This window comes from Watersipora subatra, chromosome 2 (genome assembly GCF_963576615.1).
Source record: "Watersipora subatra chromosome 2, tzWatSuba1.1, whole genome shotgun sequence".
In the NCBI taxonomy this organism is placed as follows: domain Eukaryota; kingdom Metazoa; phylum Bryozoa; class Gymnolaemata; order Cheilostomatida; family Watersiporidae; genus Watersipora; species Watersipora subatra.
Genome location: NC_088709.1, coordinates 1,394,133 through 1,538,311, shown reverse-complemented (window position 1 = coordinate 1,538,311; position 144,179 = coordinate 1,394,133). Strand labels below are relative to the sequence as shown.

Sequence of the window (144,179 nt, the reverse complement as noted above, 5' to 3'; positions counted from 1 at the left end):
AAGATTGACTTTTTCAAAAACATTATTTGCTACGTGTTATTCCGTGTGTTAATAATCATGTAAACAGTGTGCCAAGGACAGTAGCCATAACAAATGACTCCAGCTCAGCTGCAGTATTTATGACTCACAATTTACAATGTTATGGATAATACTTGGCACAGCTGGGATAATCATTCTGGATCGATTTTTTGTCCTGAACAATATTTTCATGACAGAGTTGATCCCTTAAGCTACATTTATATTGATCCATTTGTGTCATTTTAATTTTGGTCAATCTTTTCTGGCTTGTTGTACCATGACCATATCTTTAATGATCTGCTGATTCATTGATCAAAATTGTGTGAATAAGATACAGTGTGATATGTGTAAATAAGATACAGTGTGATATTTGTAAATAAGATACAGTGTTATATGTGTAAACAAGATACAGTGTGAACACAGGTAAGTAAGTCATGTCAAGTAACATGCGATTTTATGTTATGTTACATCATGTCATGACATTGAGTATATTGAACTGATAAAAAATATCATGTTATTTCAGGCTTCAGCGAACCTGTATTCTTGGGTCTTCATCGCTATTCTACAAACTACATAGTCCGCTGGATACACAATGAATGGATCTATCTTGGTAGGGACACGACTTTCATATTCTGTTATTTCTATTAGTACCTTTTACTACAAAAATCTATCCAAGTTCATTAAAATGTGAACAAATATGTACCGTCAGCTCAAAATGCAGTTTTTCTACTGGCAGTCTTGTGTTCTATCAGTATTGATTAGGTTGAGGTTATTATTAGATTATTGATTAACTGATAGTGACAAGAAGAGAGTAAATGAACCTCAGTTGTTGCAAGATAATTACTCCCTGTCGTGGGTTTTTGCTGTGAATGAATATTGGTAAAATTGTGCACTTGAGCAAGCCTTGAGGCTCAACTCACAAATGACTTGAATTGAATTGATTCTCAGCTAATCTTTACTTACTGTAGCACTGAATTGACTGGGCATCTCCTATCCATAAGAACTGAATTGACTGGGCACCTCCTATCCATAAGAACTGAATTGACTGGGCATCTCCTATCCATAAGAACTGAATTGACTGGGCATCTCCTATCCATAAGCACTGAATTGACTAGGCATCTCCTATTCATAAGCACTGAATTGACTGGGCATCTCCTATCCATAAGAACTGAATTGACTGGGCACCTCCTATCCATAAGCACTGAATTGACTAGGCATCTCCTATCCATAAGAATTGAATTGACTGGGCACCTCCTATCCATAAGAATTGAATTGACTGGGCACCTTCTATCCATAAGAATTGAATTGAATCGGCTCTTTACTGTCACCATAGACGAAATCACTTGATTCTCTACTTTCAATAAGCAAATCGACTCGAGTCAAAATGCACCAATACATTCCTTTATTGTTACTATCTATATTATTATTACTATTATTACTACATTGACAAAAATGCATCACAAACGGTGATGTCCTGAGTAAACCAAACTGTTGTTTGATGCACTCTGAAATGAAGATGTCAGTGCTGTCCAACGTTATCAACTGCACACGCTTTCACAAGACCTCGATATCACTGCGTATATTTTATTGGTCAATAATATGTACTAAGCACTAATATAGTATAGTTCTATGGTTTGCCTGCGTGCTGGTAATAAGCCAAGTTATACCGTTTTGATTATCATGAAAACAAATGTAACTTCGTTAGCTATATAAGCGCTAGTCATCCAAAAGGGTATGTTTGTTTTTATGTTTATATTGTAATGTCAGATCAAGGTCAGGTCTTGTACTTGCTATTGGATAACCATGAAGACTGATACAACCTGTATCATGAGTTGAATTTCAGGCACCTGAACTAGCAACACCAGCTCTAAGTTGGGGTGAATTTGAGCGTCTTGTTGGAACGAAGTAAAATACCCAACAAAGAGTGACTAGACTTCCCAGAAAATGTGCTGTGGCCAAACTCAAAGAAGGAGGTAGATCAACTCATCAATTTTCCAGCTAGCTGTTGCAGCAGGCCAGAAATGCTAGTACAATGTCTGGACCTATTCTTGCTCGCTAGATTACATCTCTGTGCTGCAGAAAGAGGGACTCTAGTAATGCAAAAGCTGGTGCTCCTTAATACCTTTTGCATGCAGTTTTATAAAAATGGCACAAATTAATACGATGCACATAGGCTCGAATACTTCCAGATTTGTCCCCTGGCCATCAGAAATGACAGTCGAAAAAATTAAAAAAGACCCAATCGCAGTGAGCAACAGGATCATTACTCTGTTCCTGCCACTGATGCACTATACACACCTGTCTATCACAGTGTCTATGCTAGTGTCTATGCTCCCACTATGACAAATTCTGACCAAGGCAAATGGGACTTTACCATCAGTTGAAATCTGTGATGAAAAGCATTCTTGGCAAGATAAGCTGCTCATTGCAAGTGACTTTAATGCAAGGGTTGAATGTGATCACCCGAGTTGTTACAGAGTGAACGGTGAACTTCTACTTACTCTCTGCTCAAAGTATAATCTCATCACCAACAACACTATATTTAAACACAAAGATCACCATCATTATAAGACAACATGGATGCAGTCAAGGTTTAAGCATTGGCACCTAATAAACTATGTGGTTACAAAACAGGTGGACCGGAGAGACATTTTGACCACCTGTATTTACAGAGGTGCAGATTGCTGTACAAACCATGATACGGTCTGTTGTATGATAACAGTCAAAATACATGTACAAAAGAAATATTGGAAGACCCATCTAAAAATCACCAACAAAAGATAAATGTTGGAAAGCTAAAAGACAACAAGATTTGAGAAGAGCTAGAGGAAAAATAAATAAAAAGTTGGATAAAGAGAAGGAGAGATCACTGAACGATGGAAGACTAAAAAGTCTGGCTTTGAACCCAGCATATGAAGTGCTTAACAAACCATCCAGAAGACGCCAAGAATGGTTCAAAGAGTGTGATGTGAAGACAAACCAACTGCTTGAAGAATGAATTGTTGCACAAAATCGGTATCTGTCTTGTTGCACCGCAGCAAACAAGACAAAACTTTCAACATTGAGGAATAAACATCAAGAATACACCAGACACTGAAGTCATACTGGTGGGAGAAAAAAGCAGGAAGCCTATAGTCTGCTGCCAATTGCACCAATATGAAGGAATTCCATCATGATTTCAAAGGAGTATATCACCAACAGATAAGAGCAAGAGTCCAGCTAAAAGCACTTGGTGGTGAAACAATCCTACAGGATAAAAATCAGATTCTGGATCACTTGGCCAAGCATTTCAACCTGCTCCTAAATGTCCCAGGAATGACACAGCAGTGTGCTTTAGATTGCTTCATGTAAAGACCAATCATGAGTTGTCTGGCTAAAAAACCTGACAAAGCAGAAGTGACTGATGCAGTCACCATAACAAAAGAAAATAGACCACCTGTACGATGTTGGATCCTAGAATAGGTATGGAAATATGGGAATCAGCAGCTACCAAAGCCACTATTTAAACTGATTAGAGATATATATATATATATTTATTTATTTATTTACATAAATGGGGATTGCGAGGACAGTGGGAACTATCAAGGCATTTCTTTCCTGCCAATTGCTGGCAAGATTATGGCTGGTGTTCTACTAATACTACTAAACGGGATCAATAAAGTGATATCGCCAATTGTACTGCCTGAGACACAGTATGGATTTGCGAAAGACGTAGTACAAAAAATACTGTGTTCAGCATGTGCCAAGTGCAAGAAAAAAGTCTGAACGAAACATGCCTTTGTACGCTGTTTTATTGGATTTACTAAGGCCTTTGATACGGTCCCAAGACAAGGTCACTGGACAGTTCTAAAAAGGTTAAGCTGCACTGACAAGATAATAAACCTGAGAAGATCTGTGCGGCCCAAAATGCAGGCCCAAGTAGTTCAGGTGCGTCATGCTTCAGAGAAGTATTTTGTAGAAAATGGTGTCCAGCATGGCTGTGTAGGTGCCAAACCTTTTCTTACTATATCTTGGTACTATGCTTGAAGTTGATTTTAAAGGTAACAATAGGTAACCTATTTATATCAAGTTTTTGCATCCACCACCTGATCCTACAGATATTTTGATGGCCAACAAACCACTCACACTCTGCGTGTATTTCAGATAGCTGAGTAGTACTGTGACCCCTGATGTAGTAGTACTGTGACCCCTGATGTAATAGTACTGTGACCCCTGATGCCAAAATTAATAAAGAGCTTATTCACAGAATCGAAACTGCTAGTACTTTTTAGAAAACTTTAGACTTGCTTGTGGAGAAACAAGCACGCAATCATTCAAGCCAAACGTGAGGTATACAGAGGTGTAATTTCAACAGCCCTATCATATTGAGTTTATAACTGTTCTACCAAATGCAAGTGAAGAGACTGCACGAAGTCATGTTAAAGCAACTAGAAGTGTTGAACTCTTAATGAATCTCACCGGGAAAGTTAATGTCATGAGCACAAAAATCCTAAAATGGGCTTGCTTCCTGTCTATGACGGACATTCTGATAGAAAAATGCTTAATATGGCTAGAACACGTGTACAGGATGAGTCATGCGTGATTGCCAAGACAATTATTATATTCACAACTTTACGAAGGAAAGAAGAATCAGGGCACACCCAGGTTGAAATACAAAGATGTAGCTAAGAGTAATATGAAGTTGAGAGAACTAGACCCAAACAGATGACAAGAAAAGGCAGAAAACAGAACTGCATAGAAGTCAGTGATAAAGCCTAAAGCAGAAGACAGTCATTGTCACAACGATCGACGTCAAGAGAAAGATATTGCTATGTCTAAATTTATTGTTTTGTATTTATGTATACCTGCTTTGTTAGTTGCTATACAAACAGTTAGAGAGCTGAACTAATTCGTTTAGTTAAGTGAGAGATTGTGGTTTATTTTTATTTTGTTATATTGCCATAAACCAATTTTATAGTAAAAATTGATAGATAATTGATTTTGTCAATTTGCGTAAATTAAATTGAGCATATTCATTAAAGTTTGGATAGCTAAAGAAATGAAATGCCTTGCCTGAAAATTTTATCGTGGTGTTGTTTGCCTAAATACCAAATTTAATTAATTCTTACACAATCTATGATGCAAAAGAATTGGGAATTGAATTGTTAATTTCATGATGAAAATTGAATAGAATTTTTCTACGTCTTTTTTCAATTACTTTTATCAGTAATTTTTTCAAGTCAGCAACGGTATATTTTAAAGCCTTGAAAACTATATGGAAATATTAGGGTGCGGTGGTTTAAACAAACAAAACTGCTATGGCTTGCCTATATTAATTAATAGCTCCCTAAAAACCATAAGATAAAACAACGATTAGAAAATGCAACAGCATTGACTCATTGGAAACAACTACAGACTCAGCTATTTGACTCAGCCACTAGTCTTTTTTCACTGTCTACTAAATGATCGTCACATACCTAGATGCTTCTGAGCATAAGTCATGTGATAAACAATATTAGGGTATGTTTACACTTTATCCATGTTGTATAACAGACCTTAAGGTGTGGCTCCACACTACTTACTTATAGCGTTAGAGTATTCAACTTTGCCTCAAGATATAGGACTCTTGGTCTTTCTTGATAGCAAAATCTTTCTCTTCTTTCAAAATTTTTTATTTCAGTAAAAAAACAATTAATTTTAAATGTACATTTAAGCAAATCAAATACACCATCAAAGTTTGCATATTGATTTTCAACTAAAGCAAAAAGGAAGAAAAGTACACTTGTCACTCCACTGTGCTATATTCGTGTTATGTTACACTGCATTGTATAATACTAGGAGTTGTGTACCTCCGGTTTTTGTGTTGAAGGACGTCTTGTAAATACAGACAGTTGCACTTGTTACAACGGCAATGGCCACTTCTTTATTATCAGTGTTAACGTCATGAATAAATAATCTCCTACCATCTAACTAGTAACAACTACACATGGTGGCAGTAGTGTTTGTATCATGTTTGATGAAGAGGGGGAAGCCGGTGATGCTGATGAACGAACGGTGAAGCCATTAAGAGTGCATTATTCTGCACCCAAGCTGTACCCACCTGACAAATTTGACTTTGCCGAACCTGCCGGTTGGACGAGATGGTATAGTAGATGGAGGAGGTATAGAGAAGCGAGCGGTTTGGATACTAGACCTCAGCGTGAACAGATTAACACTCTTATTTATATGTTAGGGGAGCAAGCAGAAGATGTAGTGCTTAGCCGTGGAATAGAAGAAACTGACTACGATTCTGTGATTGATGCATTCAATGAATACTTCGGAGTTAGGAGAAATCTCATTGTTGAGAGAGCTAAATTCAACAAACTGACACAAGGTAGTGATTCTATAGATGTGTTTATTCACAATCTATATTGCCAAGCCGAGTTTTGTGACTATAGAGATCTACGGAAAGAGCTAATACGTGACAGATTAGTAGTGGGTGTTACTGAAGACAAATTGAGTGAAAAACTACAAGCCGATGCAGATCTGACACTAGATGACGCAGTGATGATAGCTAGACGCTTTCAATCAGCTAAACAAACACAGTCAGTAGTCAGGGGATCAGCTGTAGATGTACATGCCAACAAATTCAGTTCACGACAGCCACAACATAGTCAAAAAAATGACACATCTAGCTCAAACCGAAACTCTTACTTAAAACGACACAAATCATCAAATACTGGTATTGTTAAACACAGGCCGACAACCCAAGAACACGCCAATAGCTTTGACAACACTTCTGCAAATAATAGGGTTGCCTCATCTATCCCTAAAGACCGGTGTCAATGCTGTGGAAAAGCCCAACATTCCAGAGACTCCTACCCAGCATTGAGATCTACATGTACTGCATGTGGCTAGAGAGGCCATTGGAAGCAAATGTGCTTCTCTGGAAAATCTGTGACTGAAGTCGAGTTGTTTACTGGAGAAATCAAGAACAGTGATAGAAATGGTAGTAAACCATGGATGGCCAAACTTGCCATTGACATACAGGGACATACCAATACAGCAACATTTAAACTAGATTCTGGTGCTGCAGCAACTGTGTGTGGACCAAATGCTATATCCGCTCTATTGCAGCCCAATACTAAGAGACTAAGAGGTCCTGGTAACTTAGAAATACCTTGTGTTGGTCAAACTGATGCAGTTCTTACACATAGTAACAAATCTATATCAGAAACAATTATTTACGTTGTGCATAATCAAGATGTGAACCTATTGAGCAAATTTGCATGTCAAAGTCTTGGTTTGCTTGCCTGTTATGTTGATAATGTTGATGATTTTGCGAATGGTGTTGATAATTTTGTTGATAAAAGACTTTTTCTGGGTCTAGGAGCTGTAAAGACTGAATGTGAAATCAGACTTGACGATGCCAAGCCGTACAGTATATTCGTGCCACGAGCCGTGCCCTTTCCATTACTTGACAAAACTAAGTTAGAGTTAGAGCGTATGAAATCTTTAGGCGTTATTGTAGAAGCGAAACAGCCTACGGAATGGTGTGCACCGATGGTCGTTTTACTTAAACAGGACAGTGTTCATATCTGCACAGATTTTACACAGCTAAATAAGTACGTACGGCGTGAAGTTTTTCCCATGGCAACCGTCGAGGACAGTCTGTCAAAACTTAATGGTGGTCACATATTTTCGAAACTAGATGCCAACTGCGGATTTTGGCAAATACCATTGTCTGCCAAATCCCAACATCTCACCAATTTCTTGACAGCATTTGGACGTTTCTACTACCGTAAATTGCCATTTGGACTAAAATCAGCTCCAGAGATATTCTGCAGAGAAATGACAAAAAAATATTAGAATTTATCGCAGGTGTCGTAGTACATATGGATGATGTATTAGTGGTGGGTAATGACAAGAGAGAGCATAACTCCCGTTTATCGCAAGTGCTACGCCGCATGCACGACGCTGGTCTAACGTTAAATCATGCCAAGTGTGCTCTAAAGAAAACGTCAGTAGAGTATTTAGGGTATCACATTGACGCTAGTGGTATTCACGCAGGTGAAAGAATATCTACATTGCTTGACTTTCTGATACCAACGTGTGTATGTGATGTTAGGAACTTCCTAGGCATAGTCAACCAATATGGCAAGTTTAGTTCTGCGGTAGCACATATCAGCCAACCGCTTCGAGAGCTCTTGTGCAAAAAGAGTTGTTGGATATGGAATGATTCCCAGCAAAAAGCGTTTGATCGTCTCAAAGAGGAGTTTAAATTTACACCGATTCTTGCCCCGAATGACTCAAATAAAAAGACATATTTGTCAACGGATGCTTCCGATTACGGGTTAGGAGCTGTCTTGAGTCAGAAACAGTCAGATGGCACCCGTCGACTAGTAGCTGCCGCAAGCCGATCTCTGTCCGAAACTGAATGTAAATATGCTGTAATAGAGAAGGAGGCGTTGGGAGTTACTTGGGCCACAGAGAGGTTTGCTCGATATATCATTGGTATACGTGACCTTACTATACAGACCAACCACAAACCTTTAGTGTCACTTCTTGGAGATCAGGAAATCAGTAAACCGCCATCTCGAATACAACGATTCAGGCTAAGTCTAATACGTTTCAAATACCAGATAAAGCATATTCCCGGTAAGGAGAATGTTTCTGCTGATGCAGTGTTGAGATACCCGTGCACCATTCCTACAGAGAATGATACTCTAATTGTAGAAGAAGTAGACACGTATTCTCGTCAAGCTATGCTCACGCCAAGCACAGATATGCATGTCAAAAAGCTTAGGCTGTCTCAAAAAGCGGACGAAGTGATGTGCCAGGTCAAGAAGTATGTAAACTCTGGGTGGCCACACTATTTGTCCAGTATTGATTTCATAATCAAATAATACTTTGAAAGCAGAGGGTATATTACGCTGTGCAAGGATTTCTTGACTTATCAAAACCGCATAATTATTCCACAAACAGAATGCCTGGAAACTTTAGCCAACCTGCATGAAGGGCATTTAGGATTAAATAAATGTACCGAGAGAGCACGTCAATGCGTTTGGTGGTCAAACATGGCATGAGAGATAATGATTAAAAACTGCAGGGTATGTAAAGAGACCGCTCCTGTCACTAAAGAACCTTTACTACCTACAGCCACTCTTAGCCGACCATGGCAGATAGTAGGCACCGACTTATTTTATCACAATAGAAAGCCATATCTACTCGTGACTGACTACTACTCTCGATACCCATAGGTAGCCTACTACCCAATGAAAGCCGCAAAAGTGTAATCAATCAGATGAAAAGCATTTTTGCCAGGCACGGAGTACCCGAAATGGTTCTGTCTGATAATGGACTACAATATTCTTCACAAGATTTTAGAGACTTTGCAAAAACCTACAAGTTTCAAACTGTAACTTCATCTCCTATGTATCCCAGAGCCAACGGTGCTGCAGAACGAATGGTTAAGACTATAAAGTCCATACTTCAGAAATCTGGAGATTTGTACCTAGGACTTCTAGCTTATCATACATCGCCGATACATGGAGGAAGATCGCCCGCTGAGTTGCTAATGAACCGTAGTCTTCGTACACAGGCTGCTCAAATTCACTATCACACAACCAGCCAGATAGATAACAAAGCGTTCCAGTCTGTCAATGAGGAATACAAGGTGAAAATGAAAGAGCGACATGACCAATCACAACAGCTTAAAGAGTTGCCTACTCTACGAAAAGGTAGCCCCGTATTTGTACGTAATTTACAACGATATGGACAAGTGAAGGAGGTGTTACCTAACTGCACGTACATAGTATCTGCAGGTAGGGAGGTTCACCGAAACCGAACAGCACTTATTGACTCTCCGCCCAATACTGACAATTCAATACCTGACAATCCGAATTCACACAGTTCTCTGTCAAGTTGTGCCCAAAGTATGGATAGCACGCCTACGACTCCGAGATCTCGTCGTACAATCATACCGCCACGTCGACTGATTGAAGAATGCTAGGCATCACCAGTCAGTCAGATTATAGTTTTTATATGTTATTCATTTTGTAGCTAGTTGCTTACAGTACTCAGTGCATTTCTCTTGCTAGTCATGTTAGTTATATCACTTTGTTACTCATGTTTGGTTTTACTCATTTCAAAGGCATAATTTGTTTTACTCATTGCTTCAAACATACTTAGGAAAGAAAATGTGCTATATTGTGTTATGTTACACTGCATTGTATAACACTAGGAGTAGTGTACCTCTGGTTTTTGTGTTAAAGGACGTCATGTAAATACAGACAGTTGCGCTTGTTACAACGGCAATGGCCACTTCTTTATTATCAGTGTTCACGTCTTGAATAAATAATCTCCTACCATCTAACTAGTAACAACTACACATCCACCATCACACCGGGTATTGGTAAACTTTGTTAAAGGAAACTTAAGGAAGTTACATGTAACTTGAAGTATAAAGCGGCTCAATTGAACCAAATGCTCTGAAAGTCATTTAGAAGTTGTTAGCCTTTAAGGACATCAAGAACCTAAAAATTGACGACTTTACTTTTAGATAGAGATGAACTCTATGAGCCCCTTGGCTGTTACAACTCTTTCGAAGACTCAATTGAGTCACTTGAAAGTAGTTCGTGTAGACTACAAGATGATCCCTCCCATAGGTCAGACCCAGCCAAGTCTTGCTGGTATGCTGCCAGGAGCCTCAACAACCAGGTAAGAACCATTGCTCTTCCTTTTTCTCTCAGCAAAAAAAGCTTGTACGCTAGATTACATAACCTATTTCATGTCGTCCCATTTATTTTTTGTAATTTCTTGTTAGTTCTTGCTCCTGTACAATGACACTTGCAAGAATATTTGCATTGTAAATGTATACAGAGATTTATAAATAATAAATAGCGAGAAGCTGAAATAATTAAAATTTGGTTTCTAATAGTTTATTGTACAAAGAACAGATGCACTAATCATTTGTGTAAAGAATGCAATGATTTTGCAAAAAGCCATCTCAGTTCATTTATTGCTTTAGCCTTATCTTATCTATGCTCTTTGCTTGGAACTTGCTTGTTTCTATTGTTATTCAACAATAGAAACAGTAGCAATAGTGGTGGTAGTAGTAATAGTAACAAGAGCAGTTATAGGAATAATAATAAGAATAGTAATAGTAATAGTAGTTGTAGTAATAGTGGTAGTAGTTTAAAACATATTTCATGTTTTCATATAAAGTATGCAAGAAAATTTTCAGGCTGCAAGCTTTTTGCCAGCCTGTAATTATTCAAGCAAGAATTAAGTAGTGAGAAGATGATTCCAGTTGATCAACTCTTAGTCTTCATCAGCTTCTACATAAGGGTACCCTTAGGTCATGAGAAGTTCAAACCCATTTAACCTCTCAGCATCTATATTATGAATATATGTTGACTAGCTGTATTACTCGGCGTTGCCTGGGTAATAAAAAAGTCTGCACAGAAAATGGATTTGTGTTCAACATATAACAACTTTTACCAATCTAACTTTCAAACTACATATCATAAGAAAATGTTTTGTGCAGGTCAAACAAATTAAAAAAAAAACTATAAAAAGGATTAGATGTAAATGTGAAATAATTAGCAAGTAGTAGCTAAATTAAGTCGGTTTTGCTACGATTACAATAAACGATGATTCGGTAATAAATAATAATACAACTAATACAAACAGAAAAAACAAAATAAAAATCCTGAATATGTTGAATTAATAATAACAATTTTTGCATAGAAGTGTGTGTATAAAAAAGGTTACTGTTCCACCAGAAGCTATCCATCAAAACTTTGAATACAATGATACTGGTACCTCTCAATACCGGTACAAATGTAAAAATGAGATATCGTACTGGCTTTGTTTGACCGAATGGAGAGAGAATGTCCAGGCTCTTCCCGCGAAAAAATATAACTGTCCGCTTGAGAAGAATTGGCCTTGACCTCAGATGTAGTAATTGAACCTTACTAAAAATATTTCTTAAAACAGGCATCGTAACTAAATGTGCTAAAATATTTTGCATGAGCATACTTCTATAGGATAAATGATAACAGCTTACATCATCATTCTGTGTGGCTCAGTGGTAGAGCCTCTTGATTTTAAACTTGTGGTAGCACTCCCCGAGAGTTCAACTCCATCAGAACGCGGAAAATATAACTTCTAAGATTTTAATAGCTATAGCTGTAAAATATATATGTATATAAATTGGATATAGATATAGGAGATTAGAGATGGAAAAATCTATAGATTGACCAATTTTATTTAATATACATGATTATTCCTATATTGGCAATAATATAATTTTAAATAGAAATGGTTTTTTTTTCAAATTCTGCCATGCAACAATAATGAAACAAAAAGAAAAAAGGGCAAAGTTAGCCACTAAAATCGAATAAATAGTTTGAGAAATAGTGTTTAGAATGCCTTTCTCTGCTAAAAGAACGGATATTAGGTGGAAGATTGTTAAAACAGTTGGCAATGATATTTGCAAAACAGTTGTTAGAGATTGTATCCTATATGTTCATATCACGTATGTTGAAATGAGTTGAGCACCTGTATTTGTCATGTAAAAGACAAGGAAACAAACCATGAAAGTTCTTGAAACCTTTAATAGAAGTAAAATAAACATTTAGCATTGGTAGAGTAAGAAAATGCACAAACTTGGAAAGATCATTCGTTGGAATAAGTGATGCTGGAATATGATGTAGATTTGAGATTACATGTAGTTAAAATGTCTTTTTTGCAACAAAAATAAATCATTTGTGACATAACTTGGAGCTAGATTATAATAAATGTGAATACCATAAATAATATGGCAAAATATAAACTGATAATAAAATGCAATGGAAGATTTTGAGTTTACGAATGGCCTGCAAAACTGGAGCAGAGTCAATGACTTTGTGACCTTACTACAAATAGTGTCAATATGATTACTCCAAGAGATGTGATCTGTCAAAACAAATCCTAGCAATTCTGTTTTACGTCTACAAGTGATAGATTGGGTATTAAACTTAAGAGTATAGTTATTTCAAAGTTTTTCATTAGTGTTATAAAAAAGAGAATGCAATTTTTTTAAATTGATTGTCAGTGATTTAAGTATACCAGTTACTGATAATTTGCATGATGAGATTGCAGTTCGCCTCAACAAGTTACACATCTTTGTGATAAGTCATAAAGACAGTATCAACAGCGTATGCAAAGCCTCTTGGAATAAGGCTGAGAAGGTCATTTATATATATTAAAAACTAGCTGCATTACCTGCCTACAGGAACAGATTCACGTGCAGCATAAGGTTTATTGAGAGTGGTATTTCATACTGTATAACAACTCGAAATGTTCAGTCTACTGAAATTGTTGCCCTAAATATGCATACACATATACATGTCAATAATTTTGGGGAGAACAATGGAAATCTGCAATGTTTTTTACAGCTAGATGCGTGTAAAATCTAGTAAATATTCTAGATTCATGTGTCTAGATTCAAGCATCAGTTCATACCCGTCTATATTTGCAGTTGACGATCGCGCATTTCTGCCGCCGAGCCCCCGCCTTGGCTGACCAGTCTTTACTCGCCTTGCAGTTGACCAGCGCGCTCTTACACTCGCCTCGCAATCAATCGCTTTGCAGTCGCCACGCAACCAATTGCCTCGCACTCGCAATCAATCACCTTGCAATCAATCGCCCAGCACTCAATCGCTTCGCAATCAATCGCCTTGCACTCGCCAACTCATTCATCCGGAAAGCTGCGCCTGGATACTCTCGCTGCGCTCGGGGCGAAAAAGGTCTTTCACGTATCTCCGAGTGACGCCACGGCCCCAAACCGCTAGCTGCATTACCCGTCCACGGGAACAGATTCATGTACAGCAAGAGGTTTATTGAGAGTTGTCTTTCATACTGTAAAACAACTCCAAATATGGAGTTTACTAAAATTTTTTGCCCTGATCACACTATGCATACACATATGCAGTCATATATGTCAATAATTTTGGGGAGAACAATGGAAATCTGCAATACGTTTTACAGCTAGTCTACAATGCATCAGTCTCAAACCACTCAAATCGGAGTTGCCTATTTGTGTACAGAGAACTGATAATGAAATTGACATTGCTAGACAAACTGAAGTTCTTCAAACTGTCAGTATTGAAAAGTTTTGCATTTTTTTTTAAATTATACAAAATATTTTGCTATTGCCTGCATTTATTGAATGGAGACTTCTACATGCTTAAAACACTAATTGTAGCTCACCAGTTTTTCGTCTATAGCCTGTGTTTTGACATGGTATATACAAACAGTAATGAGGTTGTGTCGATAAAATTTATATGTATAACAGCACAGAAAGTATTATGTCAAGGCAGATACAACATTAGCACCTTACAATAATAAAACATAACGCCAACATGATAGGCTTTTTATGAGATACAATAAAGAAAATGAATGCATGAAAATATATATATATTGAAAAATATGTTAGAAAATGCTGCATGCGGTAAATCAGAACATGAAGAACATAGCATGACATAACAATAACACAATGTTAGTTCAACGCAACACTTGCGGATAGACAACATTTGTTTGTTTTTCTGTCGGGTGTATGAACAAACAGTTTTTGGCTTGTGCCTACTTTTGAGCAGGAGATGTACAGCTGGTTATGGCTAAAGCAGGGTAACAATAAGTCAATACCAGCTGCTCTCTTTCTTTTCACCATCGCCTATCGCAACCCTCGGCGTACTCGTTCAAGTTCTGTAGCCGTAAGTTACAGTAGGCCTACTCGTAGCTAGAAAAAAAAATTAGTAACTCAGCTGCCGAAGGAAATGAACTTGTCCCACTATCACGAACAGCGGCAAATCCAACGTTATTAAGTAGTTGAAAGGGCAATTCATAGACAATACAACATTGTATAAGAAGCACTTACCTTTTTGATGTGGAAATTTAGTAGGTGAGAACTGTGCTGTTCCGACGTTTACGTGACCTTCGCAGTACACGTTGGCAGTAAATATTAATTGCATGTAAATCACTACTCATTAATTTATTTTATTTAATGAGTAGTACATTTGTATAGCTGTATAGACACTTTTGTAGGCTGCAGAACTCAAGACGGTGCTTTTTAACACGGCAGCGACTTTGCTGTTTCAAAGGCACCAGAGTCGTTGGGCACCGTAAAGAGACGCGCTAAACAGAGATGACGTGATTTTTGTGTAAAAACGATGAATAGGTTATGTATAGAGGTGTGTATTAACCGAAGATTCCCATTAATGCGCCCTAGATACCTAGTAGCGGCTAATAGTCGGAAAAGTACGGTACTCTATAAGGCGGACAAATACACAGACAACGATTGCCGTTTATATAGTAGATAATACTGGAGCAATAGGTGACCCCTGTGGAACACCAACATCTATTTTTGCGTCAAGGGTTCTTTGTCATTCATGACAACTTTTTGACACCTGTGAATATAAGATTAAAGTATTTGCAGGGATTTACTTCTAAAACTATCAAATTTCAGTTAATGAAATAATATTTTGTGAAGGACAGTAAAAAGCTTTGCTGAAATCCAAAAACATTAAGCAAATCTTTTCATCTCTTGTTTTAAGATCTAAACCGTCTGAGATCAGTTTATGAACAGCATCAGTGCATAAATGACTTTTTTTGAAACACTCTGATAAGGATGTAAAATATCATTTTTGGACAAATGAGAGCAGATGTGGATATTAAAGTGCTTATCAAAAATTAGATAAAATAGGGAGTACTGAGATAGGGCTGAAATATGATGGTTTGCTATTATCTCCTCCTTTAAACAAAGGAGTAACCCGCGCATGTTTCCATTCTGAAGGAAAACAGCCATCAATCAATATTCTGTTAAACATGTTAGTGATAATAGGTACAATGAATGGAACGGTTGCTTTTCACATTTTCTCAAAAATATTGTCTAAGCCTGTTACTTTTAAATTATGTAGGTATGTATGTTACTGATGTATTTTACAATATCATGAGGAGTACATTTTTGAAACTCATTCAAGGTGATTTTCAAGTCTGAGTTTTGACAAGACAAATAATGATTAGATGGCGGAATACTGAACTAGAAAGTTTACTTGCAATAGACACAAAATGTGAGTTAAGTTCTGAAGGCGTCAAACAAGTGTCACAGCTTTGAGGTTTCTCATCTTTCACATTCAATGTTTGATAAGGTTTACGTGTATTACCGAGCTTTGACTGTTTAACAAGTTTGTCGATACATTTTGTTTTTTTCTCTTAATGAGATTTGTGACAAAATTGTGCCGCTTTTTGTAAGCACTGCAATCTCTGCAGTTTTTCAGTTTTCTCTCAACTTGGCTGTACCACTTTCCCAAGTCAAATAGGTAAGGATTCTGAGATGACTTTTCTAGTTTTAAGAGGTGCTAATTTATTGACAGCTAAAAAAACTTTTGATTCAATGGGTTAATCATGTCATCAGAGTTGTTTGCAATCAGAATATCATTCCATCTGATGGAGGAAAACTCAATTGAAATACTGTCAGGCCCTAATCTGAAGTAATCTCTATAAGTGAGTTTATGGGAAAATGAGTTTTATGTGAGTCCAATTTTTTACAATAAATATCAAATTATGACCACTCATAGACAATGTAAGTGCTCTAGAAAACTTGGTGTGGTGAGAAAAAATTGTCTACACATGATCAACTAATGTCAAAAAATTTACAGTTACTTTTGTTGTTTCACCAATCAAATGTTTTAAAGACAAAGATTATATATTTTGCTTTTTTAATTGAATCCCTTTCTTTTGTTCTACAAATTGATATTGAAATCACCCAGCACCAACTTTTCTTCAGTGTTGCTTTAACACTTTTTCACGAAATCTGAAAATTTTGTTATCCAATCTACTGTTGAATTTTGAGGTCATTCAACAAAAAACACTATGGAAAGTCTTAAAATAACTGAAATGACTTTAATGAAAGACTATCAGCTTCAATTTCATTAATTAATGAAATTGATTGATTGCTTGCCATTTCCAAATGCTTGAAATTAATGGAGTGGTGAGTATAGCATAACAAGCCACCGCCCTGGTTATAGTTTTTATAATTTCCTCTGATATTGTAATCGAGAATTTTATAGTAATCATCATCATATCTAGCTTCAAGAAATAACTGAGAAAAACAAACAATTTTAAATTCTTACTTGAAAATCAGATACTTGACTTCGTCCATTTTGGAAAATAAACCTGTAACATTCAAATGGGCAAGGTAAAATCCTTTAGAGAGATCTGTTATTTAAGAGGTTCAGCATGACATAAACAATGAGTTGATGGTATACTTATTCCATGTGAGATGACATTTTGGTAGTATAGGGATGAGGAAAACATCCTCAAGGACCTCAATCTTTTACCATCTTTGAACAATCTTTCTATAGAGGCATCAAGGTCAGTATTTTTGACATCTCGATTAGTGTTACTGTCATTTACATCAAGTGAGACACTCTTAGCAATGACTACAATCTTTTTAAAAGAAACCAGATCAATGGACAGTATGCGGGATGATCCATCAAACGGATCAGCTTCCCAGCAATCTGTAACTCCTTTAGCGATGTCCCGTGATTGGAACAGGATCACAATCTTAGAATTATCTAGGATAGTAACGAGTTCAATGATGTTTGGCCCGTACTGACTGTAAATAGCTTTCCGTACCGTGTCTTGGTTAAATGATTTATGTAGAGAGGAGTTGGGTCGAATTCAAACTATGAAGTTGTTGTTTTCAACAAAAGCAGTTTTTTGTTGTTTAGGTTGAGCTGGTGTCTTGACAGCTGTGGCTGGAATACGTTGATCAACATCCATTAGGGTAAGATTTGAAGTGGAGGGCATATTGAGTTTGTTGCATGATTTACTTTCTGGGTTTGAACACACTGCTGCTTCGGTTGATTGTTTTCTTGGCGGTTAAACTTGAACAGGAAGATTGCTCATTGTTGTCTCAGCATAAGAACTCTGTTGTTCCTTGAGCTCATCAGATAATGATCTTTCCATAGCTAGTAGTTTACTATCAAACTGATTTGATGACCTTGATGAATAGATAATAAATTCATCCTTGAGATTCTCTGTGGATTTCGTTGTTGGCTGTAAATTGTCAACGTCTGCTTCCGATTCCACAACTCTGGAGATAAGGAATTCTAGTGTAGTACTCAATTTTGAGCAGTTCTTACATGTTGCTGCAACTTTTTCTGAAGTAGTGTATGAAGCACTCGTTGAGACTTCATGATTAATTTTATACAGACACAAAGGTACTGATTGATTACATGATTAAAAATTGGATGAAGACAGTGCTGAAAGTTCACCAATGTGCTTTGTTTTTATTTGCTCATTGAGAGCTTTCTCTTGATCTTCTGTGAAGGTAGTTAATATCTGTTCATAGTAAGAAAAGAAGATGTCAAGATTTGTAAGCTTGTTCACAAGTATTCTACTCGTAGCGTTGTAAAAATTCACAGTATACAAGGCTGAAACATGTATGAAGGCTGAAACACATGAGTGCACAACGAGACCAGAATGGTCTATATTCTCCTTGATCGACTCCACTTTATAGTTGGATGATAGATAAATCACGAAACTTAGTTTGAAAACCTCATAACTGGCAGCAGTACAATTTATTACTATCTGTGGGTTTTCAGGCTTACCCAGAATGCTATAGGTAGTTTTAGTCCTTTCGGCATGATCTATTTTTTGTGAAGAGATTTGATCCTGGACAAGATGTATGGCAGCTGATTGGATTTTATTACTCTGCTTGTCTCTTCTTCAGAAGTCTGACTGTCCAATTCATCTATCTGCCCTTCTTTATTAGCATCAGAAATTTTTGTCCTCTTTTTTGACTTATTACCCATTGCTTTACTGAATGTTTTTAAATTTTAAAAGAGCAACAGAGAGAGCACAAATTTTGCAGCTTCAAATTTTCCAATTTCAAGTTTTGTGTTTTATTGTAGATAACTTCATTACAGGTACTTCTATTGCAGGTGTTTGCTCTTGGAGAGCATGGAGATTGTCGCAGTGATGCCAATGCTTCATTAACGTATGACGTGGAGGGCCAAAGCAATGATTGTACCAATGGCCAGGGAGGCTCGGGACTCCTTTACTCATACCGAGTTTTAAATTCAAATTGTAGGTTAAAATGCTGGTTCATAAAACTAATCTTAAAAAATGCTGGTTAATGGGCTAAGCTTGTGTTCATAGAGCTAATCTTGCATTCATAGAGCTAATCTGGCGTTCATAGAGCTAATCTTGTGTTCATAGAGCTAATTTTGCGTTCATAGAGCTAATCTTGCGCTCATAGAGCTAATCTGGTGTTCATAGAGCTAATCTTGCATTCATAGAGCTAATCGGGTGTTCATAGAGCTAATCTTGTGTTCGTAAGCTAATCTTGCGTTCATGTCGACTGCATGATGCTTGCTACTGACTTGTCAATAAGGATTTGTCAAACTGACTCAAAGGTAAATACTGGTTTGTTTATGTAGCAGCTGATTTCTCTCTGTGTCAGCAGTAAACAACAGCCCTAAACAAATGGCTTACAGGAATGGAATCTCTATGCTTTAACACTTGATTTTTATCTATTATGTTGACTTTAGGGTACAGCAATCTGGCCTTGTGCAATGATGGATGGTATGACGGAGGAGGCAACCATTTTTGCTTGTAAGTTTCATTAATATTTTCAAAGATAAGAAATGATATAAATTAATTTGAATAGAAAGGCAATATAGTTAAGAAAGAGTTTCTAGAATGGGTTCATCCTGGTGTTGGAGTAAGGGATCTGTTTTCAGCAATCGTATGAATTGGTCTTAACTCTTAAATTCTAGCTGGCATGATGATGACTGGAAATGGCATGACGCATCTGATGCTGGAAAGAGTGTATGCAAGGTGGGGACATGTCCTCAGGGCTTCATCTCCTTTGCTAACAAGTGCTTTAAAATCATCAACAGACTACAGACAAGGTGCCAAGTAGTTTGACAGTGGTTTGAGATGTGATGAGTTCATTTGAGTTGTTTATAAAACAAGATCTACATGCGCATATTTCACACAAAGTATTGACATGAGCAAATTGGACAAAGTTTTTATGGAAGCATTTACTAGTAGGTCTTTTTATGAGTACCTCACACAAAGTCTCTGTGTGAGCTTTTAACAGGAGATCTCTTTATGAGTACTTCACAGAAAGTCTCTTTATGAGTACTTCACAGGAGGTCTTTTTATGAGTACTTCACAGGAGGTCTCTTTATGAGTACTTCACAGAAAGTCTCTTTATGAGTACTTCACAGGTGGTCTCTTTATGAGTACTTCACAGGAGGTCTCTTTATGAGTACTTCACAGGAGGTCTCTTTATGAGTACTTCACAGGAGGTCTCTTTATGAGTACTTCACAGGAGGTCTCTTTATGAGTACTTCACAGGAAGTCTCTTTATGAGTACTTCACAGGAGGTCCCTTCATGAGTACTTCATAGGAGGTCTCTTTATGAGTTCTTCACAGGAAGTCTCTTTATGAGTACTTCATAGGAGGTCTTTTTATGAGTACTTCACAGGAGGTCTCTTTATGAGTACTTCACAGGAGGTCTCTTTATGAGTACTTCACATGAGGTCTCTTTATGAGTACTTCACAGGAAGTCTCTTTATGAGTACTTCATAGGAGGTCTTTTTATGAGTACTTCACAGGAGGTCTCTTTATGAGTACTTCACAGATGGTCTCTTTATGAGTACGTACCTCACACTAAGTCATTGGAATGTTATAGGAATGATTCACAGAATGAGTGTCAGAGATATTCAGGAGAACTCTACAACCCCGAGTATGAAGATGAAGCAGACTTCTTGTCCTCTGTCCTAGACAGCTCAGGTATATGTAGAAGCTGGACTTTTCACACACAATATCCTGCCAGAATAACTATCAACTGTTTCCTTTTGCAAACTTGTTCCCTGTTTCACACTTTCAGGTTCTTTAGCCGATCCAATGACCCAGTTTTGGACAGGAATATTCGTTAGAGAGATCAATGAAGATGCCAAGTATCAGGTGAGTAAGCTACCAAGTTCAGCACAGATGGATACAGTCAAAGAATCAGGTTAGTGAGCTACCAAGTTCAGTACAGATGGATACAGTCAAAGTATCAAGTAAGTGAGCTACCAAGTTCAGCACAGATGGATACAGTCAAAGTATCAGGTAAGCGAGCTACCAAGTTCAGCACAGATGGATACAGTCAAAATGCACCTAAAGGCACTTGGAAATTCTTTGCGTAGATCCAAATACAGTTAAAGATGAACTTACCCAAATGTTGAGTAGATTTTATCAGAAAATATTAAATATTTTTCTATCATTTTCAACCGTTTTTGATGGTTGAGGTGGTCTGACTGCCAGGATGTTTCAAGATTTAAATTGACAAAACTTGATCGGGTGAAATCGCTGATATCAAGCGAAAGTGTGATTATGATGTCTATATAATAGCTGCGAAGAGACCAAAAGAATAACGATGCGTAATGCTGCAACGTGAAAACAACAGCCGCTATCAACATTCGTAATAATAACAACTGGTGACCTCATTTCACACGTATTTTTCTTCTGAGCAATTTAATCACGAGTAAGCTTTGTTGATTCTATTCTTGAAGCATCCTGGCAATTACAACTGTAGAACATTAACAACAATCGTAAATAATAGAAAAATACCAATAATTTCTTATGAAGTCTACTAAAGTTCTGTGTAAGTTTATCTTTAAAGACAAATTATAACAGTCTAGATTTTAGATCTGTCTAATCAAGGCATATGTGAACTAAGTCTAATATCTTTTGAAACAGTAGGCTAAACAACGAAATACAATCTTATACAAACTCACATAGCTGTTAGTTACTCACAAAATACATAGTTAGAGTATTTCATAGATAAGTTAGAAATGCCTAAAGCGATCTCATACAGACTTACACTGATGAATATAACCTGGTAATATAATGTATGGTATGATACAGACAACTGAAGCCTATGATGGGTTGCATGTTTAAAGGTAACTGGGAAGGATGTGATGTCTACCTACAACCTCCACTATCTTGGGGCTAATATTCTTTGGAGGCTATTTTTGGACACTGCTAACTCTATGACAGCACTTGAAATTCGCTACACCTTCAGTGCTGCAGGTAAAACATGCCCTTTAATATTGTTGGTAAAACATGTTTGTGTAGTTTGTCAACTACTGCAGCTAAACATACTTGAAAATTGTTTATGAATTATTATTAAAATTTGGTGAAGGATGCAATTCTATATTACTCACAGCTAGTTATTAATCCTGAACAGAAAGAAGGAGTAAAATGAGAATATAAAACTTATAGAAGTAAAACATTCATCTAAAAAAATACTTAAATTCTGGTTTATGCCACAGATGAGCAGAAGTCACCATGTCATTTACAACACAACATGCATGAACACTGAGTGAGTTTAGTGACATAGCCGTAGTATTAATATGTCTGCTTTAGCCTTAGTACCAACAAGTCTATCTTAGCCTTAGTGTTAACAAGTATGGTTTAGCTTTTGTACTAGCAAGTTTTTTAGCTTTACTACCAGCTTGTCTATCTTAGCCTTAGTACTAGTATGTTTTAGCCTTAATACTAGCAAGTTTTTTTGTAGTAGCAAGTCTATATGAAAGATTCACAGTGCCGTAGCTACATAATAGATTTATCTGTCCTTTTTTGCCTGAAGGCTTGTGCTTGCCAAAAATTCATCAGCTTTATACAACTGAAATACTGAAATTTTCCCTATATAAATAGTTAAGTGCAAGAACAAGTAAACAGTCAATGACTGAAAACAAATATGAAATACCGTTTACTAAACAGTATAGCTTAAAACATTGAATTTTGGATAAATATATATGATATACACGATATAAAAAATATACATTGAATAGAATATGTACAATATATTCATTAAATCAAATATATACATTACATGCAATATACATGATAAATACAATCCATGCAGAATATACAATGTACACAATACCTACAATTTTTACATTTTATACAACATATACAATATGTACAACATATACATTTGAATCATGTCAAATATATGCGTTAAGTGCACTATACACAATATAGGTATATGATAGGTACATTATATACAATTTACACCGCACCCAAATCTCACTTCATATCAGTTGAGGAACATGGAATTACAACAACAGCAAGTTTAGTATATTTTTACACTGTTTATACCGAACGATGGCTTATACCTTAGCCATTTTTTGGTGGATAACTTTTGTCAGTTTTTACCTGACAACTCTGTTTATCTGATTATCAAAATATAGTCATCTTGCAAGTAATCCGTGAGAACCCAAAACGTCAGTAGTGTTTAGAAGACTGTTTAGTGGCAGCTATTAAGAATGTTTGCTGTAAAAAAAACATTCCTTTTAGGTAACTCTTGAACGAAAGAGTGTCACTTTTTGGGACTACTGTAGCTTTTATAGTGACATCTCACATTTAGATTGCAGAGAGTTTAAGCGTAACTAAAACAGTAAAGGAGTTAGTTATCAATTTATGCTTAATGTATGTCACCAGATGTTTCTCTGTACTAGTTTCTTAGCAGATGTCTCTTTATACTAGTCTCTTACCAGATGTCTCTCTATACTAGTCTTTGACCAGATGTATCTTTATAGTCTCTTACCAGATGTATCTTTATAGTCTCTTACCAGATGTCTCTTTATAGTCTCTTACCAGATGTCTCTTTATAGTCTCTTACCAGATGTCTCTCTTTATAGTCTCTTACCAGATGTCTCTCTACACCAGTCTCTTACCAGATGTCTCTTTATAGTCTCTTACCAGATGTCTCTCTATAGTCTCTTACCAGATGTCTCTTTATAGTCTCTTACCAGATGTCTCTCTTTATAGTCTCTTACCAGATGTCTCTATATACTAGTCTCTTACCAGATGTCTCTGTACACTAGTCTCTTACCAGATGTCTCTCTATACTAGTCTCTTACCAGATGTCTCTCTATATTAGTCTCTTACCAGATGTCTCTCTATACTAGTTTCTTACCGGATATCTCTCTATACTAGTCACTTACTAGATGTCTCGCAATACTAGTCTCTTACCAGATGTCTCTCTTTACTAGTCTTTTGCCAGATGTCTCTCTATAGTACTCTGTCGAGAGATGTCTTTTTTTATTCAGTACATGACAACATGGTTAGTTAGAGTTTGTTTAGCATTTTGACAAAATAGGTAGAGACTGCAGAGCTGGTAGACATTTGTAACCTTCAGTTGCATCATTTGATTTGCTTATCATATTACTTTTTGGTATTCTTTCTTGTTTAACTTGAATAAGATGTATTTTTATTACACTGCTAAACTAGTTGTATTCTATTGTGACTAACAAATATAGCGACAGTGGTGTAGTTAATTTGTGATGGATGTACGACTAGATGCAGATGTTACATTTACTATTGCTATTTTTGCATTGTAATTTATTGTGCTAGCATCCCCTCACCTTACTTCACTCCATACACGGTGTAAGGTGTTATGGGTTGCAGTTGTGTCTCATGCACTGGATAGCTAGATGGTTTGCACTTTGCATACATTTATACCAAAGTCAGAATATCCATAGATTTTTCTCTGCTACAAATCATAACATCTACGGTAACTACATAAGCACGACAGCTGCTAGATGTCTACTTCTCTTGAGATTGTATAATAATAACAATGATAATGATAATAATAACAGTAATAATAACAAGTGAAATACCAACTTGGAGTGCGAAGGACACACACTCGCAAATGTAGACATCAAGAGAGGGATATTTCAAAAAGATTTTTGACACCACTGCTGTTCATGGTACGTCTGATTCCTCTGAGCATTATACTATGTGAGATATGGCAAAGGTATTATTTTGCCAGACCAGTCAGGTAGGATAAACCACTTGCTTTATATAGATGACCTGAAACTACGGGAAAAACAAAAACGAGCTAGAGTCACTTGTACAGACAGTGGAGATTTTCACCCAAGACATACGGATGAAGTTCGAAATACAGAAGTGTGCGACAGCGGTTATGAAGAGAGGTAAACGTGAGCAAGATGAGGGCATAGAACTACCTGATAGACAGAATATGAAAGATCTCGAAGAACAGGACTATAAGTACCTAAGGGTGCTGGAAGCAGATGGCATAAAAATGAAAGAAATGAAAGACAAAGTGAAGAAGGAATTCTACAAGAGAACTAAACCACTACTGGAATCAAAGCTGAATGGAAGAGATGTAATCAAAGCGATAAACACATGGGCGGTTGCTGCCCTCAAATACTATAAAGGTATACTTGACTAGACAAAGAAAGAATTACAGGTGATGGATAATAAAACAAGAAAGTTGGTGACCATTACCAGAGCACTACACCCTAGGGCTAATGTGGCAAAACTGTATCTGACGAGGAGTGAAGGAGGGAGAGGATTAAAAAATGTAGAGGAAACCATCCGGACAGAGGAATACGGATTATTTGACAATATGAAATGTGAAGACAAAGGACTCAACAGATATCTGAAGAGTTTTGAGAAGGAAGAGACCAAGCAAGAGTATAAAGACAACAATGGAATGAAAAGGAATGGAAGAACAAAGCATTACAAGGAGAATACACAAAAATCGCAGACAAAACAGACACAAAAAACACATGCAAATGGCTAAAGAATGGATTTATAGAGGATGAAACAGAAGGACTACTCACTGCGGCACAGGACAAGGCACTACCAAAACAATTGAACAAAGTTCTTATAAAGAAACAAGGAGAAACATCATTGTGCAGTATATGTGCAGTATATGCAGAAATCTGTGCAAGCAGTATGGGTTAGATCACAAGAGGAATTGGTATGAGCATCAGGCAGAGAGTGTGACAGAAAACGACAAAGATACTGTAGGACATTTCTATACAAACAGACCAAATCATACCAGCCAACAGACCAGACCAGACCAGCTAGTGTTACATATAATAAAAGTTGCGACCATCCGTCTGACTGAAGCTACTGTTGGAGGTAGGAAAAAATATCATCATATGGGATGCAAAGCCTCCACATCAAGTTTGACCTCCCGCATGCTACCACCTGTCCCCGCATGCCAATCTTTAAGCATGCTGGATTTATTATGCACATACTTATTCTCTGTACTTGTTGGCACGTCTGACAATCTCTCACGGTCTTAGAGACTGCCAGGGAGTCCAAGCTTTCATTAATGGTCAAAAGGAGCACATATCATTGTCTGGTAATCATGACGAGCCTGTTGGTCTCCTGCGATAATCGAAAAGTCCTGCAAAAATTATTTGCGAAGTATTGGATCACATGATCAGATTGCGACTTGACGATTGAATAATGCCGAAAGAAAACTGTAAAGTAGCGAGCATTTACATTTGATACGGGGTCTTCGGTAAAACCCGAAGTGTTTGTTATAAACTAGTACTACGATAAGTTTTATATTGAGCTTTTTATTGGCCTTTCAATTCACATGAGAACATAACGTGACAAGACAATAACCAAATTTCGTGGTTACATCATCGAAATAAAGAAATTCCAATCTACAGCGGCTTTTTGTTTTTGAGCTTTCAAGAGCTTGTAATCACATTTCCACATGTTTGGCAGTTACAACACCACAGAGTAAGACATGGTGAATCTTTTGATACTAAATAACTGTAATGTGAATTTTGTTGCAAGTCAACCTTTAAGCAATCTTTGGAAATTTTCATTACAGTTGTGGTTGTGTAGAAAGAGTTAAATCTGAATATTTGACTTTATTTCCGTGGAGGCTAACATTAAATAAACTACGAGAATATTGGTTTGTTGCTGCTTAGCCAGAGACTCGTACCTATACATGTGTACGATACCTGTTTCAAGCAATGAGGTAGTTTGCTCATTTGCATGCGCTGAAAGACCTCACCTTTTGGTTATAAATGGTACTAATGAATGCAGCTGGTTGTGTCATTAAATATGCTATAGATCTTCGCTAGCTGTCAGCATTTGGGGCAAACCATCCAGTTTCTACTATCCGTGTGATATGTTTAACCACGGAAATACACTTGTATGTGCAACAGTATGTTTTTACTTAACCATTCTGCTAGTTACGGTCTCTAGTGCCCGGATCTTTGAAAAAACCATTGCAATAAACTTACTCAGCCATTTTTAACATCTTCATTTCTCTAAATAGGAACAATTCATGGCTGGGAGTACTACGGATCAACTGCAGGAATCGCAATGACTTTCTTAGTCCTGAGAGAGATCAATGTTGACGAGTGCCGTTTCACCGTAGTCGGAGGAAATGATGCAGTCTCTGAGACTAGCTACCAGTTTGTTCCTGTTGATGAAAATGAGAGAATACAGGTAGAAAAAGGAGATTATGTCGCAGTGTTTACAGAGAGCACAGGGGTGATCAGGTAAGACATCATAGCGCCTTCTATTGTTGGATCTACTGAACATCATTTATGCTGTTCTAACACCATGGAACTGTAGCCAAAATTGGTAGAAAGTGTAATAGCATTGCTTTATGGTTAAACAAGGTGGTGACAACTGCAACAACAATGCGTTGCGAGTAGTACGTCAGAGAAGTGAACACGAGGCTTGCAATTCAGTTTTTGTCAAAATAAACCAGTTCAGAGGTCCTGTATAATTGTTGTTTTTGTTTATCAAAAAGAAGGCATGACAAGCAGTATATGGCAAAGCTCATTGAAATGAAAAGTGAATCAATTTCATTAAAAGTACCTGTGACACTTGATTATAAGATGCCCTGAGTTTTGTGCTAAATGTTGTTGGATGTGTGCCGGTGATATGGCTCATTTATAGACAAACATTGAACTGCAATTATTAAAAAGCATCAACAAACCTCCATTTGTAAAGGACTCGGTCGGCCCTTTGCTCTCCTCAAGACAGCAAAGCAAATAAAGACACCGAGTGTTTAATCACCAGAATATAATTATACAATTTGCATTAAATTTATTAAATTTGCATTTTAACAATTGAACAAACACGCAGAGAGTGTGTGCAATACTCTGCTGTAACGATCTTGACAGGCTTTATATATCGATTCCATCGCAATAGGTTTCGTAATTTCTCTTTCTTCTCCAGTGATTTCTTCTTTGTTCTATTTGGCCTCCGGAGTCGGCTGACCGATGGCCAAGTCTCCTGCTGTAATAGGGAGATTCAGCTCAGTTGTGCCGACTCTTGTAGGGTTGGCCTTGCCAGCTCTGGTCACGGTGCTCTGCCGTAACACATTTAGCAAATTGTTAATTATACTTTACTCTCTGTTTTCTCATTGAGCAGATACAGCTTAGTTAATGCTAGTAGATTCTACTCTATTATCACACTTACTCTTTGTACAGAAGATTACAACAGCCCCATTTCACTACTATTCTGTTGCTGGTTGTACCCATCTATGGCATTATGGGAACTTTATGTAGGGTGCATTGATAATACAATACGGATATTAAACAAATCTAGGCAGCTCTAAGTAGTGTCTACTTGCAATGGGTGTGACAAGTAAACATTTGATATAAAAAATTAAATGGATGTTGTCAGTTATCGGCCAGCACATGACTTCACAAGGTACTTCACTATGGCAGTAAAATTTTGGTTCTATCTCTAAAGCACTCTTTCGTGTTATGTTGTTAATTATAATGCAACTTTAAATAAGAAAAAGTTCAGACTGTAAAAACTCAAATTTTCTGAGACTTGTCAATGACGATACTTGTGGTACGTGGCAGATATGAAAAATGTGGAGTTTTCTTCCGACGTACTTTAATAGCACGATAGATTCAGTACATGAATCGAAAAGGAGGTCTACTGCTATAATTTTTTGTCTACCCTAATTTGAGGCCCTTTCTGCAAATCTCTTATTTGATAGCATTGTGGTCAACTTTACTTCTATCAAAGCCAATCGTTGAGATTGACTTATTCTCTCGTAATCTCATTTTTCTATTTGTTGCCTAGCTGCCTAGATTCCCTCTCAACTCTTCCTTAGCTTCTTTAAAACTATAAACAGCCACACTGACAAAGTTCAAACTTCACTTCAAACTGGCACACTTTAATATAACAGAAAGTAAAAGATTTGAAGCTGTGTGTAACTGAAGAGTTATCGATATAAATAGTTTGTAATGAGCAAAAAACCAAAATAGGTACTTGGAATCTCTTAAAGAAAAGATTTTATCCAATCTTTGCATTTTGCATTTGCAAGGGGGAACAAGTGGAGGCTGGTTCTCACCAACCACTTCACCCGGTGTCAGGACACCTTGGCACTACCTGACGCCACGGCCCCAGTGGTCACCAATGCACTGGATGAGCGGGTCTTCTGCTACCTGGAATTGCCTGAGCAGATCCACACAGACCAGGGGGCGCAGTTTAAGAGCCAACTGATGGTCAAACTGTGCCAACTCTGGAATGTGGAGAAGACCCACACAACTCCGTATCATCCACAGGCAAATGGAATCGTGGAGAGGAATAACCAGGGAATCGGAGACTCCTTGAGGGCATTGTTCCTGGCTCGGAGACAGGACGAGTGGGACCTAATGCTCCCCCAGCTGATGAAGGCATACAGAGGCATCCGCCCTCTCGCGATTGGAGAAACGGCCAACATGCTAATGTTGGGACGGGAGCTGAGGTTGCCAGACCAGTCGGAAAGCCACCCTCCACCGACCGAGTTCTTTCCTGCCCTCGAGCACACTCTGGAGGTGTAGCGGAGACTGCAGACAGTGCACGAGGCACAACGGCGAAGCCAGATGGAGGTGCGGCAAGAAGACAGGGAAAAGCCACCGCTGTCCGCTCCAGGTGACTGGGTATGGCTCACGAACAAACGCCGGAGATAGGGAGAAAATCCCAAGCTGCAGGCAAAATTCGTGGGACCATACCAGGTCCTGAAGGCCTGGGAGAACCAAACATATCTGGTGGAACAGCAAGGCCAGTCTTCCATCCAGAGCGAAAGAAGGCTCAAACCCTATCATGCTTGCCCAGAGAGGTTGGGACAGGCCCCAGCCATTCTGGAGCCAAGGAGGGGTTCCAACATGAAGGGAGCTCAACACAGCAGGTCGGAGAAAAGACAGGAAGAGGCCAGAGTGGACCCTGTGCCGATAATACTGCCTCTAACTGGGAAAGGTTGCTGCTGGAGGCTGCTGAAAAGCAAGGACAGGAGGTAACTCTGGGTGAAAACCCGGCCGGACCGGAGGAAGGAGAACGCCAGGGACGCCAAGGACGCTCGCCAAGTTTAGTAGAAGCCAATCCGGTCCTACTAGAAGAAGTTCCAGGAGAACCGAAATCAAAGCCGGAGGAGACCGGAACAGCTCCGACACCGGAGACTTCATCAGAACCTGTCCGCCACAACTCAAGGCTGGCCCGGACTACTAGAAGGCCGGACCGGTACAGGAACGGGGTGTGCTACTCGATGGAGTCACCGGCAAACGACCCGGAGGTGGGACAAGAAGACAACCAGGTAGTTCTCCCGGCCGCTACCAGGGCCTTTCTGTTGAAGCACTCACTCACCCCAGACGCCCTCAGTTTTTTGGAGAACTTGGATGAGGCATGTGATGCCTCTTTGCCAGAACTATTGGCTTTGGTCACCAGGAGCTTGAAAGAGGCTGAAGAAGCCCTAAGTGCACCGAAGCCAGTCGGTGTGGCGGCAGACCAGGGAGATCGGGAGTGGGAGAAGGCGGCTGCCGAGGCTAGCACGAGCTGCCCCAGAGCAGCTGCCTCAGACACGGATGTGGAGGACCTGGACAGAACCCTGACAGGAGAGGAAGAGGTCTGCCACGTGGCTACCGTAGGCTCTCTCCCAAGGTCTAGATTGGAAACCATGGTCACCAATGGGGAGAGTGTTGTGGAGTGTGGTCCACTGGGAGCTGAGCATAGGGCTGAGTTAGACGAGACAAGCTGTGTTCGGTTAGACGTGCTAATGAGGTCGGAGTTCAGCCGAGCCAAGCCAGAGGCATGCCGGGTCCAGCCAAGTAGAACGGAGACGGAGCTTACTAGCTATATAAGCTCGAACATTTGTGTAGAAGAACAGAGCTGTTCTGGGCCTGTTCATTGCCTGTTACTTGATTCTTTCTTGTACACCTTGATGAACTGAGCAGAAATATATGTATTGTACTCATGCATGAGTCTTGTACTAGTGGAGGAAAGTGAAGGTCGCACAAACCTTTACAATACTCAGTGTAGTCAGATATAAACATGACAGTGTAGAGGATGTGTTGTAGTATTCAGTGTAGTCAGATATAAACATGACAGTGTGGAGGATGTGTTGTAGTACTCAGTATAGTCAGATATAAACATGACAGTGTAGATTATGTGTTGTAGTACTCAGTGTACTTTGATATAAACATGACAGTGTAGATGATGTGTTGCAGTACTCAGTGTAGTCAGATATAAACATGACAGTGTAGATGATGTGTTGTAGTACTCATTGTAGTCAGATATAAACATGAGAGTGTAGAAGATGTGTTGTAGTACTCAGTGTACTTTGATATAAACATGACAGTGTAGAGGATGTGTTGCAGTACTCAGTGTAGTCAGATATAAACATGACAGTGTAGATGATGTGTTGTAGTACTCATTGTAGTCAGATATAAACATGAGAGTGTAGAAGATGTGTTGTAGTACTCAGTACAGTCAAGTATAAACATGACAGTGTAGATGATGTGTTGTAGTACTCAGTATAGTCAGATATAAACATGACAGTGTAGAGGATGTGTTGTAGTACTCAGTATAGTCAGATATAAACATGACAGTGAAGATGATGTGTTGGAGTACTCAGTATAGTCAGATATAAACATGACAGTGTAGATGATGTGTTGGAGTACTCATTGTAGTCAGATATAAACATGAGAGTGTAGAGGATGTGTTGCAGTACTCAGTGTAGTCAGATATAAACATGACAGTGTAGAGGATGTGTTGTAGTACTCAGTGTAGTCAGATATAAACATGACAGTGTAGATGATGTGTTGTAGTACTCAGTATAGTCAGATATAAACATGAGAGTGTAGAAGATGTGTTGTAGTACTCAGTGTAGTCAGATATAAACATGACAGTGTAGATGATGTGTTGTAGTACTCAGTATAGTCAGATATAAACATGAGAGTGTAGAAGATGTGTTGTAGTACTCAGTGTAGTCAGATATAAACATGACAGTGTAGATGATGTGTTGTAGTACTCAGTATAGTCAGATATAAACATGAGAGTGTAGAAGATGTGTTGTAGTACTCAGTGTAGTCAGATATAAACATGACAGTGTAGATGATGTGTTGTAGTACTCAGTATAGTCAGATATAAACATGAGAGTGTAGAAGATGTGTTGTAGTACTCAGTGTAGTCAGATATAAACATGACAGTGTAGATGATGTGTTGTAGTACTCAGTATAGTCAGATATAAACATGAGAGTGTAGAAGATGTGTTGTAGTACTCAGTGTAGTCAGATATAAACATGACAGTGTAGATGATGTGTTGTAGTACTCAGTATAGTCAGATATAAACATGAGAGTGTAGAAGATGTGTTGTAGTACTCATTGTAGTCAGATATAAACATGAGAGTGTAGAAGATGTGTTGTAGTACTCAGTGTACTTTGATATAAACATGACAGTGTAGAGGATGTGTTGCAGTACTCAGTGTAGTCAGATATAAACATGACAGTGTAGATGATGTGTTGTAGTACTCATTGTAGTCAGATATAAACATGAGAGTGTAGAAGATGTGTTGTAGTACTCAGTACAGTCAAGTATAAACATGACAGTGTAGATGATGTGTTGTAGTACTCAGTATAGTCAGATATAAACATGACAGTGTAGAGGATGTGTTGTAGTACTCAGTATAGTCAGATATAAACATGACAGTGAAGATGATGTGTTGGAGTACTCAGTATAGTCAGATATAAACATGACAGTGTAGATGATGTGTTGGAGTACTCATTGTAGTCAGATATAAACATGAGAGTGTAGAGGATGTGTTGCAGTACTCAGTGTAGTCAGATATAAACATGACAGTGTAGAGGATGTGTTGTAGTACTCAGTGTAGTCAGATATAAACATGACAGTGTAGATGATGTGTTGTAGTACTCAGTATAGTCAGATATAAACATGAGAGTGTAGAAGATGTGTTGTAGTACTCAGTGTAGTCAGATATAAACATGACAGTGTAGATGATGTGTTGTAGTACTCAGTATAGTCAGATATAAACATGAGAGTGTAGAAGATGTGTTGTAGTACTCAGTGTAGTCAGATATAAACATGACAGTGTAGATGATGTGTTGTAGTACTCAGTATAGTAAGATATAAACTTGACAGTGTAGATGATGTGTTGTAGTACTCAGTGCAGTCAGATATAAACATGACAGTGTAGAGGATGTGTTGTAGTACTCAGTACAGTCAGATATAAACTTGACAGTGTAGAGGATGTGTTGTAGTTGACTCTAATTGGTCTCTCAAATATACATACATTATGTTCTTGGTGAGCCTGGCTTTTTGATAGTAGCCTACCACCTCAGTGATAATGAAATGCTTGAGGTAATGTTTTGAAGGCATACTTTAAGCTCTGAACTCACAGCCACATGCGCATCAGTCACTGCAAAGCCTTTGGAAGGAGAAGAGTTGAGTATTGGCTCTACACCTTCTCGTAACAGCGTGTCTTCATTCCGAGCACTCTGGCGGCCAAAAATGGCACCACAAGGTAAGATCAACAACATCAAGGTGGCACAACTATACCTTTGGCAATGATGTCGATGGTCTCATCATAGCTTGAGCCCACTTCAGAGCTGAGGGGTGAGACTAAAGTTCTTAGCCTAGCGAAAAGAGTTGCTTTTTTAAAATAATTAACAAGCAAACTAAAATCTTTTATAACTGTCTCTAAGAATATATATAACACTTATTCACAAAGTAGCTTTATGTTGACAGTCTTGCTATTGATAATACAGGTAAAGCAATACATTTGTAAACTAATTGTACAAATACAGATTGAAAAAATAGTATGCCACATAAAAATAAATGTTCTTATTCTTAGCACCTGATGAATCAATCAGCAGCTCAGTGTCTTATTCTTAGCACCTGCTGAACCAATCATCTGTTAAGTGTTTTATTCTTAGCACCTGATGAACCTATCAGCAGCTCGGTGTCTTATTCTTAGCACCTGATAAACCAATCAGCACCTCAGTGTTTTATTCTTAGCAACTGATGAACCTATCAGCAGCTCAGTGTCTTATTCTTAGCACCTGATAAACCAATCAGCTGCTAAGTGTCTTATTCTTACCACCTGATGAACCTATCAGCAGCTCTGCGCCAACTTGACTAAAAGGTCTTTGACCATCTTTCATTATATATTTGGTAGACTCTCCATTCGTCAGTGACAACCAGCAGCTCGAGCATCAGTGCTTTGCGGCTAACTACACATCAGGCGTGTCGACCATGCTGGTTCACAACCATGACTGCACAGACAAACTCTTTTCCATTTGTGAGATAAAAAAATTCAACAGAATGTAAGGCAGCGATAGTACAACAGCTATTAGCTATGGCATCATCAAACACCATACAGATTCAAAGAAGTTCCTGTGCTCGCCTTTAGAAGAGGTCACCCGCTACAATTGCTACTAACATATATTCAGTACTAGTATGTCTCTCATGCCCATAAAGGGTTCTATGATGGTCAAATGAGTGTTTTTATCATAACTTTGATTCACTGTCTTGTTTATTTGTGTGTTTAATCAACAAACTTTCCAGAATAAATTGATATACAGAGTAGCAGAGTGTCAGAATGGGTGGAGGATGCATAACAAAAATTCAAGTAAGTTAGTAAATATATTCAAACTGTGAATGCTCCTCATGGCTCAGAGATGGGATATCTATAAGGAAAATATGGGAATATCTAAAGTTGACAGTCTGCTAGCAGTGTGCAATATAGCAAATGTGTAATCATTACAAAAAATCATAATAAGAATTATTCAATGTGTGTCCTGATTTGGAAAACACGTTTCTGTAGAACTTCTAGTCACTTTTCTAAAACTCTAACTTCAATGTGCAACTTTAGTTATACATTAAATTGCTGTCATAGATGATATTTGGTTTTACATGGCGACCTCGGCATAAGTTTCCTATCATTTGAAGAATGGTTTGTTCTATTTCCTTTTGAAGGCTTCGAGCGACGAAACCATCTCTGTTTGACCTCGCAATAGTGACTTGTTGCACTCCATCAATTCCTTGAAGAATTTGTTGTACTTTTAAGGAATTCTTCAAGATTTCCTTTCTAGTAGGCTTGAATAAAGAGCGTGTGGTGCTCGTACCTTCTTTTAGGCAAACTCTCATAGCATTTTTTTCAATACCTAAGACTACCTTCGCCGTGTTTGGAGAAGTACGCATGCAGAAGCCAAAGTCTACCACACTACGTAGCCTTGGTTCCTTCAGTTCTTTCTCTGTAAATGCTCTTAATCTTTGAAAGTTCTCATTGAAGTCCGTAACATTTGTGCACAGGCTCTGGCGGTTTGCTGTAAATACAGCAGAAGAAAGACAACTCCTCTTGTGTTGCATGCAGTCGGCAGCAAGCAGAGTGGGAATCAACATCGACAGTTTCTTCTCTTCATTCGAAGTCTTTGGACAGAACAGTGGGAGGAGCCTATCATTCATTTCCTCTACAATGATCATAATGTATAAATTCTAATCTAGTAAAAATTAACTCAAAACAAACTAAAGTCAGCGTAGATGACTAGCTGTTTGGTATATACATTTAAATGTTTGGTATTTTATTAAAGCCAAACAGGTTATATAGGAACATAGATATTGTAAAATATAATATATACCGTATGTTAAAATATTGTTATAACAGGATATTTTTCAAGAACCAAACTTAAAATGAACTGCGAGTATATTTATGAGAATTAGTAGATTAGCAATCACTAGTCAGGAGTACTCTGGGCTTGTATCTAACCTACAGACATTGAGGTGTTCAGCATCTGGGCTACTATGAATCTAAACTTGTCAGCAATTCAGGCAGCGGCTGATCAAGTGGTCAACTAACCAAGAGTTGCGCTATCAATGCCCGAGGCATGTAAAATCTCTTCACTGTTCTCACAGCCAAAATAGTCTTCATCAATATCAACGATTACCCTCGACAGGGACTCTTTGAGGAGCATTGCTGAGATATTGATTCTCTGCAATACTATGTGCCGCTCACTTAAAAAGTCAAAGCGCACATTCTAAAAAAGACAACCCAATATCAGACAGCAAGTGGATTAAAAAATGACTGAAAGTTGGAAAATGTTTGGGCGCGCGCATCATACAACTACCTTTTATGTACACTGGAAAACCTGCTCTGGTTGGGTTGTCGATCTAGCCTACACATCACTCAAGTTATGGTTGAAAAGGCAGATGAAATTTCCACTCTAGTGGTTGTAATAAATTTTTTGCTGGCTGAAATAAAACTTCTGCTCACTGTAAATGGTAGTAATATAGTTAGCCTGAGCACCTATCGATTGTTGAAATTACTTCAGCTAGTCTTTGGTATCCGTATCATTAACTTCTTTTTGAATAGAAGCTCTCTACAGTTCCAGATCTTGCTTCTTTCCGTTTTAAACCAATAGGCAACCAGAACGATCCGTTTTTGGTAAAAATTCCTTGGGCAAACAACTCTCTATAATTCAGGCACGTGTTAATGTTTGAGTGACTTGCTGGGCTGCTCACAGCAGTTTATTTAAATAATCGGAATATTTCTAGTTAGTACTATATTCATGGCATACTGGAGAACTTTCACTTCGCATAATTTAAAATTTTTTATCACATTAAGCTTTGAGTTCTGCAATTTTAAACACTCAGCATATTGGAACTGACTAAGGTCATCGGCAACTCACATCGTACGTACCATGGCTAACATATCATTGGCAACTCATATCGTATGTACCATGACTAACATGTCATTGGCAACTCACATTGTGTGTACCATGACTAACATGTCATTGGCAACTCATATCGTATGTACCATGACTAACGTGTCGTTGATGAGACAAAACACAACAAATATGGCAAGACTTTATATACACAATGATAAAAGTTTTTTAAACGTACCGCTCTTTTGACAGAACACTTCACTCCGTCGAGCATGTATGGCTCAAGCTCTGGTTTGGCGTACAAACAATTTCTCTTCAACTCGTCTACAAAAGCTTTGCTTGTCTTCCCATCTTTTTGCACCTGAGTGTATATAGAAGTACTATACACAAATCTGTACATTTATATTATAAGTATCGTGTACTAATACAGACATATAACAAAAAACCTGCTTAGATACATATATATATGCCATACACCTTTCCTAGAAACATGCAGATGCCAAAGACCCCATATAAATACTTTAACGTTCCACACATCTTCTATAAAAAAAGATGTGTGGAAGATAGTTATATATATAAACTGTGAGAGCAAGCTTTAGTAACATTGCGTAACGCAAAGTGCTATGCGTATTTTAACCTAAACAATGACTCATATCACCCAATAAATCCATCGCATCCCGTGTAGCTTAATGGGTTAGTTTGTCGCCTTGTGAACGGGAGGTTCTGAGATCAAATCTTCTGCGAAATGGATTTTTCATTGCTAGATTTTAATCGTTATAGCTGACACTGAACGACGATAAACTTGGAGATTTATATATAAATATATATATATATTCAAAGCATCTCATGCACAGAAACAAATCAAACGCATGATGTATAAATAATATACAGTGTACGTGTCAGTGTAATATTTTCAGTATACATGTACACAGGAAGTTATGCAGTTATTAAGTCGGATGCATTGTTTATGTTTGTGAGGAAGTCTTATCTTTTTGTATCACTTGTAACAAACATAAGGCATAGTACATATCCACATTGAAGTTATTGTTGTGCTACTTATTCAAAACTTTTTAGTACATTTGATAGTATATTATATGTGAAGGTCAAAGGTCAAAAGGCAAGCAGAAGTAAATGGTGATTGAGTTGAGTACTTGAAGACGGCCTATGGACACCTTCTTTGATTTTTGCGGTAAATTGTTTAGAAAGAGAAAACAGAGAGTTAGTTAGAAATGCCCAAAGGAGAGACTTATTAACAGCCATTGTCTAGATCTCATGAATCAACCAGACACTCTGAGTAGCAAGTCTACAAAACCTCCTATGTACAGAGCCTCCTATGTGACATTATATACGTAACTATGTATGCTATGTACAGAGCCTCCTATGTGACATTATATACGTAACTATGCATGCTATGTACAGAGCCTCCTACGTGACATTATATACATAGCTATGAATGCTATGTAGAGAGCCTTCTATGTGACATTATATGCGTAACTATTTTTGCTATGTAGAGAGCCTTCTATGTGACATTATATACTTAACTATATATGCTATGTAGAGAGCCTTCTATGAGACATCATATACGTAACTATGTATGCTATGTAGAGAGCTATCATAAGAAGTCACTTAGACCGGCAAACTTCAGTTTGCGATTTGTGTGATACTTGCTACCTGTTTGAAACAGACGCACATGCCTGTCTTAGTCGCTGCCTGTTCCTCTTTGTAAGTAAAAGTTCCCAGATCGACGAGACCAGTTGTGTGATTGCCATACAAATCAGCATAATCTTCCTGCATCCAGTTTGGCCAAATCCAGATGAACCTGGTTATCAGCCCAGTTGCCATACCTGCCTAAGCAGCAAGTTGCTTTTTTCACAATACAGTGCATACCATGTAGAAAGCTGGTAATATATAGACAGCAAGCAAGATGATTACAACAGATAGGATCAAAACAGCGGCTAACAGATAGACACCTGGTAGCAGATAGACAGTGGGTAACAAAAAGACAGCGGGTAACAGATAGACATCGGGTAACAGATAGACAGTGGGTAACAGATAGACAGCGGGTAACAAATAGGCGGCTGGTAACAGATAGACAGCGGGTAACAGATAGATGGCGGGTAACAGATAGACGGCGGGTAACAGATTGATAGCAGGTAACAGACAGACAGCCGGTAACAGATAGACGGCGAGTAACAGGTAGACAGGGGTAACAGGTAGACAGCAGGTAACAGATAGACGGCGGGTAACAGATAAACATCGGGTAACAGATAGACAGCGGGTAACAGATAAACGGCGGGTAACAGATAGACAGCAAGTAACAAGTAGACTGGGGTAACAGGTAGACAGGAGTAGCAAGTAGACAGCAGGTAACAGATAGACAGCAGGTAACAGGTAGACAGGGGTAACGGGTAGACGGCAGGTGACAGATAGACAGCAAGTAACAGATAGACAGCAGGTATTAACTATGTGAGCTACACGATTTAAGTTTACAACATCCATAACCTACTAGTCCATACTTAGTAGAAAACTGCTCACCCTGTAATACAACCTATAAGCACTGATTAGGTGGGGGAGAACACTACCAGCGGACTGGAGTAATAAATCAATAACTCACTCCTGGTTTCTATGTTCTTAAAAGATCTAGTGCTATGTTTGTGTACAAAGAGTTGATGCCCAGGCTACGCCAGTTTGAGCAGTGATTCTTCATACAACTACAAGACCAAACTAATACGAGTCCAAAGGCAAAGCAATTGCCAGCTATACCCATTGCTAGATACTGGTTTTGTTAGCTGTAAATTATTCTCTCTAGTTGAATGGTAGAGTTACTAAACACTAGATAGTTGGCTAAATACCAAGTGAACTGTATCCAGCATCAGAAAACACTGACTAGATAATAAAATGCGTAGCAAACAAATAATCTCTCTTAAGCAAGGAATCTGGTGAGTTCATTCTACAGCTAGCTGACAAATAGCCTACTCCATCTGGTGAGCTCATTCTACAGCTATCTGACTAGTACTCCACATAGTAGGCCAACCACATTCCTTACAAAGATTTTAACAAAAGTGTGAACAGCTAAACAGGGGATGGTGTAGCGTACATACCATGATGAAAACATCATTTCTTTGCATTAGCTTGAGAATATCTGTCTGGGATTTGGGCCAGCTGAAGAGAGTGAGGGAAGGATAGTAAGATAATGGCCCAAAATCGCTGTGGGCATCAAAGTGCACCTGCGGGTAACAAATCGATATGGAAGACACTTGCGATTCAAAAGCAAAGGTTTGCTAATTGTAAGTTTGTGGATAGGTAAACTCAAGTCTGCAATAATCTACGACTATGTGGCGACCAAGTAGCACACTTATCTTCTCTTTTAATAGCTTTTATATCAACAATAGCCACAGAGAGCAATCTCTGATAGCAAGCAGCACATACTCCCCACTAATATCACCTGTTGTATGTATTCAAATATGTCACTAGCTTCCATATTTCCTACTAAGCATCGCATATAGATCTACATAAGTTGTTTTCTCCCAAGACAATATGCGTAGAGATCATTGCAATGCAACATAATAAAACATGAGCAACGCAGAACTGAGAATCTGAAAAGGAGAACTATAAAATGCCAACATTTGAGAAATAAGGTTGGTCTCAAGCTTTTCATCAGCGTGACCATGCGTGCAACAATGTTAGCCTCTTGCCCATAATGACTCACCACGGTGTAGGGCGTGCGCTTGCGTTCCTCTCCAACATATGAAATTTTGGCTTGTTCAAACCAATATGCCAGCACTGCAACCAGGCAATAAACCAGGCTACATAAATGACTCGGCCAAAAAAGACAAGTGCGGATAACTACTTGTATATTCTTGCAATCTTACTCCATTTACCTTCATGATGTTCTTCGACAACGATTACATCTATAATACTTCTATCTTGCACTTTTACTTTTGATTTGCTATCATGAAGTGTCCTTGCTGACCGAGTTGCCGTCTTGACAGCTTTGAGATCACCTTTGGAATCTTTCATATCAAATGTCCTTTCTTTGATAAATGGCTTGTCATCGCTTGGCTGCGCTCCTTTTTTACGAATTAACCCCAGATGACGGTGAAGTTGTCCTTCAAGCTGTTTAATTTCTCGTGCTGACTTATCTTTCCACCGAGGCTTGGCTGTTGAAACCAATGCGCTGACATAGTGGCTCGCTATTACGGACTTCCTATGTTGGTAGAGCAGAGATGTTATACCTACAATGAAGAGAACCATGAGAGTTATCACAAGAGTAAGCTTCAAGAGAAGTCTTACAACAGCTACTCGTCGCAGCCCACACATGCTGCCTGTGAGAGAGAATGAAAACTGTAAAGCAAAGAATATGCTATGCCTACTCATCAATTATACCATCTTATTTCACCCAGCTGCTTGCATTCCCATGATAGGATTAGTAATAGCGTGTGATAACGTCAACCAGTCTACAACTCACAGATTGAGACACTGAAACAGCTTTCTTACAGCGATGTATTGTGACAGATATGCAATGTGACAGCTAGATGTAATGTGACAGATATACAATGTGACAGCTAGATGTAATGTGACAGATATACAATGTGACAGCGAGATACCTTCTTACGTTCATCTGTATCTAAATTATTTTTGAAGCTCTAATAAAACATTATAATTTTTTTGGCAAGCAATCACTGGTATCATTTCAGCTCAGTGAATATTGTGTAGTTTGCGCTTGAGACTAAATACCAAAATGTAATAATTATTAATGGTTAATTATTAATGGTAGCTCTTATTAATAAGCTTACTTAAATTATTCATTGGCAATGTGCAAGGCTAATAGCAAGTGGCGGGCAACTACATTACCTCTCATTGTTTATAAGCTAATTTGTAATACCCAAGCAAGCCCGGGTATTAGTAAATTACATTTACTAGCACAGCTAGTAAATGTATATTTACCAGCAATATTTACTAAATGTATATATTTAGTAAATATAATTATACATTTACTAGCTGTGCTAGTAAATGTATATATTTCACAGTAAATATATGAGTACAGTTCAAGATGCAATGAACATATAAGTAACTGCATATGGTAAAACTTCCAAGCGCTCAGCTTTCCTTTGCTCATCTGGGCTCCTTACATGTGCTTTAAGCTCCGTCCCTTCAAGCTCGGCTGGTCATGCGTATGCGATTCCGCTTCAGTAATATAAGCGACTCGCTGAATGCCTGACGTTGCCCGGGTATTAAAAATCAGCTTATAAACAATGAGGTAATGTAGTTACCCGCCACTTGCTATTAGCCTGGCACATTGCCAATAGATAATCTGAGTAAGCTTACTAACAAGAGCTACCGGTCTCTATGCTCTCCATGACGTTACACCATCACGCTGCATCGTAACAGAGAGCATTAGCGTATTTGCTCCCGTATAGCGACGTATATTGCCTAATGAATCTATTAAGCTCGTGTGGCTGAATTGGTAAAGCAATTGGACTGGTAAACGAGAGAGTTCGAGATGAAATCTTCTGCGATATGGGTTATTTATTTTAAGATTTTAATAGCTATAGCTGGACAAACACAATGACAGAGAGACCAACTCTGAGAATCATCTATATAGATAAAGATAATATGTCTGGCTTTAGCCGAGCATAGCCTTCATAGCTGAGCCGACTTTATCTTTACTAGCCGAGATGGCCTCAGCCGTGCCGACTCCAGTCCCGTCAGCCGAACTGGCTATAGCCAACTGTACTCAGTTAACTAGCTAGTTTCCTATCGCTCAGCTGACCCGTGTATGCAACTAGTTGTTGACCTTTTAGCCGGAACACTTGGTACTAGTGTGTTACTGGCTTCCACCACAATGCAATATTTTTTGTTCTAAGATTTTGTCACAAACCCCCATGGCAGACTGTCTTATGATAAACCATCTTAGTTGCAACCATTGCAAATAAAAACTGTAACCGAGCATTGATAAGTACTCAATGACGCTCAGACGTAAAATGTATTGCAGTTGCAGAAAATTTTTGCCTAGGTATCTTGCATTATCAGATATCTGAATTTTGTTGCATTAGTAGAAGTAAGCATGCCACGGCCATGCAGTATAATAGCATTATGTACATTTACTACTGCGCAGTATGTAGCATAAAAGCAGTATGTGTACAACTATTTTCTAATGCGCAGTAATGGTGAAGTGGCGGCATTACCCATTGCAGTGTCCAGCGCTGTATGCTGTGGGTGATTTGCTAGTGCGCATCTTTCGGCACTAAGTGCGCTAGGAAATTTTGCTTTACAATGTACGTGCATGCACAACACACTTTCATTAATACTCATCACAAAATCAAGAATCGAGTTGACTCGGTCGCAACGATAACCCAATTACGAGTTCAAACTTGAGTATGTGTGAGCAAATACATTGATCAAAAATCGAATGTGTATAATATGTATGTGGTTGAAACGAAAATCTATTATGGTTTTAATATACAATTTAATGAAAATACAATACAAAGACCCCAATTTCATAGAGGTTATAGGGCAAGTTCATTAGCTTGATGAACAATTGGACATTGTCATTGTACAATTTTGTACAATGCAATACAGATACTTGGAAAGCCAGCAGTGCCAGTTGATCTACAGTATCAACTTCATAATAATGCACAGTTGCAGTACAAACACAGTTTAAAGTTTTGAAGAATGTGCATTGGATATATATGAATTGCTGGGTTGTAGGGAATACTTAATGGAAGTAAATGTGCAGTAGATCCAGTAGGCGATTAGCAGTGGAAGTGAAGTTGCAGCCAATATGTAAACTCCATTAGAAAGTTGCCAAAATTGTAATGCCCCTGCACAATTACCGCGCACTGCAATGCAATGACGCAGTGCAATTCTAATGCAGTGATACGCCACAAACCTGGTTGTGTATAATGTATCTCAAGAATTGTGGCTAGAAATTTTTTTGAGGTGTCTTCTTAGTTTGTAATCTTTTATTTTGCTGATAACAAAATAAAAGAAAGCCTCTATTTGCAGGCATATCATCAAATAAAATGGAAACTGTAAAAATATCCTGAATGCAAGATAGTAGTGAACAATTCATGTTTAATTTGAGATTATTTGGGTGAAAATTAAAATAAAATTTACATGAGAGGATGACTTCAAATAAGTAATGCAGGATAACTTATACAAAGATAAATTGATTGATACAAGGGTTCAGGTATGAAGACTAGATTCTCTATGAGTATTGATTGTGGCAAGAGCGATTGTTATTAATACTTGGATGACTATAACATGGTCTGTATCATCTGTCTGTGTAAGTATCGTTGATGTTTACTTCCATGGTTTATCTGAAGTGGGTTAAATTTCCATTGAATCAGCCACTTTCATGTACAAATTCTAGCAGATGTTGATAGTAGTGAGGGTTAGGGAATATTTTCTTTCTTAGATTGGTGTAATTACTGCATCTGTATAGGTAATGGTCCACTGCTTCGTCCTCATCCAGGCATGTGCATGTTGGTGTAAATGTTAAATTGAGTTTGTATAAGTGATATTGTAAGGTTGTGTGGCCTGTGAAGATCCCGGTTAGAATTGAGATTTGTCTCCTTGGTAATATAAGTGGAATAGGGTTTTTCTCCAGATGATTTGTTTCAGGGTCGGCATTTTTCCCGGGCAAAACTGTTTTTCTCAGGGCAGCGGGAATAGTTGGTAAAAACTGGGAACACCTGGTAAAAATCGGGAACAACTGGGAAATATAATCCAAAATTTTTTATCCAAATATTTTGCTAAACAATGAAATTTAATAATGGAAAATTGGACTAAACAATTAGTTGCGTGGCTCCATATTTATATCAATCGATAGCAATGGAAATAAAATAGTGTTTGAAAGTGGGAAAAAGTAGAAAAAATCATTACCTAAGATACGGACCAACGTTAAATAACGATGAGCCTTTTAGAGTCCAATAATAGAATTGTTTTGATGTGAGATGTTTAGCACTTTTTCCTTAGTGCAGACCAAACTGCGCAACAGGTTTGGAGTGGAGAAAGTGTCCAAATTGGTAGCTTGATACCAAAACCTGAAAACAATTTCTTTAGGGTATGATTCGGCCGAATACAAGGATGAACCTTTCTTAGACAACCAATTCTCAATACTCTAATCCGTTTGTTCAGTTCACTGGTCTCGACTACTTGGCATTATCTTCATGTGTTTTCATTTTTTAATTATTTTCTAATTGTTGTATTATGCTTACTGTCATGTTTCACACAAATAAATTTTGCATTTTATTCAATATTAATATTTAATGTATGTAAATAAACAAATATTATCTCGTGATCTGGTAATTTCATTCAATATTTAGTAAATAAACCAATTATAAAGGTTATGCGCATTCTTAGCCTGTGTACTGTTAAAAAGTCATAAAGAAGCTCTATGACAGCTAATGGTATAAGTGTATTGTTATTCTTTGCTTAAGCATTAGTCAACTTGTCAAAAAGAGGTTTTTTAGCTTTTTCCGCTTTTTGCCACTTTTGGACAAAAATGAGTTTTTACCGGGGCAGTAAAAAGCCGTATAAACCGGTGGTAATAACCGTCATGGCAAATACTATGCCAACCCTGATTTGTTTCTAGGTCATTTAAAAAACGGGTGGAACAATGTCCTGTTGTCAAATAAGTTTTCCATCGGCGGTGTCGATCATTAATCAGTTGCTTTCGAATAGTGGATCTTTTAAAATGACTTGATGACATATCTGCTATAATTGCGTTTGTACCATTTAGGCTTACAATGTGAGAATGTATTTTCTTTTGAAGTTTGCTTTTGTAGATAACCAAGTTTTTGCGAAATAACTCTGTCCTATTGCCATTCTACAGTATGTATATGTCTCTAGAGCTTGAAGACTCAGCTGTAGGTATGTTTGTGATATGGTATAGTGCTTCTGTCGAGGGATTAGTCTTTGCTCCTAGTATGTCTTTCAAACAACTATGGAGAAAGATGTCAGCTTTTTGATCCCATATAAAACTATTGTAAAACACATTCGGTATTATGGTCGATTATAGTATTTTTTTAGAATAGTATGGCTTTATTACTGCATTGATGAATGAGAGAAGTAGTCTCCATTTTTTGGCCAATATCGTTTTTGATTCTTTTTTGTGTGTGTTGAATGCTAACTTAGAGTCTAGGGTTAAACTTATAACTTTAGTAGAACTAGGAATGTTTGTTTTCTCTGCTGACTTGTTGTTTTGTTTTGCAGTTGAACCAAATAGTATCCGTCTTAAGACAGTTTGATTTCATGCGCCATTGTTCTAGCCAGTGGGTGAGCTTCATGCAGTTGCTTTCTATTGTTTTATATAGTAGTTCTTCATTTGGTCTTGAGCAAATAACTGAACAATCATCTGCATATTGAAGTGGGGTTCCATCCCATGAGTTCAGCATGTCTCTTATGTAAAGTATAAAAAGTATAGGGGATAAAATGCTTTTTTGTGGCAGTCCTATTTCACATTGTTTTGACTGTGATTGATGGTTACTAACTTTAATTCTGATTGTTCGGCATGTGGGAAAATTACACATTAATTGAAGGAAGGGTCCATTTATTCCTAATTCAGCGAGTCTGAACAACATTCCTTGGTGCCACACACTGTCAAACGCTTTTTGTAGGTTGATAGAAAGGCCTGCAACTTTTTGTTTAGATGATTGATTGTGTTGAATTTCTATCATCATTGGACATTGGTAAGTAGAGGTAGATCTGTTTTTACGAAATCCGTGTTGGTATTCTGGTATCCAGCCTTCTGACTCTGTTAGAATTCTAAGTCTGTGCTCCATTACTCTTTCTAGAATTTTGCCACATATAGATGTTATTGTGATTGGGCGATACTTGTTTGTTGTAGCGTAATCTTTCTTCCCAGGCTTTCTCAAGAAAATTACTACAATATTGGAAAATGGCCACTTGCTTGAGGTAAGAATACTGTCAAACAGGATTTTGAGTGCAATTTGAAACTGGAAACTTTCATTTTTTATCATTGAATGGTGTACTCCGTCGTAGTCGGGTCCTTTTCCTCTAGTTTTAATTTGTTGTATAGACTTGATTATTTCTTCTATTGTGACTGGTATGGTCAAGTGTGGAAATCTAGGTTCGTTTTGCAATTCTTCTGCAACTCTTTTGTTCACATGTGTCCCTAATGAGTCCCTGGTGACTGAGTCTGGTGTAGAGTTGACGTTGAGATATTTGCCTTTGAAGGTGTTGTCATAGAAGAGTTTTGTTTTACTTGAATCGATAGTTAGAATTTTGCTGGTAGTCCTTAAATCGCCAATTTTAGCATTAATATTGTTATACAAGGTCTGCTTTAATTTCTTCCAAAACTCTGGACCATTACTGCAGTTGAGGGCATCTGCTTCCAGAAATTGTGTCTTTGCATCTTCGAGTGCTTTTCTGAATCTTTGTTTTGACAATTCAAGCGTATTACCACTCTCAAAAGAACTTCTGTATTTGAATTTTTCTTTGCTTGTTTTAGTTCTTTCGACAAGGTTGACAGCTCTTCAGTCCAGTAAGTAAGGTTTACAGTGCCCTGATAGCCTAATTTTTGGGACGCTCGATTCTTTGCAACGAGTCAGATTGGTAATAATTTTGTTTCATATAATTATAGTATCTGTTTCTGAAAGTATTTCTAATTGTGTAGTATATTTAATCCACTCACATCTGTTCCAAGAGTATAAGATTTTCGGTTCTGTTTTTATCTTTTGTGTTGTAAATAATGTCTACACTGGAATGTGGCTTCTTGTTGGTGCTCCTGAGAAAAGTTCTGTGGAGTTATCTGTGTACTGGTTGCTTATTATGGTAGCTGTATTTTGGGTTGTCATGATAAGGTCTATAACACTTCCACCATTATTGCAGAGGAAAGTGAAATATTTGTGTTTGTCTATCACTTCAAAGTTTTGGCTATTGCAGTGGTTAAAAAGCTGTCAGGCAAGTGTATTGGTTTTGCAGTCATTCCAAGCCGGCTGCCTTGCATTGAAATCACCAAGTATAGTTAGTTCTGTTCACTTGAGATTAGACATTTCGGCTCTGGCGCTACTAATTTGTTTGAAAACAGTATCTAATTTTGCAGTATTTTCAGGTTGAATATATGTTGATCCGAGTATGAATCGTTTACAATTTATGTTGATGGCAATGAAAAGTATTTCTGAATCTTGTTGTTCTAGACTGTGTATTCTGTCAGAGCTTATAGTGTTGTGTACTAATATAGCAACACCGCCTTGTCTAGAGGGGCTCTTGTTGTTTGGTTTTAAGTGAACGCTGTAGTTTTTGAAGTAAGCATTTGAGATCTGCATTGTTTTAGTGTGTGAAATGAATACTAGAACTGCTTTGTTTTGAGTGATGTAGTTGTCTAGAGCTAATAGTGAGGGGTGGGAACCACCATTTATGTTAATCTGCATCAACTTTAATTGTCTTCTTAATTTCTCAATTTCAACATTAAGATTTTTAATTAGTAGTTGGCAATGTTTATTTTGTTAGAAACAAAATAAAACAGGGTTATTAAAATTCTATACAAAAGAGATTTTAAATCATCCGCTAAGTAAATGTTTCAACTGCCAAAAACAACTGATTAACCCATCGCCTTAAATTATTTTCTTTGACGTTAACAAAAACAATAACAATTATGCAAAAACGCTAATTTTCAAATGAGCGACCAACACTGAGTTTTTTAAAATAATTTTCCGACAGACATCTGTTGGCGCACGTACTTTGATTATTTTGCTCTGAGCGCACGCAGCTGCAATTTTTTAGTGGTGTTTCACAACTCTGCTCTCCCGTTTGCGGGCGAGGTAAGATTTCACTACTTCGTTCATCTGAGATAATTCCGTAGAGTTGTGCTGAACCCCCTCGAGATTTTATATGACATATTTCCTTCTATGATAGTGACAATAGAAGTACTGATAGGAAAACCACTATAGTAAAACGGATGTTTCTATCGCGCATGCATCTTGGATAACAAGTTTGGCAGAGAATGCCAATTACAGATACATATAGCAATTAAAATTATAAATTATTTTGATTTTCTCAGACTGAGACTTCAGCGTCACTAGGGAATATATATATATGCATTGAATCAAGGTTTTGATGTTTAGGCAACATGGCGCGTTAAAAGACCCATCGCCAATACTGTATGATACATTCTACTGTCTGCTGTTATTCCAGACAGGTAGCATTGAAATCATCTTGACACTCATCTAGCAGAAGCACCTAGTTTGCTGTCCTTTGTTTGGTGTAATAATTGTTGTCAAGGCTTGGTTTATGACTTGTTTCAGCGTAACGAAGCGTATTCCAAAATAATAATAATCACAAAAACCTAACGAATGTTGCGTTATGTTATTCAATGAACACAGTCAAAACCGCCAAATTATGTAGGCGGCATGGAACATCGAATACTAATCTAACAATTCTAAATAAGTATTACATGGTTTGGCACCTAAAATGTTTTGGTATAATAAACCTCCAGAACTTGGCATTATCAAATGCCCACAACTCGATACTCAAGAACAAAACCACCATTGAAAAGCTAAAAATTAATGTTAGAAGGTGGCGCTTAGTTATGGAATAAGCGTAGAAGTTGTTCTACTCTCGCAATTTTTGCTTAAACTGACATAATGTTCGAGTCAAACCTTGAAAATGCATGTTGGGTTAAGCGAAGTAAGTCATTGGACAGTTTACTGTTTACAGTTTACATTGAATAGTTACAGGCTATAATTAGCATCATTTATTCAGGTTTTAATGATGAAATATGTATGTGCCTGTTATTCTCTATAGTGTCAGAAGCTAGTAACGGTTCGCAAGTGGCAAGCTCATACATAAAATAGATGGGCTATTGGGAGTTGAATACTTACGAATGTTGAAGGGTATTTAGAGTGAAACTACTGGTTGATTCCACCAATAAATCAGCTGGATAGCTTTTTAAACGAAACCCAATTTTTTACATTGAGTAAATAGTTTTGGGATTTCCACATTTCCTTCAAGTATGCTTACATTTTTACCTCTCTAGCTACTTAGTTTCCACGCGTAACATCTCTGATCATGTTGGTTAGTTAATGACCCCAAATACAATATTTTCCCTTGATCTTGGAATGTATTAGGCAATTTACATATACAAGTATTCTACTGTCCATATAAAATAAAATCCATATAGCATAAGCATTCTCAGAATATATTATTTATGTTGTAGGGGCATCTGCTATATTATGCTATGTGATAATTGGTGTTTTTAATGTATTGGTGTTGCAATTTCACAAGCAAAATAGTGCTTAATAACTGATTTACACGTCAGATAGCTTCGCAAATTTCTGTGACCAATCTAGCCAATCAGTGAGCAACAGCGCGACGAACAAGACCAGTTTGCAACTTATGCTGATTACAAAGTTTATGTTAATGTACTAAATATTATGAATAATTTTTGTTAATGTTACCGAAAAGTGCTCCACTGTTGACAATGCTTGTTGGACGTTTTCTCTCAATAAACTCGGTTACTTCTGGCATGACTGAATGATAGGATTGTGTTGACCTTCTAGATTGTATGTTTCACTGTAGGTACAGGGCTTGCCATTACTACATGCTAACTTCATGAGAAAATAAAATTGCAGAAGCCTAGCTGACAGAAGGTGAGCCATGTTGTGCCTTTCGCATGGACATCTCAAAGCTGCTGTAGTGCACTGCCTGCTGCTCCTCTATATGTTGCCTGATGTCTCATCGGAGACGGACAAGGAGCGAGCCATGGAGGAACTCAGCAAAATACACTACAATCAGAATGCCCAAAACTTTGTGATCCACAATTTGAGATCAGACAGTCAAGATACCATAGACTCAAATCTTTGGGCGGGCGTTGTTCTAAGGAAAGCAGTGAGAAGCATTGGAGATCACTTGCGGGAGCTTGCCAATAAAGAACTTGGCATCATCACTCTGCAAGTAAGTGAAACAGTTGAGTGACATGCCCTCAAGATACATGTCAGTATTTAGTTGACGAGCTTGAGTCATCTCAAACCGCTATTTCATAATTGGGACCATATTGTCTAGTGCCTCGTTTTTACTTTATTGTGGTGTTTTCTAATCATAATTGGACCACACTGTTTAGTGCCTGGTTTTTACTTTATTGTGGTGTTTTCTAATCATAATTGGACCACACTGTTTAGTGCCTGGTTTTTGCTTTATTTTGGTGTTTTCTAATACAGTGGACCCTCCTCATACTATTTTTATTCATTCTGGTGTTGACATCATAAGGAGAAAATATCCTATAGAGTAGTATAGTAATATAGTAATCATTTCATAGATAATTATCTCCATCGTAATTATCTCATGCCATCATCCCCTGGTAGAAAACATCAAAAATTTTCATATGTACTGTAGGCTTACATATTAAAAATTAGTAACAAAATATTATGTTAACTTTAGTAACTATAGTTGCCCACGCTAACTTTATTGTATTTAGTGGTTATGATCTGCAATAAAATGTAACATTACCATGTAGGCTACTATGTGTGGTACGTACCGTACTGTAGGAAGTTCTTACCTTCGAGACAGATGTATAACATAAACTGAGTTTAACTTGAATCACTTTCGCTGACTAAACGCACACTTAAAGGTTGAATTGCAACATAGAAACATAGAGGTGATAAAATCGTAGATGATGACAAAGTTGAAGTTTGGGTTAGTAAAATACATACTAAAACCTAGCTTTAAAGGTTGACTTGCAACAAAATTCACATTAAAGTTATTTGGTATCAAAAGACTCACCATGTCTTACACTGTTGTGTTGTAGGTGCAAAATATGTGGAAATGTGATTACAAGCTCTTAAAAGCTCAAAAATGAAAAGCCGCCGTAGATTGGAATCTGTTTATTTCTCTGACGTATTCATTACATTTGGTTATTGTCTTGTCATGTGATGTTCTCACGTGAATTGAAAGGCCAATATAAAGCTCAATATAAAACTTATCGTAGCACTAGTTTATGTCAAACACTTCGGGTTTTACTGAAGACCCCGTATCAAATATAGATGCTCGCTACTTTACAGTTTTGTTTCGGCTTGGTCTAATCAGTGAGTCGTAATCTTATTATGTGACCCAATACTTCCTGCCAAACAACGCGAATAATTTCTGCTGCATTTTTTGATTATCACAGGTGACCAACAGGCTCATCATGTTAATCAGACAATGATATGTACTCCTTCAAGCTAAGGCTAAAAAATTAAACGAATTTTTACAGTAAGTTATAAGATATCACTGCTAAAAGTCACAGCATTACAACGACGATAAAATAGACGCGTAAAAACAATAGACATGGTTTTATTGAATGCGTGAAGTATATTTGTAAAAATATTTCGACGAATGAGGTTGCATGAAAGTGTAAACAGAAACCATCTTGTAACAACTATGTCCCATTTGAGCTGTTTTGGAAAGACAATCCAAACTACGGCGGTCTCGTGTGGCTGCGATTAGCTGTTCGTTTTTTAGCTTTTAAGAGCTTGTAATCGTATTCCCACATAATTTGCACCTACAACACAACAGAGTTAGACATGGTGAATCTTTTGATACCAAATAACTGTAATGTGAATTTTGTTGCAAGTCAACCTTTAAAGCTAGGTTTTAGTATGTATTTTACTAAACCAAACTTCAACTTTGTCATCGTCTACGACTTTATCACCTCTATGTTTCTGGTTTCGTTTTCACTATAACTTATAATGAATATCGCTGAATTGAGGGGGAGGAGAAGGGGAGGGGGGAGAGGGGAGGGGTGAGAAGGGGGGAAGGAGAAGGGGAGGGGGAGAGCATCGTAAGTCTCTTTCAGTCGTTGGGGGGATTTCGATGAATAGCATATGAGCATCTTCATTATTCCAACGTGTTCAGCGTACTGACTGCCAAATTTAAATTTCGAGAGAAATCTTTGCTGATGTTGTATCGCGAAAAGAATTTCCTATGGAGGAGACAAAAAACATGCTGTTCCATATCATAAGGTGAAACATCGTATAACAGGGACATGGTAACCTGAGGGTGCAATGTATGTCAATTGTAATGATGAGACCATAATTTGGCTATCTTTGCTCTGGAGTCACAGTTTCAACCATGATTTTTCTTGCAGAGCATCTTTGATTCTATAGACTATCTTGATGTTGCCCAAGATCTACCTGCCAAAGCCATGCAGGTAAAACAAACACATTTTGTGCAATAGTGCGTGCCAACCATGTGTACCTTGAAGATTATTTTGATGCGGTTTAGTAGATTTCGGTTTATCCATTCTGTAACATGATAATTCTCACCTATTCGCCTATGTGGTCTTATCCTTTTGAGTGTCTGTTCTGCAGGCTCCCCTAGTTCGATCAGTGATTGCCATCCAAATATAGGATACAGAGCCCATTTTAGCGGACTTATGTGTGCTCACCTATAATCACATTTGGAACCTTGCGTGATAACTTTATTTTTACTAGATTGGTCAAGCTCTTGAATCCAAGCTGACTTCATATCGCCAGCTGCTGTTCGCCAACAAAGCCTTGGTACAGAGTCTTTATGGTTTTCACCAACGCACTCCAATATCAGAGTCACTTCCATGTTGTTCACTGAACTCCTCTATATTTGGGTTAGTATGCTTCACTCTCCACCTAGTCCTTGCATTAGGGCTATCTGCTGATAGTAAAGCAAGGTGCTCTGATTCAACTATATATGTTGACCTTAGCTGGTTTAGCTAAGGTATTTTGATCATGCAACTTTTGAAAAAATTGTGACGAATGTTAGCATACTTGTAAACAGGGATGCTAGTACATGACTCATTTGTTAACAGGCATATTAGTAGATGACTTACTTGTTAACAGGGATGTTAGTACATGACTCACATGTTAACTGGGATGTTAGTACATGACTCACTTGTTAAAAGAGATGTAAGTACATAACTCACTTGTTAAAAGGGATGTTAGTATATGACTCACTTGTTAAAAGGGATGTTAGTACATGACTCACTTGTTAAAAGGAATGTTAGTATATGACTCACTTGTTAACTGGGATGTTAGTACATGACTCACTTGTTAACAGGGATGTTAGTACATGACTCATTTGTTAACAGGGATATTAGTAGATGACTCACTTGTTAACAGGGATGTTAATATAATTATGACTCATTTATAATTACAAACATTAATTAATCAGTGAAAAATGAGCAGTGAAGCAATCATGGCCCATTGTTGCTCTAAAAAAGCTTCTGGCACACAATTTGCAGTGACGGAAAGAGTTCTGATGGTGGTGGGAGGGAAAAGCAACACGCTGCAAGCTCCATGATCGCAGTTTGTGATTTCCTACCCTATTCTGTCTCTAGATTGACTTTCAACCCCGGTAGAAATCTAACAAGCAAGTGTAAGTAATGGCATTAATTCACTATCCTATTTGCTTTTATATAGTCTTGTGATCAGAGATGGTTGATCAAAGCTGGACACTCAGTTGTCTGCCCCTTCAATGAGTGATAGCGAGGGTTTTCAACGTCAATCTGTTAATGACTACTCCGAATTACTCTTCTCACGAGAATCAAGTTTTCATTTACACTGTTTATCCATTCAATAATTGTCCTCTCTCTCTCTCTACTAGTTTCACAGAATGTGCAACGCTACTCCTCACTCAAGTGGCAGTATTTCATCTCAACGGAAGGGGTGCAGAATGAGTACCCAGCGCACCAAATCAATTCATCCACGATCCCATGTTTGCTGGTGCAAGGATACCGCCACAGGTATGCAGCTAATCAGCACTTGTCTTCTCTCTTTCTAAGATGCCTCATGCTATTTTGGCTGGCTGATGCAATGTTTTTGCTCACATAATCTGATTGAAAACTTGTGTAATGTGACTGCTGCTCTGAATTGTAGGGATGTGTACGCGAGTACGATCGCTCCTCGGCGAGAGAATATTGTGCTGGTGATAGACAGGTCTTCCTCCCTCAACCTCAACCAGTGGCAGACGGCTAAAGAGTTGGCTAGACAAGTTCTCAATTCCCTATCTTCTAATCACCAGGTTTGCTGGTAGACGACTGTTTCTCTGCATTGTGTCAGATATGTTGCTTCTTACACTATCTCTGGGTCTGCCCTTCCTCGTTTCATCTAATTCAAGGGCTGAACTTTTCCATTTGAATATGCCAGTATTCTATTCAGACCAGCGCTTGGCTCGTCTCACAAATAGACTACCGTACTTTTCGGACTATTAGCCGCTACTTTTTTTCTGAGGATTTGAGCTATGCGGCTTATATAAGGGTGTGGCTATTCTGTGGCTTTTTCTTTCATCGCTAGGGCGCATTAACCAGAATCTTTTGTTAGTGCGCCTCTAGCGGTGAAAGAAAATACGAAACAATACCTAACGGTACTGTTCCGTTAGGCACTAGGTTAAAAAGCATCGATTAATACGAAACTGTGCCGTTAGGCACTGTTCCGTTTTAAACAGGAAAGTTGCTGCCGTGTTAAAAAGCACCGTCCTGAGTTGTGCGGCCTATACAAAGGTGCGGCCTATGTATTGTTTTATTGTCATTTTGGAAAATAAAGCAGATGCGGCTTATGTAGGGGTGCGGTTTATAGTCCGAAAAGTACGGTACATACAACATCTAAAGATCGTTTTATTTCACTAGAGTTTGTCTAAAATCATCTGGAGAGGGCCTGGCCGATAGCCTCCTTACCGTTACTCACTAGTACAGAAACCTTTGCTAGCGGTCTTATCAAAGCATACCAGGTTCATGTGTGGATGCAATGAAGGTTGATGCTAAAGTGTTCATAATGCTCTGCAGTGGTGCACTGTACATACTTCTAAAACTCTGTCTAGATTGCCATTATTGCGCTGGCCGGGGCACTGGAATACCCTCCCGCAGATTGTATACAAGATCGCCTGAGGCCAGCTACTCCGCTCAACAAGTTTCTCCTCACCAAGTATATTGATGAGCTGACCCTTGCCAACACACAAGCCAATCATAGCCAAGGCCTTGAGGCTGCCTTTACTCTTCTGCCTCCTGGTCAGTGCTTGTTGTCTCCCCATCACTATTACACAGCACTCTCTATATCATTTCTCCTAGGTTTGGATTTAGTATAGTTTCTGCTAATATCTAGTAAAACAACATGGCGTAACGTCTATTGCAAGTAGCAGTTATTTTGCAGCGTCAGATGCCATGCTGCTGTACATTAGCAAGGGATCTGTTGTGTCTCTCAGTGAGCCGAAGCAAGTGCTGGACACCATCATGATGGAGAATATGAAGCGCAATAAAAAGCTTGTCATCCATACATATGGTCTCACTGATGGTTAGTAAATATAGGGGCAGCTAATGCTTGTCTGATATTTCATAACTGCTCACTGAAACCATCTCCATCTTCTTAACCCTTTGAACCATGGCCGTCTTTTGTTTTCTAACTCAAAATCTTCAGCAAAATTATAGACAGTATCACATAATTCTTCATTTGCATCACCATCATCTATCACCATCATCTATCACCATCATCTATCACCATCATCTATCACCATCTGCATCACCATCATCTATCACCATCATCTATCACCATCATCTATCACCATCATCTATCACCATCTGCATCACCATCATCTATCACCATCATCTATCACCATCATCTATCACCATCATCTATCACCATCATCTATCACCATCTGCATCACCATCATCTATCACCATCATCTATCACCATCATCTATCACCATCATCTATCACCATCATCTATCACCATCATCTATCACCATCTGCATCACCATCATCTATCACCAACATCTATCACCATCATCTATCACCATCATCTATCACCATCATCTATCACCATCATCTATCACCATCATCTATCACCATCATCTATCACCATAATCTATCACCATAATCTATCACCATCATCTATCACCATCATCTATCACCATCATCTATCACCATCATCTATCACCATCATCTATCACCATCATCTATCACCTTCATCTATCACCATCATCTATCACCATCATCTATCACCATCATCTATCACCATCATCTATCACCATCATCTATCACCATCATCTATCACCATCATCTATCACCATCATCTATCACCATCATCTATCACCATCATCTATCACCATCTGCATCACCATCATCTATCACCATCATCTATCACCATCATCTATCACCATCATCTATCACATACCAACAAATGAGTAGCATCAAATTTTTTCACAATGTTGTCCCACTAAAATTGTTATAATAATGAAGGAAGTTGATAAACATATTTGGAAAAGCAAAGGTAAAATTTCCAGTCTAGTGCACTATGTAAGGATTAATTCGATTGGTTTGCACTGTTATATCGATTAATTTGATTGGTTTGCACTGTTATATCGATTAATTCGATTGGTTTGCACTGTTATATCGAAACACCGTGTGTAAATAGAGCCCTGTGAATGCCGGTATACCGGCCATTAGGGTTTCTGATATACGCTATGCAACGTCAGAAAACCACCTGTCAAAGTGCAAAGGGTTATTAGCTGCTCACTGGCAGTACTCTGTCTTTCATAGCACTCTACCTCCTTCAGGCCCTATGCACTTTCATTATACTTTCTAGCTAAATCCATGCTTGATGTCCACTCACACTCCCTCTCTGTTGCTGCAAATATTCTGCTAGGATATGGTAGTCGAGAAGCAGGCAAGGGGACTTGCCACACTCAATTAAGTCTTAATTGAGCGACTCTGACCTCTGTTCTGATTATCATAACACCATTACAGGGGATGAGACAATGCTGTACCAAGAAGCACTGCTTAGGGATATGGCCATGCAGAACTTTTCCAAGTATGGTTTGGTCTACACAGGGTCAGGTGTCATGGTAAGTGTTATTCAACTCTGCTTAGATGCATCGCTTAAAAAATTTGTAAATAGCTGCAGATGAATGTGACTCGTCTCCTCTCTTATCCATAGCCTGGTACCTATCATGACGTCAGCTCTGTGGGCGCTTCGGCAGCTGCTCTCAACAGTTTGTTTGTGCCAGAGGATAGTACCGAGGAGGATACAATGGTAATTTCCATCCCACACAATGACCTGACGGATAGCGGTAAGAGATTATCCCCCCTCACTCTGCGTGTTGTGTACACTGTTGTCTTTTTGTCCTAGTCGATGTGAGTTGATACCCTTAGAGTGGGAATGTGTTTATTTTTGTTGCTGTTCACTCTCATTTACTCCTCACATACTCCTCTTGCTCTTCGTATGCCTGGCGTAACTCAATATGCTTACACCACACAATGTACACTCTCATTTACTCCTCACGTACTCCTCTTGCTCTTCGTATGCCTGGCGTAACTCAATATGCTTACACCACACAATGTACACTCTCATTTACTCCTCACATACTCCTCTTGCTCTTCGTATGCCTGGCGTAACTCAATATGCTTACACCACACAATGTACAGTTTACAACTCACCCTTCTCTGACCTTGCACTCAGCCATTCCTTGTATCATCCTTGTCTTATTTTGCACCTATCTGTTCCTAGCAGCACCTGTCTCTGGCCACGCATGCACCCATTCTTAGCCCCACGTTTCCATGACCTCACCTTTACCTATTCCTTGCTCCACATGCCTTCTGCACTGTCCAATATGAGACAATCTGTTGTGGCTGCAGGGTTGGTGGTCAGTTTGACTACACCGTGTCTATCAAGTGATGGAAAGCCTATCGGTGTTGTGGGAGCTGATATAACATTGGAGGACTTGACAGATGTGGTTGTGCAAAGCAAGGGACCACGGCTCTACAGCTTCCTGGTTGATAGCTCAGGTAATTGAAGCTTTAGCATTTCTTTCTGTGTCACCCCTTGTACCAGTTCCTTTCCTCTGTATAGCTATGTCACCCCTTGTACCAGTTCCTCTGTATATCTGTGTCATCCCTTGTAACAGTTCCTTTCCTCTGTATAGCTGTGTCATCCCTTGTACCAGTTCCTTTCCTCTGTATAGCTGTGTCATCCCTTGTACCAGTTCCTTTCCTCTGTATAGCTGTGTCATCCCTTGTACCAGTTCCTTTCCTCTGTATAGTTGTGGCATCCCTTGTACCAGTTCCTCTGTTTATAGCTGTGTCATCCCTTGTACCAGTTCCTTTCCTCTGTATAGCTGTGTCATCCCTTGTACCAGTTCCTTTCCTCCGTATAGCTGTGTCATCCTTTGTAACAGTTCCTTTCCTCTGTATAGCTGTGTCACCCCTTGTACCAGTTCCTCTGTATAGCTATGTCACCCCTTGTACCAGTTTCTCTGTTTCTAGCTGTGTCATCCCTTGTACCATAAGTACAACCCTTGTACTATAAGTTACCTACTTATAGTTCACAAATGGTAGCTGCCTCGACTACCTGTTGGATAATGTCACTAGGTAATATCATAACCATTAAAAAGTATATGATGGCCATTTCACTCACAAACTATGTTTCTAATCCTAACCAGGAAAAGGGTATTAATTTATGCTATACATATCTTTCCAAGGTTATATGATTATGCATCCAACAATAGAGAGGTCCATGTCTGATCGAGCTATCCCTTCTCGCATAAATATGACACAGTTTGAGAACTTGCCTGGTTTTTCCGACGTGTCTGTCAAGATTCTCACATCCAGGTACTATATCGCAAGTTTCTTGTTTAATACTGTATTAGCATATTCAGCGTATACTTGTACTAGCTGTACTACTCGGCATTGCTCGGGTAATAAAAAAGTCTTTGGACAGAAAATTTCTTTGTTATGTGTAATTGTAATAAATTAAGAGAGAAAAAAAACAACTTAAGTTTTCAAACTTTGTCAAACAACTGTAACTTTCAAACTTCATATCATGAGGAAAATGTTTTGTGCGGGTCAAATAAATTTTAAAAAAACAAAACAACTGTAAAGGTTTTCAAACAACCGTAAGTTTAAAATTTCATAACTTGAAAAAAGTGTTTCGTTGAAATAAATTAAAAAAAAAATTAAAAATGTAAAGGTGTTTAAATGTAAAAGTGAAATCATTAGCAAGTAATATCTAAATATAGTATGTTGTGCTACGATTACAATGAAAAATTATTTGGTATGTAATTACCTTAGGACACTTATGTAATCGCATCATCTAAATTTCGTGTTTTCGCGGAGTCATCCTCTCGCGAAGATTTCATGAGCTACACTAAACTATCATAACGAACGAGTGAAAATGCGGAATTTAATATCTTTGTTTATTGATAGTCCAAGAAACAAATGGCAGCAAGCGATCAAATTGCATTATCGATCTGGGCCACACAATTCTACTTGCGGTTTACAATTACAAACTACTCCCACATTGAAAATTGTTCTTTTTACCGGTGAACCGAACCTGAGGAATCTAATTATGTTTGTTCCACTGCATTTATTTTCACATCACTATATTTTCGCACTCGGCAGAGCTGCGAAATTAAGTTGTACCGAAATTTTACTCATTATGCTATTCACGAAACTAAATACTAGCGAAATATAAGTGTCCTAGGGTATATGATTTTAGTTCATTTGAGTGTTGGCATGCCAATTTTCGCATGCCAGTGTTGGCATCTGAAAATATTGTAGGCTATAGACGTACATAGTGGTATAGAAACCCATATTCATTATATAATGCAATGACCTCCTGGTAAAAATCATCATCATTAAAAATAGTAACAAAATACTATGTTAACCATAGTAGCTATAGGTACCGAGTAGGACTTTAGTGCATTTTGTGGTTATGATCTGCAAAATAATATAACATTGCAATGTACTGCATGGAGAGTTTTACCCTCGAGACAGACATGTAACATGACGCTGAATCTAACTTAAATGAATTTAGTTTAGTAAAGTCATACTTGAAGTAAAGTCATACTTGAAGTAAAGTCATACTTGAAGTAAAGTCATACTTGAAAGAAGTTTTAGTATGTATTTTAGTGAACTTTAACCTTTGAACTAAAATTTTGTCATTTATCTGTTTGCGAATCTGTTTTTACCATAACGGGTACCAACTCATCTCTCTTAATAACGTATATAATCAGTACACAAATCGCCAAATTTTAATTTCGAGAGAGATAATTGTTGATATCATTTGACAGAAAAAGTTCGCCCTAACGAAAAAATGACGAAAAATCATCGTGTTGCATAGAGTTAGGCGAAAAATATTTTATAATAGGGGCATCGTAGCGCATGGGCGCAATGCTCAAATAATACATCGTTTGCGTGTGCATACACTATTTGATAACAGCGTGTTAAAATGCTAAGGGCTCTATAGCTCAGCCGTTAAATTCATAGAATTGAAACTTGCAGTCGCAATCTTTGCAAGTTCGAGTCTAGCACAATGTGGAATTCTAACATCCAAGATTTTAATAGCTATAGCCGGACACACCGACAGATATCCAAACAGATGATGACACCAGACGACACACAGACGGCAAAGTTTGAGAAATATATGTATACATGAGTAGCTGCTACTCATCCATGCTGCCAATGGCAGCCATTTTACTGAAAACATATACCGCCCAAAGCAGCAAAAAATGTGTAATACTATTTAAAGAAAGCACTGAAAAATAAAGCGAAACTATGAAGTTGAGTTTACTCTGGTGCAGGATCAGATGGAAGACAATTTCCTAAATTATCTCAGGCTTGAAAGTGTTAATAAGCTAGTCTGAAGATAGCGAGCATTTTATCAGTGTGTCACTTTCAGTAGAATCAATTGAAACAGTTTGCAGAACCCCTAAAACATCAATAGAGTTATTCTAGTGAGTCAGATCTTCGTGTTCATAAAGAACATAGATAGCTTTGACTCGTTCTTTCCAATGTCTATGCTATTGAAAGAACAATAAGTGTAGTTGTTTGTCCATTGCAATAACTTCACACCAATTATACACTTTTTATTTCACTATCTTGAAACTGAATACTTCACTTAATTAAAGAAATAAATTTTAAGATTTTAACGAAACTATAAAACTGGTAGATGTCACATCAGACTATTTATGGAATGGCTCTGTGGACACAGCATAAGCCTTATCTATGCCTGCTTTACATACTCTCTTGATGCTCTGTCAGTTGCCTCAAACACTCTTACTCTTTTCAGCAATGGCAGTGCGGATTTAGACGTAAGCAATACGAGTATTACCGGAGAGCAACTCGTCTCCCCCTACAGCATTACATTCACTTATTCGTGGTACAAAGTACCGACGACTCCGTATATTGTTGTTGTGAGGGCATTGAAGAGCTTTGTACCCCTTCATGAGATCTCTGGCATTACTGGTGAGATTAGCACTTTTTTGTAAGTGCCATTGATGCAATCATTAGTTAATCAAGCGCCTGATGTGATATGTCAGAAGTGGGTTCGACATTGATTCAATAATTACCTTTAATTATTGAAAGAGTTGAGGTAAGAGGGAAGCTGGTGAAGTTTATCATACGGGCCTGACCACAACCATTTATTCTATTGGGCCAATCATGGACATTAGCCATAAATGGTCATGCTAGAGGAAGTTACCACAGTGATTACTAGTAGGGCCCAAACGTGAAATTTGTAGTTATGCTCTAAAATCTATGGCATCAAATCCAATGACATTTATACATGGTCCTGAGTGGCCAAGACAAGTTTTACACCGGTTTATAAGCAAAGGTTGCTCTAGGCCTGTTTCAATCATGTTGTTCGTGCTATCATTTAGTTCAAACAAACTTAGCGGATTTCATTTTCGGCTGCCACAATTTAGCACTCATCCAGGTTACAATTATAAGAATATGTTCGCCTTAAATCGCTTGAGTTGATTTCACCAAAATGACTAGTTTTCAAATTTACTAGTTCTTCGCACTCACACCTCACATATACGTTGTGTTGATGGTGAGGTCACCTTTCATGGCCGTATTAACAATTTAACAAGTGGTGTTAAACAATAGAGACCAACTTGGAGTTATATGAGTCAATTTTTGTGTCTGCTCAACATCGACATGGGCAGTAGTCTATCAGATGCACTCCTTTACTGATACTATTTGGCTGCTAAACCATTTGCATAACAAATGTTTGAAATGAAAAAATGTTTTTATTGTTTATAAATGAATATACAGAAATAAAAATCCTTGAAATTCATATTAACACTTTCAAGCCTAACCTTGTATACACAAGCAACCCCCTGATCCTGGACAGTATTTACAACCCCCTGATCCTGGATTGTATTAACAACCCCCTTATCCTGGACTGTATTAACAACCCCCTGATCCTGGACTGTATTAACAACCCCTGATCCTGGACTGTATTAACAACCCCCTGATCCTGGACTGTATTAACAACCCCCTGATCCTGGACTGTATTAACAACCCCTAATCCTGGACTGTATTAACAACCCCCTGATCCTGGACTGTATTAACAACCCCCTGATCCTGGACTGTATTAACAACCCCCTGATCCTGGACTGTATTAACAACCCCCTGATCCTGGACTGTATTAACAACCCCCTGATCCTGGACTGTATTAACAACCTCCTGATCCTGGACTGTATTAACAACCCCCTGATCCTGGACTGTATTAACAACTCCCTGATCCTGGACTGTATTAACAACCCCCTGATCCTGGACTGTATTAACAACCCCTGATCCTGGACTGTATTAACAACCCCCTGATCCTGGACTGTATTAACAACCCCCTGATCCTGGACTGTATTAACAACCTCCTGATCCTGGACTGTATTAACAACCCCCTGATCCTGGACTGTATTAACAACCCCTGATCCTGGACTGTATTAACAACCCCCTGATCCTGGACTGTATTAACAACCCCCTGATCCTGGACTGTATTAACAACCCCCTGATCCTGGACTGTATTAACAACCCCCTGATCCTGGACTGTATTAACAACCCCCTGATCCTGGACTGTATTAACAACCCCCTGATCCTGGACTGTATTAACAACCTCCTGATCCTGGACTGTATTAACAACCCCCTGATCCTGGACTGTATTAACAACCCCTGATCCTGGACTGTATTAACAACCCCCTGATCCTGGACTGTATTAACAACCCCCTGATCCTGGACTGTATTAACAACCCCCTGATCCTGGACTGTATTAACAACCCCCTGATCCTGGACTGTATTAACAACCCCCTGATCCTGGACTGTATTAACAACCTCCTGATCCTGGACTGTATTAACAACCCCCTGATCCTGGACTGTATTAACAACCCCTGATCCTGGACTGTATTAACAACCCCCTGATCCTGGACTGTATTAACAACCCCCTGATCCTGGACTGTATTAACAACCTCCTGATCCTGGACTGTATTAACAACCCCCTGATCCTGGACTGTATTAACAACCCCTGATCCTGGACTGTATTAACAACCCCCTGATCCTGGACTGTATTAACAACCCCCTGATCCTGGACTGTATTAACAACCCCCTGATCCTGGACTGTATTAACAACCCCCTGATCCTGGACTGTATTAACAACCCCCTGATCCTGGACTGTATTAACAACCCCCTGATCCTGGACTGTATTAACAACCTCCTGATCCTGGACTGTATTAACAACCCCCTGATCCTGGACTGTATTAACAACCCCTGATCCTGGACTGTATTAACAACCCCCTGATCCTGGACTGTATTAACAACCCCCTGATCCTGGACTGTATTAACAACCCCCTGATCCTGGACTGTATTAACAACCCCCTGATCCTGGACTGTATTAACAACCCCCTGATCCTGGACTGTATTAACAACCCCCTGATCCTGGACTGTATTAACAACCCCCTGATCCTGGACTGTATTAACAACCCCCTGATCCTGGACTGTATTAACAACCCCCTGATCCTGGACTGTATTAACAACCCCCTGATCCTGGACTGTATTAACAACCCCCTGATCCTGCACTGTATTAACAACCCCCTGATCCTGGACTGTATTAACAACCTCCTGATCCTGGACTGTATTAACAACCCCTGATCCTGGACTGTATTAACAACCCCCTGATCCTGGACTGTATTAACAACCCCCTGATCCTGGACTGTATTAACAACCCCCTGATCCTGGACTGTATTAACAACCTCCTGATCCTGGACTGTATTAACAACCCCCTGATCCTGGACTGTATTAACAACCCCTGATCCTGGACTGTATTAACAACCCCCTGATCCTGGACTGTATTAACAACCCCCTGATCCTGGACTGTATTAACAACCCCCTGATCCTGGACTGTATTAACAACCTCCTGATCCTGGACTGTATTAACAACCCCCTGATCCTGGACTGTATTAACAACCCCTGATCCTGGACTGTATTAACAACCCCCTGATCCTGGACTGTATTAACAACCCCCTGATCCTGGACTGTATTAACAACCCCCTGATCCTGGACTGTATTAACAACCCCCTGATCCTGGACTGTATTAACAACCCCCTGATCCTGGACTGTATTAACAACCCCCTGATCCTGGACTGTATTAACAACCTCCTGATCCTGGACTGTATTAACAACCCCCTGATCCTGGACTGTATTAACAACCCCTGATCCTGGACTTTATTAACAACTCCCTGATCCTGGACTGTATTAACAACCCCCTGATCCTGGACTGTATTAACAACCCCCTGATCCTGGACTGTACTAACAACCCCTGATCCTGGACTGTATTAACAACCCCCTGATCCTGGACTGTATTAACAACCCCCTGATCCTGGACAATATTAACAACTTCAATTTACTGTGAACGTACACAGAATAGCACAATTATTTTGAACTGAATTTCATATTGAAGCTCCAAGCCTGGAGAACTTAACAAAAAACCAGAAATATAATATAGTAAATAGTGTTTTTTCATACTTTTTCAAAGATGGGATGTTTTAGAGGAAACCTAAGAAAAATAGTGGTTGATAGAGCCTGACCAAGCCTGATAGAGTGTGCATAGTTTTATGAATAAAAAAGCAAATAGTTTTAGTGTAAAACTCTTGTTTCTGAGAAGAAAAAGCTTTTCCGTTTGCATTTTAGTTAGTTTTTTAGTTAGTTTGCCTGTTTGTTATCTTCATTACTAAGTATTTCAACCAGTATATCATTACAAACTACTGTCCTGAGGACAGAATTTTATCATTTTTTGATTAGAAATGTCGATATTTTGGCAATTGCTGCAGAGCTAATGGTTCAATCGATTTAAAACTTGAAATACGCTGACAATATATGCCCCATGAAGCGATCTTAAGTTTGATACGCTGACAATATATGCCCCATGAAGTGATCTAAGTTTGATACGCTGACAATATATGCCCCATCAAGTGATCTAAGTTTGATACGCTGACAATATATGCCCCATGAAGTGATCTAAGTTTGATACGCTGACAGTATATGCCCCATCAAGTGATCTAAGTTTGATACGCTGACAGTATATGCCCCATGAAGGGATCTAAGTTTGATACGCTGACAGTATATGCGCCATGAAGCGATCTCAGTTTGATACGCTGACAATATATGCCCCATCAAGTGATCTAAGTTTGATACGCTGACAATATATGCCCCATGAAGTGATCTAAGTTTGATACGCTGACAATATATGCCCCATCAAGTGATCTAAGTTTGATACGCTGACAATATATGCCCCATGAAGTGATCTAAGTTTGATACGCTGACAGTATATGCCCCATCAAGTGATCTAAGTTTGATACGCTGACAGTATATGCCCCATGAAGGGATCTAAGTTTGATACGCTGACAGTATATGCCCCATGAAGCGATCTCAGTTTGATACGCTGACAATATATGCCCCATCAAGTGATCTAAGTTTGATACGCTGACAATATATGCCCCATCAAGTGATCTAAGTTTGATACGCTGACAATATATGCCCCATCAAGTGATCTAAGTTTGATACGCTGACAATATATGCCCCATGAAGTGATCTAAGTTTGATACGCTGACAGTATATGCCCCATCAAGTGATCTAAGTTTGATACGCTGACAATATATGCCCCATGAAGGGATCTAAGTTTGATACGCTGACAGTATATGCCCCATGAAGCGATCTCAGTTTGATACACTGACAATATATGCCCCATGTAGCGATCTAAGTTTGGTGATGCTACGTAAACCTGAAAAACAAAAAAACAACCTAATGTTTTGCCGGCTGCCATTTTTTCTTTTTTGGTCAGTTAGATGTCTGCTCCTTACTCTGGCAATTTCTCAAAAAATAATACTCCAATCAACTGGAAACTTTTGAATTACAATGAAAACTGCACAAAGCCATTTAAGTTTTGTAATTCTTGTAAAGTAGAAGTCCCTAATTGCAAACAGAGCTAGCGTTCCATCGGCAGCAGGTTTTAGTTTATTGCTCAAGTAAAAGTGTCGTCAGTATTTTTGTTATATCTGAAGATCTAGGTATCCAATCGACTTGAAACTTTGGTATTATGTTGGAATCCTGTATCCACAAATCCACCAAATTTTCATAATTTTTTATTAACTGTAAGTATGTAAAAACAAAGTGAACTATGAATCCTAATTAACTCGCCCATGGGATCATGTGACAAAATATGTTTCCTAGTTATTTCTTTCCGAGTCTTCAAAGTATTAATTTAGCAAGTAAAAGGTTACTTTCTCATCTAGACTCCACCTGATGTCATCATGGTTCCAATTGGTCAACTAGGATGGCGCGTGTTGACCAAATCAAGCTCTCTTGTTTCTATCACCAATACTTCAACTCAGGTCTAGTCAGTTTTGTGTTCAAATGGGGTTCAGGATGTGCTAGGCTTCACACTGACTTCAGGGAGTCAGTGTGAGCTAGGTTCAGGATGAGCTAGGCTTCACACTGACTTCAGGGAGTCAGTGTGAAGGTTCTCCATTATCGCTGGTGGGCGCTGAGTCGCTAGTGACACCTAGTATGCTAGTTCTGAGTTACGTTCCATGGTATTATTTCGCAAATAACTTAAGCTCTCCACAGTTGGAGAGCTTTTGCTCATTGCTTATCCGACTTTTCATCGTAAAATGAATCAACTAGCTTCTTTCAGCTATTAACGGTTAAATGATTTAGTGACAAGCAGCTCTCCTTTTAGTACCTGAGATGGATGGCATGGTCTATCACCGTCTGGACTTGGGCCAGCTTCCGGCGGAGGATACATGCTTACATTTCCAACAGCTGGCCTCCTTCAAAACGAGCGCACTGTTTCTCTCTGCCAAGGCGTTTGAGCGACCCTATGAGCATTTGAGTCAGCCAGAGACGAAGACTATGGTGTCTAACTACCTGGCATACATCACTGACGGCACGACTTATGTCAGCAAGCCAGGTACGTATGGCGTGTCTAACCACCTTTTTTGGGCATATTCACAGTCTAGGAGTATTTTTCCAGTCGCTGCGGCTCACCAAGTGGATGATTTTACATTTTGTCAGTTTTCAAATCGATATGAATATCGAAACCGATATTTTATCAAAATATCGGCGTGGTTTAATTTGCAAAACCGGAGTTGTCTACTATCCTTATTGAAAGAGGGGATAATTCCTGTTTTTAAACGATTATGACCAATATCCTTTCATATCGTTTATGTTAAAGGTTGACTTGCAACAAAATTCACATTACAGTTATTTGGTATCAAAAGATTCACCATGTCTTACTCTGTTGTGTTGTAGGTGTCAAATACGTGGAATGTGATTACCAGCTCTTAAAAGCTCAAAAACGAAAAGCGGCCGTAGATTGGAATCTGTTTATTTATCTGATGTAGTCATTCCAGTTTGGTTATCGTCTTGTCATGTATGTTCTCACATGAATTGAAAGGCCAATAAAAAGCTTAATGTAAAACCTATTGTAGCACTAGTTTATGACAAACACTTCGGGTTTTACTGAAGACCCCGTATCAAATATAGATACTTGCTACTTTACAGTTTTCTTTCGGCATTATTCAATCGTCAAGTCGTAATCTGATCACGTGACCCAATACTTCACAAATAATTTTTGCAGCTCTTTTCGATTATCACAGGTAACCAACAGGCTCGCCATGATTATCAGACAATGGTATGTACTCCTTCGAGGTAAGGTTAAAAAGTTTAACGATTTTTTATGGTAAGTTGTAAGATATCAGTGCTAAAAGTGACAGCATTACAATGACGATAAAACAGACGCGTAAAAACAATAGACATGGTTTTATTGAGTGCGTGAAGTATATTTGTGAAAATATTTCGACGAATGAGGTTGCATGAAAGTGTAAACAGAAACCATCCTGTAACAACTACATCCCATTTGAGCCGTTTTGGAAAGCGAATCCAAACTAGGGCGGTCTCGTGTGGCTGCGATTAACTGTTCGTTTTTGAGCTTTTAAGAGCTTGTAATCACATTTCCATATATTTTGCATCTACAACACAACAGAGTAAGACATGGTAAATCTTATGATACCAAATAACTGTAATGTGAATTTTGTTGCAAGTCAACCTTTAAAGCCTAACACTATATATCGATAGAAGACAACTTCAATGTTCGATATTTTTCGATATTCGATATATTTAGAGACCAAATAATCGAATGTACATGCAAAGATATCGTGTAGTACTATTATATCATGTTGCAGGACTTCGAGAAGGGGTGAAGGATGATGTAATCACCGTTTCTCACGTAAACAAACTGTGGTTGCAGCAGTGGAAGACCTCATCGTACTCCCAGTTTATCGTCAGAAGGTAATCTTCCCTCATCTCTGGCCATTTTTCCGATTGAAGCATCTTTTATCAGTATGTTCTCCGGCTATGGACTGTTCATTTTCTGCCAAAATATTTTAACATTGTTTGAGGAATAGGGGGGGGGGGGGGTCCTACCACACAAAGTTGTCGTCAGAATAGTCACTTTTAAAATCACTGTCGTCACTATTAAAATCACCATCGTCACTTTTTTCAAGTTGGCTACCACAACCTCTTTCTTTACATTCGTTATTTTAATACGAATATCCATTCTGGCGGCACTGAGTTGCTTTGAAATCCTGAAACTTGCTCAGCTTGAACTTTTGCTAATAAAAAGCATGACTCAACCAGCAACCTTCACAAATTTATTAGTGATGTTTGAGAGCGTTGCTGATTATTCCACGAAGAGTCACAGGGTGCTTAGGTTTTTAGGGCTACACATCTTCAACTGAAAATAGACCGAGATTGTCTTTAATAATCCCTGTCAGTCACAGACTTGGAAACTTATTTGCTGTCAGTGTGTCGTGACATTTCATCGCTGTTTACTTAAATTACACGGCAGTCTATAAATGTTGGGCTATATACTTCAAACCGAAACTAATGAAGTTTCGTTTGAGCGTGTTAATTTATGGACAAATAATAAGTTAGCGAAAGTACGGCCACACGCAACAAATCTTTCGTTGGTTCTGACTGAAATCACGAAATGAACGAAACACACGGAATTATTCTGTGCTGCTAGAATCGTGCTAGCGAGCACAATTCTAGCAGCTCTTGCAATTAGTATAGTCCAAGACATGTATAAAGACACACAATAAAAGTATGAGTACACTTCAACATAGTACATACGATGCAACTGCTTAGATTGCGCTATTGTTAGTATTTATCATTTATGCACCATCGCTGCAAATCCTTTATTTTTTAATAATTGTAATGGTATTAATTAAGTGCACGTGACATTTTAATGCTCGTAATTGCGTTCTCATCAAACCGCCAAAGACAGCCGAAGTGGAAGCGCGCGCAATAAACAAGTAGACTACAAACACAAACTGGATTGAGATTCTGATCACGCTTTGGCAGTTAGTACCCCTCCCCCTGGCCGACCAGTCCCTGTCCTTCCGATAAGCTCTGACTTTTACTACGATACCGGTACACAGGTAATTTGCCTACGATGCATATTATTACAATAATAAAAATTCTTTTTTAGCAGCAAAATTTTTGTGGTAAAAAGTGTTGCTATCTTTAGTGCAATCAAGTTAGTTGCATCATATTTACTATAGTGAATTGCCGTGATATTTGTCTTGCGTGTCGCGTTATGTGCTTCGGACTATATAAACTTTAAAAGTTGCTAGAATCGTGCTCGCTAACCAACAATAGCGCAATGTAAGCAATTACATCGTGTGTACTATGTTGAATTGCATCGGTAATTTTAATGTTTGTCGTAATACGTGTCTTGGACTAATTGCTAAAGCTGCTAGAATCGTGCTCACAAATAATTTGTTTAGCTAGTTGAAAGCGTTTCGTCGACGAGTTCGGTGGGCATGCGCACCTCAGATAATTCTGTAAATTTCGACCGAATAATTCTGTGTTTTTCGGTCAGAACTCAGAACCAACGAAAAATTTGTTACGTATAGCTGTACATTCCTTCAGTAAGCCTACTTACACAATCATCGTCGCCTCATCAACGTCACCTACAGTGATAAATGGTCGTCTCGTCTGTCGCTTTTCAAATATCCTTGTCGTCGGGTCGTCAAAATCGTCACAAAACATGGGAGGACCCCCAATAGGTAGTAGGAGTGAGCTTTGTTAGTTGTATTATATGGTATGGAAGAGTCAGGGAGTAGAGCTAATAGATTATTGATAATGACACTTGGCTTGGTATTTCACTAGTCATTCGTCCCATAACCAGGAATGACCAATTACCTTATAGCTTCCTTTATATTATTACTGCTAGCAATAGTAAGGAATACCTTGATCTTTTCATTGAACTCTCTATCAGAGTGTTGATCTAGACAAGTAATCACACAAGTTCAATAACTTATTGTACACATCTCATATGTTGTCTGCTCTCTACTAATAATGGTTAGGATAAAAGAGAAGACAACAGCTTACATTACATGATGTATTTATAACCCTTTTACTGATATGCTGCATAAAGGTGTTCGGTGAACAGGTATCGATACTGACTTCTCAGCTGTTTGCATCCTGCTTTCTTAAGCCTGTTCTCATCCTTGTTTTAATTGATTCCAATAGACTCCTGCTAGAAGTATACACAGTAGTCGTAACAGCCAATCTTGTCCTTCAGGTACATAGCAACTACTACTGGTGTCTACCGTATGTTCCCCGCGTCTCTCACACATAAACATTATGATCCAACACAGACTAACTGGTATCGACAGGCTAGTGCCCTGCCAGGTCGCATCACACTCAGCAGGCCACATATAGACACGGCTGGGTCTGGCTTCACTGTGGCTCTCAGTCACAGCATTTATGAGGGCAGGTGAGTCTTATTCTCACATCAGTTCCTCACATATGTTCCTTCACAGTCTACTTGAACACTATTTATGGGCCTACTTTATTCTTAAAATATTATTAAAACATTCCGCAAACTTCATTAATTAAAACTCTTTATGAACAGCTACTGCCATTGAACATTTATTCAATATAAAGGATGGAGGAAAAATTGAATAACTCAACAATGTAAACTTGTTCATGGAGTTTTAAAAAACCTATAATTATTTTTGTGTAGCACTTGAAACGCTTGAAATAAGTTACATTGTAAAACTGTACATGAGACATTAAACAGGTTAATCGATTAGAGAGCCGACTGTAAAACTAGCTTGTAGCGCAGAGAAGGCTCGAAAATGAATAACTGTCATTTAGATTGCCGTCTTTTGGCCAAAAATTGTTGTGTTTGAAAAGGTTGAAAAGGTTATGGGCCAAATTAATAAAAAAATTAAAAATAGGTTGTAAGTTTCTTTCTCCAAACTTGTTTACAAATGGATGGCGTATGCACCGTAAATACGTCAATCAAGGTGTCAATCACCCCACAGCATATTTATATGCTGTGGGATGCCATAATAAGGCTGAATTACAGTGAATAAATTTTACAGGAATTTGCTATAAACGTTCAGCTTTTTGATGCTGCTATTGATGCAGTAGCACATCGCAGCGAGTTAGAATTTTTAGCAGTGCGAGAATTTTGCTCCTAGTTTGTTATTATTGGCTAATTGATTGTTAGCAAGTATGTGTTCACAGAGTACTACAGCTCAATCAGGTACTAACTTGCCTCACAAAGTTCTACAGCTCATTCAGGTCCCAACTTAACTTATGGAATGCTGTTGTGCAAAGCATTAGTCCAAAGTAAGCACATTGTATGCCACGGGTTTGTTTTAATGCCAACCATCTTGTTCTTGAAGATCTGCTGCTCTCCACACTCCCAGAGACCCAATAGTGGCCATTATGGGTGCGGACCTTCCTAGCTCTTACTTCCAGCGACTTCTCCTTGAGATGATCCCCAGCTGTGACTCCTCTTCCCTTCGCTGCTTCATACTTGATGATAAGGGTTACATAATAACTCACCCCTATATATCTGCGGCAGCGTATGGTGGGGCATTGGAAAGGCAGCATCTTACTCATTTGGTACATCCAGACTACTTCTCACATTATCTTCATTATGATGCAATCAAACTTACATGTACAAACCCTAATGCAACGCTTAAGGCTTCGGGTCAGATGTGTGTCGCACGATTTACTGTCAATAGACAACATGAATATACATTAATAAATATCCAGTCATGTAGTCTTTGTTAATGTATACAGTTGTATGGATCGATGAGTGCCATCAGTAACCTTAGGGCTACATCATTTCATCGGAACGATGGACCAATATAATATAATATGGCCTAATAACTAGTCGTCAAGTCACTTCGCACAAATCACAAATACACCTGTTTCCATTCGTTATTAGGAGCCGCTGGTAGCCAGTGATATACTTGGACACAAATCCTTAGTGCAGAAAAAACAGTGCAACAGTTTCACAGACAGAACAGTTCAACGCTACTACCAGGTGAGATGCCATAAGCAGTGGACACTCATTGACTAGTGATCAGCAGTGTAACCCTGTTATAGATTATGGAGTCAAAGAGTTACCCTCTCATTGGCTAGTGAGTCAGAGTTACCCTCTCATTGACTAGTGAGTTGCAAACTGTACAACCTCTAATTGAATGCCACCTCCATTCGACCGCCACCACTATAGGAGTAGGGTTGAAAAATAGAGCATCGTCCTTTAATTGCAAACCTCCTCTAATTGACCGCCACTTTTTACATTCTTTGATCTTTACGAACCCATAATAGCAAGTCATCAGTAGAAAAGTCCTCAAAACCGTACTAATAACGACTCGGTTACATCAATAACAATTAGTTCTTTCATTGTTTCTGTTCGAATCAAAGTCCGTTTTTCAACTCCAAAGGTTTTTGTTTTTTCGTTAAAACTTTGAAACCGTAGAAATAATACATAACTGTATCAGGCTAATAGTAGCTCCTTTTTAATGCAGTATTGATACTTCGGCGTAAATGAAAATCGGTTTACATTTACGATGGTATATGAACGACTAGTTTTAGACTAAAAGTTGTGCCTAGCGATGCTGTTAGAAATATATCATTTGTGCGGAATGCAACACATAAAAATCTTGCTGTGCTCAAGCAGTTGTTTGGTCACTAATATCGATTAGTTCAGCAGTGCAGAAGAAGAGTTGCAGTCGGAAAACATTGTGGATAATATTGATCAGCCAGAAGATGTTTGGCCGAGCAGACGATGCAAATATTTTTGTTTCAAAAGTGTTAATTTTTGTTTCTGTATGCATTATAAGTATGGTTCGTTTATGTCACATGTTCTTGAATATAAATATATATTTGTAGCATTTAATAGATTATTATATAACTTATAAATTTGCAGATTTATAGCATATTATTTGATACCATCATTGCGGCTATCTTAACACGACTTACAATGATTGATGCTCATAACTCCACTTCTATCGCACATAAAAAGCCAGTTTTGACTACAAACTGTTGCAAACATATAAATGTGTGCAATGAGCTTTTATGCAACATTGTTAAATATAATTATAAAATGAAAATATATCTTCAAATTTGGAACGAAAGAAAAAAAGTGAAAGCACTAATAAATTGCAAAGTCGGGCCACAGGTTATAATATCATCACAGATTGATTGTAAGCAATAGATATCAACTGGTGGAGATCATTCTCGGCTTCCCAATGCATACTTATTTAGAGATCCTTGAAAAGTTAGCAGGTTTATTGCATTCAAAATAGTGCTGGGCACGGGTACAAAAACTCATTGGACTCGCGGGTTTATCTTTTCTCGGGATCGGGTAATAGAGATTTTGGTTTTGCGGATTTGGGTTTCAACTTTCGAATTCGAGTTTTGGTACACGGATCCATCGAGTAGCGTGGACAAAAACTCGGTCTATAACGCCCTGATCTCAAAACACTGTTTAATAGTCCACCTGTTAACCCTTCGAACACTGGCCTTATTTGTCATTGCGTGTCAGTAACTCTGGGCAATCTGTTCAACGATCCGATGTTTATAAACTTTTATTATATATATCTGAACATGCTCATAACACAATGATATTTGGTAAAACATTAGTAAAAAAGTCGGGCAACCCACAGCAAATGTCAACAAACAGAAAAAATAGTGCGTCAAAATTATTTGGGCTAAAACTATAAAAGTTCATAAGATTTTAAAAAACTTGTAAAAACATTTACAGTAGCATCATATACAATGAGCACATGTTCATCATTATTTTATGACTCAAAATATACTGGAAAATTATAATTAGTATTATAAAGTTCCTTATTTGCATCACAATCATTCATGACCTACCAACAAATGAGTCGTGTCAATCATTCATGATCTACCAACAAACCAGTCGTGTCAATCATTCATGACCTACCAACAAACGAGTCGTGTCAATCATTCATGATCTACCAGCAAACCAGTCGCGTCAATCATTCATGATCTACCAACAAACGAGTCGTGTCAATCATTCATGACCTACCAACAAACAGTCGTGTCAATCATTCATGACCTACCAACAAACGAGTCGTGTCAATCATTCATGACCTACCAACAAACAAGTCGTATCAATCATTCATGACCTACCAACAAACGAGTCGTATCAATCATTCATGACCTACCAACAAACGAGTCGTATCAATCATTCATGACCTGCCAACAAACGAGTTGTGTCAATCATTCATGACCTACCAACAAACAAGTCGTATCAATCATTCATGACCTACCAACAAACGACTCGTATCAATCATTCATGACCTACCAACAAACGAGTCGTATCAATCATTCATGACCTGCCAACAAACGAGTTGTGTCAATCATTCATGACCTACCAACAAACGAGTCGTGTCAATCATTCATGACCTACCAACAAACGAGTCGTGTCAATCATTCATGACCTACCAACAAACGAGTCGTGTCAATCATTCATGACCTACCAACAAACGAGTTGTGTCAATCATTCATGACCTACCAACAAACGAGTTGTGTCAATCATTCATGACCTACCAACAAACGAGTTGTGTCAATCATTCATGACCTACCAACAAACGAGTCGTGTCAATTATTCATGACCTACCAACAAACGAGTTGTGTCAATCATTCATAACCTACCAACAAACGAGTCGTGTCAATCATTCATGACCTACCAACAAACGAGTCGTGTCAATCATTCATGACCTACCAACAAACGAGTTGTGTCAATCATTCATGACCTACCAACAAACGAGTCGTGTCAATTATTCATGACCTACCAACAAATGAGTTGTGTCAATCATTCATGACCTACCAACAAACGAGTTGTATCAATTTTTTCGAGATCTCGTTCAAATAAAGTTTGTCATTAAAATGAAGGAAGTAGGTAAAGATATTTGAAAACTGTTACAAATGGGAGTAAAATTTCTGGTCTAATACCTTGTGCAAAAATTAATTTGATTGTTTCATGCTATTACTTACCGGCTTTTGTAAACAAAGCCATGTGAATGCTGGAATTCTGGCCGATAGAGATTCTGACACCCCCTACGCCACGCCTGAAAACTGGCAGTTGATGTTCAAACTTCCAAGAGTTAAGGCTGCGAGCACGAATATCGTTCGTTAGAAAATAGTTAAAAACAATAAATAAACTGAGAATAGAATTATAAATGCACTGTAAATTTTAAAATATGTCTGATGATTGAAAATTTTAAACATAAAACAGTATCAACAAACCCGATACTCGAAAAAACCTGTTGGCTGCGAAATACTCGTGCCAAGCACTACCATCTACCCGATATTTGAAAAACTCGAACAGAAGGGGACGACTCTAAACTCGTTGGCCAAGAAGTACTCGTGCCCAGCACTAATTCAAAAGTATTAATGTCACTCCGTGCGAAGGAAAGTCCGCGATATAGGTGCCATTTGCTTCACCCGTAAAAAAATTAAGAGGTTGACATGCAACAAAATTCACATTACAGTTATTTGGTATTAAAAAGCTCGCCATGTCTTACTCTACTGTGTTGTAGGTTCAAAATATGTGAAAATGTGATTACAAGCGCTTAAAAGCTCAAAAATGAACATCGCGGTCATCACGAAAACGTCGTAGGTTGGAATCCTTATCCAAAATGGCTCAAATGGGACGTAGTTGAACACGACGTGCTTCTGTTTAAACTTTCATGCAACCTCATTTGTCAAAATATTTTCACAAATATACTTCACTCATTCAATAAATTCGTGTCTATTGTCCTTACGCGTCTATTTCATCATCATTTTAAAGCTGTCACTTTGAGCGTTGATATCTCAAAACCTAGCCCAAAAATTAGTTTGATTTTTTAATCTTAGCTCGAAGGAGTGCATATCATCCTCTGATAAATATGAGGAGCCTGTTGGTCACCTGTGAGAGTCGAAAAATGCTGCAGAAAGTATGGGTCACATGATCAGATTACGACTGGATGATTAGACCGAGTTGAAACGAAACTGTGAAGTAGCAAGCATCTATATTTGATAGGGGCTTTCAGGTAGAATCCGAAGTATTTGTCATAAACTAGTGCTACAAGGCATTTTATATTGAGCTTTCTATTGGCCTTTCAATTCGCATGATAACTTCTTGTCAAAACAATAACCACGTCGAGTTGAGTACACCATCGAAATAAAGGGATTCCAACCTACATCGACATTTTCGTGATGGCTGCAATTAACTGTTCGTTTTTTAGCTTTTAAGAGCTTGTAATCACATTTCCACATATTTTGAACCTACAACACAACAGAGTAAGACATGGTGAACCTTTTAATACCAAATAACTGTAATGTGAATTTTGTTGCAAGTCAACCTTTAAATTTATCTTCTCTAAATTTTGACTAGCTATTTAAAAATGCACCATCAGCCTCTATTTGAACACCATCTCCATTTGACCGCCACTGGGGGAAGGGTTGAAAAATAGAGTGCCATGGCATTTTAATAGAGGCTTCACGTCATTTACCCTCTCATTGCCTAGTAAGTCACAGAGTTACCCTCTCATTGACTAGAAAGTCGCAGAGTTACCCTATCATTGTCTAGTAATTCACAGAGTTACCCTCTCTTTGGCTAGTAAGCTACAGGATTGCCCTCTTATTGAGCAGTACTTGATAAAACTACCTTTTCTTCTACTTACACTAAAAAGTTACGCTTTCATGTCCTTGCACTCATTAAAGATGCTATGAGCTCATGAACTAGCATGCAATAGAGATATCACCATGGTCTAGCACTATAAGAGATTCACTCGTGGACTAGCTCATGATGGAGTTAAGCTCTCATTAAATAGTACTCAATAGAAATAACTTCTTGAGAAATAACATATACGGTGCACCCTCGAGATACGATGTTAATCCGTTCCAAGACTGGCATCGTATGGCGAAAAAATTGTATGTCGGGGTATAGAAAACCATTGTAATTATACAATGGAAAATTGCAAGGTAAAATCATCCACAATTTTATAAAAATGCAGTACATATTGAAAATTAGTAACAAAGTAATATTTTAATTTATGTTTTAGTATGTATTTTGAATTGGTTTACTAAATTTTAACTTATTATCATGAAATTTTATCCTTCATAAGTTTCTGTCTTCACTTTCATTATAAAATTTAGTGTGTGAGGTTGAAACCTTTTTCAACCAGAATTCAATAAGAAAGGCCGAGTGATGCAATTATCGAAAGCGGCCTCTCACACACCTGACCGTTTAATGGCTACCGAAAAGAAAAATGAAATTTTATTTAATATAGGACGTACATACCTTTGGAGTAACGTGACTTTAGCTGGTACATGTAGCGAATAAAGCAGAGAGGAGGTAAAAACGTATCAATGTTACTTATGTTGCTGTGCACGTAAAGGTTAATTTAATATGTAATGAAATGGAATTTTTAGCAGGCGAAAGAAAGTTGTCTAGTCCTGTCCAATTTTTCTTCTGATTTAAAATAAAAATTGCTGGTGCAATGTAGAAGACTGCTAGATAGCTAACGCTTGTAGAAGGATCCAGAGAAGGTGCTACAGTAGTTTTTCTTGTATGAAATGTGCACAAAAATCAATGTAGCCATACGTACAAAGTTTTTACGTATTTATACACTAGAGGACAAAGCTTTAACAAGTTTCAGAAAGTAATGTGAATGCATCAACTATCTTGAGTAGCTAGTTATATGAGTTACATACATACGATGAATTGTATTCACATAGGAGATAACAAGCCCATCTGCAAAGACATGGTTAAACAAGAAAATAAAACAAAATCAAAAGGAAACAAATAAAATGAATAAAATATGAAAAACATTCCACACAAAAGATAAATAATATATATTATACATGTATTGTTTTAATGTACCATTCCACATCAGTAAATTAAACACTTGAAATATTTCTGCCAATGGGGGGGGGTTTTCTGGATCTTCTACCTCCTCGTCCTTACTAATGGGTTGCTCCTTTTGAATGCTGATTGCGTGCATGGCCTAACTCCTTCAAATCTTCAGTCGTAAGCTTCTTCTTGTGCTTGCTTTAATAGAGTTCTTGTTTTAATAATAATTGCAAATGCTGATTGGTTGCGATCATATTCCTTGACAATGTTAATAATACGGGTGCCTTCTTATTTGCAACATCCAACTTTGTTGACATAGAAATCATTTTTCCTTCGTTTTGTCTCAGATTCCATAGCTAACGAATTAAATGTAGATACTCGTAGTTATATATGTATGCTGACTAAAAGTTTATAGTAAAAGATAATTTAACGCTACAAATGAATATTTCCTCTGCGTTGAGTATTTTACACGAAATTTTTCACGCGGAATTCTGACATGAGAGAAGTCGATGATCGTGTCTCTTCTAAACGTTCTGAAAATGTTTTCGGCACACTATGTTTCGGTGTCTTTTTTTCGCCGTGCGTTATGAGCACACCGACCGCCAAATTTTAACTCGGGCGAAACTTTTCTCACAATCGTATGGTGAAATAAAATTCGCATAGCGAGGTGAAGATCTCACAATGTTTGACTTCGTAAGGTGAAAAAATCATATATCAGGGTAATCGTATCTCGAGGGTGCACTGTAAATAATAAAGCTACTCTCTCAATAACTTTCACTCATGGACTTGTCTTTTCATGGTTTACACAAAAAGCTTTCCTTACATTAGCCTGCACTCAATGAAATATCCTTTTATGGACTACCTTACAATAAATCTACCCTCTCATGGACTAGCACACATTCAGTATACCCTCTCATGGGCTAACATGCTATAGAGTTACCCTCTTATAGATTAACACTTAATAGAACTAACCTTTCATTGATTAGCTGTTAATAGAAACACTCTCTCATTTGTTATCACGCAATAGAACTACCCTATCATAAACCATCTTACAACAGAATTACCCTCTAATGGACTTCTATACAACACAGTACATTTCCTGATTCCGTTAGGTACACTTTTAATGGTTACCTGTCTTCATTTTTCAGCTGAACACCAGCTACACTGACACTGTGACCAACCTTAAGACAGGAGAGCAGTGTGTTAGATATCAGATGTCTCTCATTCCTGGTTCAAATGCTTTCCTTGTCATGGTAAACGAAACATGTGAGCTCCGCATGTCAGCCTTCTGCCCTTGTAGCATTGTAAGTACATCTCTTTCTCTTTTTATGGTTGTTGGTAACACTGTATTTATAAGTTTGTAAGTATCGTAAATACCCGCGTATAGGACAATACCATGTATAGGACGCAGTAGATATTTGACTCCAAAAGTGATGGAAAACCTGTGTAACTGTGTATAGGACGCATCCTAATTTCAGTCCTAAATTTGTATTAGTTTTCATAGGGGCGGTGGTGTTTCATATAAATTAAAATCATTCGACATTCGTCATGTCGTATGATTGGTGACAGCGATCGGTGCTGATGTTAGACGCTTTCCAGTGCTGTACGACCAACAATGTTAAATCAAAATTAAAGCGGAACAATACAAACCTCGTCTTTATCCTCGGCAGTGTGACCAGTATTCTGCAACCGACGGATGTCTTTATCCCCGGCAGTGTGACCAGTATTCTGCAACCGACGGATGTCTTTATCCTCGGCAGTGTGACCAGTATTCTGCAACCGACGGATGTCTTTATCCCCGGCAGTGTGACCAGTATTCTGCAACCGACGGATGTCTTTATCCCCGGCAGTGTGACCAGTATTCTGCAACTGACGGAAGTCTTTATCCCCGGCAGTGTGACCAGTATTCTGCAACTGACGGATGTCTTTATCCTCGGCAGTGTGACCAGTATTCTGCAACCGACGGATGTCTTTATCTCCGGCAGTGTGACCAGTATTCTGCAACCGACGGATGTCTTTATCCCCGGCAGTGTGACCAGTATTCTGCAACCGACGGATGTCTTTATCCTCGGCAGTGTGACCAGTATTCTGCAACCGACGGATGTCGTTGCGAATAAGCCATTTAAAGCAGGATTAAAACAGAAATGGACCGAATGGATGATGGATTGTGAGCATACTTTCACAAAGCATGGCAACATGAGGAAAGTCGAAATGCCTATGATCTGGCAATCTAGGGTCCTTGTGATCCTAGTTGACCACAAGGATAAATATTGTCAGATTGAAATTTTTGTAATAAATTTTTGATATTATGATAAATGCGTCATTTTTGTGATAAATGTATCCATGGATAAGATGCACCTGGCTTTTTAGGTTAATTTTTTAAGAAAAAAAGTGTGTCTTATACGCGAGTATTTACTGTACCTCTTGTAAAATTGCAACCAGATTGTTTAACTGAAGGTGGTGAAGTATGATGAAGGCTTGTTATGTTGCTTATGGGGAGTTGTAAGGCCTTGACGTATATCTTACATTGTTCCTGCAGACGGACAGACTATGTCTTAACTGTCAGAGGATGGAGCAGTCGGAGTGCGAGTGCCCGTGTGAGTGTCCATTAAAATCGGAGTCATGTTCAGCTGACCACACAGACTCTGAGCCTATCAACCCTAGCTGTGACCTCTTTAGTGAGAGTAACTTGCTCTTTCAACTGCCTAAAGAGATGACGAGTCGCCTCGCGAGGTGTGTCGAACCTCTGTGTAGCAGCTACCCGGATAAACGGTATGTGTCAGCATAAATACCTGGTGTATCTCAGTAATTTAATACATAGCACACAAGTGTAAATGCAACTGGTAGGATTTCTGGAAAGTTTAGATATGGTAAGATAAATCCATAGTAGAAATCTCTCTCAATAGCTTCAGGTAGATTCACCGATTGAAACTAGCAAAGTTGTAAGTTAACATAAGTAAGTTATAAGTATATTGTAAGTTAATACCCACCCTATTCTATGCCAGCTATTCATACTTGCCCTCAGCTCCTGGTGCTCATATCAGCGAGTCTGAGTTTTGTTGCATAGAAATGCCTGGTGTTCGGTAGGCCAGAACCGCACCATGCTTTCAACGTGTCTAAAAAGAATCATAGCCTGAGCCTGTCGTGTGTAAGCCTCAGCCTAGTAGGACGCTTCTTTTTATCTACTTCTTTCTCTCCCTGTAAGAATTCCATAGCTAATTTCCGTAATATTCGAAGTGTCACATTGGTGACTTATATCATGTACCTACTCAGTGTTGGGCATGTTATTCTTATTTAGGTCATTACAGTTGACCCTCGTTAAAATGGACTAATAGGGGTGGTTCGGTTTAGTCTAATGTCTGGTTTAACCGATATGTCTATATATACAATAGGTTTATATATGCAGGAAAAATCGCATCAGTGGGGCCTACATACAAGTACATTGCACAATATCCCTCGCACTCTACTGTACTTGCATATCCTTTCAAATATAGCCTGTGAAAATATAATTACAGTTTCAATAAAGGAACGTAAAGCGCATATTTATTTGTTCACCTCATATGCATGACATAGGAGCTTGAGGTGCTGGATATTATTCAGTGGTAAATGTGGTGGTATATTCTGAGTCAGAAGAAGCTGGTGGCTGGTAGACACTTGGAGAAGGCTGAGCTGACTCAGGTTGTGGGTAGTCGATATTTTCATCTATTTCTACAATGTTAGGATGAACAGGCTTGAAGAATGAATCAGTTTTTATCTTTCTCCTGGCTGATGTTGTCTACAGACGGTAATTTCGCTGAAGACTCTAAAATGTTGATAATATTGCTGGATTTCCCATTTTTAGACAAATTGATGTAGCCGATAATATCAAGTGATTTCCACGAGAGAGAGAGAGAGAGAGCTTGGGTTTCAAAGGCAATGGCTCATCTTGACTTCTGTCATCGAATTGTGTCTGTTATCACCGCCAAAATATTCTGAGCTAGTTCTTCTTCCATCAACACCTGGTAGCCTGGGTCATCTTTCGTGTCTACTAACCAGTTCTTAATATCGACTTGAGGCATATTTTCGCTATACCTTTACTGCAGATGATGCCCATCTTCTCCGATATCCATATTAACAGACCCGGTTTAGCGAGGATCGACTGCACTGCACTCTATCAAAGCTAATGCTTTGTTCTTTTTTACAGGTCTTGCATGGGTGTAGTTGGGTGTGCCTGGTGTGAATATGATATTACTGGAAAGGTTTCCCTTGACCAGCCATACTGTGGTACACAGCGTGTTTGCTTCGGGGGTGCACTCGGTGCCCGCACTCCTTACAACGATCAGATTCAAGGTGAGAAAGTTTTTATGCACTACGTGTCAAGCTTTCCTAACAATGCCCCTACACACAAAAATTTTACGAATAAAAGGGAAGAAGAAATTTGTTTTAATATCCATGAACATGATCTCCATTTGCATGTTTTATGTTATGTAAGTTTCGTTTCTTTGTCGAAAAGGATGTTCATATAATATCGCTTATAGAAGTGCCAACTTGAGCGGAGGCATTGTAGAAATAGCCAGCTTTAGTTTGTCTAACTTTCACTGTCTGCATTCTGTCTTTTTCATGTAATTGAAGGGTTTCGCATAGTTCTTTTTGCGCTGCCGGATAAAAACTAGCTGTAGGGATGGTGCGCACAGCTTAGTCACATTCACTACAGCAGTTCGCTCTTATTCTTCTTATCATCATCATTTTATTTTATACCGATTGGTATGACAGCCATATAATATAGTAAATTCTTTCTTTGACCAAGTTGACAATTAGAAGGTGAGAGTGAAATGACAAGCACAGCAACCATTCGTCACAACCTATTAATACGCTGTGTAATTTGCATTAATAAGGACTCGGAACAAATAATTCTACGACAGTGAGACTCAGCACCTGTCTATCGTAACACACCTTTAGTGACCTTTAGATGTTTTACTTCTCATTTATTATATTTTGCTATTTTAGAGTGAGGTCAATAAGCTATTGCAATGTTAGTTTTTTCTAAATTAAAAAAAATTTATAATTTTTTTTATATTATTTGTCTGTGAATGTTCATCTAGCCTGTCTGCTTATACGCGAGCGTTTTGTTGTTGTTAGTATCTGCAGAGAATGATGTACCACACACTCTCATGAAGAATACACCTGTTGGACCCGTCACTGGTGCCATTCTTGGTGCCATTCTTGTCCTTTGTCTCACAGTTTACTGCTACAGGCAGAGTGTACTTCGAAGGGCCCAGGCAGCGGGTGCACTTCATGACACTCCATACACGAGCTGTTACAATCAAGAGATAGATGGCTGTGTTTACCACGAGTTACCGACAGTGCCTGGACCTTCAGCGCCTCTGCAAGGTTGGTACATTCTTCTTCCTCAGTATGTCATCTATTTAGTCAACCTGTTCAACTGTACATGCAAAATCATGGCTGCGAGTCACCGATGTCGCACAGTGTTTAGTAGGGGCAAAACTTGAAAACTAGTCGATGCTTCTTTCTAGTCATTTAGCCCAAATCATCTGCCACCTGGGTCATCAGTATTGCCAGAGGCACAGGATAACAGAGGAATCCACTATAAGAAGAATGCTTATCTCTGATATCACACAGCCGTGTTTCTCTCACTCTCGACAGCGACTCACCTGAAAATGAATTTCTTAGATACATATTTTAGCTCGCCTCAATGTGGCTGATCTAGATGGAGCTGCTCACATTTCACCTTATCACATCAATGAGAACTACAGGCGGCCACGCCCCGTCGTAACCACGACTGAGAGTAGTGACCATGGTTACAGCACTATGACGGCGCATGAGGAGGCGGAATCCAGTTCCGACTTATCGTGCAAAGACCCCATCTGTTCAGCCAACCAAATGCAACACAGCTTGCCTGTGGTAGGTACTGCGTAGTGTTTCTACTTTCCCTGTTTTCCTTTTTGTGCTACTTTCTCTCTCCGCTCACTCTTCTCTCTTCCCTCTCTACTTCCTGTCGCTCCACTCTTTTCACTCTTCCTGTTATTGCTATTGCTTGTCTCTTTTTCTCCCCTAGTGTCTAGCATTACTCCCAATGAATGCTTCATTACAGCATTTCTTATCATTCATACTTGTTTGTTGTTTAACACTTTAGATGGCTCATACTACATGTATACGCAGTGCAGCCTCTAGCGGATTAGGTATAAATCAACTGCATTCGCTCGCATCGACCTTTCTAGTTTCCCTTTTACATTTGTTTTCCTTTCAATTTTCTCTTTTAAGCTTTTTCTTTTACTGTTCCTATTTTTTATACCATTTTGTACATAAATGATTAACTCTGCCTTCCTTCCTCTGCCTTGTCTTGAGTTACCCATAACCATGGGACTCTATTCCAGTCACATGGTGACTCTATTGTATGTTGCACAGACTATTCCAGTCACATGGTAACTCTACTGTATGTCGCACAGACTATTCTAGTCTCATGATAACTCTACTGTATGTTGCACAGACTATTCCAGTCTCATATAACACACCTGCTAACAAACCCTGTTCTTTATATCATTTCATGAGATTTACTGCTTTGTGTAAAGGAGCCACACATTTCTCGCTGCAGACTGAGAAGTGAGCCATAAAGAACTAGTGTAGCCTGATGGTCGAATTCACCAAATATAACAACAATTGTTGCTCTCTGTATCGTCTAATAATCGTTCTTATCATACATGTACAGGTAGTTTACCTCTCACAGACCTATTACGCTGTTCTCCGAATGGTGTGATTAAGACCTCCTATATTGTAAGGTTTACTCTTTCCGTTTGCAGTCAAGTATTAAACTGCCACCTCCTCCATCTAAGAGCACAAACAGGGCTATTCATCGACTCAGACTCGAAGAAGGAGAGTGCAAAAAGTTATTACCTACAGTTGGCCGACCTCAGACTATCGAAGAGCATCCTGAGTTACAGAGAGAATGTGATTTGGCATCTTAGCCTTCGATCTCTTTTTTCACTGTACATATATTTTTATGGTATATATATATATATTTGTACAGCGTGTTTGTGTGTTTATCAAACTTATAAAATGTTAGTTTTATAGCTTGTCCTTTATAGTCACTCAACCCGCTTCAGTCATGACCGCTTTCAGCTTCATCCTTGTTCTATGAAAGTTTGATTTACGTGTCTTACATGAACAGTCCCATTGCCATTTTTGTAGCCATCCCATTTTAACATTTGTATCACTAGTCGGAGCAGGCTCCGTTCAATCTCAGTATTATCTTATTATTTAACTCGTTTTCAATTTGGTTAAAGATATCAGTGTATGCATCGTGACCTAAATAATTTTTAAAATGTTTCTCATCTCATGGTTCCTACATAAGCACAGAACAACATTGTTTAGCGTTGTATGGATATGGTTATAACCATTGTCACGAATTTTCAAAGTCCTCGACGGGGATCTGGCGATTTGATTTGTTTGGCCCTTTACTGAAATCTTGTATTATGTAGAGAAAGTTTTTATTAGTATGTTTCAACAAATTTTTTCGAGCGCTTGTATTTGTTTCCTTTTAGTAAGTATAAACTTGTGTAGATTATGTTATGACTGTAATTTATTTGTATTGAGTATACCTATATAAAGTACCTCCATCATGTGCTAATATGTACTATATAAGATGTACCATGACAGCGTCATTTTACCTTGGCTAAAGCAAACTGTTCCTTAGGCTCCTAGCCAGAGTTATGCCAGATTTCTTCGAATTTATTTCACCTGGAAATGTCCAAGGTTTTTGCTCAAATAGACTAACTTGCATCAGTTACTTAGTGTCTATGCTATTTCTGTAACCCTTTAGGACTCACTTGCGATGGATATATGCTAGATCTGTAATATGGGATAGGCAATAACTCCTATTCATTTGATGTAATGAAATGTTTTGATACAAAACTTGCGGTCGTGAAGTCTAGCACGGATTATCAATTCTGAAAATTGCACGGTAGTTCACTCAATTTGCTTATACATGTATACTAAGTAGGCAACTCCTGATATAAACGAAATCAAAACTAGCCTGAGTCGCCCTTGCTATATGTATAAATGAAAAGTATGTTCTGTATCATAAAACTCGTGAATCCATTCACACCATGCTACAGTTAAACTCTCAGTCTCGGAGAAAGAGTTCAAGCGTGAATCGTCAAGTTAGCGCTAAACTGTAATAGCTGCGTGATTTCTAAAATGCCAATGGCTACTAGCGAAGAGCCGTTTACATGCAAGGATTACCATAGCATCGTTTGGAAGGTATATTATGGCCTATTATGTAACGAAAATTCATTTGTAGTTTGTTACAACGATTCCTAACATCAACAATGACATCACACAAGACCTTTTTTATGAGCAGAAAGGATGCGCCTCAATTTTTGCACTTTGGTTCGACGATAAGGCAGTATATTGTCATGGGTGGATATGGAAAAACTATGTTGTGCATAACTAATCCGAATCCACCCACAACATTAGTGTTGAGTTTGCTTGTCATTTTATTCTATTTTGACTATGTTCAGTTTGTGCACTTTTGCTTATCTTGTGAGAACTAATTTGATTATTACCGGTTCATGTTGTTGTATTAAACATTGATAGTAGTGGATTATCATACCAATTATTCTTACAACTGTTAGGGAGTAGCTCAAGTTTATTCTCGAACGCAGATGCACTACTAATTGTCAGTACTGACTGCTCAGATAGGATCAGTCTTAAACCATAACTGCCACGAACAACTTTTATCATATTTACTAGGTAAATCAGACATGCTGATTCCGATTTTGTAATCAAAATAAAGATTAGGCCACTAACTTTCAGAGTAATAAAGAACTTTTTATAGCGTTTTAATATCGGTCTCGAAAACAACACGATCGGCATAACAAGCTCCGCCCATAAATACTTGACGTAACCTAGCTTTTTAGGAACAGAAGTTACGTAGGGATGTTTAGACCGATTTAGAATAATAGAGATGGGTGTTTTAAAATTCATTAATATCTAAATTCAGCCTTAAAAATGATATCAGTCTTTTCTGAAAGGTAGATAAGCTATTTAGCATTGCATATTTAAAAAGCGCAATAACAACGCTAGCTCGTGATAAAACCGCGCTTTTTGAGCTCATTTTTCTCGGCGTCCAGCCCATTTAAACGTCATGTAACAAGCTGCGAGCAATTTTAAATAGTTTATATCCCTTTCATAAAAAATTGAAACTATTTTACAGGCTGGATTTAGATAATAATGGGTTTTAAGACACCCATCTCTATTATTCTAAATCGGACTAAACATTCCTAACTTCCGTTTCTGAAAAAGCTAGGTTTCGTCACATATTTATGGGCGGAGCTTGTAATGCCGATTGTGTTGTTTTTGAAACGGATATTGAAACGCTTTAAAAAAGCCTAAATGACTTTGAAGGTTAGTGGACTAATCTTTATTTTGAGTACAAAATCGGAATCAGCGTGTCTAATTTACCTAGTAAATACGATAAAAGTTGTTCGTGACAGTTATGGTTTAATAAATGACTGTTTAACCAATGTTTGGTTGATTAACGTAATCAAAATCCTATAAAAGACCTTTCTAGATGGGAAAGTCTTAGACTATGCTTTGAGAAAGGGAATCCCTAAGGTATGCGAAGAGGGTTTCCCAATACTTTGTTTATTTACGAACAAGAAAATATATAATAAGTTGCACTCTAGACTAAACTTAGAAAAGTAATTTCTAGAGACTTAGAATATAGTCACCCCCTTCGTTCTCCAAAAGTTGACTCTTCCACTTAATCTGCTGACACGTCTGTCTGCCATGATGAAGCTGTATTAAAAGAGTGTTGTATATGGGTGTATATGAGTCCTTATATATGGGTTGAGAGTTGGCCTTGGTGTCCAAGAGTGGAACTATATGTTTCAACTCTTGTGTTTTGAGTTTTGTAATTTTGGGGGTTCCTGGCTACGTCTCATTGTATTTCATCAGCGGAGATTTCAACATGTGTAATCTCCAATCATAATGGTAAGCCTGGTATAGATTGGTGTCAGATACGGAGCTTGCTATCACATGACGCAAGTTGTCATACTCTGTGGTAAGACTAATCTTTTGGCGATTATCTGAGATTTCCTTACGCGAAGTTCTCATTGTCTTGGTACTACAATGGGTAGGTTGGAACTAGAAATAGGTTTGTAATGGTGATCTTCTCATCTCCGGAATTTGTATATGTTGTCTCCTTGAGGATCTATTTGGGAAGTTATTGTAGCTTGTTATTTTCTTCATGTCTAACTGTACATGGCTGGTCTTAGATATAACAATGTTCTAGTGTAGGTGTTAAACTGTTGTAAGCAATACTGATATGTACCAGTCAATGTTACTTCTTTATTCGATAAGTCAAACAATTAAAATACACAACTACCAAAGTTCTAAACAATAATATTATTGACAAAAGGTTGAAATAGCGAATAAAAGTTACACCCTTACTCGAGCAGTCGTCCATATTTGCTTGCTTGGTCCATACGACTGCGAGTTGCGACAGTCAAACAAGAGTCATGTCAGTCCTTTGATATAGAAGCGCCGCAGTTGAGGTAGTGAAGTAGATAGAGGCTCCACAGGCAGAGGGAAGAGAAAGGGAGGCTTTAGAGGCAGAGGGAGCCTCAGCAGGCCCTTGAGAAAGAGATAAATAGATAGATGCTGATTCGTTGGAGCTGTTCTCGTTTATAAATGTCTCTGTTAGCTTGTGAGAAGGTGTTTTGGGGCTCAGGTTCTGTTCTTTATGTTGCAGTGAGTTAGCAGTTTAGTGAACTTGTCTTAAGTATGGATTGGGGTAATGATTGGAAATTATGACTAACTCCAATTGTCTTAGTTGTGTCTGGTACAGGTCTTATATCTTTTGGCATGTCAATTGATGTCTCTTTTCTCATTTTTCACTTCCACAGGCTTTTAAGCTGTTTGTAGATGAGTAGGGGAGATGGGGGCATATTGGGACATAGCACATTGTCCCATCACAATATTTTTTACTTGTCTTCTCTTGGCAGCAGTAATTTTTAGTCAGGTTATAGGAAATGACATCATTGGGCAGCCATATTGAAATCAAGAGCCAGAGACCAAAAGCTACAATTTTGTAAGTGAAAACTTTTTTGAGATATAAAAGTAAATTAGAGCCTTATACTGGAAATTGTGCTCAGTAAAAATGACCAGGTACCAAGCTTTTTAAACAGAGAATAGTTTAATGGTTAAGGTTTTAAGTGGCTTGTGTCAGACAATGTTGAAAGTTGAGAAATTTTTGTCACACAACCTTTTGTGTGGTAGGTATGCCAACGGGGCATATTAGGACAACATAGATGGGGCTTATGGGGTCATGTCCCAATATGCCCCATATATGCTGTTAGCACGCCTACATATTAATTGTTATTATAGATCATGGTTTGCAGCAGAGCCCTACAAAGAAAAACAGACCATATGATACTCATATCCATGACGCTGTCCAATCAGTTATAAATAACACCCTAACTCTGAGAATGGCTGCAGAGTCTGTGGGTATGCTTAAATCCACCCTGGCCGGTGCTGTGGACAAAGCAAGAAAAGCTTAAGAATGTGGTGACACTGTAGCTACGTTTCAACCAAGGCATGGACAACTTCGCATTTTCAATGACTGAAGAAAGCCTACTGGTGGACTACATAATTAAAGCTTCCAAACAGCATTCTGGACTGACCAAGAAAATGGTTAGAGAATTCGCCTACGAATCTGCATGCCATTTAAATAGAAAGCAATCCGAAAATTGGAAAAGAGATAACATGGCCGGTGCTGACTGGATATATGGATTTTTAAAACGACACCCGATAATCTTAGTGAGGACACCAGAAGCGACAAGTTTGACTCGTGCGACCAGCTTTAACAAAACTATTGTCCAAACCTTCTTCAACAATCTCGAAGAAGTTATGAAACGATATGAACTTTCTCCAAGAGATATATATAACATGGATGAAACAGCCCTCACAACTGTCCACAAGCCTGAGAAGATTCTTGCACATAAAAACATCAAGCAAGTAGGACTTTCAATTTTAGTAGAGAGAGGAACTCTTGTGACCCTAGTAGGTTGTATTAATGCACAAGGTGGGTCGATTTCTCTATTTATGATTTGGCTGCGGGTGCACTTTAAAGAGTCTATGTGGAATGGGACACCTCCTGAGTCTGCAGGTACAGCATACCCGACTGGCTGGATGAATCAGGATATATTCCTACACTGGCTGGCTCATTTTGTTAACTGCACTCGGTGTTCTAAGGAAAAACCTGGTTTGCTGTTAATGGACAACTACATAAGCCACATCTCCATTGCTGTGATCAACTATGCTAAAGAGAATGGAGTGATATCGTTAACTTTCTCTCCTCACTGCAGCCACAAACTACAGCCTTTAGATAGGAGTGTATTTGGGCCATTGAAGAAGTATTATAATGGGAGTAGCAGTAGATGAATGATAAATCACCCAGGACGTACCATATCAATTCATGATATTGGTTGTCTTATTGGTGATGCATATTCAAAGGCATTTACACCTCCAACATCACATCTGGATTCCGTGTAACTGGTATATCCCCATACAATTATGATGTGTTTGGGGAGGATGAATTTCTTCCATCCAGTGTCACTGACTGACCCTTAGAAAATGAAGCCTTCAGTCCTTGTCATTCACCTGGTGCTCTACCGAATAGCTCTTACAAAGATTGCCATCAACTCTCTACATGTGCATTTACTAGCTCTGTTTTAGCAAATGGAAAGACATGCACCTCACATGAACTTAAACAATTTAAAAAAGCACTCCCACGTAAGCTAGGCCAAGCTGGAAAGAGAGTTAAATCAGATTTTGACAAATACTCCTGTAAAGGAAAGAATTGAGACAGAATACACTGCTAGAAAGAAGCTACCCAAAAAATGCAAATCATCATGCCAGACTATTCATGAAAAGTCCTCTGCCAGTGAGGATAAAGAGGCACTAGTCAAAAAGCTGGCACAAGAAGAAAGCTCAGGCGATGAGCTGCAACTCGCAGATGAGAGTGACATGGAACCCACGGATAGCATCAAGCCTGGCGACTATGTTTTTTTGAAGGAAAGAAAGATTTTAGGCCTAAACACTTTGCTGGTCTAGTCACTACCACTGATGACTCTATCATTACAGTGTCATTCTTCAAAACAGTCCATGATAGGACTAATGTGACATTCATTAAGGCAGAGGTAGACGACATTGCAGATGTTGACAGTTGTGATATTGTCATGGTGCTCCCCTCTCTCAATATTACTGGTGGCACTAGCAGACTATCAGAACGAATGTTATTTGCTGTGGATCTGACTAAGTTTTTTATAAACTAACCTCATGTAAGCAGTTCACATAGATTTGGTTTGGGGTTTATGTAAAATATATAGTCATTATCATGATGCAACCCCATTGTTTTTGTATAGTCCCGAATTGCCCCGACCTATGTCATAATATGCCCCACCATTGGGGCGTATTGAGACAGGTGACACATTTTTTTCAAACGCTTGTTGCACATTCTCTGTTCAAACAACGTTTTCAGTTGTGTACAAGAATAAGCACATGCTATTATAACCTATTGCAGCACCAAATCCAGCCGAAGTAAAATTCCCTCTTTTTGCAGTCATAAAATTAAGAAAGTGTTCCAATATGCCCCTATATGATGACTGTCTTTATTGTTGATCCTCTGATGTATTAGGTGCCATGTTCATTGGATTATTGTGTATATCTTCGGTGTTTAGATGTTTCTCTGTTATGCTATCTGCTTTTGCTAATTTTTCTATACAATATATCAGATTGCTAGTAACCATCTTAAATGTGGGTCATTTTGAAGCATAGTATGTACGAGTACCCATCTAGTGAGGTGTTAGTGTGGGTCATTTGTTGGGAGTCGGAACTTTTTGAGATTTTGTATTGTACGAGATAGAAAACCTGTAATACGGTTGTCAGCGGTCAAACTAGATCCTCGTGGTTCCTGCGGGCATTGGGAGGTCTTTTTTATGCTATGCTGTGTTAATAAATGTGTATACATGTACAAGATTAACAATGCTAGAGTGAAACTCAGCCAAGACTCAAACTAAAGGAGAAGCGATTTAGATAAAAACATAAACTGCGTAGCATAAAAACTAGAAGCCTAACAATGAACAATAGCAGAAATATAGCTGCTGTATAACTCTAACAATTGTCGTAAACCTAAAAGTCAAGCGAGATATTTTAAAGATCAATCTCTATGGAAAGTGTAGTGACCCCAAAAAGAGCCGTGGGAGGAATAACTACGAACAGTTATCCTAGATCTGTATGCTGCCGGTCTAAAGGATGTCAAACTCCTCGAGGCCAAGAGGATCTCGGGGATTTCTTGCAAGTCCGGGAGGCAACTTCTTCTGTTGGTGTAGGCACTACCCTGGGAGAGTTTGATGGGGCCACTCCGGTCTTCTGTGCCCACTCTGCTGCGCCCTCAGAGAAAGCACATCCCTCTCTTTATCTGTTGGTAAATCTTGTGAGCGTTGTCTTCGGGGCCACCGACTGCTGATGAGCTGCTTCAATACGCTAGTTCAGCATCGCCCTGGTAGGAAAGACATTTCAGCTTCATGTCATGGCACTTCTTGTGTCGCCGCAGTTCCCTCAGCAAGGCGCTTTGGGCATTTGACGCGGAAAAGCATGGTGAACTGATCGGAGGAAAATGTTGACCGAGCCGATATATATAGAGAAAGGGCTTCTGGGACAGAGGTCAATCTAGAAAGATGACAGACACCATTTATCTAGATTTATAGAAAACTAGTGAATACCCGGAATTGCTCGGGTAATAAACAAGTTTTTGCACAGAAAATTAGTTTTATTTAGCATTTTAGCTTGAATATTTGTAGACATTGTGTGTCATTGCCACATCACCCAAGAGGTGAATGATTGCAGGTTCTTTTTTTTGGAGGTATTAGATTATGTGTAACTTTTCAGAATACATCTTATTTACATATTAAATACATACGTATTTAACAGGTTAATTTTTTTAAAAACTATAACTGAATATAGAAGTATTTTGTAATTGAAATTTTATTAGAATGTCTGAAAAAAATGGTTAGATGATAAATTAATTATAAAGTAAGTTTGGAAATCAACAAAGTGATAATAACAGTGATAGGGAATTAACAATGTTTAAACTTGAAACACCATATTTAAATTGTTTGAAAAATGAAATAATATTAAAGCGAACTTTACAAACTTATATTATGAACTTATAAATTAATACAAACTTTATAAATGTAATAATGATTTATTATATATAAGAGAGTGAGGAATAACTGATAATTATAACCTTACACGATAGTACAGTAAAATAGTACTGTAACTACGATTGTTCTAAAGTGTGAAATCAGTCACAAATCAGAAAATCATTGGATTTGAAGGAAAGATGTGTAAGCTAATACACGAAGCGAACACTGTAATAAACTTTCGTGAAACACATGTGCAACGAACTCAAATATTTGTCTGTTAAGGAAAGTAAATTGCGCATGCTAATATACTATATCCATATGAAAATAAACATTAAATTAAAAATGGCAAGATTTATACGAACGAAGAAGTTTTAAATAGAACTAATTGAAGATTAAATTTTAATTGAAAGAAATAATGTAAAACCGTAAATAAAGAAACAAACCATAACTGTCACGAGCAACTTTTATCGTATTTACTAGGTAAATCAGACACGCTGATTCCGATTTTGTACTCAAAATAAAGATTAGTCCACTAACTTTCAGAGTAATGAAGGCTTTTTTACAGCGTTTAAATATCGGTCTCGAAAACAACATGATCGCCATAACAAGCTCCGCCCATAAATACGTGACGTAACCTAGCTTTTTAGGAACAGAAGGTACGTAGGGATGTTTAGACCGATTTAGAATAATTGATATGGGTGTTTTAAAATCCATTAATATCTAAATTCAGCCTTAAAATAGTATCAGTCTTTTCTGAAAGGTAGATAAGCTATTTAGCATTGCATATTTAAAAAAGTGCGATAACAACGCTAGCTTGTGATAAAACCGCGCTTTTTGAGCTCATTTTTCTCGGCGTTCAGCCCATTTAAACGTCATGTAACAAGCTACGAGCAATTTTAAATAGTTTATATACCTTTCATAAAAAACTGAAATTATTTTACAGGCTAGATTTAGATAATAATGGGTTTTAAGACACCCATCTCTATTATTCTAAATCGAACTAAACATTCCTAACTTCTGTTCCTGAAAAAGCTAGGTTTCGTCACATATTTATGGGCGGAGCTTGTAATGCCGATTGTGTTGTTTTCGAAAAGGATATTGAAAAGCTTTAAAAAAGCCTAAATGACTTTGAAGGTTAGGGGACTAATCTTTATTTTGAGTACAAAATTGGAATCAGCCTGTCTGATTTACCTAGTAAATACGATAAAAGTTGCTGTGGCAGTTATGGTTTAAAGAAAAATCGGCAAAATTGATCTTGATGAAAACGCTCAAAAGAAAGATGTCTTTTCTTCTGAGCATTTCAACAGTGATCAAGTTTTGCCAATTTTAATATGAAAACGTCCTGGCAGTCACATCACCTAAAACAACAAACCAATCTCAAGATATAGAAAAATCTCTATACTTTCTGATAAATTTTTTTAAACTTTACATTAGAACCCTTTTAATTTGCAACAATCTATTTATGCTTTTGATTTATATATATACAGTCAAACATGAATAACTCAAACTTCACGGGACCGAGCGAAAGTGTTAAGTTATCAGAGCACCATCACAAGTCCATGTATTTATTTATTTATTAGTAGATACATGCACAAATACAAACTATAATAAAAATCAAAAGCATAAATGGCTTGTTTCAAATTAAATGCGTCTAATGTAAAGTTTAAAACTTTTTTATCAAAAAGTATAGGAGATTTTTCTATCACTTGAGATTGTTTTGTTGTTTGAGGTGATGTTATTGCCAGGACGTTTTTTAGATTGAAGTTGGCAAAACTTGATCGTTGTTGAAATGCTCAGAAGAAAAAACATCTTTTTCTTTTGAGCGTTTTAACCGAGATCAATTTTGCCGATTTTTCTTGCAGTTTATGCGAAGGTCACCTCACTTTTTCATGCTTCCAAAAAGCGATCGCTAAGCGGATGTTTGATACAAATCAAAATTCACCAAACCTTTAGAAAAGTCGTTGACAAAAATATTTTGCCGACGGTGGTAATAACGATGCCTATGATTTACGAAAAGTTGAGGTTTACCTCTATGACTTGGAATAAAGTGATTTTCTAAAGCAATAACAACGGTCTCGGTAGCCGTTGGGCAAAAAACTGTTCGAGTTAACAGAGTTGAGGTCGAGTTATAGCAATTTATCATTATGTGGGAACGGACCAAAGAAACCGTTCGAGTTAACCATGTGTTCGAGCTATCCGTAAGTGAGTTATCCATGTTTGACTGTAGTTTGTATATGTACATATATCTGCTAATAAATATATGGACTTGTGACAGTGCTCTGATAACTTGAACGCTCTGATAACTCGAACACTTTTGCTCTGTCCCGTGAAGTTTGAGTTATCCGAGTTTGCCTGTATAACTTACACCGATTAGCGATGAATATCTCTTTCACGCATTATGGGAGTGATTGCGGCGGATAGCACATCGGCAATTTCATCGCAATCAGTACAACTGTTAAATTTTAATTTCGAGAGAAATTTTTTTTGATTTTGTATGGCAGACAACAAATTTGCCCTAGTACGGCGATGACGAAAAAGCATCGCGTGCATAAAGTTAGACAAGAAATATTTTATAACAGGAGCATCATAACCTGTAAGCGTGCTGCCGTACAGCATGTGCAATCCGAAATGTATACAGTATATAGTAAGAGTGAAGGAATGATAAGAACTGCCAGTCTTGTGATTAGATGCGTGTGTTTACAGGCTTACTGTTGCAATCTTCGTGAGTTGAAATCCAGCACAATGCGAATTTTTCATTCCTAGTTTTTAATAGCGATAGCTGGACAAACAGAGAATGACCTGGACAAACAGAGAACGACGACAAGCGACCAACTTTGTGATTTACGTATATAGATTCGTACGCAATGAACGATCTTTAAAGCACATAAATTACATCAATTTTTTATTATATAGTTCAATACATCAAAGTCCTGGCTTTCGAATCAGCCTATATTCAATACGCAAAGAATAATAGAACTATGAAAACGGGGTGTCAAAAGTATGTCTTGCAATAAAAAAACACTTGGTTGTGGTTCCCACAATGTGATGTCACAATTATTATTAAGCCTTCGATAGTCGATCCCTTTCGCTGCCATTGAGGCTGCGCTTTTCCGTGACAATCGGTGCTGTTAAACCCAAAGAGCGCTAATAGTAAACTAGGATTCTAGATAATTAACAATGCCCGGGGATCGTGCTAACGCCCGACCAATACAAACACATGTTCTGGGTTTATTAATTATGTTTCAATAAATATACTGTTGTTGATAAAGGTAATGAAATCACAGCGATTAAATTGTGACCTGCGGTTGCGTGGCCCTAGGACTATATGTCAATCGCACTTTCGCGAGATCACGCAATGCTTGAAATTAATTAGTCTCAGTCCGTGACCCTCAACATCACAATAAAAAGAGAGGGTTATTGGATAATATCATCGAGAAAACATAGTATGGTGCTTGGAATCTGAGTTATTTATCATAGAAATAATCTGTACATAGAGAGCTAATGACACTGATTCCTTTGTCATATTCATTGGTTCCCTGGAGTTGTCCTACCTTCGTCTGCCACTAGCGTCATTATCGTAGTTAATAAATATAAGTGGTAAGCAATAAAATAAGCGGTAAGAGCACACAACACTGCATATGAAGATTGTGGCGTCACAATTTTTGAGTCTATACCATTGAAAATTTCTGCAGTAGAGCTCTGGGGCAATTCTATAAACACAAACCAATGTTTGTCTCACCATGTCAAACAATGGCTCATTCGAAAACCAAGACTGCTGTATTCAAATATATGGTAAAAAAAACTATGTAATTGATGTGCTTTAACAAATTTATTTTCGCTGTTCGCATGTTTGAAAAATTTATTTATATTCATGATTGCTTGTCAGAATGGTCTAAGTATCTGTTCCAATTAAGTACTAGCGGTTAATGACATTTAGGTAATAATTTTCTGTTTTTGTTTAATACGTTTTCTCAAGATAAGATTTGGTATTTAGTATTTTTTGTTATTAAAATGTGTCTTAGCGTTTCTCAAGAGGTCTGTTTTCTACATAAATGTAAAATTTTATGGACTTTTGTTATTGTTAAGATTATTGCGCTGCAATGGCTACTTGTCACTCATAATTTTCAATTGTTACGAATGTTAAAATTTTTACAAAGTCAGCAAGGCGATGTGATTGGTCATTTTCAACAATGACTGTTAATATCTAGGTCATTTGCTATGTAATATAAATACTGCTGCAGTTTTTAGGTAAGTTAGCCCATGTTTTGCTCTTGAAAGAGACACATGGTATTATTACTATAATAACTATAATAAATTCGTTTATTCGTTGGTCAAATGTGATTTCTGATCGTTATTAAATGACTAGCACCGAACTAGGACAATTTTGCAGCAATAATTATACAACTAAAGAATTATTGTTCTTACAAGAGTTGAGTTCTCTCCAGTTGGTTTCAGCAGGTTGTGTCGTAGGAAATGTTAGGTCCAGCGCAGATACGCTAGAAGTAAGACATGTTTCCACCCCACTCTTACGTGTTTTCGTCGCAGTATACTCATTCATGGAAACTTCTGAGCTTGCTTAGATTTTTATGGCGACAGCCATTGAGGTCCATGAGGCTCAATATGGACGGTCACATAAAATTATGTTTTTTTTATTTCCATTTTGTACAAAGTTAACGTCTTTTGAAATTCCTTTTGGCAATGCTTATCATTGACATCTAGTGCTTATCATTGACATCTAGTGCTGATCATTGACATCTGGTGCTTGTTGTTGACAATGCAAGTCAACTTTTAAGTAGAAGGCAAGAGGAATGAGTTAAATGACTAAATCAGTTGCCTCCTAAAAGAAATCTGAATATTTGTGTATTGGAGTCATACGATCTTGTCACATTATATTGGTGTATTGAAGTCATACGATCTTGTCATATTATATTGGTGTATTGAAGTCATACGATCTTGTCACATTATATCGGTGTATTGAAGTCATACAATCTTGTCACATTATATTGGTGTATTGGAGTCATACGATCTTGTCACATTATATTGGTGTATTGGAGTCATACGATCTTGTCACATTATATCGGTGTATTGAAGTCATACGATCTTGTCACATTGTATTGGTGTATTGGAGTCATACGATCTTGTCACATTATATTGGTGTATTGAAGTCATACGATCTTGTCACATTATATTGGTGTATTGAAGTCATACGATCTTGTCACATTATATTGGTGTATTGAAGTCATACGATCTTGTCACATTATATTGGCGTATTGAAGTCATACGATCTTGTCATATTATATTGGTGTATTGAAGTCATACGATCTTGTCACATTATATTGGTGTATTGAAGTCATACGATCTTGTCACATTACAGTGGTGCACGTAAACTTGGAATCACATTGTTTTGTTCACTCTATATCGAATGGATCTTCCATTTGCTTTCTATTTTCCCGCCAATTATGATGCCATGCCAGATATTATATATCAATCTGATCAGCAGAAGATGTGCTTTCAAACAATGCATTGATTGATTTAACACAATCATTTCTGAGTGATTTATATTAATCCTATTAAACAGATTAGCAATTTTATTTGCTCAGAAAGTTGGTAAACAGCATGCCTCGATGGTGTCAGATGGTGATCAAGAACAAGGGCTGGCCAATAAAATACTAATGCTCAGCTCAAGACACCTTACCAGTCCTTCTGAAGACCAACAATAACCCAACGGCCCTTTTCAGGGCCACCAATTTGTATAAAAGAGTTCGTTTGTATCCTATTTTATCAATTTTCACTAGCAACATTCATAGCCTGCAATAAGTCTGCCTTTCGGTAGATCCACCCCAGCGATAAAAATCTGAGAATATTTTTGAATATTTGGCATCATCTTGTTCTTCAGAATTTTCCCTTTCAAATGATATATATATTGATGGGGTTGAGGCACTCAACTCCAAAGAATTTCTTAGACAACAGCATATAAACATACATATTTGAAGATTTAACTGGTGATTCCAAGTTTATGCACACCACTGTATATTGGTGTATTGAAGTCATACGATCTTGTCATATTATATTGGTGTATTGAAGTCATACGATCTTGTCACATTATATTGGTGTATTGAAGTCATACGATCTTGTCATATTATATTGGTGTATTGAAGTCATACGATCTTGTCACATTATATTGGTGTATTGAAGTCATACTATCTTGTCACATTATATTGGTGTATTGAAGTCATACGATCTTGTCACATTATATTGGTGTATTGAAGTCATACGATCTTGTCACATTGCATTTGTTTACGTGAGGAAATGCATGAAAGCCAGATTTTTAGCACTGAATATTTTCTAAAACATGCAATAAAACTCTTATTCTAAAACCAATAAAAACAAGTTTTATTCTCATTTCACCTTGACATTAAATTCAGGCGATTATAGCTATAGTCTTTGCAACACCAGAGGCGAATGTAACTATTGGGGTTAACTTGAGCTGTCAGTTGAATTTACCAAGTATGTCGTTTATTTTTTGTTTTTGTATTTAATATTATTTTTCACTTTTAGGTAATACATCCAATTCTTCCATTTTTGCTAAATTCAGACTGCATCACATTCACTTTCTTATTCATGACAACTACCATAAGTTTCCATAGGTTTTTGTGGAAACGGTCCAAAGAAGTTTGGTCATGTTCCTGTATTATTTCTTGCTTTAATTCTAGTGATGAAGCCCAGACTTTTCCCTTGTCTACCACTACTACCACTCTCACTAGATTGTTCAGATCCTCGATTTACAAGTAGAAGATATGCATAGCTGTTTAATATGATTTAAACACCATATACTAGCCAAACCATATAAAGGGGAACTGTGTACATATGTAATGATTTACAAAGCTGCAGTTTTTAAGAAACTTTTGAAACAATATGTTGGAAATTATTTTAAATATTATATATATATAAATATTCCTTGCATTAATATGACTGCAAGTGAAGGTCTGGCTGTATTAGTTAACAGAAACTGTTTGCATTCAAACTTGTAGTTCACACGGATGAGCCTGAAAGTGCCGCTAAATTTTTGAAGCTATTTGAAAACAATCGGAGACAATACTAACTTGAATTATAAATAATTATAATTCCATGTTAACAGTTCTTCCACTACGCTTTCAATTAGCATTGAACCTCAGAGAATTCTGTTTTAGGACAAGGAGGCATGCTTCACTGAGATGTTTTGAGGAAATAGTTAGGTTTTGTGTGCGGTACAGTGGCTAACATGAGATTTGTTGTTTAGGTTGGTGATAGTAAGACGGAAGTAAAGCCAACAGCACGAGAAGGCCACTGTTCATGTGTCATCAGAGATGCTCTATATGTTTTTGGTGGAGTCTCAATTGACTCAGATGAGCAGGCGCATGAGAATGCTGACCTCTGGAGATTTGATTTGAGTATGCATTGATTTACTCCTACTGTTTCTCCTTTGTCTCATCAGTATTAGTCAATATTGGTTCATAAGCAGAATGCCTTTGGAACTGGGTCTCTTTCAAGTTTTAGGGAATTAGGCTGGTTCACACTATATCGCCGTATCTCGGCGTTGACGCCACAATACTTTGGTGATCATCGATGATAACAACGTTCACCCTATCACAAACCCATCCGTGTTTGCATCAGCAAATACTCTGTGACACAGTCTTCTCATTTTTCTTTTATTTTTTTGGAAAGAAACCTCTTTGATTTCGGTTGCTCAAATCAAATATTAGTCCTGCAGCAACTATCATGAATGGAAATAAATCTTGCTATCCGCTAGCACGAATTACTATCGCTGAAATTGTTCACATTGCACAGGCTGTCATCGTTGCTTGACAAAATATTTAGATAACTTGACAGCTGCAATCTTTCCCAACGTATCCGCGTTGCTTCGTCGATGCTATCGACCCCTGGTTCATGTAGTCGATGTTGAACGCCGAAAGGAAAATGCCGACATACAGGGTTATAGTGTGAACCAACCTTTAGACAACTATTAATAGGATTTTTCCATCAATAATTATCCTCAAGCGCTAAGCAAAGTCTAATGCAAATTATTGTTCATTTCTCAACTTTCTGCCTGAGCGTTAGCCATTTGTCTTTTGCAAGCAATCTCACTACACTGAATTGTCTTTAGCCAACTTATATATATATAAATATATATATTATATATATATATGTTTCTTTGCTGATTTATTGATAGTATGACATGGATTATTAGAAGCGTTAAGATAATCGACAAGTGGCTACATTAGCTCGGTTAGCTAGCTAAAAACACAATAAAGCTGTCGATACTTTAAGAGAAACAACAGTCCTCTCAGAAACTCAAAGCAGTTTCTCATCCCAAACAGCACATACAGTGTGTCAATACTACATTTAATAGGATTGATTTTAACTTATAATTGTCGTAGATGACAGCCAAAAAGCCTTGAGCATGTGATCAAACTGGTAGCACTTGCCCTGGTATTTAGTTGGAAAAAATATCTTTTGATGTTGATAGATTTGCTGATTGAAAAAAAGTGATATTTTAAGTTTTCTCTTTTTCTTAGAGCCTTGTTTTATTTTAATTTTTTAGACATTGTTTCTGCCATTTCTCTCTATGACTAGTGGTACAAGAAACATTTTTGGCTAACCTCTCGATCGTCGTAGCACTTTCTCTACGAAGAATAATCAAAATTTGGCTGATATATGGACAACCTCCTTTGAGCTCATACATTAAAATAATTTGCTTGCAGTGAATGTGTCAGCCCCTTTTCCAAGGTTGATGTGGATGATTTCTGTTTACACATCTCGTTGTTGTAATTGCGCTCTATGCAATCACTCATACTGGTACCCTTTCTATGATTGAAAGTGGGTAGTGTCATTCTTAGACTGAGCTTCTGAATAAAAAATGTTTGCAAACTGTTAGTTTTTGTTACTCTTGGCCTATTGAATCTGCCATCAAAACCAAATCATAACAAGTATTTTTATGTTATAACGAATCCAAGATAGTACAGCTCAACCCAATGACCCTTTTTAAATGTACGCTTCATAGAAAAATAGTCATCAGCATTATTTTATTGTAACGCATTCAACAACACCACTTGAGACTCCTTAAAAATCTGACAAGGAGTGAAATTTGTCTTCTCTGTCACATAGCCAAAACCATTCCAGTAGCTGACTTATTGCTGTTTGTGCCATTCCTAATTATGTTGGAGTTAATTATATCTCCTCAAAAGTTATTTTTAATATGGTCATCCTTGGCAGCGGAAGGAAAGTGGACAGAAGTCGCTTGTGCATCAGCCAGTGAGAAGCCCATGTCAAGGTCAGCCGCTACCATGGTTGCCGTGAATAACAAGCTTTATCTCTTTGGTGGTCTCAACCACTCCATTGGTTGGCTAGACAACCTCTTTGTGTTTGATATAGGTGAGTCCAACAGCTCTTCCCCCCACTCAGCAAGTTGTGAGCCAAATATTGCCTTCTATTTGATCTATTGATAAAGTGGAAATGGGTATTGTGCCTTGCCATGCTATGTGCTCACTTGTTGTCATTTTACAGGTTACTGCCATGAGCCACGATTTCACTCTGGTGAAGTGGTGGCAGTCGTGAAGACTTCACTCTCATTTATTACCCGCGCTCGTGTCATGTTACCATCCTAGGTTATGTACAATGTAGGTGTAGCGTTAAGCGTCAGCTTGTAATATAACTGATGCCTTACAAACTTTTCATAGCATATGAAAAGTTGGTTTTGATTTTTGTGTATGGCTTGGCGTGGCACATCTGTTTTTCTATGAAAAAAATATAATATACAAAAAATAAAGCATGCGACTGAGTTACTATTTGTTCAAGAACAAAATTGTCTGTACTTATCAAATGGCCCTCGTTTATGAAAATGGCTCCGCTCACAAATTTTCATTTACACATAACATGTTCACAACATCAGCTATTCTTCTGTCGGATTTGAAGCAGTCTTCAGTTATTCTTTTCTTCTTTGGTCACAGATGTGATTGTCAGGCTTTAGGAACTGGAACCGCTCAGGATGCCTCTGTCTTTGTTTGATTACTTACCTAGGATGATGTCATTCTACCAGACATCCTTCCCACTTCTGTAATTGATCCTTTAGAGACCAGCTGCTGGTTTGAGGAGGATGAATACACAGGTGACATGCCCTCTCCTCGGGAGAAACTTTCATCAGCTGTGATTGGCAACAAGGTGTGGCTGTTTGGAGGCTTTGGACCACAGCTACCCCAGCGGGGCCCTCTTGACCTTGAAGATGATGTGAGTATGCTCTTATGGTAACGCCTCACACTTCCCCATGCCCTTATGGTAACATACCAGACCTTATGCTATCATAATAACATGCCACAATCCCCGTTGCTTTTATAGTAACATGTTAGTAATGGTTATAACTTTGTTTCTCTAGTAACATGGGACCTTGTTTCGCTGTCAAACTTTTTCAGCACCAACTTTATTTGCTAGCAACCCATCATTGTGCTACATTTGATATGCTTAGCTCTTTCACCTTACGAAGTCAAACATTGTGAGATCTTCACCTCGCTATACGAATTTTATCTCACCATACGATTTTGAGAAAAGTTTCGCTCGAGTTAAAATTTGGTGGTCGGTGTACTTATAACGCACGTCGAAATAAAAAAGACACCGAAATATAGTTTCCCGAAAACATTTTCAGAACGTTTAGAAGAGACACGATGATCGACTTCGATTATGTCAGCATTCCGCGTGGAAAATTTCGTGTAAAATACGCGAGAGCAAATATTCATTTGTAGCGTTATTATATATTTTACTATAAACTTTCAAGTCAGCATACGTATATAACTACAAGTATCTACATTTAATTCGTTAGCTATGGAATCTGAGACCGATACAAACATTACAAAACGAAGGAAAAATGATTTCTATGTCAACAAAGTTGGATGTCGTAAATAAGAAGGCACCCGTATTATTAACATTGTCAAGGAATATGATCGCAACCAATCAGCATTTGCAATTATTATTAAAACAAGAACTCCATTAAAGCAAGCACAAGAAAGAGCTTCCGACTGAAGATTTGAAGGAGATCAGCATTCAAAAGGAGCAACCATTTAGTAAAGGCGAGGAAGTAAAAGATACAGAAAACCTCACATTGGCAGAAATATTTCAAGTGTTTAATTTACTGATGTGGACTGGTACATTAAAACAATGCATGTATAATATATATTATTTATCTCTTGTGTGGAATGTTTTTCATATTTTATTCATTTTATTTGTTTCCTTTTGATTTTATGTTTTATTTTCTTGTTTAACCATGTCTTGGCAGGTGGGCTTGTTATCTCCTACGTGAATACAATTCATCGTATGTATGTAACTCATATAACTAGCTACTCAAGATAGTTGACGCATTTACATTACTTTCTGAAACCTGTTAAAGCCCTTTCCTCTAGGGTATAAATACGTACAAACTACAAACTTTGTAGGTATGGTTACATTGATTCTTGTGCACATTTCATACAAGAAAAACTACTGTAGCACCTCTGGATCCTTCTACAAGCTTTAGCTAGCTAGCAGTTTTCTGCATTGCACCAGCATTTTTTCTTTTAAACTAGAAGAAAAATTGGACAAGACTAGACAACCTTTTTTAGCCTGCTAAAAATTCCATTTTATTACGTATATAAATTAATCTTCAAGTGTACAGCAACATAATTAGCATCGATACGTTTTTGCCTCCTCTCTGCTTTATTCGCTACAATATACCAGCTAAAGTCACGTTACTCCAAAGGTATGTACGTCCTGTATAGTAAATAAAATTTTATTTTTCTTTTCGGTAGCTATTAAATGGTCAGGTGTGTGAGAGGCCGCTTTCGATAACTGCATCGCTCGGCCTTTCTTTGAATTCTGGTTGAAAAAGGTTTCAACCAGACACGCTAAATTTTATAATGAAATGAAGACAGAAACTTATGAAGGATAAAATTTCGTGATTACAGTTAAAATTCATTAAAATAGTTCAAAATACATACTAAAACTTGGTTTTAAGGGTGAGTTTGGCAAGCTAAACTTATTTGAAATGAATTCAACGTTTATGTTAAGCGTACCTTTTGAAGGTAGAAACTTGTTACCGTACGATCTGCATTTGGTACACATTACAATTTTACAGTATTGCAGATTATAATCACTAGGTGCACTTAATACAATGCAGCTACTGTGGGCAACTATAGTTACTAATGTTAACATACTATTTTGTTACTAATTTTCAATATGTACAGCATTTTTATAAAAACTTTTGGACGATTTTTACCTTCTTTTTTTCATTGTATAATTACAATGGTTTTTATACCCGGACATACGATTTTTTCGCCATATGATGCCAGCCTTGGATCGGATTAACATCGTATCACGAGGGTGCACTGCACCTATTTTGCAGAGAGCATTTCACAACTGCCAGAGGCCAATTATATTTACTAAAAACCTGTTTTTAGCCATTCATCAGGCTCTTCCTGTGTTCCCTCTTTGTGTAGCCCTGACCAAGTTTTCAGCTGCTGACCCAGGACTATATATACATGTAGCTAGGACAATTTTGTATGTCTGCATATGTTCATTGATTCAATGAATTAAGAGATCCTGATAACCGAGATAGTTATGAATCCTGATAGTCGAGAGAGTTGTGAAGCCTGATAGTTGAGATAGTTGTGAAGCCTGATAGTCGAGATAGTTGTGAATCCTGATAGTTGAGATAGTTGTGAATCCTGATAGTCGAGAGAGTTGTGAATCCTGATAGTCGAGAGATTTGTGAATCCTGATTGTCGAGATAGTTGTGAATCCTGATAGTTGAAATAGTTGTGAATCCTGATCTCAAATTCTATTCACTTAAACAGCTGAAAATTGTCTTTCTTCGCAGGAAGATTTATCTAGTGACGATGAGATTGGGAGGCTTGAGCGGCAGCAGGAGGCAGTTCAACTTGGTTGGTTTGACCAACTGCATGAATATGACACAGAGGCAAAAGTTTGGGCCCAGCCCATGCAGCTGAGCATGGGCAAACCTAGCCCAAGATGTGCAACCAGCATGGTTGCACACAACTCCACTCTTGGTTGGTTTTCATGCAGTTGTCATCCTGTTATTAGTATAAGTAAAGTGTAACATCATTTTCTCATTTCCTAGCTTTGTAAAGCGTGTTAATTCAACTCAGCGCCCATAATCATATTTTCGTGAGACAGAGTGTGACAACTGCGGCTTGACTTAGCTCTCTATGGTAACCGTTGTGTATGTTCTTGATTGACCACAGGGCATTCCTTCATAACATCATCGCAGTCATATGATAAATATGAATGCCACACCATAACAGCCATGTTTGGAGACATCAAATGAGTCGATATATAGTTTTGTAAACAATATCAACTAAATTATCAGTCTTGGGTCGTAGCTTGGTTTTCTAGCAAATGCTACACAGTGATGATAGCTCTTTATGTGTTGAAACATGACCCGCCCTGGCAAATGTGAGGGGACATTTACATGTCTCACGCAATCATGATCAATTGCGGATCACTCATGGTTGAAAATGCATACCTACTACTCAATTTTAGCTGTTTTTGTGTGCTTACAGTAATATCTCCTTCACACTTGAAGCAGCATGTCAAACATTATCTTGCCCATTATTACTCTTGTAGTAATATTTGGTGGAAGAGATGCTGAAGGGAGGTTAAACGATTTGCACTTCTTCAACACCGGTGAGCTCTTTTACTAGCCCCAATCTTAGCCGACTATTATCACTGACTTGCTGTTTATTCCCCCTTCCTTTCAACATTATTTCTCCCCGCTCTCACACTTATGTTATACATATAGTGCTGCGCTCTGCTCGTAGAAACAAGGAAGTGGAACAAAGAGAGGGACATCAAGGGCGCCGTCCCAGCCTGCCGATCTTTTCATTCAGCAGCCCTTTGTGGATCTGGTGCTATGGCTGTGACGGGTGGTAGGTCTGTCGATGATCAGCATTTTGCTGATGTCTACTTATTTAACCTTGGTAAGTAGCTTTGTAGCGTTTATGTTTAAGGCCTATATAAGTATATTGAAGGTTTATATAAGTATGTTTAAGGCTTGTATAAGTAACCTGTATTGGTTTGTACTGAAAAAAGTATTTAATAAAATGGAGATAATACTTTGGTGGACGCCGGGCCATGACACTGCATTTCTTGTTTATTGTATGTTTTGTCCTTTTTATTATATTGTTGTTTTAATCGTTATGCTATCACTTATCGTTGTTGTCTTATTTTTTGTATGCGTTGTCCGTTTATTATATCGTTGTTTCACTCGTTATGCTATTGTTATATCTGATATACCGTCATAACACTATCGTCACTTAGATTGTTGTCATACCAATAGCTAGCGGTCCTATTTATTCACCTTGTTAGCCGGTGTTCTTACCGTTTGCCGGAACGGTTGACATTATTGTATATAAATGAGTGCGCTCATTTAGTTGAGCAGAGCAGATAGCCGTACACTCCTCAGCTAGTGAAATTTCCTTCGCTAATTAAAAGCTGAATGAAACTACACGCACTCTCTTCTCTTTATTTATTAGTAGAGATCATGCCAAGTAAAGGCCGGCAAATCCCTTTACAATATGTATGTAAAGTTCAAACAAATAATTCGAAAGTTATTCGAGTTACGAACAACGGTACATACGTTCGTATGTACCGTTGTTCGTAACTCGAATGTTCGTTAGTAGGGAACCGTCTGTACAGTCATACTTCGACTTACGAGCTTAATGCGTTCCGAGACTGAGCTCGTATGTCAATTGTCAATTGTAACAGAAAGAACATGTTGGTTATTGTCCTAACTTATCATATGCTTTCAAAAAGCAACAAATAAAAAATAATGTAAGGAAATGTGATAAATTAAAATGTAAAATTAAATACATACAATAGCAGCTAACGCTAGCATTTGCCAGAGAGGGAGATATAAGTTCTCCTTCATCACAACAGTTGACTTTGATAAATTTAGATTTTATCAAAGTCTTAAAAGACAAACTTAGAAGCAAATCTAAAAGCAAACTTTTATTTTTAACTTAACGTAATTAAAATATGTTCGGCGTTCATAGTTTGCAGTTTCTCGCTGGTTAGCTAATTTTTCCTTTGTTTCGTTTTCACGACTAGCCGGTCGTTTTAAGATGAAGCTATCTAAGGACGTTTGCCTTTGTTGCCCTTTCAACATGTTGCGATTAGGACGAACACAGGTGTCGCCACAAAGGTTTAATGCACGACCACTAGCCAACTTGTCTGAATGTCTATTTTTATAGTTTTGATAGATAGCACCGGCCTTTTCAAATAGCGTCGTTTCAGTTACGCTGTCAGCGGCCAATTGTTCATCTTTTATCCAATGCCTGATCGGTCTCCCCATCAGCGGTCGTGAAGATCGCTGCGCCGTTTAGAAACTATGGTTAGTCCTTTTGCGAGTTAAATGCCCTGAATATAATCCTTCTGTTTGGTAATTGTGGATGTATTTCTGTCATATTGCTGAGCTAGCTCAATCACGCATACACGTTTCGCATATTTTTCAATAATTTTCCGTTTAATATCAGTTGTTATCATTTGCTTTTTCTTTGCATTATTTTTCATTTTATTGGCAAACTTTCGGTCTACGCACAGTACTTTTAATTCACATAATTCTGCACTGAAAAGCGTGCACAAAAACACGGCACAAAAGTATAACCTGAGCAGTTGAAAAATGCAGATTGATGCTGTTATCATAAAACACCTCCGGCATACTTGGCAACTGACTCACGTGCTCATATCTCAAACATGGCTCATATGTTAGTGCTAAAACTTGCTTAAAAGCTGGCTCGTATCTTAAGTTTCTCGTACGTTGGAGCACTCGTAAGTTGAAGTATTACTGTAGTTAAACAGTTGCAGCGTATTCTTATCTTCCATATCTTTGCATATTTAAACTTTGCAGATAGCAGCTCGTGGAAGCAGATTGATAGTGTAGGATTGTCTGCCAGGGGCTGCCATACAATGAACTCTATCGGAGAAAAACTTGTTGTGTTCGGTGGCTCAAGCTCATACAGTGCATCACAACAGCACTGTGACGTCTTTCACAATGATCTCCTAATTGCTGAACTCCATCAGGCTGAGAATGGTTAGTTGAAGTCAGTGAGACCGCTAGTACTGATTGATGCTAGTATTGGTGTACAGGATTGATATTAACTATGATTCATCGATGGACTTTATTTAGTGTACAAAGTCTAGCTGTGTACACTAAATGAGTGTGTACAAAACCCAATAACCAGATAGATTTACCTAAAAACAGGATCATTCCAAACATGCTTTAAAAACTTCAAACGACAACAATCAAAAACTTCGCAAACGATTTGTCATACTGTTGATGTAGCTTTCAATGCTACCAAATGCTGCACATCGCTCGCTGCTTCTTTCCGTTTGATAACATGAGTTTCCTGTCTCTCATACTATTTGTTACTCATGTCAAAATATTCTGAGCATTTTGTTATAAGTTTTAATATAAAACTGATAGAGTTAAATCCGATAGAATGTCATGACGAAATGAAAAGTGAAAATACAAAATGGCTGTATTGAAGCTTTATTTCAGTTTAAAAGCAAATATGTTATGTATCACTTCTTATCTTCGGCACTCTCCACCCTCAGCACTTTTTACCTATAGAGCTATGGCTACAGAGATGAAATCCACCTAGAATGTGTATTGCTCTATTGACAGGCACAAGTGATGGAACACCAACGAAGATACGAAAAGTTGCCTGAGATGTACAAATTTGTTTTTAGGAGGAACCAAATTTTATCTTTTTAGTATTTACTGTAATGATTTTATGGTGACCTTTTTTATGGAATGACCTGTCGCCTTGTCTATGATATTACACTTATTGTATATTAATAATCAAGTGCTCTTTTAAATTAAGTCTAGATGCGATACTGTATATAATTAGATGTACTTACTTTGCTTCAAGAGAAAACCAATCCTATTTGTTCAATCGCCGCGTAGAAGGCTGCTCTGCAATGTCTCACTGCCCATTAAAGCAATGTATGTACATTCAGTGAATCACAATGGTTTATGCTGCCAAAGATTATGGCGGCGGATTATAAGAACAAACCAATCATGATAAACCTGGTGCAAAATAACTCGTGTAGGAGTGTTTTATATTTAACAAAGAATCAAATGCACGATTGACACACAACTCGATAGGTATGTGGTAAAGGTTCACAAGTTTATAAGACTCTTAAGATCACAGTTGGTATCCATGTGGCGTTGCTGGAGATTCTATAAACATATCAGCAAACTAAATCCCTAATAGACATGGTCAGTAATGTACAGCGTGGATGTAATGTATGTGACATTTCATATAGAATCTAGTTGAATCGATCGTACAATTGAACAACTCGTGGGTGAACACGCAAGATGGTCAGCTAGTTTCAAATATTCTTAACATCACAGTTAATAGGTCTGGAGATTCTGAAAATATTATGACAGTAGACTGAGATTCTAACAGATGTGGGCAGTGTATATGGGCTTTGTCTTAGAATAAACAGTCAGATCCACGGGTTGGGCTACATCTTTAACTGCTTGGGCTGCTCCCATGTGAACTCTGGCCTGCCAAAGTGGCCATAGACTGCTGTCTTCTGATATATAGCTTCTTTCAATTTCAATTCTCTACAAACAGACCAGATGTCTAACACTATCAGCCTTCTAATAGTAAACTGGACTGATATTAACAGCAATGTGGGCATTGAAAGGGCCATACTGTATTAGATCACAGAAATGTGATGAAGACATTGAGGCGTGTCTTCCAAGTCATCTGTTGAAGCATGTTTATTCCAAATAATCCTCTACACGTGTTACTCAACAGGATTTTACGTATGATCACCAAATTTCGTTCTATTTGAAGCGTTAATTTTCTCAAATTTATATGGTCACAGCTGTCGCGTGATGAGTCACACGACGATGTTTGTGTAATGTCCCGAGTTTCAAAATGCTCCAACCAATAGAGTGATCCATTATTTATATTGTTACACCTTTAGCTTTCTCACGGTTCTTGATCATCTGATTACCAAAAGCTAGTGTAAAACCACAAAGACTCGCGATAGACTACTTTGACATCAGAAGTAATGATTACCTCTATTGACAGGACAGGGATTAGTTAAGAACAATAACAGTGCAGAATGTAGTCAAGATTTGACCTTGAGCAAGAAACCTTGTCCACAGGGAGGCATATCCATAGAGTTATCTCCCCCTAGAGTGATAACTACCCTAGCGTTTCCGGTGCCATCAAGGAGCGTTTAGGCCACGCCCATTTTTTGTGCTAGTCACTCGTGGTGATTGACAGAACAATAACATCAGCCATGAGAATGATCATTAATTTGCACAGTTAAGATAGTAATTAATGCTCATATTAAAGAAATGATGATTATAGTTTATTACTCTGATATATGCTTATTATTTAAAGCAATTCAACATCTACCAGGAATCGCTAAACATATTATGGAAATGTTTACTTTTTCCTATCCATTTCCATCAATGATATGCGACCCCCCACAGCCCCATACAACAATGATATACAGCCAATGATATACAGCCCCCTGTATATTATTGTTTCCATAAACATAAATATTTCCATAATTTTAGGGAGATGGATATGGAAATTTTATTTAAGAAATATGGAAATTTTATTTTAGAAATATGGAAATTTTATTTTAGAAATATGGAAATGTTATTGAAATGGAAATAATATGGAAATGTTATTGAAATGGAAGTAATATGGAAATGGAAATAATATAGAAATGAAGTAGGGAAATGTTATGGAAATGGAAATAATATGGAAATGAATTATGAAAATGTTATGGAAATGGAATTATATGGAAATGAATTATGGAAATTTTATGGAAATGGAATTAATATGGAAATAAATTATGGAAATTTTATGGAATTGATATGGAAATGAATTATGGAAATGGAAATTGTGACATACACCTAATCCCTGATATCTACTTGACTTGCAAAGGCACTGAATAGATAGTGTTAAGTGAGTTAATGCAATCAGTTACTCATAGATGAGATAGATAGTCATACTGAGGTTGTATTGCATTGGTGTGATGGGAAGCTAATTGACTGCCATCAACTATGAGCTGTACTACCCGAGTTGCCCGAGTAATAAAAAAGTCTGGACAGAAAATTTATTTTTATATAACATTTACCATTCTAACTTTTAAATTTCATATCATGAGAAAATATTTTTAAGCAGTTCAAATGAATTAAGAGTAAAAAGAAAACAACTGTAAAGGTTTTCAAGCTTTTTCAAACAACTACAACTTTTAAATTTCATATCATGAAAGAAGTGTTTTGTTGAAATAAATTAGGAAAAAAAACTGTAAATGTGTTTAAATGTAAAATAATTAGCAAGTAATGGCTAAATATAATCTGTTTAGCTATGATTACAATGAAAAATTATTTAATAAATAAGGTAATAAAAAAGTCTATTTTATTTTTATATAATTATAATTTAGTATAATTAAGTATGTTATAATTTATTTTTATTTAACATATAACAACATTTGCCACTTTAACTTTCAAACTACATATTATGAGAAGTGTTTTGTGTAATTGAAATAAATGAAGAGAAGAGAGGGAATAAGAACAACTGTAAATGTTTTCAAGCTTTTTCAAACAACTACAACTTGTAAATTTCATATCATGAAAGAAGTTTTTTGTTGACATGAATTAGCAAGAAAAATGAAACTGCAAATGTGTTTAAATGTAAATGTGAAATAATTAGCAAGTGATGGCTAAATATAATCTGTTTAGCTATGATTACAATAAAAAATTATTTAATAAATAAAGTAATAAAAAAGTCTTTTTTATTTTTAAATAATTACAATTTAGTATGATTAGGTATAATTTATTTTTATCTAACATATAGCAACATTTGCCATTCTAACTTTCAAACTTTTTGCTTGCTTACATCAAGCAAAGATGTCCACTAACTAGTGGACATCTTTGCTTTAAGCTAGTCTATGTATTTGATTGATATGTATTGAAATCTAATATTACATGCAAGGGCTGTTTGTGAACTGTGGTGTCAATGAATCACTCTATCACCATACAATGTCAATACTTTCAGTTGATGGCAGTTGATTAGCTTCCCATCACATCAATGTAATACAACCCCAGTATGATTATCTATCTTATCTATGAGTAACCAATGATATACAGCCCCCATGTGTGGGGGCTGTATATCATTGGAGTAACTGATTGCATTAACTCACTTACTTAACACTGTCTATTCAGTGCCCTTGCAATGCATGTAGGTATTGAATTGCTTTAAATAATAAGCATATATTAGAGTAATAAACTATAATCAACATTTCTTTAATAAGAGCAATAATTACTATCTTAACTGTGGAAATTCATGATCATTCTCATGGCTGATGTTATCGTTTTGTCAATCACTGCGAGTGACTAGCACAAAAAAGGGGCGTGGCCTAAACGCTCCTTGTTGGCACCGGAAACGCTCGTGTTGTTGATGGCACAGTTATCACTCTAGGGGGAGATAACTCTATGGGCATATCTTACTTATAGGAAGTCTATAATATAAGGCTACGCATGTCTCTGCAAGTTAGCTTTAACCAATAGCATAATAGAGAAATTGAGTTTATAACTATAAAACTAAATGCAAGATTGGCACATTGCCAACTCTTTGATCCGCAATTCCTAAAATGACTATCGATGTGCATGAAATGACGTAAATGTGCATGTTTCATGGCAACTTTCAAAGACATTGCCATGAAACATGCACATTTATGCCAGCTTCAAAAAGACTGATGCTTACAATGGCTTGAAACTTAGTGGTTTTATGTACATGAAAGATATGATGTTAACAGTTTGCCTTTTTGAGCAAGGTTCAAAGAATTCTTCAAGGAATATTCCGCGTGCAGACCTCAAACCCGTGGCACATATATACACACCTGACAATCGAACCCGGTCTTAAATCAAAGTTCTCCTTGACAATGCGCAACAGTTCTGCATGGCTTTTCATAGATGTCCCGTAGTGGAAGACAGAGAGGGAGATGGGCTCAGCTATGCCAATAGCGTAGGACACCTGCAGATGAACCACAAACCGTTTTATCATGAATCGTAGGGGTAGCGGATGAATTTTAATACTCAAACAAAAGTAGAGAGGCTACACCTGAACTAAGCAACGACGACAGAGTCCTGCTTTCACCAGAGATTTTGCAACCCATCTGGCAGCATAGGCAGCAGATCTGTCAACTTTAGAAGGATCTTTACCAGAAAATGCGCCTCCACCATGAGCACCCCATCCTCCATAGGTGTCCACTATGATCTTCCGTCCCGTCAGACCAGCATCACCCTGCAGCAGAGTATGTTAGGAGAGCATGTGAGGATGAAAAGAAGGAAGTGAAACCTGGTATAGCTGGTGAGGTGAGACAGAGTATGGGGCCAGGGAGAGGTGATATGTAGCACAAGCCGGATGAGAGCAGAGACACAATACAAGCTGGGGTGAAGGTGAGACCCAGTATGGATTGTAATGAAGGTAAAACCCATGTGATGATAAAACCTTGTGTGGGTGGGAGAAAAAGAAGCCATCCATAGCGCGAGCGGGTGAACAAGTAAACGTGAGAAACAGAGCACAAGATGGAGAGAAAATGAAACACAGCAAGGGCCAGAAGAAGGTGAAACACAGCAAGGGCCAAAAGGAAGGTGAAACACAACAAGGGCCAGAAGGAAGGTGAAACACAGCAAGGGCCAGAAGGAAGGTGAAACACAGCAAGGGCCAGAAGGAAGGTGAAACACAGCAAGGGCCAGAACGAAGGTGAAACACAGCAAGGGCCAGAAGGAAGATGAGATACAGCAAGGGCCAGAAGGAAGGTGAAACACTGCGCAAGTCAAAGGAAGACGGGACACAGCCTGGCGATAACACGACTCATGAACATTAATAATGAATAATAATACATAAATGTACGCGATATTGACTAACTCTCATTCAATCTATCCACTGACCACAAATGACTGACTCTAAACAACCAGGTACCAGAGTTGCTTGTCAGCATCTGAGATGATCGCAACGCTTTTCATAAAAATGCTTTGAATATGTCATTTGGATACGTAATTTTACATATACCCTAGGACACTTATGTATTCGCCTCATCTAACTTTCACGTTTTCGTGGAGTCATCCTCCCGTGAAAATTTCTTGTGCAAAACTAAACTATCATAACGAACGAATACGCGAAATTAAATAGCTTTGTTCATTGATAGTCCAAGAAACAAATGGCAGCAAGCGATCAAATTGCATTATCGACCTCGCCCACACCATTCTACCTGCGGTTCACAATTACAATCTAGTCCCAAATTGAAATTTTTTTCTTATCAGTGAACCAGGCCCGTATTCCCTGGGGCAGCTGGCCGGCTGAGCCGTCCCAACTTTTTAAGAACTTCCGTGGCTAAGTACAGTCAAACTCGGATAACTCGCTCTCGGATAAAATGTAACATTTCATCTCAAACACAACGTTAACTCGAACGGATTTGTTTGGTCCGTTCCCACGCAATGATAAATTGCTTCAGATAACTCGACCTCAACATCACTTATTCGAAAAGTTATGTGCCCAACGGCTATGGAGACGGTTTTTATCGCTGTAGAATATCACTTTATTCGAAGCCATAGAGACAAACATCAACTTTTAGTAGTTCTTAGGCGTCATTATTATCATCATCAGTGGCAAAATATTCTGCTAACGACCTTTATAAAGGTTTGCAAAATATCAAGTTTTACCAAAGATCCGCTTGGCCATGTCCCATCTAAAGCGTGGAAGCTTCCGTATGAACTTAAAATAAAATCGGCAAAATTGATCTTTGTTAAAAGTTTTAAAATGCTCAAAAGAAAAAGATGTCTTTTTTCTGAGCGTTTTAACTGTGGTCAAGTTTTGCCAATTTTTTTTAAAAACGTCTCGTCAGTCACATCACCTAAAACAAAAGAAATCTCAAAAAATAGAAAAGTGTTGATACTTTTCGATAAAATTTTTTAAAACTTCACACCAGAGGCCCGGCTGAGGACCTACATAAGAAAAACCTGTTGGGGGCTTACACCACCTCCCTCAACACCCTCAGATGTTTATAACTAGTCGCCTAACATTAGCCGCTCCAACTTGCAACCAATGAATACAGGCCTGCGGTGAACTGAACCTGAGGAGTCTAACTATGTTTGTTCCACTGCATTTATTTTCACATCACTATATTTTCACACTCATCAGAGCTGCGAAATTAAGGTGCAGTGAAATTTTACTCTGTATGCTACTCACGAAACTAAATACTAGCGAAATATAAGTGTCCTAGGGTATAGCAATATTATTAACGACACTAAGTGGATAGGTTTTGTTGACATAACACTTATAAACACTATGGTTTGTATGAACATACTGGCAAGTTGACATTACCTCTGTTGCACTCCTTTTTCAAATATTTGCATTTGGAGGCAACCATTCGATCCAACCATGGTTAGCATCTCACATATTAATATATGAATGCAGTCAGACCTTGAGATGTCACATAATGCAACGATAAGGGAAATCAGTTTTAAAAAGTATATCATATAAAGACCTGTACATAATGTTACTAGTGATGTAGAGTTAGAGGAAAATCAAGTGAACCTTCAATAAAACAAAGAAGACAGCTAACTCTAGTGCAGAAGGTAGTAAACTGAGGGAACCAATGCCCTAGCGAATATACCGTGTTGTTCCTTGAGGATGGCTTACCATGGGTCCACCAATAATAAATTTGCCAGACGGATTGAGGTGGTATATGATGTCCCCGTGAAGAAGATGAGAGGGAATGACAACCTTGATAACCTTTTCGAGAAGTTCTTGTCGAATCTCAGCTAAAGTGACTTTCTCATCGTGTTGCGTGGAGATGACGATAGCGTGGACTCTCTTGGGTATACAAGCCCCATTATCCAGTTCATACTGCATAGTAACCTGAAGCATACAGCTGATTCTACTTGTCTCTTATCAAGCGTCATAGCGTCAAGCTGCTGTGTTTCCAAGTAATTAAAATAACAATTGCGAGATACACAGCAGTCAAGCTGGGAAGAAATGGAGCTAACAGCGTGGGTACTAGTTGACCAATAGAAGTGGAGCTAACAGCGTGGGCACTAGCTGACCAATAGAAACTGAGCTAACAGCGAGGGTACTACCTGACCAAGAGAATTGCATGCTTCAACTCATAACTGGCGAAATAATTCATCATGCAACTGCCTAAACTCAGAAGGTGAAGCAAACCACACCCACTAAACTGAAAGGTGAAGTAAACCACACCCACTAAACTCAAAAGGTGAAGCAAACCACACCCACTAAACTCAAAAGGTGAAACAAACCACACACACTAAACTAAGAAGGTGAAGCAAACCACACCCACTAAACTAAGAAGGTGAAGCAAACCACACCCACTAAACTGAAAGGTGAAGTAAATCACACCCACTAAACTCAAAAGGTGAAGCAAACCACACCCACTAAACATAAAAGGTGAAGTAAACCACACCCACTAAACTCAAAAGGTGAAGCAAACCACACCCACTAAACTCAAAAGGTGAAACAAACCACACACACTAAACTAAGAAGGTGAAGCAAACCACACTCACTAAACTAAGAAGGTGAAGCAAACCACACCCACTAAACTGAAAGGTGAAGTAAATCACACCCACTAAACTCAAAAGGTGAAGCAAACCACACCCACTAAACATAAAAGGCGAAGCAAACCACACCCACTAAACTCAGAAGGTGAAGCAAACCACACCCACTAAACTGAAAGGTGAAGTAAACCACACCCACTAAACTCAAAAGGTGAAACAAACCACACTCACTAAACTCAGGTGAAGCAAACCACACTCTCTAAACTCAAAAGGTGAAACAAACCACACACACTAAACTCAGGTGAAGCAAACCACACTCTCTAAACTCAAAAGGTGAAACAAACCACACTCACTAAACTCAGGTGAAGCAAACCAAACCCACTAAACTCGAAAGGTGAAGTAAATCACACCCACTAAACTCAAAAGGTGAAGTAAACCACACCCATAAAGTTTGTTTTCAACACGGAGTTCTGCATAGCATAAACAGCTATCAGACGAGCCAGCTGAAACAAAGCTGCAGGCTATCAGCAAGAATACTGAGTGAGAAAGGATAAAGTTGCTGTTGGCGTTATGCTGAGTCCGCTTGGAGTCAAACATCGAATGCCTGTTTACATGTAATTTAAAGAGGGTGGCAACTTTCAAGCGACTTATCGATCTCAAAATGTAGGAATGCTAGTCGTCACATAAATACCATGACAGAGAAAAGGTGATTGCTTCTATCATGCAAGAAATGCCCAACCACAAAACACAAAGAGTCTAAGTTTTAATAAAAATGATGCCTAACCTGGGTTTTCGTATCAGGACGAGCCCATGAGAGCCCCCCATTCCTTCTGAGTTCAGCTAACTTCATATTGAGTTTGTGTGACAACTCAATGGTGATAGGCATGCACTCTTCAGTTTCATCAGTGGCATAGCCAAACATTAGTCCCTGCAACAGTTGACACTATCTACTCTCTGTCAGTACTGTCATTATACATGTATCTACTCTCTGTCAGTACTGTCATTATATCTACCCTCTGTTAGTACTGTCATCATATCTACTCTCTGTTAGTACTGCCACTATATCTACTATCTGCTAGTACTGTTATCATATCTACTCTGTGTTAGTACTGCCACTATATCTTCTTTCAGTATGGGCATTATATCTACTGTCTTATATATATATATATATCTGTCAATGCAACTTGTTTGAGTTGTCATTTAAGCTTTTATATATTTTTGACGGCTCATGGTCTACAAGACTAAGCAGGACGAATGACTCAAAGAGAAGAAATGCAAGTTACCTGGTCTCCAGCACCCAAGTCTTTCTCATCTTTATTTTTATGGACAGCATCAGCTATCTCAGGGTTCTGGTCCTCAATAGATACAAGCACATTACATGTCTTATAGTCGAAACCTGCAGATTACAGTGCAAGGTCAATATCACACTTCATCTAACAAAAGGTGTTTTAGAAAAGTGTTTATGATACTGATTATATGATACAGTATATACGTTACAAAGTATACAATACAGCATATGCGATAGTGTATATGATACAGCATACATGATACATCCCATATGATACAATATATACAATACAGTGTATATGATACAGTGTATATGATACAGTGTATATGCTGTGATGTATGTGATAAATCTCAGCCTATAAATGAGCAGGAAGTGTAAATGGTAGGTTCACCTTTGTCACTGTGATCATAGCCGATATGCTTCACTGTGTCCCTCACTAGTTTCTGGTAGTCAATAATAGCCTTAGAACTCACTTCACCCAGTAGCATTACCATTCCGGTCTTGACTACCGTCTCTACAAGAGCGAGGCTAGCAGTTAGCGATGAAAGTGGAAGTTGAAGTAGAAGAATACAGAGGCAAAGAGCTCAATTGCAAGAGAATGATATAGGATAGTATTATATCAATTTCACGCAATGGATAGGCCTATGTATTCACCACTAGCGAATGTTCTTCACTGATATTTGTCTGTTAAGTGTCTGTCTGTCAGCCAGTCCGTATGTTAGTCAGTCTGTCTGTTAGTCTGTCTGCCAGTCTGTCAGTCAGTCTGTTAGTCTGTCTGTCAGTCTGTCTGTCTGCCAGTCTGTCTGCCTGCCAGTCTGTCTGTCTCAGAAGTTTGATAGCGTCATAGATGCTATAGTTTCACTTTTGCTGAAAACTTTTGGCTGATTTTTGCGCATGATCCAAATTGATTCAATGCTAAGATAATAATGATCTCACTAAAATATACCTGACAACCACCACTGCCCTGATAGCCAGCTAAGCCTTTCGGAGTGGCATGCATCAATTGAGTTGGGATGATTGGCATGTTTTGCTGAATAGCTTTGAGTCAATGCTAAGTATTAGTGTGAGAGATTTGACCAGTGGATGCCTCTTAGGTTGTATTTTTAAGCAATCACCAGGTGATGACCAGTAGCACCAGCGGTGACAGGCCATAACAGGAGGTTATAGATATGATGCCACCCAAACATGATCAATGCCGTAAGTGGGTAACGCGTGTTCTTATTATGTGGGCAATGTACATGATACTAGTATATTGCACACATAGTAGCAGGGTAGTTAATAGCAATAAAGCCTGGTTTCCATATGGCAGCGCAATGATCGCGCGCGGCCCAGTGATCATGCGCAATGCATTTCTTGGGCCGCGAGGCAAAGTTTCCATATCGCGCGTAAGCTCCGTGCTTGCATTGGACAGGGTGGATATTTTCCTTACTTTTTCGTAGGAGAGACATATTTCTACGGAAAAACTGACCTCCGTTGCGAAATTACGCTGTCATATAAAAATCAGGCTTACTCTTTCGTACGGGAGACCGATTTCTTCAGAACAAAGCCTCTCGCTGGAATTGTGGGATAGGTTGAAAAGGTCTAGCGGTGTATTGTGGGATACATAATCGCACACATCCATCACAAGGATTCATTCTGTTGGATACTTGCGATCAGCGTACGCACGTCGCGCGACCGTGGTGCGTTGACGTTTCCATATCACAACTGGCCTACGTTTGACGTCGTGCGCCTTGTTGCGCGCCTTGCGCTGTCATATGGAAACCAGGCTTTAATAGGGAAATTAGAGTTCACTGTGTAGTCTGAATACTCATAGCCTTCGCAGCACTCGAAGCATTAGACCAACAATCATCAATGAATTAGCCAATTCGATTAGCCACATCAAAATTAAAAGATTTATCAGAAAGTGCGGGAGACACTCCTACAACGTATAATATCATAATATAAATCCACATAATATAAATAATTTACGTGAAGTTTTCACTTTGTACTACGTAAAAAATTCCATATTAAGTAAAGTGGCAAGTCGGTGAAAGTACTAAAACTCAATTTGAATGATAATCTGGTAGTTGGCCTTACAAATCTCCCTCTCTACATTTGGGAAAGAAAGCGGTGCATGTGGTTATCTCTATTATATATACTAGTACTCTGACAGACTCGTTTGCCGTGACAGATCATCAAGCGTGTTAATAAAGCACGCGGAATAAGTAACCGTCCAAATCTTGGTGATCGACTGGTGCAGGTGTTAGAGGGTCGATATACCAAGCCGAATGTTAGGAGTTGTAGTCTCATCAAAAGGTTATCTTTTTATCCTAACCTCAAATCCTGGATAGATAGAAGGAAAGACAACCCTTGCGATTGCAAAAATATGTTTGTTATGCTTTATTTTAGACCAGCTCAATGTCCGGCGTTGCACGGGTAATAAAAATGCTTTGGCAAAAAAAATTGATTTTTTAATCAACATATACAACATTTGCCATTCTAGCTTTTAAATGAAGATGCTTGTTTATTTCTGTCTGCATTCGGCCAATGCATAAACCAAATATTTGAAAGCTCAAGGCTTAAGGCTCAAGACATGGCTTAAACAGAATGTTGAAAAACATCATACTTCTTATGCTACACATTCGCTCAAGATTTAAAACAGCTTATAAACAATGGAAGGTAATGTAGTTACCATTGACTAAGTTTCTTTAACCAATTAAATTGAGTAACTTAACGGTTGACTTGCAACAAAATTCACATTACAGTTATTTGGTATCAAAAGATTCACCATGTCTTACTCTGTTGTGTTGTCGGTGCCAAATGTGTGGAAATGTGATTACAATCTCTTAAAAGCTCAAAAACGAAAAGCCACCGTAGATTGGAATCTCTTTATTTCTCTGACGTAGTCATGACAGTTTGGTTATTGTCGTCATGTGATGTTCTTACGTTAATTGAAAGGCCAATAAAAAGCTCAATATAAAACTTATTGTAGCACTAGTTTATGACAAACACTTCGGGTTTTACCGAAGACCCCGTATCAAATATAGATGCTCGCTACTTTACAGTTTTGTTTCAGTTTGGTCTAATTGGCAAGTCATAATCTGATCATGTGACCCAATACTTCGCAAATAATTTCTGCAGCACTTTTCGATTATCACAAGTGACCAACAGGCTCGTCATGATTATCGGACATTGATATGTACTCCTTCAAGCTAAGGCTTAAAAATTAACGAATTTTTACGGCAAGTTATAAGATATCACTGCTAAAAGTGACAGCATTACAATGACGATCAAACAGACGCGTAAGAACAGTAGACATGGTTTTATTGAATGCGTGAAGTATATTTGTGAGAATATTTCGACGAATAAGGTTGCATGAAAGTGTAAACAGAAACCATCTCTCACAACTACATCACATTTGAGCCGTTTTGGAAAGAGAATTCAAACTACAGCGGTCTCGTGTGGCTGCGATTTTCTATTCGTTTTTGAGCTTTAAAGAGCTTGTAATCACCTTTCCACATATTTTGCACCTACAACACAACAGAGTAAGACATGGTGAATCTTTTCATATCAAATAACTGTAATGTGAATTTTATTGCAAGTCAACCTTCAAGCTAGTCTAAATCTTCACCATAATAAGAGCCGTGTTATCCTCCCGTCTGGGCGCTAAGAAAAAAAGATTGCACTTCACGGGAATCAAACCTGTACATTCAGATGCACAAATGTTAAGTCGAGCGTACTACCACTAACCGTGCAGACACCTTGCCTTGGAATAATTGCGCTTATAATCGTTATGCATCACGATCTTTCACGCAATCCGAATCTTCAAGTGTGCTTGTAGTAAGCAATTATAAAGGATTGGGAGGTGTAATGCGTATGTCCACAATTATTCCATAGTATGTTAAGGTGGCTGTAAGGTGTAATGGTTAGCGAGCCTGTATGCAGAACAGTATTTCTAAGTTCAATTCCAGTGCGAAGTGGTTTTTCCATTCCTAGTTTTAATCACTATAGCTGCACATATGACAGAGCAATATAAAGCCATTCAGATTTATATATGTACTAGCTGTACTGCCCGGCGTTGCCCGGGTAGCACAGTTAGTGTATGTATGTATATATATATATATACTAGCTGTACTACCCGGCGTTGCCCGGGTAACACAGCTAGTACAGTCAAACATGGATAACTCGCCCACGGATAGCTCGAACACATGGTTAATTCGAACGGTTTCTTTGGTCCGTTCCCACGTAATGATAAATTGCTATAAATAACTCGAACTCAACACTGTTAACTCGAACTGTTTTTTGCCCAACGGCTACTGAAACAGTTGTTATCGCTTTAGAAAATCACTTTATTCCAAGCCATAGAGGTAAACATCATCTTTTCGTAATTCATAAGCGTCGTTATTACCACTATCGGCAAAATATTTTTGTCAACGACTTTTCTAAAGGTTCGGTGAAATTTGATTTATACCAAACATCCGCTTAGCTATTGCCCTTTGGAAGCAAGGAAAGTGGTATTCGTTAAGAGCAACACTCCGAGGCAGTTCAATTAGAAGTTTTACGGTACATTGTATATCACTCTTATCACTCACGCTTTTTGAATGGATACTTATTGAACGCACATGTATTCTGTGTTTAGGTCAAACGATGAATAGTTTTCCGACGTTGACTCCGTGTTGAATCAACGTCGGAATGTTGAATGTTTAAAACGTCTTAGAAATTGTTGTAATTAAACGTATACATTGTCTTAGCTAGAAAACTATTCATCGTTTGACCTAAACACAGAATATGTGGGTACATTCAATAAGTATCCATTCAAAAAGCGTGAATGATATACAATGTACCGTAAAACCTCGTAAAACTTCTAATTGAACTGCCTCGGAGTGTTGCTCTCAACAAATCTCAGGTAAAGTAATCTAGGTAATCTTTAGGTAACAGGTAATCTTTGCATAAACTTCAAGAAAAATCGGCAAAATTGATTGATTGTGGATAAAACGCTCAAAAGAAAAAGATGTCTTTTCTTTTGAGCATTTCAACAACGATCAAGTTTTGCCAATGTCAATCTAAAAAACGTCCTGGCAATAACATCACCTCAAACAACAAACCAATCTCAAGTGATAGAAAAATCTCTATACTTTTTGAGTAAAACGTTTTAAAGTTTACATTAGAAGCATTTAATTTGAAACAAGCCATTTGTGCTTTTGATTTATATTGTAGTTTGTATATGTACATGTATCTACTAATAAATAAGTAAATACATGGACTTGTGACAGTGCTCTGATAACTTGAACGCTCTGATAATTCGAACACTTTCGCTCGGTCCCGTGAAGTTCGAGTTATCCATGTTTGACTGTATATATAAATATATATATATACTAGCTGTACTGCCCGGCGTTGCCCGGGTAGCACAGCTAGTATATATATATATACTAGCTGTGCAACCCGACGTTGCCCGGGTAATAAAAGTCTTTGGACAGAAAATAGATTTGTATTTAACATATAACAACATTTCCCATTCTAACTTTCAAACTACATATCATGAGAGAAATGTTTTGTGTAGTTGAAATAGATTAAGAGAGCAAATACAAACAACTGTACAGGTTTTCAAACTTTGTCAAACAACTGTAACTTTCACACTTCATATCATGAAGAAAAGGTTTTGTGCAGGACAACTAAATTAAAAATAAATAAAATAAATGTAAAGGTTTTCAAACAACTGTAACTTTAAAATTTCATAATTTGAAAGAAGTGTTTCATTGAAATAAATTAGAAGGAAAAATGAAAATGTAAAAGTGTTTAAATGTAAATATGAAATCATTAGCAAATAAATACAGTCTATTTTGCTATGAATACAATCCAAAATTATTTGGTATACAATTATATGATTTCAGTTCGTTTCAGTGTTGACATGCAAAAATTGGCATGTATGCTAATATCGTAGGCTGTAGGTACGAATTATCATCATTGAAAATAGTGCCAAAATACTATGTTAACCTTAGTAATTAGTGTAACCTTCAGTGAATTTTGTGGTTATGGCCTGCGTGCCCAAGATAATATAACATTACAACGTACTACGTGGAGAGTTTTTACCGCCGAGACAGACGTGTAACATAAACGCTGAATCTAACTTATATGAATTTAGCTTACTAAAAACATACTTGAAAGAAGTTTGCATATGCATTCTAGTAAACCTAAAACTTTTAACATTAGTTTTACCATTGCGAAAGGTTTCTATTTTGACACAAAGAATATACCGTATAGCGGATAACTCGCCATGGCAAGTTCAGTGACGTATATCTTTCAATAATGTATATAATCAGTACACAAATCGCCAAATTTCAAGCTCAAGATAAATTATTGCCGATATCGTAGGGGCCTAACAAACTAGCCCTAACGAAAAAAGACGAATAAGCATCGCGTTGCATATACTTAGGCCCCAAAATATTTCTGAACAGAAGCATTGTAACTCGTGGACACAAGACTAAAATAATTAGCACACGCATGGGCTATGCGGTATATGATAACATAACTGATCGCTATGTCGTTCTGGCTCAATGGGAGAGCGTTCGACCGGATATAGACCTTGTCGATGCGCTCATCGAGAGTTCAAATCCATCAGAAAGCATAATTTTAATATCAAGACTTTAAGATCTATAGCCAGAATGCAGACAGAAGACATACTTTGAGAAATATATATAGGCATATAAAAAATTATTACTTTTCTTTTGAAGAATAGACATTGCTGTTTAGAAGAAAAAGGGAGAAAATTGATGTACAGTGACATAAAAAGCGTGCGCTTTCTTAACTTATTGTAATTTACTGTAATTATGAACCATAAACTGAGTGAAAGTGATAAGAAAGAGAAAAGTTGTCAATACAAACCAATAATATCACAGTCACTGTACAGTCAATAAATTAAAAAGTTAAATTTTGTTTTTTCAGATAACACTAGTTACTTACATTCGTTAAATTCAAACACTAAGTCTAGTTTTTGTTGTATAATTTTAGATTTAGTAGCAGAAGATGACAGTGAATCAGGTTCGGATTGTGATTGGAATGACATTACATCTGGAAGTGACAGTGATGAAAAGGCTGGTAGCAGTAATGATGAGCATGTGAGTAGGAGTGATGCCAGTGCCTGGAAGAACATAACCAACATGAACAGAGATAAATCTCCTACAATTCAGCAGTTTATAGCAATGACAGGCCCAGTATTTACTCTAGTAGATGCTCAACCAGTAGAGTATTTTGAAGATTTTTGAGCCTGTCAATCCAGGAAGTACATCTTTGTGGGAGCTCTTTGTTACACGAATAAGTACATGGTGCAAAGACTGTGATGTGGGCCTTTGTAAAGGAGAATGCTTTCAAAAATATCATTCGTAAATAGACAACTATTATGAAAAGCATATATTTCATGTTATACATTTTTATTCGTTTATAATATATATATATATACCCTACAGGATGAAAATATTCGTTGGTTATAAAAATTCGCGATTTCGCGAGCAGACAACTCCGCGAATTATAAAATTCCGTGAATAATTAGTTCTATTTTTAATTACAAGGGAGAATAACTACTGCATCAAATTAAAAGCTAGCCGCTAGGTTGGTTTTTAATATAAATACTAAACGTAGTTGAGTTTCAAAACATTTTTAAAATCATTGCCTGGGCTTTGAGCTAACACCATTGCCAATGCATCACATTTCTTTACAAAATTATTCAAGGTTGTCACAAGATATGCAGAATGGCGTCATCGCAAAAATAGCCACTAGGCAGAAGTACTAAACGTAGCCGAGTTCCAAAACTTCTTTAAAATCAACGCCGAGCTTCGAGTTTTATTGCCATTGCATCAAACTTTACAAAATTATTCAAGGTTCTCACAAGTTACTCGGCATGGCTTCGTCAGCTAGTCTTTTTACATTGAAATCAACTCCATCAATCTCTAATACCGAAGTTGAGGACGATCTTGATTCTAATCTGGACATTATGGTATGTATTTGCTTTGCAGTGCAGATACGTTTTCCATAATTAACTGCATTAGTTAATTCTTTTGTTTAAATACTGATCGCTTACTTCAGCTATTGTTTTTGTACTTCCTTAACACTTATTAATATTGTTCTTTTTGTGTTTACTGCAGATTGAGAATGAAACAACCTACTCCGATTACGAAAACTAGAAACAAGTAGTAATATTCACCGTGGCAGAAATATCGGCAGAGAAGCAACCAGTCAACCTAGACTGGTTGACTTCATCGACAACAACTCCTTGATATCGCTGCAGCAAACATGATTAAATTATATATTTTATTTCATGTATAGATATATTATAATTTATTACAAACTTGAACGTACAAATAAAATGTTTCAAATACAAATACGATTTTACAAACGATGAATGGAGTAAATATAAACAGTTTAGTCTATATAGCGGTTGTCCAGAGCAATAAAATTAAACTGATACTTTTGATAAGTGAAGACTAGCGTGTAATGGTGCTCTCTGACTAGTTATTTTGGTAATAGCAGCTCTATATCGCTGACACTGTCTTGGGTAGATATTAAAGGCAATTCTCGCGCTACTACATAACTGGTAAGGAAGTTATCATCAGAACTCTCCTCGTGGCTTACTATTGCAAAGTTCTGCGGGTTGGCCAAAGATTTGTGCTCGTAAAGGCGTTTTTGTTCCTTTTTTTAAACATATATTCTCCTCGTAAGTAGCTGCGGTCACTTCTACCTCAATTTCCAGACCTCCCTGAATAATTGGTGATCTTTTAAGAATGACATATACCACCCTTGCAGTCATTGTGCTTGCGTGTATGATGAAAAATCTCTCTCTCACGCTAAAACAAATAATGAACCGGTAAGGATGGGAAAAATAAATATTGCGTTATACCGAAGAACCAAAGTAAAATTCAACTAATTTAGTGAATGGTTTTGAAAAAACTCATTACTTACCACAAATTGTTGGTTCATCAAAGGCCTCCAAATCTATGAATATTCGTAAAAACCTCTGAACGCAGCAAAAATTTATAGCTTCGCACGATCGACCCGTAGTTGTAAGCTAAATAGAAAACGAAACACGGAATGCGCGCATGTGTAGGATTAACTCTATTAGTAGACGTAATAGAGTTAACTCTTCATAGAGAGTGACAGTTTTCGGCCGCGAATAAATCAATCCGCGAATAAGCATGAAATGGCAATTTTCGCGAAATATAACTCCGCGAATAAATTCATCCTGTAGGGTATATGCCTATGGACATATACATGTATACATATGCACCTTTAAACATAGATATATGCACATAATAACACACAGAAAAGTGTATGAACCTTTTAAAAAAATTGATTTTTGGAAAATTAATTCGCCCATGGGGGTCTGATTTGGTTTTGAAAATTCGCCCGCGAAAGGGTTAATACACAAATATACATGTACGCACCTTAATACACAAATATACATGTACGCACCTTAATACACAAATATACATGTACGCACCTTAATACACAAATATACATGTACGCACCTTAATACACAAATATACATGTACGCACCTTAATACAACAGTTTGTTCCTTATTGAAGGGCTAAAAGGGTGATTTGGGAAACTCTTAGAATGAATTAGACAATTTACTGTTTTACATATATTTTACTGTTCATAACACAAAATTCGTATAATGTGAACGATTCACGAACAGATTATTTACATTGTAGGAGCGCTCACTGTATAGATTTTTTGTATCATTTGAAATTTTTGTGTCATTTTATTGATGCCATTCTGAGAAGTCTTGTTCTTCTGAACATTTTAACTGAAAGCAAGTTTTTTCAATTTAAATCTTGAAACATTCTGGCAGTCAGTTCACTTAAAACAACAAGCAAAATTTCAGATGATAGAGAATGATTTATAATTTCTGATAAATGTTTCAATATTTGGCGTGAGCGACCTTTTCACTGTTTATTGCTCATAACTTTGTTACTTTTTGAAGTTTTCTAAGCATCTGTCTACCAAAGCTATTGTAGCGCTATTGTAGCGCCGCAGAGACTCACCACATGCTACCTTAGCATCAGGGTCCTGGAGTAGATGAGCATCCAACACAGCATCGCTAATCTGGTCACACAGTTTGTCTACATAATATACAACCTCATCACATAGTGCTGCTTACGATCATTGAGAACAGTTAAGTCGAAGAGCATATCTATTCAAGTTGACTGAACTGAAAGAGCTGGATCTCACCAGGGTGGCCTTCTCCGACCGATTCTGAGGAGAAATAGAAGCTTTGTGACATGTTACGCCTGCAACACAAATGAGCAGAATACTTGGTTAGTACTACTGCTAGTTAGTACTACCACTAGTTAGTACTACCACTAATTAATACTACCACTAGTTAGTACTACCACTAGTTAGTACTAATGCTAGACTACTTATAACACAGCTTATCCCAGCACATAAATTGCATGAAATATTACGGCTATTAAATATACGTATTTAAAGGTTGACTTGCAATAAAATTCACATTACAGTTATTTGGTATCAAAAGATTTACCATGTCTTACTCTTTTGTGTTGTAGGTGCCAAATATGCGGAAAAGTGATTACAAGCTCTTAAAAGCTCAAAAACGAAAAGCCGCCGTAGATTAGAATCTCTTTATTTCTCTGACGTAGTTATTACAGTTTGGTTATTGTCTTGTCACATGATGTTCTCATGTGAATTGAAAGGCCAATAAAAAGCTCAATATAAAACTTATCGTAGCACTAGTTTAGGACAAACATTTCGGGTTTTACCAAAGACCCCGTATCAAATATAGATGCTCGCTACTTTACAGTTTTGTTTCAGCATTATCTAATCGTCAAGTCGTAATCTGATCATGTGACCCAATACTTCGCAAATAATTTTTGCAGCACTTTTCGATTATCACAGGTGACCAACAGGCTCGTCATGATTATCAGACAATGATATGTACTCCTTCAAGCTAAGGTTGAAAAGTTTAACGATTTTGTACAATAAGTTATAAGATATCAGTGCTAAAAGTGACAGCATTACAATGATGATAAAACAGACGCGTAAGAACAATAGACATAGTTTAATTGAATGCGTGAAGTATATTTGTGAAAATATTTCGACGAATGAGGTTGCATGAAAGTGTAAACAGAAACCATCCTGTAACAACTACGTCCCATTTGAGCCGTTTTGGAAAGCGAATCCAAACTACGGCGGTCTCGTGTGGCTGCGATTAAATGTTCGTTTTTTGCTTTTAAGAGCTTGTAATCACATTCCCATATATTTTGCACCTACAACACAACAGAGTAAGACATGGTGAATCTTATGATACCAAATAACTGTAATGTGAATTTTGTTGCTAGTCAACCTTTAATAACTGCAATATAATCGACAATTATACAACAGTTTTACAATGGCTAAAGAACCAGGTAAATAAACTATGGTATTTCGATATTACTCCGTTATTGCAAATTGAAAATAAAATTCAGATACTCAATTACCTGCAGTTCCATCTTAGAGGCCCGAACTACCCTTAACTAACCTTTCTCTAGAGTTTTATTGAGCGCGGCATACAGCAGGTATCAATGAAATGACCTGGATTGTTACAAAATGAAATTTTGTGATTCTATGATTATACCATTTAACAAAAGTGTTTGGTGATTATACATGGAAAAGGCTGATATCAGGCATAAGCAATAATGTTATAGTGTTATTTATAACACTAGTTATAATGTTAATACTAAACTTCCATATCTATATGCAGGCAAACTCGGATTACTCAAACTCCACTGGACCGAGCGAAAGTGTTCGCTTTATCAGTGCGTTCAAGTTATCAGAGCTCTGTCACAAGTCCATGTATTTATTAGTAGATACATGTAAATACACAAACTATATATAAATCAAAAGCATAGATGGCTTGTTGCAAATTAAAAGGCTTTTAATGTGAAGTTTAAAAACTTTTTATCAGAAAGTATAGAGATTTTTCTATCACTTGAGATTTGTTTGTTGTTTTAGGTGATGTGATTGCCAGGACGTTTTCAGATTAAAATTGGCAAAACTTGATTGCTGTTGAAATGTTCAGAAGAAAAGACATCTTTTCCTTTTGAGCATTTTAACCAAGATCAAGTGTGCCGATTTTACTTTGAGTTTATCCGAAGGTTACTTCACTTTTCCTTGCTTTCAAAGGGCTATCTCTAAGCGGATGTTTGGTAAAATTTGATGTTTTTTTCAAACCTTTAGAAAAATCGTTAACGAAAATATTTTGCCGATGGTGGTAATAAACGACGCCTAAGAACTACTAAAAGTTGATCTTTATCTCTATGGCTTGGAATAAAGTGATATTCTAAAGCAATAACAAACGTCTCGGTAGCCGATGGGCAAAAAACTGTTTGAGTTCTTGAAGTTGAGGTCGCGTTATCTAAAGCAATTCATCATTGCCTGGGAACGGACCAAACAAACTCGTTCGAGTTAACCATGTGTTCTAGCTATCCGAGTTTGACTGTATATATAAATCTACAAGTTTGTGTGTCATCTGTGATTCTGTAAATCGGTGCGTCCAGCTATAGGTATTAAAATCTTGGTATGAAAAGCTAACATGGTGCTGGATTAGAACTCACGAAAATTGCAACTGCATGTTTGTAAACCAATCATCTAACCACAATTCTATGAAGGCTCTTACAATCTCATAGCTCTTACTATATACGGTATACCATTTTCTCGTTTCCGCACGCTAAATGACATTTTAACTGATACATTGCGTCTACGGTTACGACACCCATGTTATAAAAATTTTTTTACCAAACTATAAAACCTGATGCTTTTTCATCCTTATCATACTAGGGCGAAATTGTTTTCCGCCATATGACACCAACAAAAATATCTCTGAAAATAAATTTGGCGATTGCAGTACCAATTACAACGAAATCACGATTTTAATTTGATTTTCTCAGTCTGTATTAATTGAATCATTACTAAATAATCTGTTTTATAGTTTACATACATGTTTTTTTTCCTATCAACATCTACATGTATTTGCTCTCCTAATTTATTTTATTTGCTCAGAAAACTTTTTTCCAGCTACACTTCGTTTTCCTTGATTCTGAATATAGCACATTAATTTATTGGAATTTCTTGGCTTGCTTCATCTATTACCTTGCGGAAAGTTATATTTCAAGCATATAGATTACCTTTGCATTTGTTTTTTTAAAGTTTTCTTTTCAATTTATAATCATTACCCTTTTTAATTTAAAATTTTCAAATGTGTGACTATAACGGCACAATTTATAACTTCAATTTCCGGCTTTTACAGAGGGCATTTTCTAGCAATTGCAAAACTAAAAACTGCTCACACGGAAATTCTCGCGTAGGATTTGCCTCTGCATTCTCTATCCATTCAATCAGACAATGTACCTTCGTGCACTTGACTGATGTGTTTAATTTAAATATCTTATTTTTACGTTTATACCTGTATCGAGAACCAGTATTGTCAGTTTCAAAGTTTTTACTGGTAACTTTTGCCGCGCAACAGTGACCTTTTTTATGCACACACTTCTATGTAATAATATTAATTGTTATTATTAATTCAACATATTAATAATTTTTATTTTGTTTTCTTAGTTAGTCTTGACTGCATCAGTATCAAATCATATATCATTGTAATCACTGTAGCAAAACAAATTATCTAGCCAGTACCTAATTATTCCACATTTAAATACCTTTACAGTTGCTTTATTTTTTTTAATTTGTTTTTTCTTAATTTATTGTAATTGAGCAAAAAAAAACTTTACTTCAGATATAAAGTTTAAAAGTTAGAATGGTAAATGCTGTATATATTATTGTAGTAAATTTGCGTAAAATTTACGAAAATGACTTTCCACCACTTAAGCGAAAGGACAACTCTTCATTAAATGTCGGTGGCACTGAGAAGGGCCGAAAAAAGGATGAGAGCCATGGCTAAAACTACACTAGCGAGTCAATCAGGGCTTATTTATCTAACTAAAGAATTCAAATTTCAACGGCTAACGAAGAATGGAATAAATGCAAGCTAAAATGCGCACGCTGTAAGACTTATAAGGCACCTGCTGTCTTGGACCTTAGACTTACAAGCAAAAAATCCTCTAAACTTCAAGAAAGAATATTCGTTGTCTCTTTGTTTTATTATTAACTCTTTTCCCATCTTAATTAACGTATTACAAAAATGTAGAAAACTTTTTATATCATGTATTTACTTGTAAATAGCGTTTATTTTTTTTTAATTAACTGCCATTTTGACCTACAAATTTCAATTACTTATAACCACTAATCATATGTTGTGTTTGCTTCTGCTTGCTTATATAAACTGTTGTTTTTGCATTTGAGGAGCAGTCAAGACTTGACTAGTATGATGAGACATACTATGATACCACGATAAATTTATTCAAGTACAACACATCTCTTTTGTGACTTAGACAGTTTAGCTTGCTAGTCTATACACAGCCTGTTATCGGCTGTAATAAAGTCTGATTTATCGGCTCTTGCTAGAGTTGCGCTGGTATATATACAGTCAGCTATCAGCGGTATATAGAGTCTGCATTTATCACTTTTGTTAGAGTTGCGCTGGTATATATAATGTATAGTCTGCTATTGGCTGTAATATATAGGAGTCTGTATAATCGAATTTTATGCTGGGGTTGCACTAGTATTTATACAGTCTGCTATTGGCTGTAATATATAGTCTGATTTATCGGCTTTTGTTAGAGTTGTGCCGGTATATATTCAGTCTGCTATCGGCTGTAATATATAGAGTCTGTATTATTGGCTCTTGTTGGAGTTGTGCTGGTATATACGCAGTCTGCTATTGGCTGTTATGCAGTTTGATTTATCGGCTCTTGGTCGGGGTTGCGTTGGTATATCCGGTCTATAGGCTATGTGATAGTGAGTCGGTATTAATGGCTTTTACGCTGGCAGTAACGGAAGTATAGTTGAATTGAAGGTGCCTAAGCTTCTATAACCAAGCATCAGTTCCTGCTTGGCCTAGTTCGGGGGTTGCCTTAATTTTACTTCTTATTACTCCTCTCCTTCCACAACCACTCTCTGTGTGCGATCGCTCAATAATTCCTGTACCCGAGAAATTATCTGGTGACTAACCCCATATTGTGCCAGTTTCAGCAACAGTTTGTTGTGGTTGACCTTGTCAAACACTTTGCTGAAATCTAGCACATAGGCGTCTGTCTCCAGACCATTGTCTAAAATGTAGGTGATGTCAGTCAGCCAGTAGCTCAATCAGCTGTTTTTTACACCCGTAGTTTTTGTGAAAGCCATGATGGTTTGGGTGAAAGATGTTATTTTCCTCGCCGAAAATAACATCTTCGTTGCGTTATGCAGTAAAGTCTACAGAGGTTTGTGAAAGCAACGTATGGCCAACTCACGCATGGTTAATAGCCGTCTGTCTAAATAGTGACAAAAGTAACGTAAGTGTAGACAAAAACTAGCTGTTTATATAAAAAATAAACAGCTTTGTTAACTTAGAAAACTTTTACAAGCGCAAAAAACGCTGCTGATTGGCCCAATCCCTTATACGGTGCGATACATTTTAAACGTTATAACGACGTGAGTTTATTTAAAATAGAGACAAATCATGGCAGTTATAAATGTTATTTAAGCTAACCAATGTATCTTTACAAACCAACAACCACAAAGCAATTCCGTTTAACTTTAAAAACTTACACTTACTCTTGAAAAAAAGTATGATTGTTTTGGCACATATACAGCAATATATATTATTGCGGTTTTATGGCACATGTTATCCGCAACTCGGCTCTGTTAATATTGTATGTTAGTATCGGTCTTAACAGAGCGTACAGATTGAAGCAATATTAAATTTGATTATCACTATGCATTATTAAAATAAAAGTCTGCTATTTTAACCTGAAGGCGAAAAGATGGGAGAAAATTTTTTCTCGACCACGTTAGTGATAAATATTCAACAAGCTGGACTCGCTATTGATAGTTTCAATTAAAAATAATCGACCGCAGTTTTGAACAATTGTGAAGTTGTCCTTTCTATCGCATAATTTAAATATCGTTTATGAGCTTGACAACAGCTAATGAAAACGTCTGCGTTGCTACAGGTTCATCTATGAACACAGCTACATTAAAGTTTATTGATCTCAGGGTATTACAATAGTTGTTGTTGATTAGTAAGTGCGCTAACTGGGCCAGGGTGAAACTGTGTAAACCCAATATACTATATGCCAGTACTTTTATTACCAATTATATACAGCCCCCTAATGTGGGGGCTGTATATCATTCGAATTACGAAAACTACAATTGACTCAAGTTGTGGAGTTCTCATGTTTTGAATTAATTGGGATAAAAACTTACCTCAACAGATGTTATTACAGCTTTGCATAATTCTCACATTATGCAAAGATCATGAAATTCTTGTTATGAAACCTTATTATGTTATTACATCTTTCATAATAAAATTATCAAAACTTAAAAAGGTCATTCATATATTTCCATAATGCTAGCAAGACATAAAAAGAAATAATTTAGTTTCACAAGCGCTGGAATGTTGCGTGCCAAATATAGAGATGTAGAGTTGTACACAGTAACACGTGCAAGCTCCGTATTAACTTTAGCTTTTAACACACAAATAGTTATTTGTGTGTTAAAAGGAAAATGACATGTTTATATCAGTGACTTTCCCTAAAATAAACTATGAACTCAAAATCTTTTAGGGAGGCCTGATGAAGAAAGGTTTTACCAATTCTATAATTAACAAAAGAATAACTTAAAATCTTTACACCTGGTAATCTCTGGAAGTCAAACAAATCAAAGTTCACATCAAAGCGTACAAATAAAATTGTTCAAAACCTGGCTCAATCATATATCAGCACACTCACACATTCACAAAAATTTCTAATGTGATTTTACCGTTACGGATAATTTGAAATATTTTAAATCTTTTATAATCTGCAAGTAGAGTTGAAAGCCGAACTCATAAAGCGTTTCAAATGCTTGAAAGGCTGAGTTCCAAGTAAAACAACTCAAAATCTCACTAGACACTAGTTAGGCTTCTACAGGATCCTTGGGCAGAGGCTAATGAACAAGGCTATTGAGATGAATAATAAGACTCATTAAGGGTTTTTCTCTTTTCATTAGATTCCAAAGTGTTTATATGGTGTTAGAAAGACTGCATTGTCTGTGCTTTATAACTTGACTTTAGAGCCTCTGTGAGATGCCATTAATACAGTATTTAGCCGGTAATATCCTGATAAGTATGTGATTTCAAAGTTGTTGAAAATGACACAATTCTGAGGAACATTCCATTCTTTATAAATAAACAGATATAAATCTTTCTTTATTTGTATAATATAATAATAATAATAATGGCCTGCTGCAAAGCAACTATAAAACCCAAAAAAGGTTTATGGTTATCAGCAATCAAAGATAGAGGAATAATTACTCAACATATGGTAAATACATATGACAATAAGAGTTGTCCATACCTGCTGCCCTGTCGCCAAATACAGCTTAAATCTGCTATTTCAGACTTAATGAACAGCCTTGCTGATGCATTTAGCATTGTACTTTAGGAAAACATTTTCTATGCAAACACTATTGCTATCTAAAGAGTATATATAGAGACATGCATGCTATTGTTTGTGTTTACTCTTTGATTAAACCTTTTGAACTCGGCTGCTCATAGGTTTTACGCTTTACAATCTTTTCTTCCATTAAAAGCTGTTCATAGTAAAATAATCTGGTTTAGTGTTAATGATGCAGTAATGTTAAAACTGCTTGGAATTTGTTGCAATGAAGCATATGGTGCAGCAGTGGTATCTTCTGCATGAAGGTTTGAAGTACTCAATGTAATGGAAGTCATCGCCTCCTCAAATATGGAATGACAACTCCATTTTAATAATAAACAAGAGTATGGCATATGAGACAATAGATTACAAGTTTATTCTGCTATGGCTGATATATGGTAGTTATGAAATACATTATATTAGATATTATTATTTGTTGCAATGCAATAAACACAAACATGGAGACTGTGTTCCTAGATACTATAACAGCATAGCAGGCAAAGCTCAACTTTTAGTGAGGGAAAGATCTTTGTGAAAAAGTTCACAAAAACTTCTACATAAGATTATTTTTTGTTTTTTAAAAGTTTCTTATGATAAAAAACTTTTGTTTAGGTAAAGGAAAGCATAGTTATTGCACCAATTATGTTTTTTGTATTGAAGTGGACCGCTGTGAAAGGTTTCTGGTTGTTAATTTTAAGGAAAGCTGAATGATCTGTTAGCAGCGATAAACTAGCAGCATTTCCTGTTGATCGTCTCCTTTCAACTTTCATTGTTTAACACCTTCTCTATCTCGAGGTGTCTCGGAGCAAATATATGTCATGATTTCTCACCATAAGACTTCTTGAATACAGTACTGTAGTCCTATAGCCTGTGTGCAGCGAGAATTTTGCACATAGCTTACTAGCTGTTATTTATGTTCAGGTTTTAAAAGCCTTTTTGCAGTCTAAATTCAAATTGTTCAACATTATACAAAATAGTAAAAATATATTGTGAACTTTTGGTTTCTTACCTTGACATGTTTATATTCTAAAAGCAACAACAGATTTGACAGCATTTGAGATTCGATTCAAATTTTAAAAGTTGGTTATTTAGCTGAATGTAGAGGCTACAGAAACTTCTAATAATTTGCACAGCATACTAAATCTGACAGTTGCTCGATTCAGTCAACAATGTTATACATAAGAGGTAGGGAAGGGTCGTGGCAGGTGTATCATGCAAGCAGCAGTCTATGGCATGCCAAAATCCGTGGAATTGTTTATGAACCACGAATTCTACCAGTGCCATATATGGCCAGCCAGCGATGTCCGGTTCGATTCTTTCGCCAGTAAACAGATAAAAGATAGCTGAGAAAAAATTCAGTTCACTACCAGATTCTACGCATGCCGATCTTAGTGCAAAATCATGAACTGCTTTAAACACTTCAAACAGCACAACACAACAGCATATAGAAATAGAGCTATTGAAGTAAAATAGAGTTACTCTGACAAAAACCATAAACTACCCGTCTATCTCCTGGAAGAAGTGTAAGCCTGAAGAAGAGTGCCTCTCATCTCGGTGACCTCCTGATATGTGACTGTAGACGCTGTAGAAACCTGCAAGGCATTAAGTTTATATCCTGACCCTTTGTAATAAATAATACCATTGGAGACAATAGAGGATAGCTAGTACCATATTTATTATTCAATTAATGATGGCGCGCTGGAAGAAATATGAGTCCCTCATCTACAACAACTCAGATATGCAATCTTGCAAATATGTGCACAACATTTGTTAAAAGTGCCTTTGTACATAACTGTAAATAATTTAAAAACAATTTATTTAATCTTTAAATTGAAATCTATAAAATAAGGTTTAAAAATCATTTTGTTATTTTCTCGTTGTAGGATAAGCAGAGTTCCATTGAAGATAAGCTGTTACGTAATAAGCCGAGTGAATTGACAATAATGGGTGGTAGCTAGTTATTCAGCTCAACAGCCCAGCGCTTCTCTGACACCTGACCCCTCAGCTGCTCATTATAGGATTGGTCAGTACATGGTGGTAGCTGGCTGTCAAAACACCAAGTTCACAAATTCATTCTAGTGTATTTTTCTCGTTGTTGCTGGGTGCAATATATTACAGTATATTCAGTAAATTGTGTATATGTAACATGTACATGTTATGTATATATTCAGTAACATGCATAGTCGGTATATGTATATTACTGTAATATTTATATTACAGTATAGACATGTTAGAATTGTATTTATATATTTTGCTGGCCCACTAATTAATAAATGGCATGAAAACAAAACCATAATTGCAGAAATTCTTCGCAATCATTCAAGCAGATTATTCCTTCATCATGCATTTACGCAGTACACATGACATACACGGACAGGTGTGTGCAGGTGGCCGCCACTCAGTATTTCTGACAGCGGTACTCCACACTGACTGACTTGGTTTAGAGAGTAAGGGTACTGAAGCTGTGTAGTGGAAGAAATAAGGCTATGCAGCGCAAAGATGGAGGCTACACAGTTTAAAACGTAACACTACGGGATGAGGGTTCAAGAATTAAGGCTACACAGAGAAGGAATACTACACAGTTGGAAAAATGAGGCTAAACATGGAGGAGAATAAAGCCCTACAATAAGAAATACAAGTCTATCCAGTGAAAGTATTTATTTTTGGTTTAAGGCTGCTTCACTAACCTTGTAACTGAAATAACAGAACAGAAATGAATAACAGTCACTCGTTTAACGAGTGACTAAAACCATTTCTGTCACTTATTCTCAAATTCAAGATGAAATCAATGCTCGACAAACAAGAGCTATTTATTGCAGGGGCTCTAAGAGCCTTCTCAGATCTTAAGAATAGCTGAATGAGACGATGAGTTAGGGGGAAGGTGACAGTAAACAAATCTGAAGAAGTTGCTGAGTGCCTGTGACCCGGCTGGCTCTTACATAACCATCTTATGCAATATTGAAACACTACCATCATATTAGCCGCATACCATCGGCCAGCGCTATTGTGCTTTTCAGCTATGTGTGGATCCTGTTCCCAACTTAAAGGTTACGGCTTGGTAATCAGCATCTTTTCAAATTTAGTGGATTTTCCATAACCGGCCTTTTGGCTTGTATAGGTAAAGTAGTTTCAGCCCTGCTAAACCAGCAACCACTACAGTTAACTTTGCACTAAAAATTTTAAAAATGTTTACAGAGATGCAGTTAAAACTTTAAAAAGTATCTCAAAACAAGCTGGCATTGGTTTGTGTGCATGAGGGCTTCATAACATTTTATCTGTGTGAAGATAGAAATGATGATAAGACAAGAACCAAGTTCCTAACACTGGTATATCAATAATCTTTTGAAAGTTACTAAAAACTAAAGTGCCAAAAAGGGTACAGTCAGATGACAATAATAATAAAGGAGTTTTGTGTAATCGCTAAAAGACAATAACCTCTTGTCATTAGTCAATTAACTGTACTGAGCTTGTCATTGGTCAGCTAAATGAACTGAACTAGTCATTGATTAATTTAATATAGCAAACAACGGCACCCATTGTTAGTGATTATCCCTCCCTGTTCTTAACAGCTCACTATCTTTACAGAAAAGTCTTATGGCTGCTTGTTGTCGACCATGTTTGTCGCTGACCATGTTTGCACCAGGCTATGATTGGGGTGGGCCATGCTTTTTGCAGGTCATGTTTTTTGCAGGTCATGTTTGTCGCAGGCCATACTTGTCACAGGCCATGCTTGTTGCAGGCCATACTTGTCACAGGCCATACTTGGCGCAGGCCATACTTGGCACAGGCCATACTTTTCACAGGCCATACTTGTCACAGACCATGGTTGTAACAGGAGATGGTTGTAACAGGACATACTTGTCACAGACCATGCTTGTCACAGGCCATGGTTGTAGCAGGACATGATTGTAGCAGGACATACTTGTCACAGGCCATGGTTGTAACAGGACATGGTTGTAACAGGACATACTTGTAACAGGCCATACTTGTCACAGACCATGTTTGTCACAGACCATGGTTGTAACAGGTCGTACTTGTCACAGGCCATGGTTGTAACAGGACATGGTTGTAACAGGACATACTTGTCATAGACCATGGTTGTAACAGACCATGGTTGTAACAGGGCATACTTGTCACAGACCATATTTGTCACAGACCATGGTTGTAACAGGACATGGTTGTAACAGGCCGTACTTGCAACAGGCCATACTTGTCACAGACCATGGTTGTAACAGGCCGTACTTGTAACAGGTCATACTTATCACAGACCATGGTAACTGCAGACCTACAGGTGACTGATCAAGAGACAAACTTACGTAGTAAGTAGTCGGCACCTAAAGTTTGCTTTATATATAAAACCAAATAAAACAACATAAGAGGAGTAAGGAATGTTGTATAAACCGTTGTTATACATGTTTAGTTATAAAGAGCAGCCGACTTTCGCAGTCTTTAACTAGCTTTATAATCCTTAGCCAGGGTACCAAGGCTTGCAGCACTCATAGGGTGGATGGTGCACGACTCAAACTTCAGCTCTCAGAAAACTTTAGAAAAGCTTTGGCAACCTAGCCAGATATGGAGCTGCTGATGATTGTCAATTAAGAAAGATTAAAAGTGGTTAGCATCCAACTGTGCATAGGTGGTAAGGATTGCAGCGCACTCCTCTCTACGATGCCAACTGGGCTGTATAGACTTAAAACATGTAATATCTTCACCGCTCCTATCAATCTATGGTATCTCGGTACAAAGGGCTGTAAATCTGTAAAGGTTATGTAACAAGCTCGTAGTAATTTCCTCAGTAAACATGTTATTAGTGTCACGCCTCGCCTCATAGGCCAGCTAGCGGAGAGTCGGGTACTTGTCACCACTCAGCGAAGGATGTCACCCAAGACTATGCAGAATGCTATCAGTGCTTTTCTATTGGCCTTATTTTCCATCAAAGTGACCAAACACTGTTTGAGGCATTCCCTATTTTATATGGAAGAATAATTTTTTAAAATTTGAAAAGATGATCATAGCTTGCCTGTTAATGTGTGAGGTTTGAGCCATGAGAGTGTATTATCGGTTGGAGGTGTAAGCAGTGAGATGTTCTGTCATAAATAGTGGTAACTGGTAGGATTAATAGCCATGAAAATGGTGATTGGTGGTGCTGCAGACCATGATTATTGATAACATGAAGACAGGTGCATAGTCCAATGTGCAGGTGTCGGTGACATTGGAAACAGTGTTGAATAGGGTTGTGAATAACAGAGGATAGTGGTGGGAACAGTTGTAATAGATAGTGGTGTGAACGATGTCGGATAGTGGTGTGACCAGTGTTGGATAGTAGTGTGACCAGTGTTGGATAGTGGCGTGAACAGTGTTAGATAGTGGTGTGAACAGTGTTAGATAATTGTATGACCAGTGTTAGATAGTGGTTTGAGCAGTGTTAGACAGTGGTGTGAACAGTGTTAGATAATGGTGTGAGCAGTGTTGTATAGGGGTGTGAACAGTGTTAGATAATTGTATGACCAGTGTTAGATAGTGGTTTGAGCAGTGTTAGACAGTGGTGTGAACAGTGTTAGATAATGGTGTGAGCAGTGTTGTATAGGGGTGTGAACAGTGTTGTATAGGAATGTGAACAGTGTTGTATAGGAATATGAACAGTGTTGTATAGGAATGTGAACAGTGTTGCATAGAGGTGGGAACAGTGTTGTATAGAGCTGTGAACAGTGTTGTATAGGTGTGGGAACAGGGTTGTATAAGGGTGTGAATAGTGATGTATAAGGGTGTGAACAGTGTTTTATGAGGGTGTGAACAGTGTTGTATAGGAATGTGAACAGGGTTGTATAAGGGTGTGAATAGTGATGTATAAGGGTGTGAACAGTGTTATATAAGGGTGTGAACAGTGTTGTATAGGCATGTGAACAGGGTTGTATAAGGGTGTGAATAGTGTTGTATAAGGGTGTGAACAGTGTTGTATAGGAATGTGAACAGGGTTGTATAAGGGTGTGAATAGTGATGTATAAGGGTGTGAACAGTGTTGTATAAGGGCGTAAACAGTGTTGGATTGAAATGGGAAAATTGATCAGCCTTTTTTTTAAACTAGACCACAGACAGACATACTGCTATAAATTTGAGCCTGTTTATTATTTAGCCCATATTGATGTGATATGTGACATGTGACATGTGACATGTGACATGTGACATGTGACATGTCACATTCATTACATTCATTGAGCCCATATTGATGTGACAATACATTCATTACTTGTAATAAATTTAGCCCA

General features: G+C 37.7%; 4 protein-coding genes across 4 annotated transcripts; 2 read left to right on the top strand and 2 right to left on the bottom strand.

Moving 5' to 3' along the window:
- Positions 1-34,650: 34,650 nt before the first annotated feature.
- On the bottom strand, positions 34,651-42,134 carry LOC137387172 (uncharacterized). Its single transcript, XM_068073498.1, has 8 exons — positions 42,116-42,134; positions 40,656-41,009; positions 40,484-40,557; positions 39,876-40,001; positions 38,446-38,622; positions 37,013-37,135; positions 35,970-36,147; positions 34,651-35,583 (listed from the first exon to the last, which is right to left on the bottom strand). Exons 1-8 carry the CDS (start codon positions 42,132-42,134, stop codon positions 34,982-34,984), a joined length of 1,653 nt encoding a protein of 550 aa, XP_067929599.1. The 3' UTR covers positions 34,651-34,981.
- Positions 42,135-50,462: 8,328 nt separating this feature from the next.
- LOC137386990 (VWFA and cache domain-containing protein 1-like) lies at positions 50,463-86,860 on the top strand. Its single transcript, XM_068073252.1, has 24 exons — positions 50,463-50,694; positions 52,862-52,924; positions 53,208-53,356; positions 53,990-54,123; positions 54,352-54,490; positions 54,624-54,768; positions 55,564-55,750; positions 55,893-56,033; positions 57,485-57,582; positions 57,675-57,807; positions 58,373-58,522; positions 59,215-59,344; positions 61,803-61,978; positions 67,743-67,973; positions 69,247-69,352; positions 71,652-71,846; positions 72,766-72,988; positions 73,317-73,415; positions 80,393-80,548; positions 81,784-82,016; positions 83,428-83,573; positions 84,363-84,614; positions 84,928-85,145; positions 86,042-86,860. Exons 1-24 carry the CDS (start codon positions 50,503-50,505, stop codon positions 86,204-86,206), a joined length of 3,861 nt encoding a protein of 1,286 aa, XP_067929353.1. The 5' UTR covers positions 50,463-50,502; the 3' UTR covers positions 86,207-86,860.
- Positions 86,861-87,370: 510 nt separating this feature from the next.
- LOC137387477 (kelch domain-containing protein 1-like) lies at positions 87,371-111,425 on the top strand. Its single transcript, XM_068073911.1, has 9 exons — positions 87,371-87,500; positions 101,730-101,880; positions 103,703-103,861; positions 104,559-104,713; positions 107,328-107,517; positions 108,095-108,154; positions 108,289-108,447; positions 110,376-110,558; positions 111,153-111,425. Exons 1-9 carry the CDS (start codon positions 87,438-87,440, stop codon positions 111,194-111,196), a joined length of 1,164 nt encoding a protein of 387 aa, XP_067930012.1. The 5' UTR covers positions 87,371-87,437; the 3' UTR covers positions 111,197-111,425.
- A 131-nt stretch (positions 111,426-111,556) lies between these two features.
- On the bottom strand, positions 111,557-136,149 carry LOC137388814 (S-adenosylmethionine synthase-like). Its single transcript, XM_068075264.1, has 10 exons — positions 136,052-136,149; positions 130,577-130,635; positions 130,390-130,467; positions 120,764-120,886; positions 120,368-120,480; positions 119,869-120,012; positions 118,213-118,431; positions 115,630-115,812; positions 115,409-115,542; positions 111,557-112,100 (listed from the first exon to the last, which is right to left on the bottom strand). The coding sequence occupies exons 1-10, from the start codon at positions 136,081-136,083 to the stop codon at positions 111,998-112,000; spliced, it is 1,188 nt and encodes a 395-aa protein (XP_067931365.1). The 5' UTR covers positions 136,084-136,149; the 3' UTR covers positions 111,557-111,997.
- Positions 136,150-144,179: the final 8,030 nt, after the last annotated feature.

Coding starts and splice junctions, on each gene's coding strand:
- LOC137387172 (XM_068073498.1), bottom strand. Junction 40,002..40,483: donor AGCGCACGCCCTACACCGTG/GTGAGTCATTAT, acceptor TGTTACCCGCAG/GTGCACTTTGATGCCCACAG. Junction 37,136..38,445: donor TGTGCGTCTGTTTCAAACAG/GTAGCAAGTATC, acceptor ATATACACTCAG/GTGCAAAAAGATGGGAAGAC.
- LOC137386990 (XM_068073252.1), top strand. CDS start 50,503: ATGGAGGAACTCAGCAAAATACACTACAATCAGAATGCCCAAAACTTT. Junction 59,345..61,802: donor GTCAAGATTCTCACATCCAG/GTACTATATCGC, acceptor TACTCTTTTCAG/CAATGGCAGTGCGGATTTAG. Junction 72,989..73,316: donor GGCAGCATCTTACTCATTTG/GTACATCCAGAC, acceptor ATTCGTTATTAG/GAGCCGCTGGTAGCCAGTGA.
- LOC137387477 (XM_068073911.1), top strand. CDS start 87,438: ATGCCAATGGCTACTAGCGAAGAGCCGTTTACATGCAAGGATTACCAT. Junction 108,155..108,288: donor TTTGCACTTCTTCAACACCG/GTGAGCTCTTTT, acceptor CTCTGCTCGTAG/AAACAAGGAAGTGGAACAAA. Junction 108,448..110,375: donor TGTCTACTTATTTAACCTTG/GTAAGTAGCTTT, acceptor TAAACTTTGCAG/ATAGCAGCTCGTGGAAGCAG.
- LOC137388814 (XM_068075264.1), bottom strand. CDS start 136,083: ATGTGCCAAAACAATCATACTTTTTTTCAAGA. Junction 130,468..130,576: donor GGTCGGAGAAGGCCACCCTG/GTGAGATCCAGC, acceptor TATATTATGTAG/ACAAACTGTGTGACCAGATT. Junction 115,543..115,629: donor GTCGTCGTTGCTTAGTTCAG/GTGTAGCCTCTC, acceptor GTTCATCTGCAG/GTGTCCTACGCTATTGGCAT.